General features: G+C 37.3%; 2 protein-coding genes across 3 annotated transcripts; one reads left to right on the top strand and one right to left on the bottom strand.

The window, feature by feature from the left end:
- Window positions 1–14763: 14763 nt before the first annotated feature.
- On the bottom strand, window positions 14764–41829 carry HEPACAM2 (HEPACAM family member 2). The gene is made up of 10 exons (XM_059837934.1): window positions 41634–41829; window positions 33226–33576; window positions 31828–32112; window positions 25524–25820; window positions 22587–22712; window positions 22482–22506; window positions 22322–22359; window positions 20946–21019; window positions 18699–18811; window positions 14764–15430 (listed from the first exon to the last, which is right to left on the bottom strand). Exons 1-10 carry the CDS (start codon window positions 41827–41829, stop codon window positions 15421–15423), a joined length of 1515 nt encoding a protein of 504 aa, XP_059693917.1. The 3' UTR covers window positions 14764–15420.
- VPS50 (VPS50 subunit of EARP/GARPII complex) lies at window positions 41710–120540 on the top strand. Of its 2 annotated transcripts, XM_059843296.1 has the most exons (28): window positions 41710–41863; window positions 44222–44290; window positions 51526–51648; window positions 52252–52323; window positions 56897–56950; window positions 60045–60115; window positions 60530–60647; window positions 60739–60774; window positions 63182–63264; window positions 64751–64793; window positions 68172–68270; window positions 70035–70175; window positions 70838–70973; window positions 75605–75702; window positions 76388–76482; window positions 77117–77215; window positions 80515–80605; window positions 82108–82284; window positions 86618–86736; window positions 88182–88288; window positions 96179–96300; window positions 99556–99636; window positions 111060–111208; window positions 112287–112383; window positions 112531–112689; window positions 115058–115179; window positions 118111–118300; window positions 119773–120540. In XM_059843296.1, the coding sequence occupies exons 1-28, from the start codon at window positions 41831–41833 to the stop codon at window positions 119890–119892; spliced, it is 2904 nt and encodes a 967-aa protein (XP_059699279.1). In that variant the 5' UTR covers window positions 41710–41830; the 3' UTR covers window positions 119893–120540. The 2 variants fall into 2 exon arrangements, with proteins under 2 accessions (XP_059699279.1, XP_059699284.1); XM_059843301.1 differs by lacking the exons at window positions 41710–41863; window positions 44222–44290; window positions 51526–51648; ... (1 more) ...; window positions 56897–56950; window positions 60045–60115 and adding an exon at window positions 60233–60390.
- Window positions 120541–124660: the final 4120 nt, after the last annotated feature.

Genomic DNA, 124660 nt, shown 5'->3' on the forward strand with positions numbered 1-124660 from the left:
GTGAAGTAATGCACCTTCACAGAAGTAAAAATAGTGCAAGGAGACACTGAAGTCTTCATTCTACCATTTCATGCTAGTAGGATATTGTTTTTATTCTTTCAAATGTGTGAGTGGGAAGATGGCTTCACATTACTAAAAATGAAACAAAACTGTAAGCAAGGAAGTGTCAAGATACCACTGTAAGTGAAGATCAGCTCTTTTGAAAAGGCTGAAACACTGTATTATTAAATTTCTTTTTAAGTCTAGGCTTCCATTCTACATGCCAGTCAGAAAATGCCATTGAGAACATTACAGTGGCTCTCATCAGCAAGGAAACTGTTTTCAAACTCACTCGTGGCATGATGTCAGGGTACTACTCACTGAAACATGAATATCAGTTCCTCAAAGGTTTATGTTTAAAATATTAAGTAGGTCTGCTTATGAGTTAAGCTCTCTTACTATCAGAAATCAAGAGAATATGCCTGTAATGTAATCTTACCTTTCTCTGTAACATCTGTAATATCTCTGTAAGTACTCCAGTTCCCTTCTGCTGCCTGAATACTCCGGACCATGTGTCAAATGCCTCTGTGCATGAGAAGATGCAACTGGGCTCAAAAAAAGCTGAAATACCAAAATGAGAGGGAACCTATGACTGTCAAACCACAGCAAGCTTATATAATGAACGGTCTAACTCTTCTGTCACTGAGGAATAATTAAAAAATGTTCCCTGACATTATTCACTGTTTAGTTTTAATTTTCTTATCCTTCTTGTCAAAGAGAAATGATTGGGCAACCAATTGGCACTAGCTTCAAGCAGAGTTAATGCCCCCTCAAGTAATTTTATGTTGAGCCTATTTGCTTATTTTTACCTGGTGAAAAGAAGCTTATGTTCATATAGATCTATATTTTTCTTCTACAGGCATTAAAATCAAGAGAAAGTGTGTAAAGTGAATCTTGATAAACAGGTTCACAGTACTGGCAATATACTTAAATATAGTGAAAATCAAATTCTACAGAAGGAGAACACTGATGACCGAGAGATGTGTCATAACAGACCTTTTTGACTAATATACCCCATAACTAGCTTCTGTGTTTCTTACAAAGGTGGACACGTCTGAGGTATTTTGTCCTAACTGGCTTCATAGAAAACATCTATATTAAGCAAATGAATGTTTGAACAATTTTACAAAAAATACTGCAAGGCTTTCTGACTCAGCAGGTATTTCAGCAGCATCAACTGTCAACATAATTGTTTATAAATATAATTCAAAATTGTAACTAAATGTCCACGTTCTCAAGCTACAGCCATTCTTAAATACAACATAGGGAATTGAGATTATCCTTCAATGAATTTACCATTGTACACACCAAAGCAAGTGAAAATTAGGGGTTTAAAATTAATTTTTGTAGTGTTGCAGATAGTTAAAAGTAATTCAGTCAATGGTTGCAATTCAGTATTAGCTTGGTGAGTGTTTCAGTATTTGATAAATTCACATTTGCTTACTGCAGCTTTTAACCAGAAGCTGTGTTCATCTAGTGCAGTCAGAGGCAAGTAGTCCAGCTAAGGCAATTTCTGTATTGTGGGCGTGCAGCAAAACACACCTCCAGTGCTCGGCTTGGCATGTCTTTAGAGAGCTGCCAGCTTTCCAGGCAACTGTGGAAGTCTAGAGGGTAGAAAAGAAACCACAGTGGAATGCTGCAATGAAAGCATTAAGATTGGAAATACTACAAAATATAAAACATTAATAACTATTCTACAAAAAGCTACTCAGTAAATAACTTATGAAAATAAGCTGGTTTTTTAATTTTTACTACTCTAACTGATCTTCTGTTGAAATATAATTTTCTCTGTTACTTGTTAAGTATATCTAGACAACAAGTCAGCTTGTCCTTCCTTCCTTCCTTCCTTCCTTCCTTCCTTCCTTCCTTCCTTCCTTCCTTCCTTCCTTCCTTCCTTCCTTCCTTCCTTCCTTCCTTCCTTCCTTCCTTCCTAAATCCATGCCTAGGTCACCCCTAATTGCTGGAGAAAGTGATGCAAGCCATATATGCAAAATATCTGCTGCTGAGCCAATACTGTACTTTTCAGGGGCCTTAGCTAGAAGAAACTTGAAATAGACTCTTGATACAGAAATTGTGAGACATTGAAAAGTAGCTTTCAGGGCATCTGTCAGGTTTACCAGGCTGCTCTGTCCTTTCAGACCCCTGTCAATCCATACACTTGGTCCTCCGCAATAAGCACAGGCAAGTGGAACATATTTATTTCCCACGCTAAAAGGACTCTGTGTATGTATCTTGCTGGGAGATGGTGCAGGCAAGATGTTCCTGGAACAGTGAGACAGATCTTCTGTAAACTGCTTTTGCTTCAGCTCCACAGCTGCAAGAGCAGCAGGAGCTGGAGTCGGATGAGTCCAGAGAAGAGACTTTGCTAAAGGCTGGCCAAGAAATCAAGCCACAGGCAGAGACACTGGTACGTAAAAATGCATTCCAGCGGTTGGCATCTGGGCCCTGCAGCTGCCAAGCACACCCAGTGTGTGGCCATGGGTGTTGGCTTCAATACTAGAACATTTTGTGGGGGAGGCCAACAACCAGTAACCAGAGAAGACTGTGCCAAATTACTACAGAAATTAAATTCATGTGCCAATTTGCTTGCTATTTCAAAAGACAAAATTTTATCTTATAAGTATTGTTTTGAACATAGCCACAGAACAGTTAACAGAAATATGCTGATATTTGCTAGTGGGGGGAGGGGTAAAATACTCATGTAAGTGAAACGATGCTCCTTGGGGCACTGGTTAACAAAACAAAACCATACCCATTATACTATTCCTTAATTAATGCACGAGTTTCCTTAGAGACCACAGCTCTGTTGGGGGACACAAGTCTGGTGTATTTCTTCCCCAGAGACAGTGCAGGGAGAGTTATATAAAACAAAGATAGAGGTGAAATGAAAGCTATACCACAAGGCTGAGCAAGTTTAAGCTCCAAAGACGGGCTCTGTGCATTAAAAATATGTGAGTAGATCAGAGTGTCATGTAAAAACAAAAAGGTTGTATTAAACCTTTAGAACATAATAGAATTTAACACATGGCTTAGACTATAGTATATATAATGGCATGCGTGCTGCACAGTCCCATGCTGTATCAGGCTGTATATCCAGCTCTTCTGTGGAGACTATGTCACAACAGATGATTACATTTCATAATTTGTTAAGATTTAAAAGGGGGTCAAATGTATCTTTGCCTCTCTCCTCTCTTGCTCTCTGTGAGAGCTCCTTTTAAAAATAAAAGCCCATTGGTTCTCAAAATGCTTGAGCTGTGGTAGCAAAAACTTCATAGAGGCTAATTTACCAATCAGATCACACGTTAATTAGCAAAAGGGATTACTGTTTTAAACACAGCATTCATGTTCCTTTGAACGAGGCTTGAGCACATTGCTAGTGCATGATTCTTCAGTCCCTGTCTCCCCAAACCCAAAAGCAATGCTGGAGTGCAGTGTGTCTCTGAAGGAGAGCTCTCTAAAACTGTGAGACTAAGATCCCCTCTCAATGACTCACAGACCTCCCACCAAATCTCACTTCGCAGCATCTGCAAATTCAGTTAAGAATCTGAATGTCAATCAATGGTTTTCTCTGGCTCAGTAATCATTCACAATAATGATTTTGTTATTGAAACTCCAGCACCAGTTCTGTTGAAGATTTACAGGCCAGAATGGAATCCAGCTCTCTGGCCTTTAATTATCCTAGCTCTATAGTACAAAAAAACCTAGGAAAAAAGTATCAAAAGCCACTGAATTAGGCAGATATAACTTTACAAGCTCTTGGGACACATTAATTTAGAAAGACAACATGGCAAATTGAAATTAAAAAATACTAAGTTTCAATCATATATGGGCTTGAATAAAGAGAAACAAAACAAGAAATCTCAAATTGCACTGTCAGCAATCTCTTGTCATAATTTTCTTCTGAGACCTTAGCTTTTAAATGCCTATTTCATTCTGACTATAAATTAGTGGTGAAATCTTCAGAAGTTGAAATGGGCAATATGTCAACCTAGTTACCATGAATGTTTTTTTAATTCTGTTGAAGTCTGCAAAACGAGAAACAACTACCTTAATTCTTAGTTTAACTTAATAACTATTTTGCCTCTGAATGAAGCTGTTGCATATTAAGTTTTCATTTCTTTGTTATGACTGAGAATTTACTTACCAAATTACCATGCTCATGTCAATATAAGAAAATATTGTATGTGTATCACAGGAGAGCCTGTGAATTCAAATGGTAATGAGATCTTTTCTTTTCTGTTTCTGTGTTACTGGACTAGATTGTGCCATACTGGGGCTTCTTAACAGTTTGATGTCTGTGGAACAGATGGCTGAACAGAATGAGTTACTGATGCAGATGCAAAGTTGACACAGAACCATCTCCAGACTGTGATAATAGGGATGGATGGCTCTGGGAGGGAAAGTTCACACAACGGTGTATCTTATCAGCACACTGTAGACCCTAAGTCTTTGACATTTCATCTTGATCTCAAAGATGATTTCTCTTTGCTATTATGCTTATTTTATTTCTTTTGCTACTGCCCTTTTCATAGCAACTGCACATTGAAGAAATTTAACCATGAAGAATACTTGTTACAATATTAAAACCCTACTTGTAAGGCAAGTTATAAAAAATTTCACTAGGCAGGATTTTAAAACAACCTCCCTTTAACAAGACTGCCATTCTTGCTCTATCTTTGCTTTCTACTTGGCCTTTTGGGAGAGTATATACTAACATGTAACTCACAAATAATCATCATCACTGATCATCATTATCTTGAAATCGATACACTGATGCCAATCGGAGTTTTATGAAGGATCTGAGCAGTTTTTTCTTGTTTCTGTCCTCTGCAGTCCACTGGGCAGTCTATCATGAGGTGGTAACTCATGTCTGAGGTATGTTTTGTAACTCTTACTAGGTTTTGTTTCATTGGTGCACACACATCCCATCGTATGCATAAACTGGACCCATCTTGACTGCTTGTACTAAACCAGTCAGTTTCTGTTTTCTCATTTCCCTTACTTAAAAGACTTACACACAGGAGTTATCATTGAAGACAGCGGGGAGTTAGCACAAAACCAGGTCTCCCTTCTTCCCATTCTCCTCACTTCTCATTACCATTATTAATTCATAGCTGTTACTATATTCTTTGCTATAGTAACTTTCTCCTTTAGTCTTCATGTGCTGTGAAGCCAGACCTCTCCCAGAGCAACCATAGCTGCACTGAAGCTGGTGCTACAATTTGGCTGAGCAAGAAGAGGTGGACCCTGAACTGCTCTCAGGGAACACAGCTGCTGAGTAGGAAAAAGAATGGTTTTTATTCTGAGCTCTTAAGCAACAGTGAGGAACAAGCAAGGGCCTACAAAGGGGAAGTCAAAAACCGTCTTATGACAGGTTACATAAAGTGAAGATTTGTGGTTCTAACAGGGAAAACAGAAAAAGCTTTCTGCAGCAGACTCCTCAAATAAGCAATATGGATTTCTCACAGCCAACTCTCCTTTCACAGAAGAGTGGGTTGATGCTTCTAGCTGCAATCAACCCAGTGAGAAGCTGCTTGTGATGTGCTGGCTCTCCTCATTCTCTTTGGACCAGGTAAGTCCCTCCAGCAGAGCCCAGCCACTCTCATCGCTCAGGATGCATTAACTCTTGCCACACCCAGATCGGGCCCGTGTGAAGCTTCCCAACACGGGTGTTTGTGGTTGGACAAAGTCCATGTCATTCTTTGCAGCCCTGTCGGTCTCTGGTGCTCCTGTTCAGCATTTGCCCAAGCGGTGCCAGCGATGGAGAGGGACATCTGCCACGGCCCTGGCACAGGTGACACGCCCAGACCCCTCTCGGTACCGATGCTAGTTACTCGTTCATGGCTTCGCGATGGAGTCGGGAAGGGGAGGGCCCTGTCCCTCCCAGGATGGATTTCGCTCTGGGTTGCCCTGGTGCAGCTTCTGGAGCGATTTCCGCACGGCTGTGGGACTCCCCCGCAGGGCCGGCGTTTTCCACATCTGCCTCACGCAGGGCCAGGGCCTCTCTTGCTGCAGCCACCAAAGTACTTGGCAAGAGCGCGTCTTTCCAGAGGCCATTGTGATTAACAGACTGTGACAGTCTCGCCATCAGCACCCCTTCAGCCATATAACTGGAACATAGCTCTGCAAGAGTCTAAGGCCTGGGTAAAACACATCACTCGTTTTACCCGTGTTTCTTTGTACAGGCTGCGCTGACCGCAGCGCCCGCCGGCCCCGCCCGCCGCCTCAGCCCCGCCATGGCGCGGAGCAGCAACGCCCCCTGCCGGCCCGCGCCCCCTGCCGGCCTGCGCTGCTCCGAGCCCTGGGCCTCGGAGCTGCTCCTGCGGGAAACACCGCGCTCCCTCCTCATCAAATTCCTCCTGCGGGAAACACCGCGCTCCCTCCTCATCAAATTCCTCCTGCTGGAAACCCAGCTCTTCTTTCTCATCAAATTCCTCCCGCCTTGTTTTCTCCTTCCACGCATGTATTAGGTTATTTGAGCCCCCGAATCTTTTAGGTCCTGTACACATTTGTGTGAGAAAAAGCCCTGAGAACCCATAAATATGCAGAAGTACGTTTGTTCTGTAGAAAAACTTGTGCCACACAATTTTGGTTTGAAATGGAACTGTGAAGTGTGAGTACTAGTGCTCATTGCACCAGGCAGAGGTGAGGGGAGGACTCGGCAGCAGCAGTGTGTAAAATTTTCACATAAAAATACTAAACTATTGTTACATCTGTAGTATGAGTAAATGTGAATATGTTTCATTTCACAGATGGAAATATTGGTATAAAATTGCTTCCCTTATGTCACACAGAGACTAAATGACCGACCTGAGATTTCAGTTCAGGCATTACCAGATAACACATGTGGTGCATATGGCTACCCACCAAAAGTTTGTGAAAAGAGGGTTGTGTAAATAGTCATTGTAAAAAAAAAAATCTACAAAAATAGTAATATGTGTTACTCAAATCTTATACTCTTACAGAGATATGCTCAAATCTTGAAGTGGGTAGCTGCAGTTTTAGAGGTTCTGGTAACAAGACTGTCACAGTTTGTAATCACAATAGCTTATGAAGAGAAAAGACATGCTCTTGCCATGTACTTGGACTTTGAATTTACTAACATTTTCATAGGCACATTCTTTGCCCAAGTTTCATCTCTGCCTCTAAGAGACTATCCTCTGGTGTTGAACAGCTAGGAGATCCATTTGTGGATGCTTTCCCTAGGAGTATCCAGCCTATCCCAGTCCATCACTTTTACTGATACCTTTTTTTAAAATTAATATTGTGGTATAGCTTGAATCTTTCCTGTGCTGTGTTTTTATTCTCAGTCCATGGCCACCTTGGGCATGGAGAATATTATTATACCTTTCTTTTTATCCACTTCTTTGTAGAAGCCCTTTATATGTTAGAAGACACTGTATGCTCCTCCATTTTCTCTTTTCTTGAAAATCTCTTTGCTCTGTCTTACCTCATGAGTCCTATTGTCCCTGCTATGGCTGCAATCTTGGGAGACTTCAGCCCAAGAAATCTTCCCTTCCCCTTCCCCTTCCCCTTCCCCTTCCCCTTCCCCTTCCCCTTCCCCTTCCCCTTCCCCTTCCCCTTCCCCTTCCCCTTCCCCTTCCCCATCACATGTCTCCACATCTGCCTCTTGTTTCATCACTTTCTGGTATCTATTTCCCAGCTCATTTTCCTTCTTGCCTAGTCTAGACCCTGCCACAGTTCCTATCCTAAATCTTACCAGCCATGTTCCAGTCTGTTTCCCCTAAGTTCTCCTTAGTGAAAATTTCCCTTTCTGTTACTGCTTGTGAAGCCCCTGCCATGTTCTGTACTTCTAACTCTTTTTAGACCAGGAAGATTTCCCAGTACTTTTAACTCCCATCCTCTAAATGCACTCCTCCAAGAGAAGATTCCTCAGTCCCTGTTCCTGTGCAGGACTTCACAGTCCCTAAATGCTGCTTGGGCATGATGGGGACCCTGTCTGCTCCACCAGCTGACAGAGCACCATAGTGGTTTGGGAAGGTCACACAGCTCCTTGGGCCTCCCTGTCTCTGCTCCTTCCTGCAGACCTGCCTTTGACTCCTCTACAACCAAGTTGTGTAAGGTTGTCTCCTCCAGGTTTCTAGACTCAGGACTGACAGTGCAGGGCTGGGCTCTTGGCACTCACCTGGCCCATCAAAGCCCAGATCTGTGACTTCAGGGGCTGTCACCTGTGTGTAAACCCTGCTGTTAAATCCTCGGTTTGCATATGCCCACCTAGCCTGCATAGGAATGGCAGTATTTTTTGGCCTTGCAACTTGACAAAATTAGGCCTGTGCAGACAAATTTCCCCTCACATACACCCTTCTTCTTCTAGCAGAGTGAAGTCTTATTTGAACATGCTGCAAAAAATTCCTGAGCATGCTGGGAAAAGATGGCAGAGTTGTTTAACATAGTTAATACAATATATTTTTTCCTTGACCTCACTTTTGGAGGCTACTGAGCCTTTTGGCTTTAATTAACATGAAACACATCTGAGGTAGATGTTTGGTGTAAGATTAGTTAAAAAAAAATCAATAAATTCACAAGCCATGTAAAAATGTCTTACAGAGTAGTGGAAAATAGGAGATTCTTGTAAAAAGCAATTCTGTCAGTCTTTTTCTGTGATGTGTAATTAAATACGGTTCCACACTGTGCAATTGTGATTGTTATTAAGCATCTGCATTTACTACTGGACTACTGCTAAAAATTCAGTTTTATAACAAGCAAACTACTGTACACAAATAATAAAATCTCTATTTCTGTTAACTAAGGTAGGCATAGAGTGCAGTGTTTAGCATGTAATACACTGTGCCAGATCCCAAGGGTTATTAGTAAATGTCTAAGTATTGCAGGCAAAACAGTCTTGACTTGGAGAGTTTGACCTAGTTTATTGCCAGTTGCAACCTTTAACTACTGATTGAGGTATTAAGAAACCAAGAAGACAAACAACTAAGCAAGCAAACACGGGGAAATGCCTTTCTTCCCACCATTCCTCCTTCCTATCAAGGCTGCTACACTTTCTCAAACTTGTTGGATTTCCTTGGGCTCCCCTGAATGGCAGAGGTGGGTGGGAGACAGGGTGCTCACCCAGTGCTGAAACTGTCTAAAAGATAAAATATTTTTTAGGCCTGTTATAAACTTTTTTTCCTAATTTCTGCATTTGGCTGTATCTTTTGGACACACTTGAAACGAATTTCCAATGGAATCTAGTTTTTTTTCAGTGTCCCAGCCTGCTGTTAAGAATAGAGCTCCAGAATATTAATGTACTTGGAATTTTCTGTACTTTTAGATACAGCTTGTGGATGGGACTAAGCATGTTAGACTTAAAGAACTTGAAAAATGATTGAAAGCCAAGTTTTGAATTTAATATGATTTGATAAGTCAGCATACAAAAAACCAGTTTGCTGTCGTTAAAGAAGAAAGTGTCACTCTAAGGAAAACATATGAAAGATGCCCAACACAATTTTTGTTTTTTCACAGATAAGTATTTGTCTTGACTTTGCAGGACATCCTTACTCCATTATTATTAAAATGAAAACAAGTTATATAGAAGCTACTTTCTAGCCCTACAATATAAAAGTTGTAGCTTGATGAAGATATCCGTGTTGACATTGGACAGTACTTTCCTGAATAAGAACATATGTTACATTTGGTTGGGGTATGTTATTGTAATGAGGTACTCTAGTTCCTAACTACATTTAATTGTATCTGAGTCATGACATCCTCTGTGACCACCAGCTTGTACTTTGCCCTGGAACACAGCACATAGCCTGAGGAGATACATACATATTATCTTTTTAGGTGGAGCAGGATTTCCAACATGCTGGTATTTGCATTTCATGTTTAACTGAACTGTGATAGAGATTTATACTTGAAAGGACTCCTTAGATGTCTAATCCCTTATTTATCTTCTTTGCTCCTTGTCTGTTGTATATTTACCACAGATTCTAATCAAGAAACGATCCTCTGCTTTTTTTCCTTATTATTTAATGACACAGCACAGCTGTCACTTTCCATTGCAAGGCTGCATCAGTTTTACTTCTTACAATGGGATCCTTTTAAATCTGTCTATGAAATGTTTGGAGACTTTTGACACAGTTCTGCCTATTTCTACAAAAGCCTTGGGGTCTCCACAGAAAGGCAGTGACAGGGCTGCTCCTTTGGAAGAGCTGGGCTCATTTCATACATTTAGCAGTCGTTATGAAGAGCTACTTGTTGAGAAAAGCATTTCTGTACAAACTGACATGGACTTTTATATTGTCAGCCAGTGTTAAGATTGAACACTGAAGTCTTTAAGAGATGCTTATGAACAACATTCTGAAGTTTTTTGTGTGTGCTTAGAGAATATACTCAAAAATACATCATGATTGACTGTTCAAGGGCATTAAAAAAAAAACAACTTGGTTGGATGCAGAAGTATTCTCAATACAGCCATTTATATACCTAGAAAGTAGCTTCTGTTAATCGGGAAGCCTCTTGCAGGACACAGCACTGAGGAAACAGTCCCCCTTCAAATGGACATGATCAATTTGCACATCTGTCAGAAAGTTAATATTTACTAGTATTGTGTCATTTCCCTTTCTCCTTCTCACTGTCTCAAGCAGAAACTCCTGCCATGTCCTGTGGGAAGCCATTGCCCTCTAGCTCCCAGATATGATATAAATACATTGATAGGACCATACTGGTGACAGATTTCCAAAGGAATTGTGCCAACACTGAAGAAAGTCCAGAGAAAATATCTGATTGTATTTTATCTGAGTAAGGCAAAAAGTAATAAAAAATAATAAAGCTACTTTAAAAAGTGTTTTAACCTGAGATCATAAAACAATGGGGCATCTTCTTTTTAAGGCCCAGCAGGTAAAGCATGGAAGTACATGCACAGTATTTTGCTTGTATTTTGCCATCTTATCTTGCTTAGCTGGCCATGCATGTTTAAGGAGGTGTTTAGTGGAAGCATACATTCCCTTTACAATAACAGGACCTCATTGTGCTTTAACTGCCAGTGTCATTTTTGCTGAGATCTACCTACTGATCATCTCCCTCCCTGAGCTCACAGAATCACAGCATGTCTGAGGCTGGAAAGCACCTCTAGACATCATCTGGTCAAACTCCTGCTCAAAGTGGGGTCTTAGGAAAATCTCACTCCCTATTATACCAATTAATTGTTGTAATATAAAGTGGTATTAACTTTTTTTAAAACATTTGTATAGTTTACATTGGATACTGAACAGTCATGCTTAAGAAAGCAAACTAAAGAACCCCAGCTTATTGTAAGGAGAAGGACAACCTGGTTCCTAAGATAAGGACTCTGCTTCTTGGAATTTTAATCACTGTCCATGAAGAATAAAAGATACTCCTGGGCAACCAAGATAATGCCAGCATTCTAGCCCCTCCAATATATGTTTGAAACCCTCCCACCATCTGTCACTATAGATAAGTAAGTATAGCAAGACTGACCCTGGGTGCATCTAATCAATAGAGAAGAAAGTGGATATGACATCACAGAAATGTAGTTGCTTTGCAAAGTTTTACTATGATTAGTAAATATTAGTGTGTGTTTGTTAGGCAGCAGTAAGTGAAATATGCACTTGAATGCCTGCCCTACTTTGAATGGGACACCGCATGTGCATTAATAAAAGAACTATGCTTGTAATTCTATGCTTTGCACCCCAGCTTGTCTCCTTATATGGCATGGTCCAAAATTTAGTACAAAGATCAGCCACAGTAGATTGGCCAGGACTGCATCCAGCTGGGTTTATCATATCTCCAAGGATGGAGACTCCACAGCTTCTCTGGGCAGAAGTCTGTGGCCACCTTGACAGTGTAAAAGGTTTTCTCTTATATTATGAGCATTGGTAACATCTTCATGAGGCATTTCTTCTTCAGGTCCCAGCTCTCTCTACTCACCATTGCATGTCAGATGATCCTCATCATCAGTGTGGGTTTTTGCTGGATTGCTCTGGTGTGTCCATGCTTTGTACTGGAGAACTGAGTCCAGCACTGACTGGACTCAGCACTCCAGGTTTGGCTTCTGCAGTGCTGAGGGGCAGGGTCATCTCCCTCAGCCTGCTAGCAGTGCTTCTCCTAATGCTGCCAAGGATACTGCTGTCCTCCTTGATCTTGCTGCAGCCTTCAAAGGACTGTGGAATATAGCCTGATGGCCTGTAAGAAGGGGCTAATATTTCAAAGCCATAACGACATGAGAGTTGGAGCATTCCCATGTGAGCAGTGGTGAAAGCTGATATTCTTCAGTATTTCTGTTTTGAAATTGCTTCTAAGATATGTAGTAAGAAAGACTAAGTACAGCACACCACCTTGTGATATGTTACAAGTGCCTGAAGGTGCTGTGACTGCTGTTACTGTTCCTACACTTCAGACTTCCAGAGTTTTGGCTTATTTTCCCTACCTTTGATCTCAGGTCCACAGCCTCACTTCATCAAAGAAAGCCATTCTTGACCCTCATCAGCAGGCAAATGAAATGGCAAAAGCCTCTGCCAACAGGAATGGAGGAAAAAAATGAGACAGGATTTTAAAAATTCCTCCTTCTCCTATTTCACACTGCTTTCTCATTATCTCCATCTCATATTTCAACTGCCTAGTGTATACATCATCTAGTTCAATGGATATACACTCCATTTGTTTTGGTAAAATTTGGAATATATTTTACATCAATAAATAAAACCTTATCAATCTCTTTTGAAATTGTGGTAACAGTGAGAAAGAGGTAATATGCAAAGGTTTTCTATGTCATCCATTAAGCTTCTGTGACATTTCAGAATTGTTTTTTCCTTGTAGTTTATTGTTTTTATACCTCCACCAAATGGATTTCCCCACCATAAGTAGCTCAATGCACTGTGCAAATTCTGGAATAACAGTAAAGAATGAGCACAGTTTGAATAGGAATTTATGCCAGTGTATTTTTGGTTAACAGTCAGTAATACACAAGACACAATGAAACAAAACCAGATGAGAACAATATATTATAAGCAGAAGATGACTTGCCTGTGTTTGCTCTCTGTCTGTTTCAATAACATATTCCTATTTGCAGAGCTGGTTTTGCTGCCATAACTAAAAGAATTATTTATGCCATTTTTTTTTTCTTTCTATAGTAAAATAAATTTCCCTTCCAGTTGAGTTTTTCTCTGTAAATTTTTGTTCAAAGTGGAGAGTAGGAATGTGGCAGCCACGACTTGCATACAGGGCCTCTAGGGGACATTCTACTTGCAACAGGCAGCTTTTTATTTCTTATTTACAAACTTAATGATGGGTGTCTTTTCCAGTGAAAATGCATGGACCCACAGAGCTTTTAGGCATTATATGATGCATAAACAGAATTGTTTTATTAAATTTACAGTTATTTTTACAGGCACTTTGCAGAAGTTCAAAAGACTGTTAAGGTGGACTTTTGTATTGGACTACTGAAGTCATCTCACTTAATCCAAAACAGTTTCCACCTCTGTTATTGAGACATGAGCACAGATTCTGAAACAAAATGTTTTGGGACCTTTAAAATGCACTTATGCATGGGCTTAAGTGAACTTAAAAGAATGTAGAATGGAACTGATGTTGACCTGACTTCTTTTTTTTTTTCCCCACAAAAGCTTAAAAAATGTAAACAACTGGCAGTTTTAAATACAGAGGGTCCAGAGCTGGAGAAACAACTTTCTCTTAATTTATCTGCATTTCCTGCCCTGTGGCCTGCAGTGACATCCAATGGGGTAAGATGGAATGGTCTCAAGCACTTCACTAATCAGCATACTCCCTTCAGAGCAATTAAAATTATTGCTCCAGCAAAAAGAGGAGGAGAAAAGAGGGTGAAAATCAGACTTTGCAAATCCCAAAGAGCTGTCCTGATTTGAAACACACATGAAATCAGTTTTGACTGAACAATGGAGGAATTTGTGGCGAACTCTCTAAGCTTCTCAGTCTTTTAGAGTTCTGCCCAAATGTTTCTACTTAGAGCCTGTGCCTGATGCCTTCATGTCAGATGTCTACTTCTTAGGGAGCAAATCTGGTGACTATGTTATTTTTGAGATCAGGTCACTACTACTTGCATGTTTGGGCTTCACGTGCTGCCTCTGTGTAAAGCCAAATCCTATTCTCCTCACATGCAATGGTGCAGTTGTTTTTTCCCTTTTTTTTTCAGCCTCACAAGATCAGAATGCTAACTGATAACCATGCTGTTTTTTCCTTGTCTTTGAAAGATGGAGACAGGAAGAATGTTTAGTAAATATGGATTAAGGAGGTATTTTAAAGAAGTGCAAATTATTTTTCATAATACAGAGTGCTTTAAATAATATCATACAGCCTGTCTTAAAGGGTGGACACACTGTCTGCTTTCTCATTAATCACAGTAATGATTTTCTGCACACTTAACTGTTCCTGAAGTAACTTTTTTTCCCCCTGTAGATTAATTCAGTTCATATTTCCACTTTTCCTTGACTGCAGCTAACTGACACCAACTAATAGCTGACCCTGTGGAAATAATAGTGAATTTTCCTGCAGGATTCAGAAGCCAGCTAGCAGAAGCTTCTGGAAGAGTATTCTTCTATTTGTAGCACACTGTTTAAACAGGGTAAGATTGGTTTCATTTCCACTGGAGAATTATTTTAATGTACAGATAGCTTGAACTTCCTGCAGCTTTTGAAAATAGCTTGAATATTCCTTACTCTCCTAGTCAATGAGAAACAGGCTCTTCAGCAGCAAATAGAAAACCAGTTCAAATGCAAAGGAAACAGAATTTAATGAGAACACATTATTCTGAATAATATACATATGTACATTTTTGTAACTGCCTGACAAACCATTTCTATGCTTGAAAATTATGTCACATTAAATGAATTAAAAGAATGCTTTATTTTAAACCTTAAGTGTATTTTGCAATCTGACACATTGCATTTATTACTTTTCATGCCAGTATGGAGGTCTTCTCTTGTGAAAGTCAACCCAAATTCAAAAAAAAACCCTTCTGTTTGCTATTTTTTGCTATTTTTTAAATAGAACAAGCATGGATGGTATCGTGGGCCTGGTTCCTTCTTGTGCTTCTGCTGATTGTTTTTAAAAAATATGTAGGTTTTATACTGCATTTTTAAGCTATCCCTTTGTCTTTTGTGTTCACTGATAAGGAAAAAAATAATTAAAAATATCCCTATTTTCCCTAAGGAATTATTACTTGAAAAAAGAAAAAAAATAATTAAAAAATGGGTAATTCAGAGCACCCCAAGAAAAGGGATTTTCAGTCTAAAGAAAAATTGCTATTTCAAGGCAAGGTGGCATAAGCCTTTGCTCTCTTGAAGTTGTTGGCATTTTCTTCAGTATATTATAAAGAAGAAGTAGTAACTTTGGTATTTTCAGATGATTTGATTTTCTCTTCCTGTATCTTCATGTACACCTAGGAAAGAACATATACATAGATATATATAACACTTGTTCACAATGCTGTATCCACAATGCTTTCTTTTCTTTAAAAGAGCTGTTGCAAACATGTAAGCAAACCAGCAGCTCTAAACAAAATTCTTCAGCCTGAATAAGATCTGTGAGGACAGATTTGCAAGACACTAATTTTTGAATGAATTTTAATATGCATAGTATGCCTAGTTTTCAAAAGACAGCACAGGTTTGAGCCACAATAACATAATGGCTAGTATGGCATCCTGCATTGCTGCTCTTTCTGTACAGATATTTCTGTATCATATTGTAGGATACAGAATCATACAATATGATGATGTACATAGCTGTTCATACTGTATAACAATAATGTACCTGCTAAAGGGTGGTGGTAACCCTGGACTGAGCCAGTGCAGTCCACGCTACAGCCCTGTGTTGAAATGCCTGGCAAGGCTCTGTGCCCTTATTGCTCTTTAACAGCTGGCAGAGGAGAAATCTGTGAAATGGTTAATGATTGATATTAGAGAAACAGTATGGCTCAGAGGAGAGGAAGATGATGTAAAATTATCTTTATTTGGAGTGAAAATGAAACCTAAGTTACAAACAGTTTTTAGTGGCACAGTTATAACAGTCAGTGCTTATCTGTAAAAGCTGGCTAAACCTCTCACTCATTAGCTTTGGCAGACATCTTTGGATTTCTTCCATACGTGAAAGAACCTGTTCAGTTTCTCAAAGGATTTTTTTGTAGTTTAAAAAATGTCCAAGGGTTGGAAAAGAATCAAACCAAAATGGCTTAAAATAATCTGTTTAATGAAATACTGGAGTATGTGACAATCCTGTAACTCCCTGTGACTATGGATCCCAGAGATGGAGCAGAACAGTTGCCTAAAAATCTGATTTTGTGTTTTCCCTTTCATTCTTTGGAAGTCCAGAAGAGGTGAGTCTGCAAAAGACTTGTGAAAAGCAACTAAGGGAAGCATATGAATGTAAAAGTGCAAAGCCAGGTATCATCTCTCTTTAAGTTTTGACTGCAATTAAATTAGGAGCTTGTCAGTCATACCAAACCCAAGAGATTTAAAGAATTTAAATATTTTCCAGTAGCATTTCTACCTTTTAGGAGCTGGGGCACATAAAAAAAATTGTAATTATTTAGACTGTCAAAGGCATATGTGCATGTGGGGATGAAAGGATAAAAAGGCTGATAAAAGCATGAAAAAAAGTGGAAAAAGCTATTCCCAGGTTTTAGGCATTGGCTAGTCTGCAAATCTGCTGGTACTGTCACTGGGATTTCTAAGAGCAAGAGAGAGAACACCAGCTAATTCTGGTGAAGATACATTCACAGACAGGATTCGAAAGATTCTCAAACTGTAAATCTGAGAATTAAACATTGCTTTTGACCGATTTTGCTTTACACATTCATTTTAATAAATTCAATTTAATAAATCACAGCAGCTCCATTTAGAACTGGGAATAAGAATAAAGTGATCACTTAACTAACAAATCTTTTTGGCTCCTGTAGTATCTGTTCTTTTGCTTTGTACAAAGAGATTCCTGCCATAAGCAGAGTGAAGGCATGTTTTGTATCAGTTTTCCTCTGAATATTGCTGATTATTGTACAGATGACTGCATACTGAGTCTGTGGGATTCATCCATAAGTAATCATTACTTTGCACTACAGGAGTTTGCAATTACTTTCCCAGCTTCATTCTCTGTTCTGTGGTATTTTGTTTCTTCCTTATACTGAAATGGAAGCATCCTGCTGTAAGCACCAGTACTGACTTCATCATCCTTATTTATTTATCACTCATAGTGCTCCTTCTCAGCAGGTCAGGAATTCAAAAATTCATGAATGTGGTCCTTCTAATCTGAGTAATTTTCCCAGTATCATGCATAGCAGATTTTGTGCTATTAGTGAAAACTTTTTCCTGTTTCCTTTTCAAAATATGAAATATGAAAAGAGCAGCAAAATTGGTTTATGCAAACGAGTCCTTTACAACTACAGAATATATTTTGCAAATTTTAAGTTGAAATCTGAACTGTCACAAAGTTCAAGTTACCTTTTTGTTGTGTTTATTCCTTTTTTCAGAGGGGTCACGTACCAGTGAGAAACTTGAGAAGGAAGACGTGTAAGAGGAGGAGTAGGAAAATATGTACTTTATGAATGCCATTTTTTACACCTGGTTTTAAAAATCCTAGGGTTCAAAGTGAAAAATTCTGAGCAGAAGAAAAAGATCATTAGTAATTCAGTGTTGCTTTCTCACTGACCGGCTTGTTTTGACAGGCATGGCTGCATGTTTACATGCATAACGTGGACACACAGTTGAAGACATAAACTAAGATATAATGACTTTTTTTGTAGCGTAAGTACCACATGGAAATGCAGTCACATAAACATTGTGATTACTCAGCCAACTGATTAGCATATTGTTAAGAGTGTGTATTTTTCTTTTCAACTCTAAAAGAAACAGAACACATTAAAAAACCATGGAAAATGAGATATAATAAGCTTGTTACCAAATAAAGTCTTGTGTGCTGTCCTTAATTTGTAAGAAAAACTATATTCACAATAGATTTATGGCAGCTATACCACAATTACAAAGAATTTAGTGTATTCACCCTTCTTATGCTATGAAGTAATATATAGGAGATGATTTGAACAAAACCAGGTCTATGAGACATAAGCACAATGTGCTGTGGCCTTCCTGGCATTGAACTCAGCAAAAGTGTTTCTGTGGAATTCCCAGCCAGGTACCACACAACAAGAATTGTTTTGCTACAGAGACACTGCTTACTTAAGTACTAGTTTGTTAGAATTTCAGTGACTATTTTAACAACCACTGATTATTATTCAGCTGACCAGTTTCAACATTGCAAAAACCCCCAGCCTAATTCTACTTGGCACAAGGCTGAGAGGTCTGGAGGCCATGCTACCAATTAAACTGCTTTGATTGAATATTTAACCTATTCAGTAGGAAGTGCTGATGTTTCAGTGCCCTATTAAATTAAGTGGGAATTTTAATTTGAAGCTGTTTTTGAAGATCTCACCTTTTGTTTTTTACACTAACAAAACTGGTGTAATGAAACAACAGACGAGTCTTGAGGAAGAGTGGGGGATTGGATAGGAAATGGTGAAGGAATTAAGGTAGCTTTTATCTTTCCTTCCATAATCCTCTCAGTGGAATCAAAAAACAGCTAACAAAATGTAAATTGTTCTGGATGCAAAAGTATTTGTTTCTGAGCTTCCACGTGAGTGAGCACAGTCTGTAACTTACTGTTGGTGGTCTTGTTCTGGCTGCTCAGGAATGTGCTGAATAACTTCATAAACTGTACTTAGCATATCCTGGCCTGCAACAAAGTCAGGGCCAGGAACAGATTGACTTGAAACCTAAAACCAACAAAATTATTCCTACTGTAAGTACAAATATGAAAACATTCAACAGAAATTAAACTGTTAATGAGACTTGTAATTTTTTAAACTTTTCATCAAAGTTTTGCTCATGGATTGAACAGGAAATCTCTGCTAGTTCACAGTTCATTTTGAGTAAGTTCTTGTCACATAGTAAGGCAAGTATTAGTTTGAAATTCATTTAGCTCCTTTAAAGATTTAGGATGCAGCTTTTGCATTTTATACAGCAAATGCTTTATATTAATGTACCACAAGACCAGAAAGGAACATTTACTAAAAAGAAAAGCAGAACAAACAGTAAAAAAGCAGTATATATTCAGGGCTTGGGTTCAGCATAAAACGCCCACTAGCGTGTCAAAGAGAGAGAAATGCATGGAATTTCCATAAATCAAGTAATATTGATTTATCAGCATATTAAGTATAATAATTTCCTCTTATGTCATGACAACAGATTTACCTAGACTCTACACCTATAAGGAATTATCAGTCTTTCTGCCTATACCCAATCCTCCTTCTTCATTATCTACACTTCCTTATTTTCCCCTTTCTCTGTTGACTAAAATGAATCAGTGGATCAAATGCTGACTTTATCTGCAATGCTTTTGAGTAGCTGAACATGAATGAGTGGAGTTTCTCCTGTTTCTTGAAATTTTACTGGAAATTATAGTAGATTTCATTGCTTGTACATCCCCTGTTGTTCTTGGCATTGCTCTCTCCCTCCTGACCTACTAAGGCCCTGATCCTGCAAGAACGCAATATTGTGATATGATCAGCTTAAGGGATATAGAATCATAGAAGGTTTGGGTTGGAAGTCCCTAAAGATTATCCAGTTCCAACCCCTCTGCCATAGGCAGGGACATCTTTCACTAGACCAGGTTGCTCACAGTCCAATCTGACTCTGAACTCTTCCAGGGATGGGGCATCTGCAACTGAGATAACTTTCGGTTGCCTCGCCATCCTCAAAATTAAAGAACTAATTTAATCTAAATACACCCCCTTAAGTAATAAAATAATATTACAGTGTGCTTAAGGCTGTGATGATCTAGGGCTTGATCTCTAAACTTAATAAGCCTCTCACTGGCACAAACTGTAAAAGAAGCAGTTCAGCTGCTCTGTTTTCTAAAAGTCTTTTATCTCTGCTGCTGTAAAAGCCTGTCCTCTTCACTAACATTTGCAGTAGCACTTTAGCCCCATAAATGTATATTTCAAACATCTAACTCCATCAGAGAAGAAAAATTAATCTATGACTGTTTTTTGACATCATGTATTATGAGTACTAATCATAAAAACAAATTAGGTGTGACAATGTGACCCTGTGACCATGCTTTAAGAGCTCTCCCTTACCTGAGCAGATTGATGCTCTCCAAAGTTATGAGATTACGTTGCTGACAATTTTCCCTAGCAAAGAGAATGTCTTTCTTCTCTTTCCTCCCAGTTTTACCATTGTCCTTAAATTTTGTGGCCCTGTTTCTGATTTTTTTTTTGGTCCTTTTACACCATATCAGAATGGTCTTCTGCTATGCAGTAATGTCAGCAAAGACACAATGCAAGGAAGCAGCAAATGTTGCAGGAATTATTTTCTGCTAGCAAAATTCCAATGCTTAACTCCTACCCTACAATACACAAAACCAACCAAATAATTTTTGTGAAATACAGCTGAGACTTACCTTACATTTACACTTTAAATAATTCCCTGAGACTTTTCTGCACTGCCAGGGCTGAATGTTGCATGAGCAGAAATATTAGGGTCAAGGGAGAAAATGGCATCACAATAGTACGCTTGCCTGTGTGACACAAGTGGTTCAGTGCTACTCAACTACCCAACATTATTAATATTCTTTTAATATTCTTTTAATATAAGGTAGTCGAATGGAGATTGCTGTCTTTAGAGCTTGGTTGTTCCTTACTTCACTATGTTGATTACAAAGTACTGAACTAGTAACACAGGAAAGAAAGAAAGAGCAAGTACTGGGTGAACAGTAGCCATGAATATGGTGTCATGCACACATCAGTAAAAAGCAAGAGAAGCAAACCTACAGAAGGATTCTGGTACAGATATTTAGTATACCTAGAGAAACAGACGAGAAACTGTTTATGATGTAAAATCACATACCCTAGAGCCACTGGGAAGATCTGGAAAAGTGATGAACTCATATATCCCAAAATCATCCAAAGCACTTTCATGTCCTAAAGTTAGAACAAAGATTTTAAAGAAGAGGTATAATATGAACCTGGAAAATAATGACTGGCAAGGTATTTTGTCGTAATTTTTAAAACACCCAAATACTGCTTGTGTGATCGGCTTTAAAGCACTTCCCTGCCAAGCTCCTAAATTAGTGCGGAGTGAGGCAGGACAGCTGCAGAGCTGGTGTGCATGGTACTTGGTGATTTCCCACACCTTGTACCAAGTGAGGAGCCTCTTGCCAACCTCAGAAACAACTTCTGTAGAGACATTCATACTCTCTCTTCTGGAAGGTTAAAATGACCAATTTACTTTCATTTCCCATAGAAAAGAGGCTGAATAAATAAACTCAGCATATTCACAGTGTAGTGAAGCAATACCATCTGGATGTTTTACAATTCTGAGAATAATAAAAGGGAACATGGTACCTAGAGATGTCACATTATTATTTGGGACTTCAGATACACCTTGTAGTTAGGTGTATTTAGGTGCAGGTAGTCTGCCCTCCCACTGTCCAGGAGATGTGAGGCTCTTGGTTGTCTCTTGGGCATCATTCCACATCAAAGGTTGCAGCACTAAAAACAATGATGAATTTCTATCCTTTGCTATGACTTTGATGGACCCTCTGTGCTCAGGTGAATGTCCTACCTTCCTAAGCTTCATATACTTCTCTAGTTGTGAATGTAGCAGTTTATGATCTGCTCTGATGCATTGGAAGAAAGGAATGGGAATAAAAGTGATATCCATCCAGAGGATGGCTGGTCACTAGCAACTCCTGCCTAGGATCAGGTGAGAAGCATTGTGGAGGGAAAAGAGGCAGTGAACAAAACCTCTCCGGGTCCTGATAACACAGAGAAAGGCAGAATATGATAGAAGGTTATGTATGGATACTGCAATGTCATTAACTCATGATTTTGATAACAACTGATACCATGAACATTTTCAATTGTAATCCTCCCACGGTGTATCACCTTCTACTGCTATCCCACAATAACACTGATTTAAGGCATATTGGTGACAACAGTGGAATACAGGTATTCCAATCCCAGAATACTGGAATTAATAGGTAGAATTCAAGACAACAGTACATACTGCTATGAGCTCCAGGCATGAGCTAAACCCATGCTGACTTCTCATTTAGGTCTGATCTTAATTAAGCTATCATAGAGCATAGAGGTGTGCAACCCAACATAAAAATACACTTTCCTTCCTTTCCTTTTATTTTCTAATCTGTATTTTGTGATGATATTTTTCTTTTTCGGGAATGGACTTTGACCTTATGCTCACACTTATTTCATTAGCATTACCTGAAAATGCCTGTGCCTTTCTGTAATCAGCCTCTGCCCTAGAAAACATAAACATGTTTCTCAGTTTGACATCATAAGCCAAGGAACGAAAATTAATATGACAAAATGCAATTCTCTGGATGGAAAGTACTTTTAGATGTAAGATGAATTGTTTTTCTACCTGTTCTGTAGCTTCTGTTGTATCACTGAAAAGAAGAAAAAAAAATTATTCTTTTTGCTTCAAGAGTTCAAAAGAAGAGCTGGACTGTGCTTAAGTTTTACATACCTTTATGTGGCTGATATCTTTTCCATAGGAATAAAAAGGCCATAGCTAGGATCAAAAATAATGAAATTCCTGTTATTACTGCAAGAGAAGACAAAGATTTTCCTTTCTGGGCCAGCTTTTCCAACCCTGTGAGAAAGAAGATGAGTACTGTATTTAGTTTCTTTTTCTTTACAATGTGCTACAATGACACTGAAAAATTCACCTTTTAAAACTATTCTGAAACTAGTAAACCTGCATAGAGATACAAAACATATGCAAAATTTGGGACTTGTGAATGGGTAATATTTATTTTTCCTCACAGAGCTCCTGAACTGAAAAAGCAATGATATGCATATCAGAAAAGACTTCAAAGCAGGTTAGTGCCTAGAGCTAAATGGAAGGCAGTAAACGTAAATCAAAAATTACAGCATCAAAAAAAGAAAATGCATATTATAACTTAAGGTATAGAGACACTGAACTACCAAAAAGAGAGTGAGAGAGCAACTTGTGCTAGATTGGAGGGAAATCCTCCTAGTAGTTGGGAGCTATAAAGTAGGAGAAGACAAAAGATTAATTTGACTTTTTGTACAGATTTTTAGATCACTGACAGTCTGGTTATTTATCAAACTACATCTGAAACCAAGAAATTATCAAAGAATCAGAGTCGGTTGGCTGGAAAAGACCTCTAAGACCTTTAAGTCTAACCTATAACCAAAGATCAACCTGGCACTAAGTTCTATGTCCAGTCTTTCCTTAAACACCTCCAAGGATGGGGACTCCACCATGTTGTTTGTATTCATACCTAAATATTTTCAAAATATTTATTTCCTTTGCTCAAGTCTTTTGCTGGGATATGCATTAGCAGGACTTTTCCAGCAGGATGTTCTGATACAACACATACACAAATTGCATATAATTACATACCTAGAAGCACATGGAAAACATTTGTAATGAATTTGCAAAGACAAGAATGTGAAAGTTAGGAAATGCCAGACATGTTTGCTTGTGCACTCTTAGTTTCCTTCCTTTGCTCTGAATTGTGCAGAATTCATGTAATTAGAGTACAAGCCACAATCCATACTGGTAAATTAATGCTGCATATTTGCTAGTGCCAGATTTATAAGTACAATTAAAATGTATATTATTTAGCTGGATGTGTTCCCAGTAGTCGATGAACTCCTGTGCAGAGGGCTGCTTACCTCTACTTACACCCATGTAATTCGTGGGCATTGTGCTGGCTACATGTGCAGGGGTTTTCATGTAGATTAAATATGAGGATTTCTAGACAGATGTGTCCTAAAGATATGGGAAGATAAATCACTGCAGTTTCACCAATTTTTTAAATAGTCCTTCAGTGTACTGCTTTCCTTAGGAAGAAAAAGCCCAAATGCTGGAGAATCAGACTAGTCCTTAAAATTGTTCCTTAAAGTGAATAATTTCAAATGTAGACGCAATAAATCACATCTCCATAGATATTTCAGTGCAGAAAACAAAGATATGCTCTTTGCATGCATTTAACACACTCAAGCTGACTAACCTTGAAAACTGAGATACCTCATCTTATTTTAGAATCATGGCTGAAAATGGGCAACAACTTAGTGCAACTATTGATATAACTGTAACTTAAAAAAATAATTGTTTTCTAGATAATTTTTAGGATTAATTAGACAGCTGTCTATAGCACCATATAGGTGAGTTTCTGTCCTATGGGGAAGTTGTGTAAGGTCTTCTGAAACATCAGAGTTTCTGTTGCTACTGAAAATGGGGTTTCTGGTATTCTGAATGCCATAGCCCAGACTCTTTATTATGGGGGTAAGGAAATGGAATATGGAAAATTTTCATAGTCTTTGATATGTATGTTTATTCATTTGCAATGTGAATTTAGCCTGAGCAGCACCACTGACACTGAACTGTGTGTGAATTCACACCTCTTAAAATCAGTCAGTGCTGTTGTGCAAAGTGTAGCCTTGACATGTCCATTTAGTGCTATTTGAATAAACACTCATCTAAAAGAAAATGGCTCCAGAGGGGGAAAATATCTTTTTCTATTTTTAAATACACTAAATAAAATGTTTTAATAAGATGTAAGTAAAATATTTGTAATTAGGAAATCTACTATTTTAAGCGCAACCAACCATGAAGCTGTGGAGTCTTCCCTCCTTTTGGCCTTTGAAAGGAAATCTCAGCTAAATATTACATGAGCTTCCTGGAGAAATATCATGTTTATTTCTATAAACACATGGTTCTGGTTGCATTTTCTTTCACTAGTAACCACAATATTTCGTTTTTGAGTGTGGTATTCTTACTATGAAATTGCAACCCATATTCTTCCCAGCATACTGAAAGCCCTGGATTCATGATGAATCAGTGAGTAGCCTGAATCATGGACATATCTTCTTGTTTACCAGACTAACAAATTTGTTAGCTCTTTGCTCAGCCCACGTGAAATTGCTTTGTTAAATTTTCTAACAGGCAATCTAGTAATTCTTGTTGGACATTAATAGCATATGTTCCTTATCTGAAAATACTTGTATCTGTCTGTAATGAGAAGAGACATCAGACTTATCTTGTTCTTTGCTCTATGCTTCTGGAGATTTTCTGAAAAACTGCTTTGTTGCTATTGAACACAATCATACAGGAGCTCAGATTATACTGTAGGAGCAATGAAGGTATGTGTTCTTCAGAACCCAGCAATCAATCCAGAGATTCATAAATATGACAAGGAAATAATTTACATGAACATTGTAATAAAATCCCACAAAACCTCAGTGTCTTAGTGGGTTGTGTTCAAGCTGTCTCACAGAGCAAGTAAAACCTTATCCCACAGAATGTCCAAAAGCCCCTTTACCATATTCTTAGCAAGACCTAAATTTCAACACAATATTCTAAGAATGACTTCCTTTTTCTGGGGCATCCACTTAGATGTTACACTTTACAGCAATAAAGTTACATTCTTACCTACAGATGTAACAACAACTGTGAAGTGAGTTTCATCTCGTTTGCCAGTCACGTTGTTGAAAGCACAGCACATGTAATCCATTGTCTTCTGGGCCACTTTATCAGATACAACTTCCAGATGGGGTCCATATTTGATGACTTGAGTGGTATTGTCATCCCTTTGAATCCATGAATAAGTATTTGCTGGATTTGAATCTGCTGAGCAGTCAAACAGTACAACTTCCCCCATGTCCACTGTAAACACTGCCCCTATGTTCAGACCTTTGTCTGATTTGACTCTAAGTCCATAAGGTCCATCTGCATTGGGAAAAAAAGGGAAACACAGTGAGAAAATGAAAATCAAAGAATATAATTGAAAATTAATCAGAAGTGTATTTCTAAAGTTAGAATATTTAAGTTACACTAGCCTTTAGAATGGCTGGCATTCAGTCATTTTAATGAAAAGGCTTTCAGTTCAATCACTGGATCTGTGCTAGGCTTAGCTCAGGCTACACCCACTTAATTCTGGTCTAATTGCTGTTTAAGGAAAGAGCATGGCTCCATGTATTTCTCAGTATGATAAAAAGAATGAGAACTGAAATCAGTTGGATTTCTATGAAGTAAAGGAGCATGTCTTCTTCAGGAACATATCTGATTTCTACTTCAATGCCAAACTTACTGGCAGAAGTAATTTCCCTACAAATTTAAAAGTGAACAAATTGGCTTGGTAATGTTACCTTCACTACAATAATTTGCAGTATAAAAATTATTTAGGAAACTAACTTACAGGTCTAATATTGAGTGGGGTGTGCCTTAGATAAATTTAGAAAAATTTTTCCATAAATGACTGCTAGAATAAATTTCAACTTTCCCCCTATTTTAGTAGGTTTGTAATACTAAATAATACTTGAAATACTTAAATCATTTAAAATACTTAAATAATTACTACTGTAATTATGCTTTTTCAAGAGCAAGTTCTTGTGCTGCAAGTTGCTTTTCTGAATATAATTAGAAGAAGCATATGTTGTTCTAAAGTCATGGGTTCATTACTCCAAATATTGAGCAGAGGAGTATTTTTAGTGCAATCTGCATAGGAAAATGAGAAGGGAAACAATATACTTAAATATTATAGAATATTTCTCATGCTGTTTTTACTTGAACATTTCAGATCATTGGGGCTTTTATATCTTTACACGTTAAAATTATTTTTACAGTTACTTAAGTATAGAAATTTACATAGAGAATATAATAATTCAAGTGTGCCTTATTCAATAACTTTTTCTCATTTAAAAAAAACAAAACCAAAAATCCCTAATAATTTTAATGTTGTTGATTCCCTGAGGACTTGCATGAATAATCAAAAATGCACAGACCTAATATGACAGAGCAAAAGAAGAAAATTTCCTTTTGCTAGGATGCCTGAAGATCAGTAAAGCTACCTCATACAGAATGGTGTAGCATAAAACACACACAGTGCTGTACCCATTGCAGAGAGTGGAATCTAGTAAAATTTCCACCTTCCTGTGGTTGTTGGGAGAATTAAGATAATGTAGTTGGGTTCAAATGGGAAAATCCCTGCTACATGAAGCTGCACACTTGTATATTTCAGAACTTTATTTCCCACCAGGAAATTCAGGATCATGTTAGAACGTTCTCTAATACACACTTCTATTTACTGTTTGCCTTTTTTTATGAGACTCATTTATTCTTCAAGAGCACCTAAGCCACCAGCATATAGCACAAACCAGGCCATTTTGTGTGCAACTCTGTTTTTTTCTGTTTGTTCAGGCTTAGATAAGAGACTATAGACCACCAGATATGACCTCAGTTTAGCTCACTTTTAAGTAAATATCCATATTTCACAACGTAAACGTGTCAATCTTTTAATTTCCTCTATTTATTTCCTAGAGGTAAGCTTTTTGCAACCTCATTTTAAGGAATGGCCAACATCATGCATAATATTTTCTTGGGAAATGCAACACAAATTCACTGCAGCATGAATTAGTGCTGCTCCCACCGACATTGCAGCAAATAAGTGCTCTGAAGAATCATGGCTTTTCTTTAGGTTCTAGATGCTGGGCTGTTTTCTCACAGGCTCTGCAGCTCCTGAATCACTTGCTTTATTGTCTCCAAGAGCCAGCTGACCCTGTAATGACCATTTCTGTGAAGTACAGACCTATACCCCATTGTTTTGGCTTGGCTGGCCTCACTTGGGCTGCATGTTTCTGTGGAAGGGGAGCTTTTCACATGGGCTCACCTCTTATAGGCATTTACTTCCCTTTTTGAAATCTGAAAAGAGAAGGGATGTACTGGCCTTTGATGTTTTTCATAAATGAATTAAAGACCCTCACAAACTATGTATAGGCAGGAACATAGTTTCTTTTTTACTTTTCAGAGCAATTCAGTGGTCCTTCCAATCCAATTCTCCCTTCTTAGGAGAATTATCTTTTATTTTCACAGGTAATATGACTTTGATATATGTTAACAGAGATTATTGGTAAGAATAGCTGACTGATTTCCATGCTCTCCTCGCTGAAATTGGTGGTTTGCCATAGTCTGCAAAAGAATTGGAACTGAGTTCTGCTTCTCTATCAGTATCATAACTGTACGGCATAAAGAGATAACACCGAGAACTGGAAGCTGCAAATTGAAAGAAGTCATTATGCAAACACTGGCACACACTGGCTGGGGAAGTAAGTTGGAAAAAACCAGAGGGGTTATCTTAAGAAATAGCCAAATCTTGGCAAAATCTGAAGAGTGGCATTCCTAACTGAAGTCAACACAAGGACTGGATAACCTTTCTGCTTTTTTTGAAGCAATATTTTGCCTCTCCTGGGCATTGTGTACATCAAGGTTGCTAAACAATGGGTAACTGACAGTTATGCACAGCTTCAAGGATGATTCTGAAAAGTAGACAATCAACCATTCTCTCACTAGTACTAAGTATATTCTATCCTTTGGAAGACTTGAGGAAGAAAATCCCACTTAGTTTGCTCAGTTCAACTCCATCAACACAGTAAAACAGTGTCTGCTGCAGCCTACAGGACAGCAACTTGAAATAATTTGTTTCTGAGTCACATGACTGCAATAGCCATGTTCCAGGCATCATTATCATCATAACTAATGGAGAAGCAGGATAATATTAATAAGACATGAATTAAAAACTGCTTTTCGTACTCAGTAACAACCCACAATGATAGCCTTCATGGATGGCTATTTTCCCGTTCCAGTATTGCTTTCTGCAGAAGACTGCCTCTTGTCTCAGTAAAACCAGTTAACTAAATGATGTGTAAAAGACTAAATCAATCTTTCTGAGTAACAATTTACTGCTCCGTGGGAATATTTCCAATTGCTCCCATCACTACGAGACTGGCACAGTTTCCAAGCAGATGGCAGGTATTTACCGTGAACGACCTTTTCTTTATCACCTCCAGTAAATCTCCCACAGCAATGACATATGGCACAGAGAGATCCTGGGGCCTGTCCTGGATTGTTATTGGCAACTGGGAGCTGGGAGACAAAGTACTTCTGCAGGCAGAGGCTGAACCAAATTGGTGACTTCATACAGCTCAGGAAGTAAGACCCCAACTCCCATTGCTGACTTGGATATGGAGAATACCACAGGTATTTGAAGTCTTTCAGCATTGCATTGTTTGCTCTTAATACCTTTTTTTTCAGATTTTAGATTATGCACAAAGCAAACCCTCAGTTCCGATGAAGAACATTCAGAAAATGCATATACAACAATATTTACACACTTGGAGAAAAAGTGAATCTCAAAGTTTTCGATAAAGCTGTATATCACAACCATTTAAACAGCAAATGTTCAAGAAATGTGGACACATAAGAAACTTTGAGATTTTAAAATTCTGGTAAACAGTAGGTCAAAAACAGGTTTCTAGTTTAGAACTTGGACAGATTTTACAAATTTACTGAAAAATACATGTAATTGAGTGAGGAAGAAGGGGGGAAGCAGTACCAGAGCTGGGACTGAAGGGCATATGTGTTGTCAGAGCAAGTGGCCCAGACACCTGCCAGTGCTATCAGTGCTTTGGAGACAATCCCATGTGTAACAGGTCAGAAATTCAAATCTCACACCAGCTGTGCAAAAAACAGAGCTGTCTGAAAGGTAGCAAGGGTGGCAGATGTTTTTCTAGCCTGACCAAACCTCGTTGCATGGAAGGGGCTGTCAGGCTGGATACAGTGTCCCAAGTTCTGTGCAGGTTCTCTTTGAAGACAGACCTGTATAAGGCCAATTCACAGCTCACAGTAGAGGAGCTGCATTCATACACCTCCAGGTGTCATTCTTGGCACTTTAAGCACATAAGTGAGCTGAGATTGTGACTCTACAAAAGCAGGCATACAAAAATGTGCTACCTTGAGGAAAGAATGCAATTGATTTTTTTCTTTTTAATGTCAGTAATGATAAGTTAAAGTTCTATGAGTGCTGGTTATTTCCTTGTTTATCACGATTACTCTGTCAAATGAGATGGAAGCTCAATTAATACTTGCCATGTTTAGGACTCTGCAACTGCTTCTTCATCTTTAAGTCTGCTCTGCTGTCAATTTTATAAGCTGCACATAAGCTTATATCAGGTCACATCTAACAATGTCCTCATTAATCTTTGTTAATTTAGGCAGTTTTTTTTCTCTTCTCTTAGTGCAGTGTAGAGACCCCCCCCTTCCCCCCCTCATACTTTAGATGCAAGTCATCCCCTTATCCAATGAATTCTTCCAAGTTATAACAAAAATCTCCGAACAACTAGCAGAATAGACAATCGGAAATGAAAGGAGATGAAAGGAGGAGGAGGAAAATATAAGAGGTAGAGAGGTAAGAGATGTAGGTTCTGAATATGTTGGTAGTGCAATCATAACAAGCTGAGCATGGGCTGTCTACCAGCTGCCAGAGCCTGGGGAAAGCAGGAATGAGCACCAGCCTTTGGCTGGACAGGAATTCAGTTCCAGTCCTTGCAGTGTCCCTTCCAGACCAGGCCACGGGGTAAACTGGCTATATCTGAATAGGACTGGTGGCAAAGGAGGTCCTGGCCCTTTAAATTTCAGCTCTCCTCTGCAAAGGATAATGTGACCCCTGAGGACATGGGGATTAGAGCATAGCAGGTGACATATGTGTAGCATGTGCTACTTGAAAACAGAGGAGGCACTGGGAATTCCTGACATGGTCCAAAATAAGAAGGCTCTAAGATTTATTGTATAATTGTTGAATGGTGATTAAATAAATATTTTGTTTGCTCCAACTCAATTAGTTTCTCAGGTGCCTTCATTTCCAGTCAAAATACCTGGCTACCTTATGGTTTATTCTTCTGTCAAAAATGGTCTTTATGCAACTCTTCTTGCTCCCTCATGTTTCCCGTTTCATGTGGAATGCAATAACTTGCAGCTCTAATTTTGCTAAGCCTGACTGAGATCTCTGTGTCTCTTCTCCATTCCTTTCTTTCTTTCCAGTTCAAGATCAGCATTCTGGGATCTGCAGGGACAGCATGAAGTACTGCACATGTGGTGTTATCTTCTGTGTGCCATTAGCATTCCCCTTGTTTCCTGGTTGGAAATACATTTCCCACTCCCCTAGAATTAAATATGTCTTTCTCATGCCTGAATCATGCTGAACATTCATGAACTGAATGTCAGTTCATTGATATCTGGTGATAGCTCAATCACCTAGGGTTACTGCCTTGATTATTTTCTAATCAATCTTGATCTTATCAGCAGAAGTTCATGTTTTTTATTCTCTGAAAGGGCATGCCCATTTATTTTTTTACTAGCAAATTTCACCCCAGCTGTATTACTCTGTCAAAGTCATTCAGTCCTCCTATTTAATGTCATAAATGAACTTCATTGAGACACTCCCTATCTTCTTTCTGGTGCCATTAATGGAAATATTAAAAAAGATTGGACTCGAAATGATCTTGAGGAAACCCGCTAATACCAGTTCTTCAGCCTGGTACTTCCTGTGCTTAGCTTTTTGATACTATTTGGTGTCTTCATTTATGACAACATTTTCATGTATAATGATAATAATTTTCTCATAATTTTTTTCCTTTCAGTCACATCTGAATACATCTGTGGAAATTTTGAAGTTTCTCTTTGAATTCTGCAGTAGAGACTGATCTTTACAACTGCAAAACAATAAATAATTTTATGATCCTGTCTTAAGTTAGAGCTACTACAAACAAGCTCATTTTGAATACAAGCTCACATACAATGTTGAGAAAACAATCCATGTTTTCTGCCTGTTTTCATATTTGGAGGCACTCCTTCCAGCAAAATCATTCACACAAAGATAATAATGAATATTTCATATACTCACAATATATGGTTGGTGCAATTATCTCACTTTCCATTGCACTGACAGGGTTAGATACCAGACAGCTGTAATTCCCAATGTCTTCTTTTACTGCAGGAACAATTAGAAGTGTAGCATTGTTTGGTGAAAAGATATAATTAGGGCCAGCATGAAGAGGCTTCCCATTTTTCATCCACTGGTAAGCTACCCTTGTACCTCTATCCACAGTACATTTTAGGGTAATATTCCCTACATATTCCACTACTCCTGAAGATGGTTCAGTATGTACAGTTGGCTTTGTGACTGGAACTGTAAAATAAAGAGATATGAAGGGTTGTTAAAGTGACAAGCCATTATATTATAGTCTTCATGGTCAAGGTGATTTAAATAGCAATCATCATTCTTTCTCTAAATTACTAATAGTTCAAATTTTACCTCTTAAATGCACTTAAAGGTTAAAAAAGAAGGCCATAATCTCAGCTGCTGACTGTAAGAATTGTTACCGGATATAAATAAAAGCAGACTGTTTAGACTACTGGTAATAGGATAAAGGCTTCAGTCACGTGTACCATGGCCTCTTGCCTCATACACAAATCACTGAGTCCACAGAAATGGAACGAGCACAAAGCATGACACTACCCACCATGTGTGATCTCAGCATGGCTGCCCACAGCTTTGCCCACACTGGGCACCACTGAAATCTGGGCAATCTCTCATGAGGATGTCTGCAGATTGGGATGGGTTTGGGAGTTAAACGGCAGCTACAACTCTGTCACCTCAAGATGTTGTTCATCTCATTCCTTCCAACCCTGAAACCTTCAGTTACAGGATTCCCTCTGTATAACACATAAATTACAGAAGCCTCTTGTCATCCTTTTAGATAATTCTTTCCCATTTCCAATTTCTTTTTTTTTTCTTTCTTTTTTTTTTTTTTTTTTAAGTCCCCAATACAAAGAGCAGAGTCTAAAGAGGGAAATTCAGTAAATTTATGAATTCAGATCTGGGCTTCTTTTACAGACCACAGCCACTAGCAAAAGTCAATGGCTCCTTTTGTTACAGGAGGAGAAGTTGTTCAGGGAAAAAGACTATTTGAAATTCAATGCATCCTCATGATAGCACAGCAGAAACTTATGAAATCTTATTTTTTGTCTAATGTCTAATATCATCTTAAATGTCTCTATACCTCTTCAGTTTTTTACTTGTGATATAGAAACATCAATCAATATATTAATTTTCTTTAAAGATGACATATTTTTGTATTCCCTGCAGCAGCAGTAGAAAAAAAATAACATAATTGTTTGCATTTATTCATGTATGGTTGCATCAAATAAGACAACATTGCAACTGGATACTAAGAACCAGGGCTTCAGAACTATTGTAATTTTATTTTCAATGTGAAGATACCATCTTTTACTAACTTACCATCAACAGCTACTTGAATCTTTTGACTTGCAGTTATGGTCCCATTTCCACGGACATTGACTTTTACAATGTAATTGCCCTCATCACTGAGATGCAATGGGTTAATCCTCAAAGATGCATTCGGTGGCATAAGGGTAAACTTGTGCTGGTATTCCAAGTCTGGAACTACTCTTTGATTCACAGAGCCAAGCAAGTATTTTGGATTACTTTGAGACCTCTCAAAAAGCCATATTATCTGTATTTCAGAAGCTGTAGCATTGAAATTGTAGTCAACAGAAAGATGAAGTGGCTGCCCCTCAATACCATGGATGGTATGAGATGGTACTGTCAATTTTAAGGCAGAACAAATGCCTGCATAAAAATGAAAGAACAAACAAATAAATAAACAAACCCAAATCACAAAAACTCAGATGAGAAATTTTCACAGTGAAAAAACTCTCAAGGCTAAAACTTACATTTTTTTTGCCTGGTTATAACTCAGATTTTAAGTACGAAAGGGACAAGAGCTCATTGACCTTGGTGAAGCTGGATCTAACTACAGAGCTCCAGCCTCATATTACACAAAAAGCCAAAGGAAGATCTTTTACTGACGAAAGTTTGACAAAAATGAGATAATGTACACTTACCTTAATGTATAAAATATCTTCCCTTTAAAATATTTCCTATTTCTAGGTCTTACACTGTCTAACAGCCTTGGATTGTAAACTCGGTTTTTATGATTTTTTTCTGGGTTGGTTTGGCTGGAGAGGAGATTCTTAGGTACTCTGCCAGTTATACTAAGAAACTGACTGAAAATCTGACAACCACCACTTTCATGAATTCTGACTAAAACTACATATAATTATTATTGCTGACTGCTCTGTACCTGTAAGACTAAATTCAAGAAACATTACAAAGCTTGCAAAATTCAAGCATTCCAGTCTTAGGAAATTGCCAGAATTAAGCCCTGCTGTTGATATGCACTAAAGTGAAATTTTCAGCCACATGATTAATTCTGTTTTCCAAGAATTCTGTCTCTGTTATGGTGCAAAAAGGATACTCCTCAGTTAATCACTGTGTTTCCTATATATTTTTAAAAATATTTTTTCCTTGTGCTGGCCTAAGACATATTTATAGAACACTATTAAAGCTTTAGTCTTGGAACGAAGTAATTGATTTTCACATTAACTTTTCCATGGCACTCATGAGAACAGCAATGATGTAAAGAATTGACATTAATGAACTGACATTAATGAACTGACCTCACAACACCATTTTAACTGATAGGACTTTAGAGATGAAGAATTTAAGCCCAGAGAAAATTAACAGCAAAAATACAGACTCATTTTGGATGATCAATTTGAAATATAAAGGATAGGATTTTTCAAAATACATATAAAAACATTTTGGTATGTTCAAGATGCAACTCCAATTGACTCTAGTTGCAGGTTTGATTGCTCAGATTTGTGTTCAATACTGGTGAAAAGCACACTGCAAGTGGTAAAAAACACCCTAGAAAAAAAGTAACCTCTTCTAAGCAAGAAATGTGAAAACTATGATGTAAGTAATCCATCTGCTACTGCATAAGAACACACTGGAGACTGAGAACGCACTGCCTTGGTTAACACGCAATACTTTCACCATAAACCATCTATCCTTTTCCTGCTAATGATCATTTTTTGGTTGGACTTGATGATCCTTGAGGTCCCTCAAACCTGAGATTCTGTGATTCTTGACAGGCTTCCAAATACCTGTAATGAAAAAGTAACTTCCCAGCTGATGTCCATGGAATGCATTTCTACCTGGAAAGAGCTGGGTGGGTAGGGAAGAACAGAAGGAGCAATGTATGAAAAATATGTGACTGTGCTCATTAATATAATGCAGAGCTAACTTTGTTTCTTACATTTCCTACTTTCATCTCATTATTCTTTATGACAGAAATTGTTAAAGGTTCATTTATGTCCAATTTCCTAGGTTATGTGACAGGGAAAAAAAATCAATTCAGTAGCATAATGTACACGTCTTTTGGGTTAGAAAAATCAGATTTCAGTACACAGTTGTTTGCCACCAGTTAATGGCAAAGCAAACTTGTTGGGAATGAGGGTGGGGACACAAAAAAGGAGTGGTGGTTACAGATGCAGCACTAATGCCAGTAATTAATGTTAGAGGTACCCTGGAGTGTGAGTGGACTGGCTCATGTGTAGCCAGCAGTGCTGTACAGAATCTACCCCAAAAAGTAATTTTGTGGCTGGCTTCCCTTTTCATAAAGCTGAGCAATATTACATTCAGCTGAAGATAGCTTACAGCATTTCTGAGGGCATGGCAGGGAAGCCAAAGGAAAACACTGCAGAATACTAACAGGGAAATATACATAATGACAGTGAAATCCTTTGACAGAAAGTCTGGCAAGCCCCCATTAATGGGGCTAAGGAGGAAGTAGACAGGGGGCTTCAGGCTGTATGGACTTTAATTTGCAAAGGACTGGCTGGGGTTCAGCTGAAATAGGAGGAGAACAGGGTAAAAAACAGAGGAAAGTGTAGAAAAAATGTGGAGTGGCTTAAGTGGAGCATACATAGGACAGAGATGTTTACATGCTTAACTTTTTAGATGAAAAACCTAAACCAGATGATGCACATCAAATTGAAGCCTGCTTCTCTACCCCTTTTTAACAGTATTTGTAGCCTATTATACTCGCAATTTTCTAACACAGCACAACTCTTCAAGGCTTCCTAGACTCTGGTTAATAGGATACATGAAGTATTTTGTTGGTTATTCTAACACTTCTCAGATGTTAATATGCTCCCTGACAGCATTCCAGTACAAATCAGATTTAAACTGCTGTTGTCCGCTTGAAAAAGAGAGAAAGATAGTAACTCCTCAGTAGAATCCTTCATGAAATATTTAATGCTAGAGATCTATTTCATATAACCTACCAATTATATAACCACCCATTTCAATTTTTAGATCAACTGGAATAAAGTCAAACACATCTCTCAAATACAGAGAGATCTGTAATTCAAATATCTGTCCATATACTTACTCATTTTTTATGTATGATGCTATTCAATTTTTGGGTTTATTTAGCTGTCAATAGAAGATTGTGCTGTTGGACAACACTCCGGTAACAGAAGAAGCGCAATCATAAAATTTGGAAAACAAATAATATTTCTTACAGATCGGTTCCTGCAAAAACTTAGCATAACCTCAGCAGGTCTTGTGAGCACCAGGATAACTGGGACCACCAGTATGGAAGGTGACAGCATAACAGAGTAATGAAAACAGAATCAGGGCTGGAAAACGTACTTTTGTAGCAGCTAAAACCTGTTGGAATAGAAACTGCTAATTAACTTTGTTCCACTTGATTTACAGGGAAAATTGGCTCTGTGTAGTGTCTTGAAAAGACATTTTGATCCGTAATTGAGGAAATTCTTTTAGCTGGGACCAGAGGTGGTGAGGGCAGAAACCCCATTTTCCCCTCAGCTCCTTCAGGAGTGGCTTTGGATATCTCCAGTTCTTGTTGCTCTCTCTGGCTCTGCTGGAGTGATTTTGTGGAGTGCCAGCATTCCATAGGAGCTTCCCCATGTCTGGTAGGACAAGGGAGAAGGCAGGCTGAGACTGGGGCAAGTTATTAGATAATGGTGCTCTGTCAAAGGCAAGGGTTTTACAGGAGCAGTGATGGAAATATTCCAGTCTTAGCAGAGATCATGTCTTCTGCAGTCTGGAATATTCTTTATTGAGAGGGCTATTCTCTTCATCAAATGTGTTGTCAGGCATTAGAATGGGACACACAGGGAAGTGGAAGAGTCATCCTCCCTGGGGATACCTCAAAGATGTGTAGACGTGGCACTCAGGAACATGCATTAATGGAGAAATTTGCAGTGTTAGGTTTATGGCTGGACTTGACGCTCTTTAGGGTCTTCCCCAACCTAAAGGGTTCTATGATTCACTTGTATTAGGCTAATTTTGATTTTTAATTTAAACTGGAGACTGTTATGACTAATCCTTGAATTAAAGTTAAATCAAGTTGAATTAAAGAAAAATCAAGCCAATGTGTCAAACTAAATTAATATTTTTCAGGCCCAAATTCCATAAAATTCAAGCCTATCCCTACTGCTTTACAAACATAATACACTTTTTTTTCTCAAGATGATGAAATTCCAAGACCTGACTTTTGTATAATGATTGTAAGGGCTGAACCACAACGACCTCCATTTGGAGCTCAGTGATCTGTGCTTTGCTTCCATTTCACATTGCTATCACCAGTATTAGCAAGCACAACAGAATTGTTGACATAAAACAAGGGCTGCAGTTTTAGTTTAAATAAAAAACTATGACATAACTTTTGAGTTTGTGGCATAAACTGAAACCTGCTTAGCGAGATTTTAGCATTCTCTGAATTTAACATGCACATCTCCTTGTCAAAGTGAGTTTGGATTCTCAACTGCTTTTTAGCGTGTTCATTTAGCCCTTCAGCTCTCCTGAACTTGGTGCAAAATGTCACTAGATCAGTGAAATATATTTTTTCCCCCTGTTTTACTAGTATGTTCATTTATGGAACAAAAAACCCCAAACAACCCAGATGTAATGGTCCAGGAAAGCTGTAATTTCTATACCTCCATTTATATAATGGAAAATTTGGGAATACTCTTCCCAAGATTGAGATTTTTCCTCAAGAAAAAGTTCCACTGAGCTTTGTTACAGGATTTAATTTTATTTGCTGAGGTCAATGCCTTCAGTGGCATTTGTGTCATGTGTCCAATGCACCTGATTCTCATCATGTCATGAAGTATGGGCAGCACATTTCCTTTACTAGAAAATGTGTATATCTGGGTAAGGATGTAAGACTTCATGGCAAATAAACCTGTACTCTAAGCACTCTGCTTGCATGACAATAACTCTTGAAGGATTTTAATGAAAAATATCCAATAAAGTGGTAAAGCAGATAAAACCCAAAATCACATTTTTTTATCAGCCAAACATTTTTCATTTTTAAAGAAGAAATCCAATAGTCATATAAAACATCAACCCTTATAAGGCCAAAAGTCTTGAAACATTATTGAGCTCAAAATCAAGGAAACTAGGTGACTCTATAATAAGTTAGAACTGTGAGGTTCACAAAGAAGATAAAAGTTGTTCCTATACATGAAGGATTAGAGGATGCACTCCATTTGCAATATTATATATTCCCTCTATTGACATTTACAAAAACAATTAAATACAGAAAAAGGTAATTGCAGTAGTTTGTAGAAATAAGCTTATCTAACATTTGATCACAGTATATTTCTGTCAAAGTACCTAAAACATCTATTTTTTATCCATTGCATGGATAACAAATGCACACTTACAAAAACTGCACCCAGACACCAAACAAATGCACTATTAATGGGGAGATATTCTTCAGCTGACTAAAAGCTTAATTTAGTTTCAGTGTCAATTACATTTAGATGTTACATAAAAACGAATTAATAATAAAGAAGTGAAAAATAGTGCATCAGTTCTGTCTCAATAAATTTTTAAACAAGTGTATAACAGCTTCTGTATAATCTTTGGTTTAGAACCTGTCCAGCCTCACTGGTTAAAAAGAATGCAAAATGTATGTTACTCAATAAAATGTAATAGTATGTATTAAATCAATACCCATGTTTTACATGTAGATTATGTGTATTTAATCAATGCCAAGTTTTACATAGAGATTATGTATAGCACTCATTTTTGTTCAGCTGCTAGAACTTTAGCTTCACTCATAAAACAAGCTGCCACTAGCAGATGAAAAGCTTTTAGGCTACCTTCCTAAAATCAAACATCTGACAATACAACAGAAATATCTGAAAATTTATAAAGATAAATCTAATAGAACCAATTCACATTTCCACAATGACAATCAAATATAATTCATACTGTATCTTACCTACAAGCAGAAAATATATTTTGCACTGTAAGTCCCAAAAGAAGTTGGCTAAAGGGCTCCATGAAAGCATCCTGTCCCACACAAATGCCACTCTCTCAGCACTAAGCCAGGGCTTGGACCTGCAGCTGCTGGTTTATTTGCTAGGGAAATCAGCAATGAGTTAACAGGTCCTATCCTGTCCCCTGCCTTATGTGATTTGAATATGTGTATACAAAGAACAAAGGGAGTGGAGCACCTGTTAGATGAGGACCCATCTTCATTGCCTCTGACTTTATCATAACCCTTCCCCAGCAGTCACAGTAAATATGACACAGAATGTAATAAATGGGGCACACAATACAACGTACGTTTAGTTAACAGAAGTAAATGCACCAGGTGAACAGGTTGTACAGTTATTAACTTTCTTTAGTTATAGTTTCATAAAAAATACTGTGATGCTACATGCTTATTTCAAACTAAAATTAGTATTCAGAATATTTTTTTCAGAACTTTTAAAATAACAGCCTCTCATTTTCTGTTACAAAAAAAACCCACAAAACCCTGTTAAACAGCTGTTAAAGAGCCTTTCTAATTTTTTTCTTAGCACTTTCAAGCCCATAACTTTTCTGTATTTTTTTCCTTAACATAAGTATAACTCAGCAAAGAATTAACTCCCTTTCTCTAAAGAACATGTGATGTCAAGTGCCTATGACACATCTTTGAAATGAAAATCCTATGGCTAGAGTGGAGAGCTTCCTACAGTTGTTAACTGCTGATTATTGTTTCTTCTCCATTAACTTACATCAGTTTAAATTAATATTAATGTAGAGTTTGGATTTTGTCCAAAGCTGTCACTCACCATACAAATCAGCAGCAAACTGGACAAACCCTCCCAGAGCTGTGCAGTAACAGTTTGCAACAGCAAATATTAGCAGTGACAGAGGTGGTTTAGCCATACAAAACCACACAATATTTTTCACTAAACAGCACTTAGGCAGACTATTATGGATTAACAAACATTAGGCTAGACTGCATTGCACTTTGTGCAGGAGCAACTAGTAGGAAGGAGTTGCCTCCCCCTCACTGTGTGCTAGGAGCAGGAGTCCAGCAAGGTGCTAAGCCCCCATCAGAAGGGATGAGCACTCAATTTTTACCTTAAAGAGAGGTGAAAACCCCCAGGTGCTTCCAGGTCCAATGAAAGAAACACAAGGGTTATTCCAGGTTAATAAAGCAGAAGTACAGTGATCCCACCAGAAATAATATCACCACCTGAAATATCTCAGGAGATAAAGAGGGTATTTCACATATTCCCAAAAGCTTTCCATTGTCCTGCCCACCTGAATGTTGTTGTTTGGAAGCTGCTTAATCCACCTAAATGTAGGCTTGATATATCAAATTGCAACCTTTCATAAAACCTAGGTTAGAAATTATTATCTACTTGATTTCACCAGGAAACAAAATATTGGTCATAGATCCTAACTAAGTTCTAACTGAAATAATGGGACCTTTAGCATTGGAATAAAACTTGTGTTGGCACATTAAATGTCCCATATGGGCAAAGAAAATAATAATAAAAAGGAACAGGAAAGCAGAGTCATGTTTTTCAATTGTGTCCTGTAATTTCCAGCATTTTAATATATTATTGATGTTATTAATATACTGCAAGTTTTTATGCAAACTCACACAAATGTCGTGAATGTGGAAAATGGATTTTTCTTTTCAGCAGACTTGTAGCTTGAGCTAGTTTTTAAATGGCATTTAGACTTAATAGAAATCAAACCTCCCTCCTCTTGAACAGAAGCAACTACAATAAGGCAACACTATTTGCAGCACCAACAACCTGCAAATTTTAGCTATTTTATTATATGAGAAGTAGCACTTTGTTACGTGCTACACTTGTTAGAGGTTTTCCACGAAACAATTACACGGCATTCCCAATGGCAGCCAGAAGTAACGAGCTCCTGCCAAAGGAAGCAGGAAGGGACCATGGCTCCTGACCCTCCCTTTCAGCGTGTCGTTTCAAAGGCACCTGCTCGTACCTGCCCTACCCTGCAACAACCCAGCAGCAGCTGCGGCGCTGAGTAACCGCAGGATCAGGAGACACGCGGAGCTGACCCACGTGCCCTCGGGAAGGAAAAAGCCCTTTTCCTACAGGCACAACCGTGCCACAGCCCATGTGCCGGCGGCCTCACCCTCGAATGCTGCCTCCACTGAAGCAAAGACTGTAGGATAAATTCTTTTTGTACTGATATAAATTAGATTTAAAAAGCTATCTGGTGGGTTTTGGAGTGTGTGTTTTTTTTTTTTAACTGCTATCAATACAACTAAGTAAGAGTGACACAAGCTTCTTTTGCCGACGCAAAACGACATCCATCACCCGTGGTCAGGCCAGACGCGCTCTGTGCCTAACGCCCGAAAGGACCCGAGACAACCAGGAAATTCTCCTCGTCTACGTGTACGCTCTAGCTTGTCTCCGTACACAGAGTCCCGTTTTATTTTCTGAGCTCAGCAGGTCCAAATGTACACAGGCAAGCCCCAATACTCAAACACCGCAGCCGCAGCTCCAGGGCCCGCCCTGCCGCCAGCGCTGCCGGGACTTGTAGTCGGGCCGGCCGCTCGGGAACTACCGCTCCCAGGGAGCCGCGGGCGGGCGCGGTCAGGTGGCGCCCAACATGGCTGCGCCGTGCCCCGGCGCCTTGCGCGGCCGCTGAGCGCAGTCGGGACGGCGGCGGGGCCATCATGCAGAAGATCAAGTCGCTGATGACCCGCCAGGTGAGCGGCTCTTCTCGGGGGGTGACGGGGTACCGCTGCGGCCGTCCCGGGATCTCCTCGGGGCCGCCGTGCCCGGGCACTCCGGAGAGCCGCCGGTGCGCGGGCATCGCCCTCTGTCCTGCCGGGGAGGGAGGGCTTGGGGCGTGCGGGCTCCTGCTGCACACGCATCCGCCTTGTTTCTCTCTCCCGAGAAATGGAAGCGTGCGCAGGTGCCAACGCGTAGCTCTTGTCACAACAGAGAAATCGTTGTTGAAGATGACAGGGCGGGCCCCTGTCAGTTTGCTTTTTTGACATGCAGTTTTGAGCGCTGGGCTGTGGTTCTGTAACATGGCTTTGTCTGGCAGCAAATGCTTTTGGTCCAAAGGGAGGCGAGGCTGAGAAGGTGCCAGGGACATATTTGGGTGGGCACATAGTGAGTGTGTGCCAGAGCACTCGGTGTGTGTCTGTCAGCTCACTGCTGTCTGCTACTTGTACCGGTTGCCTCCAGGATTATGTAGATCTGAGCCTACTTTTGGACCAATTTTTCTAGAATTGAGGGTCCTTTTAAGGAAGTGTATCAGCAGAACATTCCAGTTTTTCACATCTATAAGATACCCCTGAATATAAGCCTCTTTATTTGTGTCTAGTCGCAGAACTTAAAACAATAACTTGTGTCACCTACATCAGATATTCTAGATAGTTATAGAAAATCCTGGGAAAGTCAGAAGCTTTTTTTCCCCCTAGAAATATGCCCTCAGAGTTGTGATCCTTATGCAGGAGGCAGGGCTTAAAAATGAACACTTGTGTGTAAGTGGAATTGGCAGAATAATGTTCTGTTCCGCTTCAGTAGAGGGTTACGTGATGCGTTTTCAGCTTGACTAGGAGGAGTGTAGGGAAGCCTGCCCAGTGTGGAGGTGATGTTTTCTGCAAATGATAACAACTTAAGCAATTTTCAGTCATTTGGAAGGATTAGGTTCCATTTACTATTTGATAAGTGAAACATTTTATTTCTTCTGGAGGTAAGTCACTAGAACTGCATATTTTTGAGAGGACTTGGGGAAGATTTTGTGTGAAATATGAGAAACTGCAGCACTTGCTTTGCTTGTTTCTTACTTTGAATTTCTGATGCATAGAGGTGAGTCATCTTTGATGGTGGCAGCTGCAGAGGGAGGATGTTTTGAAGTGATGTGTGACAAAATCTGGAATCAAAACCAAAATGGAGATGTTTTGCATCTTGGGAGGATGAAACAATTGTGAAATGTAGTAGTTAGCACTGGAATTATGTACAACACTTCATCAGTTTCCAAGAAGAAATACAAACTTTCTCACCATAAACTAATATAGTACTTGCACAGGTCCTTTTAGAAATATAGGTAGCCAGGACCAGAAAAGGGCTTGGAAAAAATACTGTTAACACTGATCACAAGAGAAGGAAGAAAGTTGGCCTGAAACTTTTGACTCACAGGAACATACTGAAGTCTCAAGGGAAGATGGAGTCAGAGCCATATCTGAAACCTGAACTTGTAGATTCATTTTTGCCTAGGGAGCTGGTAGAAAATATAGTAAGCATCCTGTTCTGTGGTATAGCTGTGAAATGGTGAGATGCTGTTTCAAGTTGTTAGGAGAAGTTGTGGATGCCCCATCCCTGGAAGTGTTCAAGGCCAGGTTGGATGGGGCCCTGAGCAACCTGATCTAGTAGAAGATGTCCCTGCCCATGGCAGGGCTTGGAACTATATGTTCTTTAGATTCCTTCTCAGCCAAACCTTTCTATGAAAATTGTGAATATGTTTGATATTCAACAAACATACATGCTATTTATGTGGCTATATGTGTTTTAAGGAGTAATAATTATATAAAGCAGCTAGTGTGGATTCTGCAGCCTTTTCAATTCAGTTACACATAGGGAAAGCCAGTCCTAGTAGTGGAATATGGAAAGTAGAAAATATGCCATCAAGCAGAAATAATCTTGCAATAGAGTAGCTGGCATCTAACTTGAATTCAGTTATTTGATTCCATTAAATCATTAAGTTAGTGGAACAAAGTATGCTATGTTTTTTGGACAAATGCTCATTCTAAAATTTAAGATAACATCTGGACATTGACAGAAGGATATGAGTGAGTTTTATCAAGAAAATGTTAGTGAACTGTACTGAAAGGGCACATATTGCAGCATAAAACTGGAAATGGTTAGATGTTTGTGGAGCATAGTTTATATACCAATGGTCTTGCTAAAGTTTCTAGAATGAGGTCTTAGCCTTCCAGCTCCATGTCAGAGTATTTATTAAGGGACCTGTGGATACCTATTCAACATCAGGTAAGACTTGATTGCCAGATACATAAAGGAATCAAACTTAACTGATTATTAAAATTCTTTTAAAGGGTCTAAGAAGTCCTCAGGAGAGTGTTAATGACCTCAGTCCTATTGAAAACTTACGGATTCCTACTAAGGTATGATTCAACATCCCTCCCCTCCCACTCCCTTTGTTTTTAGTTTTTAATTTTATAGTTAAATGACATTTTGTTGTGTCTTCTTTTCTTCCTTAACACCAGGTTTACTGTTGGGGGTTTTTTTCAGTTTTATTTCCTGCTGAAGATCTTTTAGAGTGTTTTAATGAAAGGATTAAGAGCTGTGAGACAAATCAGTTCACCAACTGCAAATGAATTTGCATGAAATTTTTTTCTTGAAACTTTTCAGTTGTCACTGGATGCTGATCTTAATATTATTTTGGTTTCTTGCTGGAGTTGATTAAAAAAAAAAGAAGAACAAAGAAAAATGCCTTTTTGAGTTTTACTTTGGAAGGTAGATGCTGTATGGATGGCCTGTATAATTCCAGTCTTAAAATTTAGTTTCTTCATAAGTAAGTAAGTATATTTTATAATTTCATAGTTTAATCTTCAGCATATAATAATGCTGAATAATAATCTTCTTGAATGCTGAATAATATTCTTCAGCACATAATTGACTTCATGTTCTACTTTAAAAGTTAGCTCTTTATATTAGCAATAGTTTTTGTCATTTTTTTGGGTCTTACTATTTAAATGAAGCCTGCTCACTGTCATTTCACAAGTCATGCTGAGTAATCTATGTGTGAGGGTACAATTGTCACAAAAATTGGCTGTTCCTTATTCCCTGTCGATCTGAGGGGAGGATTCACAAGACTTCTGTGGTTGTTGTCTATTATTTTCTATGAATTTGGTCTTTACCTTTAACCAATAAGAAACTTAACTTACTGACTTGAATTTAGATGACTTATTTTACAATAGTTAAAAAAAACAAACTGAAAGACCCCTTGTGTTTCTTTGTCTAAGTACTCTGTTGTATGTAGCTTGTGCTGAGGCAGATCAGAAAATTAGCATTGCTGAATATTTCAAAAATCAGGTAAGAGTCTCTGAATTGGTACATCATACTTTGTGAAACAGTGGCCAATATATTGATATCAAAGAGCAAAATTATTCAGTTGCAGCAATGTTGAAAAACCTGTCACATCTCCATCGCTTAAATTTCACAATTGCAGATTCCTGCCACTCCCTGAGCAACCAGTTTTTTGCCAAGTTGGCTCTCCAGGTAAAAGTAGATGTAGGGTATCTTGGCTAGATTTCCATTCTGTAATGGTTTGATGTTATATGTCTGAGAAGTCTACACTGTGTAGCAATAACTGTTTTTATTTAACTCTTGAATCATTAAAGTCTCAAGCTGTTTTGATGACAGAATGGTTATGATGCTGCACTTTCATTGTCACACTTCCACATTCATATTGGTATCTCCAGACTGATTTAGGGCAAATGATACTAAAAACTTCAAAAGCTGCATTAAAGCTATACAGAAAAATACAGAATGAAAGGCTGTAAGGTCAGCATTAATTAGGGCCAGTATGAATTACTGGTAAAAGGACAAGCCATTGGTTGGATAACCCTAGGTACAAACTCATGTTTTTTGCACATTTTTTGAGATGAGGAACTATCACTAGTTTGGGCGTCAAATGGGAAATATGGAGGACAGGAAGAAGAATCTGCTGACATTCCATCCCCTGAGAGCAAAGCCAGCAAAATGTTTTGGGTCTTGATATCTGAAAGTTGTTGATTTGCTGACTGTTGGCTGACTGTGGCCAGCATGATGAAGTGATGACCGTACTCCTCAATTTTTTATTTTCAGGCAATGAAATTGTTAGGCAGTTGGACATTTTAGTGAGTACTTGAGTGTATTCACTCACATTAGCTGGTACTCCAATAAGTCCTGCAACTATTTTGAAGAAGTTCAGTTTCTTATCATATGAAGGCAAATCACCAGCAAACTTGCTTTGCTTGTTAATACAGACTCATGCAGCCAATTCACTCACATAGGGAAATATCTCAGTAGGAAGTAAGTGTATAATAGTTTGAGTCTGATAAAGTCTCATAAAGTAGAGAAGCCAAATCTGAACTGCAAGGCTGGATATAACAGGTTGCCCAAAGAAGTTGTGGATGCCCCATCCCTGGCAGTGTTCAAGGCCAGCTTGGATGGAACTCTGAGCAACCTGGTCTAGTGAAAGGTGTCCATGACAGGAGAGAGTTGGAGCTAGATGATCTTCAAGATCCCTTCCATCATTCTCTGATGATTCTTTGATGATTCTGATATCTAGAAGAGAAAGTCATCTGTAGAAGGACATAATATCTATTTTGACTGAGATACCTTACTTCATTGGCATACCCTTATTACCCAGGGAAACTAATTCGTTTTGAACCATTCTGTTATTGTTGTTTCCCAAGCTGATAACAGTTTTGTTAGCAGATTTTGTCACAAAAGGCTGAGGTCGGTATTTTGCATGCTTAAATTCAAGTGTGTTGGATTAATGGTGAATTGACTTTGAATTAGGTTATGTTATTTTGATGATAATCAGCTCATATGCAATATACAGATATTATTTGACTTTGTAGCTTATCATGGTAAATAACACTGATATTTTTTAAAAATGTTTTTCCTGTAGGTATAGGAACATGTGTTTCTATTTCCCAAGCAATAGCTGAGTGCTTTTCATGAGTGCATTAAGTAGCAGTGTGGCTAACATATGTTCTATGGATAGAACATATCCAACTTTGTTGTTCTCTCCATTAAAGAGAGTTGTTTTCAAAGTATAATGTTTGTTTTGGTAGAGTGGGAGCTTTTTAGTAGGTACTCTCTACACATATTGAACAAGGGAAGATCAGAAGGAAGTTCTGAGCATTTTGTACAAAAGATAGGGAATACCACAAACTCTTCTGTGGTATTTCCTTCCCTAGCTGGGGAAGGGGGAGGGAGGAGCAGGGAGGAAAAGCAAAATAAATTTATCAGTATAGTTATACATTGTATTTACTGATATTATAGACATTAATTGTTATATAAAACATATAGAGAAATATTAGATTGTTATATATATAGTTATATATGTATATTGTTATATTGAATATATACTGTTATAGTATAATATAATATGTATACAATAGATTAGATTCTAGATAAAAGTTCTTCACCCAAGGGGGGTTGAGCACTGGAACAGCTCTCCAGAGAAGTGGTCACACCACCAAGCCTGACAGAGTTCAAGAAGCATTTGAACAATGCTCTCAGGCACATGGTGTGACTTTTGGGGATGGTCCTGCACAGGGCCAGGAGCTGGATTTGATGATTCTTGTGGGTCCATTCAAACTCAGTGTATTCTGTGATTATAAAACAAATATAATCTCTAAATATATCTTTGTGTATAGATAGAATTCAAAGATTGTGTTTGCATGTGTGTATACAGATACATATATAGATGCTTTAATACTTTTATTTCACAGTGGTACAGTGTTGCAGTATAGCTGCTGATTGAATCTGTTGAGCACGGCCCTCATCCTGTTATTTAGGTTTGGATTTTAGCACAGTTGTTATCCATGTTCAGAATGGAGGGACATAAATCAGCAGCATATTCATTGGTGTATTTTTGGTTCATGACAGAAAGGGGGGCTGTGTCCAAATCAGTATAGTGCAGACTTCGCCCCTGGTAATCTCCAGATAAAAGTGCATAGGCTGTTGCTGAACTTCATCTTTTAACTAGATTAGAAACTGTTTAGAATTTTTTTTCTCTGAGTAGTATCAGTTAACTTTTTTCAATGTCTTCATTTCCCAGTCTTTTAGGTGATAGTGACTGGAGTGCAGAAAGTGTTTGCTTCTACTCCTTACAAGTAATGCTTCATTCAACAGAGCAATATTGGTTTTGCTGCTACAGGCAACATAGCATACAAGGAGAGTGGGAGTGTGATGCACTGGGAAATAGCTGGGTAGACATCTAAAACTTGCTGAACTGCATTTCAGATGAGTGCGCAATGAGATGACTCTTCTGAAATACATTTCAAGGAATTGCCACAGGCTTCTAGACTGTAAACTCCTATTTCCATAGAACAGAAAGACAAAATTATGTGAGATGTGTGTGGATGCAAGCAGTGTTTTATTTAGCAATGGCTTCTTCGAGCACGCAAAGCTGTCAGACTTCTGTTTCCTTCTTTCTTTTCCTTCCCAGCTGCTGTCTTTCACAGATCTATTTAGGTGACATAATGAGAGAGGCCTGCTGCTGAAGGTTGCACTAGTGGTAACCTGACAGGATAAATTGTTTTTCTATGAAAGTATGATCCCAAAGTACTGGGGGGAAAAAAGGTCCAATTGGCACCACAAGTGACATGAGTTTTAGGTAGGAGGTGAGGCCTCTTGCTGAATAGAACTGTGGGAAAATGAGTAGCCTGTGAAACAGTATCTACCAGGCTGTGTTGGCCCATTATTGATTGGAGAGCTCCTACTGCTGAATGCATATGTTAACCTGGACAGGTAGATTGAAGTGAAGGTTGTGGGGTCCACCTTGCCAGTATGCTGCTCTTCCTGACCTCCTGTGTATCTAATTAATTCTGTTTAGCAATGGCAAAGTTGTCTGCAAGGGTATTATCATGAGATCCCTGCTGTCACAATTTTTAACAGGTTTTTCTGTTCAGAATAAGCACTTGGAATTGCTGAATTAACATAAAATGTAAAATGTTAAATGTGTTTTAATGCTGACATTTTTTCTTTTTAAGGAAGATACTTATATGACAATAGCTAGACAAGTTTTGGGGTGGAAAAATACCTTGAGGGATTTAATAGAGCTTCTCTCTTTCCTTCTACTGTACCAAGTCCACAGAACTAAACCGGCCCTTTGCCAAGACCTCAGAAACTGTGGACTTATTTCTACATAGTAAAATTGGTTTTGCATATCTGATTGAAAGGATGAGGAAAATAGAATGTCAGCAAATAAACTTTAGCTAGGGATAGTTGCCTCCTTTAGTGGTGAGTGAAAGATTTGCCTTCACTGTGTTGATTATTTCAAACTGCTGGAGCGTGATGTGCTGAAAGCTGCAGGTTATCGTGGCAGAAAGTCTGGTGTCAGATCATGTAATTTATGGGGAAGCTAAAGTTAATCCTGGAGAGTTATAACTAGACTGCTTTTCTAGAAAAAAATTAACAAGGTAAAGAAAAACCTTATCATTTAATAAATATTTTTCTGAGTAGTGTTTTGCAAGAAAGACTCAGATGAGTGATCTTTCTGAGACAGAATAAAATGGTTTCTTAGCAATTTTCTTAGGTACTCCAACATCAAATCCAGAATATGTGTCCATAATGGCTTTCTTAATGCATCTTTAGCAGATGTAAATCACCACTGACCTATGGTATTGAGATATTTTTTCCCCAACATGGCAAGGTATCAGTAGTCCAGAATTTTAAATGATCCTAAGCATTTCTTCTTTGGTTAGGAAACAGCCATGCAGGAGCTTGTAGGCAAATATTGATGATAAATTCAGTTATTCCAATTTCAGTGGTTCAGTCGGCCCTGTTGCCTGTCTTGGATAATTTTTAATTTTAGTTTCATGTAGCTAAAACTCAATGTACTGTAAGATGTGAAACTGATTTACAGTGGGGTGTACATTACAAAGCTATAATTACAGCTGTCTAACGATATAACTGTATTATTTCCTTGTTTCTCTCGGTCGGTCGGTGCAGTTCATGTCCTTTCTCTGGCTGGGCGTGGGTTGCTGCGTTCACCTGCGCTGCTGGCAGTGACTGCATCAGGTGTTTCAGAGGGAGATCGGAGGCGCCTGGGCGGGAGAAGGCGGCTGCTCGAGGGCTTCTCTCCGGATCCCCGCTGTCTCCGCGATGGTTTTTCTCCCGTTCCCCGCTGCCCCATCCCGGCTCGGAGCCTCCCGGCTGCGGCCTGGCCCGCGGCCCAGCGGGGGCGCCCGAGCACCGCCGGCGGCCGCGCCCGGGGCCTCCCTGCGGCCTCGCGTGTGGCCGCTCGGGGACGTCAGATGTGCTTGAAACCCGTTTTTCTCTGTATCGGAGTCGTTGCTTTTTACTTCCCCACCGCTTCACCTTCTTCTTCTTTTCCTTTTTCCCCCCTCTTTTTTTTTTTAAATCTTGTGAGACGTATTTCAGAGCAGCAGCGGTTCCTTTGATGCTCTTCCAAGCCGCCCACTTGTGAGCCCTCGGCTGCCTCTTACTGCGGGGAAGCAGCGCCTTGCTGTGTCTTGAAAGGGTCACTTTGCCTCGGAACGTCTGCACATTGACCTTTTCTCAGCTGACGTGCTAAATAAGCAAATGAGTGGCTATTCAGTCATTTAATCTAAAATTGGATACCCCACTGGTGAAATAAACCTTTGAGCTCTTTGTGATGAAAATACCAGCACCTTGCCCCACTGGACTAGCTCAGCACTGCTGGGTGGCTCAGGGTCATTATGGGACTCTTCTGGATTGCTTCACCAGAATTTAATTTCATTATCAAGCAATTTGATCCATTTTATCTTTACTTTTGATGAAAGAATATTCTAATACTTCTCCCTTTTGAGTCTCTGATAAAGGGTTTTTCATTCTTTTTGAATGAATGACATCCAGGAGAGGGCCAGTGTTAGTTGCAATGTCCAGTGCAGCAGGAAGGGGAGGGTCAGGCTGAGTCCTTGGTTTGCTTCAGCCACTGGAAGCATCTGGGTTGTTGGGGAGACCTTCCAGAGAAGATTGTGACAGCAAAGAGGGGGATGCTTATCTCCAGAATATTAGCTTTCAGAAGGCTGACAGCACATCTCTGCTTAGACCACTGTGCTAAAATCTGAGAGCTGTTAATCTTGTGCAAAGAAGGCAGATCTGTTCTGATTTTACCTGAAGAAATCAGGTATTTAATGGCATGTCTTTTATTTCAGTGGATGTGTGGGCTGAACTGAAAAGTTATCCATTTGTAATGACACTGTCTACTTGTCATTTACAAAGAGGGCTCTTCTGTTTTAAAAAAATCAAGGTTTTTTTGTTTTGGTTTTGTGCAATTTTTTTTTCCTTCTGGAGAAATAGTCTGCCAGTTTATTTTTAGTTTATTATGAAAATTTCTAAAGGTGAGGAGGAAAAAACTGAACTCAACATGCACTTGGTGCCATAAATCAATGAAGAAATGTTGAAGTGGGCTGCAACATTGAAGTCTTACCCTATGCTTTTTGAAAAGTTTTAAATATCTTGCTCTCCCTAATGGGAAATGCAAGCCTCAGTGTACTGTACTTCATGTATTATGCCATTGCTTCTTGTGCTAATGTTGGAAGTGGCTTTTGGAAGATGTAAGTTTTGTTAAAAGGTCATTCTTCCTGGGATGTGTTATTACATAATGGAAATTCTTATTTGTTTTGTGCAGGAGGAGCTCCGAGAACTACGTGAAGAACCACCTGATCCTCAGGCACAACAGGAAATAATTAACAGCATTGAAGAAGTTTATTTTTCCAATGACTCCTTTGATATTGTGAAGTATGAGTTAGAGGTAAGCTGTCATCTGGAAAGAAAAAATGGTAACATAACAAAAAATGAAGACCAAAAGTTTGCTTGTTTCAATAAGCTATTTTCTGTTTCTTAGATCTTGTATGAATACAATACTGTACTCCCCTAGGTTATTTTGCAGTTGTGTGCAACTTCTAGCATAGAGTATTGGTGCATATATATAGTATATAGTGTCTTCTTTTAATGTAGTAGAATATGCTAACAGGCATTTTGTAATTTAAACTGAAGTGAAAAAGTCAAGATAGCTGAGGAAACGAATCTGTTCTATATTTTGTGTATTTTTTTAGCAAACTGACAGAGACAATAATTTCTGTGATGGGGTTGTTGTGTGTATACATATATGATGTAAAATAAAGTAACTTTGAGGTAATTATAATACCACATGAGGCAATTATGATCATATGTTGTATATTTTAACACTGATTGATTTCAGTATCCATCATTTGAAAAAATGGATTAATTCTGCAAATTAGATTACAGAAGCCACAAGAATGTTTCTTTAATGAAACTGAATGCCTAGCTAATGCTGTGTGTGAGTTAACAACCTTTAATTTCTTACTGATTTTAATTTATTATTTAAATACAGAGGCTTCCTCCAGTACTTAGTCTTCAAGAACTGGAAGAGTACAGAGACAAACTAAAACAACAGCAAGCTGCTGTAAGTAAAAGTTTTTTCCTCTGTACCCTTACACAATTTGCTGTCTTGTCTGTAAGTCTAGCAAGAAGTGTAACTGAAAAAAATTTGATTTCTTAACACATTAGATACTAAGTATTTTTTTTAACGTCATGTTGTGTGCCTTTATAGTGGAAAATCATCACTAAATCATACAATTGTATGAAATCATGGAAGTAAATCTTAGTGTTAAGTATTGTAACAAAGAGCAAATGTGCTAACTATTTCTTTAGAAACTTGACTATTTGAATATTTATCTTGTAATGTTCAACACAGTGCTGAAGAGTGGAGTAATATCTCTTTGAGGGATTTCTGGCAATGTAAGACATAAAATGTTTTGAAAACTCTCCTTGAAGGTGCTATTTTCTCTTTTCATTTGCCAATATGTTAATTGTTCACAAGGGTTTTTAGTGAACACTGATACAGAGTTATTATGAAATGTAATGAGTAGTAACTACGAGGAATGAGGAGAAATCAGAATTGCAGTGTTTGAAAGGTGCTTGTTATGTTGCAGACTCTTAAATTTTCTATTCATGTATTAATTGTTGTTCCATTAATCTTTTGAGATGAATAACATGGTACAGGAAACGAATCTGTTAACTGTGGCATTTGGAGAGTATCTGCAAGTAAAATAGAAGTAATAATCCTAATTCATGTCTTCAAATGAATGAAATGTACAGGAGAATCTTGCATTGTTAACAATACATAAACTGAGTGCCTTCTGCCTTAAATTGCTTTCCCCTTAATATACCTATGAAGTTTTTTTTAAAGATTAGTGAGAAGTTGAGGAAATGAATATTCTGTGTTTCTCACCAAGATTTCTAGAAAAAGAAGCTGGAATTGAGTGAGAGGTAGTAGCTTTTTTTGTGTGTTTGTGTGGTGGTGGGTTTTTTTTTTTTTAATTTTAAGAGGACATCTGGTGGTGACCTTATTTTGCAAGGAAGTGCTCTTAAGACTGAGACAACTTCAGTGAGATATGCTGCATAATCCTGATATGTGTTATCAATGTCTTGGCCATTATTTGCTTGCAGGATGGGAACTGGCTGCAGGTGAGGAAGTAGTTTCAGGGCATGGCTGCTGCCATGAAACATTTGGACTGAAAAGTGCATGCAGCTAATGAATAATAATAGAGAACTGAGCACAAGGCTTCCAGTAAATATGGCCAGATGTGTCTTTCTTTTAGAATACAAACAGGTAAAAACTGTCAAAGCCAAAACTTTTGACAAGAAACATGTGCCTTGTTCTTCCCTCACCAACTTTCCCCAGTCAGGATTGGTCCTTGCTTGTTTCTTCCTTAATTTAGTCAAATTTGAGTTGTATAATTTCCTCAAGGAGGAAATAATTCCTTCCTATACCAGTGTTTCTGGTATAGGAAGGGATTATTTCCTCCTTAAGTGTGTGCCAAAGTGCTAAAATTTCTTAAATGCTGTATTTCATGTCCTTATGTCATATTTTCAGGTAGAGTGTGAGAGACTGTGGCATATTTGCTTCTTGTGTCTCAGCTGTTATCCATTTATCTTGTGATAGGTCATTTAGAGAACTGTCTGCCTTAAAGGACGTTAGTGTCTTTCATGGAAAACAAAACTGCAGAATGTTGTGTGTTGTTAGTTCAGTCCTAAAAATATTTTAATGGTGAATAGATTATTAGATAGAGGATTCAAGAGGCCTGTTGACATATTACACAATGTCTCTGCTTTTGCAAAAAACGAAATACTGCCTTTCTCACTTCAGTGTCTGTACCCACTGCTGGCAGAGGAATTCACTATAATAGTTTGGAGATAATACCAACTTCTAAATTTCTCTAATGCAAAGCACTTATATAAGTGAATTACAGGTACTAGAGCTTCGATCTTTACTGAATTACTTCTTTTGCACAGCTGATCTTGGTCATCCTGTTGTTTTCAGGGTCACTATTGACTTTTCTGTAGTTTTCTCAGTAGTTTTCCATTCCACTGGAAAGATCCCAACTTGCTCAAATATTGTTTAATGTATGTGTCATAACAGCTTTAATTTGTAATTGTCTTGTTACAGACAGTTTGGATTAGAAAGGCTTTTTAGTTGTATGTCTGCTAGACTTCATTTTAATTAGTAGTCTAATATCCTTAGCTATGTTGTTTTTTCTTCAGGAGATGAAATATTTTTTACTGATGTGATTAAGAAAGAGAATTTTTTTTTTTCCCTACAGCAAATATTGTTGGCAGGCATTGATAACCATGGTCACATTCGGTGCTAGCAGCTGCAGTTCAGGATTCCAAGACTTAACACAGCACAATTGTATGGAAGGTGCCAGAAAGGATGTGACAGTTGGGAAATAAACGAAGTAACTGGGGATAGTATGGCTCATCTGAGAGCTTGGAACCTCAGAAAGAAAAGTAGTATCACTAAGTACTGGGAAAGAAAAAAAAGTACCTGTGGCAGATGCTTGTCAGTGTTGAGGTCGTTATTATTCAAGGATAACTGAGGACTTGCAGAACAAAAAGAGTGTAAAAACTGAAAAGAAATGTATCTTCTATTCACGTGTACTGCGTGAACATTGCTTAACAGTACTAGAGCATTGAATAACTAGCAGGTCTATCCATATTCTAAAGCTTTTTACAGCTGCAGGACTAGTATGAAGAATATGTTGAAAAAGGAAGGTGGAAATTTCACAGTGCATAGATTGTGGAGTGAACAAAATTTCTTAAGAGCCCCAGGGTCATGTAGGCTTATTAATAGCCTATCCTGACCCCACCTCTCTCTGGAGTGGTTCTTCTGCTGTCCTGCAGAGGAAAGATTTATTGCTTATGGAACAACTAAAAGGTTAAGAACAACTGAACAGTTTTAAAATTGCTCTGTGGTTCTGGCCTGCTTTTGATATGGAAGGAGGAAAGCATTGCTGGGTATATGCCCCTTGTCCACATTGCCCTGTGATGACATTGGAATACTTCAAAGACCATTTATGTGCAAGTGCTCTTCCAGAGGATGGGAATTGAGCTGATGGAGCCAATATAAGATTGTTACAGGAATGCTGATTGAAGAGCTCGAATTTGTGCTATTTTTAGGCAAACATAGCAGTCAAGCAGTCAAGTTTACAAAAACCTCTTTGTTTCTCTTTGTCAGTAGTTCATTGTGGGATGGCTGTCATAGCCAGTTTTATTTTATTTCCATTTCTGGGAGTATTGCTCCCCCAAAACAATATAGAGCAATACCAATAATTTCTTTGTCATGTATGAAACCCTTTCCTTAATATTTTTAGTCCCCGATGAAAAACAAAACTAAATACACTATTCTCAGCTGGCATTTATAAGACTGTTACTATTGGATTTCTTTTGAAGTGTTCATGGACAAGAGATTGATCAAGGTAGCAATGCCCAGTTTTTAAATTCAATACAGACAGCAGCTCTCAGAAGTGTTGGACTTAGAATTATACTCAGAGCAATGGAGAAAATTTTTAAATATACATAGTCTGTGTTCTAAAGGAAGGGTATAATATGTAGAGGATGCATATTAATTTTGACATAGTTTTATTTTAGTGCAGTATCAGTCTCAAAGGTAGGTGTCCTTGTGGTAAATGTGTTGTGGTTTAACTCTAGATGGCAATGAAGTATCAGGCAGCCTCTCCTCACTTCTCCACAAGTGGGTTAGGGGGGAGAATGGGAGGATAAAAGTGAAAAAGCTTATGGGTTGAGATAAAGGTAGATAATGCAGAAAAAATAGCTAAAAAATAGGTAATTCTTAGCTAATTTCTTTAGCTAAGAAATATCTAAAAGATAGGTAACCTAATAAAAGGTTTTGCTTCACAAAAGCAAGTGAAGCAAAACAGGGAAATAATTCACTGCTTTTCATGGGCAGGCAGCTGTTCACCCTTCTCCAGGAGAGCAGAGCTCTGTCATGTGTGGCATTTATTTGTGAAGACAAATGCCATCACTCTGAGCATCCTTCGCTTCCTTCTTCTCCCCAGACTGTATATGCTGATCATGACACTGTACATTTAGGATATTCTGTGGGTCAGTTGGGGTCAGCTGTCTCAGCCATGTCCCCTCTCAAAGGTCTGTGCACCCCCAGCCCACTTGCTGGTGAGGTGGTTTGAGGAGTAGAAAAGGCCTTGATTCTCTGCAGGCACTGCTCAGCTGAAACACCTCTGTGTTATCAAAACTGATTTCAGGCCAAGTACTTTGGAGAAAATGAAATACCCCAGCCCAAGCCAGTACACTATACTATATCATTGACTTAAATTTGTACTCTAGCAATAGCATGAGCAAAATGTAAACACTTGCAGTGCCCCAAATTATTTCTATTTGCTTTTCTAGCACGTTCCTTAACAAGCAGAGAGTTAAATGAGTAGTCTAAAAATGCCCACCAATTGCTAGATAGACTTCTGAACATTTCTCTTATCTTGGTTCTAAGGAAAACAGATAATTTAAACAATTTTTTATATGTTGTTGTGGAATATTTATTAATAAATTTGAAAAATACAGAATTTAATGGTAGAGAATCATAAGCTTGTAGAAGTTTAGTATGGGCATGGCCTACATAATTGAGATTGCTATGTATCATGTGGAGTGTTCTTCTTTTTAAGGTATCTAAGAAAGTTGCAGATTTAATCCTTGAAAAACAGCCTGCATATGTCGAGGTAAGACAACTAACACTTTTCAAGAATAAACTGCTCAATTTTGTGCTGTTATAATGCTGCAGTTGTGTCGTTATGGTGATTTGTAGTAGGGGTGCTAATGCCTGGTTGAAACCAGCTATTTTTGTATGCTAAAACTCTGTCTCTGTAGTGAAAACCAATGGTGTATTGAGTTGAAAGTCCTTAAAGTGATAAAGGTTTTGTAATATGATCATTTTACAAGGCCTTCTGAAGAGTTCAGAAATCAGGAATTCACAGGCTTGACTAATACCTGTAATGGACTTGGAGCAGGAGCTGCTTTGTTGCCCCTGTTTAGAAGTGGTGTCACATCTTTTTCCGTAAGAGAAAGCAGTAGTGATCTTTCTTAAGATCCCTCATCTGCCGCTAATCGCAGGCAGTTGTGAGAATCACAGAGTCACAGAATATGTCCTGTTGGAAGGGACCCACTAGGATCATCAAGTTCAACATGAGCCTGGCAGTAATGTCCAAACAGTTCTGCAAAGTGAAAATGGTGATTGTTATTAAGTTAGCCTGAGAATGATCCTGTGATGAATAGTTCTGTTTGTGTACAGCACCTTACATCACCATTGTTGTACTGGTGATTATGGCACTTCTTTGGGCAAGAAGCTGGAGAGAATATGGAAGAAAAAAGATGGCTTCCTGGCTATTAACCTATGGTAGATGTCATGGAGCTGCAATCATTTTCTTCTTATCCAGAGGACACAACATCCTTTTTGTTCTCTTGTTCTTATGGGCAGTGCATCCAGCCTTAGTGAAGTTGCCATCTGAGTTCTGGCATCATTGCCTGGGGAAAGGAGTGCTGCTGTTTTAAGAACGATGGGAGGGGGGGGGGGGGGGGGGGGGGTTAGAAATGACCATTGCTTGCATCATCTCCTGCAATAGCAGGTGGAAGAAAACGGCTGTAACAGTAAAGTTGTTTCAGTTTTAGTTAAAGGGGTGATGAGGTGGGAGGCTATTGCAGAAGGAGGCTGGTAAGTGCTACTGTACAGTAAGTGCTACTGGTTGAGTCTTCACAAGATAGCGTAGAAGGGAGAGAAAGGGTAATTGTATGGTATAAAAATATTCTGGTACTTTTTCACTGTTACGTGGGTTTGAAATTGATAGTTTTGAGTGAGTGCAGCTTTTCCTGAATCCAGCAGCTTCACTTTGAAAACCTCTCACTGCATAATGGAATTGCAGCAAATGTTCTTGCATTTTGCTGTGTAATGCTAATGTTCCTTTTGCAGACATCTTAGTGAAGTGAACCTGTTTCATACCTAGAAGTGCTTTCAGATATTCCAAAAGGACAGTTAAAAATCTATTGTGCCAGTAAAAACCTTTAAAACCTTTTGTTAAATGCTTTTGTGCCTGATTAAGTCAATAATCCTTCAGTGTTACTTAGGGATGCAGGCCTGCACAGAGTTATTCTTGTCAGTAGACTTATTGGAGATTTCTGGTGGGCATTATAGGTCTCACCTTCCCACTGATTCGTGAAATGAACCTCCTGCTGTGCTGCGTGAACTTGTAATGGCAGCTCCAGTTCAGTGTTCAACTACAGTAACAAATCATTATAAGACCCCAAAATGCAGTTTAACACATCTTCTGGACACATTTTCGCTGTGCAAGTGTACTTTAGGGATATCATGGTTTGAAGCCCATGCCTAGTGTGAAGTACTGGTCTGGCAGGCACTCCTGTGGCCCCAAGAGGCATGGCACAGACACAGGGCAAGGGCAAGAACAGTTTTCTGTTCTTGGAAGAAAGACATGCTTTAGGAGCAACCAGTGGGTGAAAGACTGTTTCTGAGAAGAGAAAAATTTTATTCAGCCCTAAATGGTGGGCAGAAGACTCCCTCTTTGGAAATATTTAGTCTGCACTCTCTCCCCATTCCTCTCCATCCAGTTGTATTCAAAGGAGAGATTTTACCTTGCAAGAAGCAGGACTGGAGTGGAGTAGCTCCTTCTTGTGTGTGTTTCCTCATGAACAAGGGAAAAATGGCTTTTTGAATAGCTCTGGTATTTGCAAAGTATGCTTTTAGAGGGAAGTAGGTATTGAGGAAAGTAATCTTTGAGTTTGGTTTCTTTTTTGCATATCAGCAACTAGGCTGTCATTTATGAGAAAGCAACACTGGTAACATAAAGGAACAGGTTGTGGTGGAAGATGCAGCTTAGTGATTTGGAGACTGACCAGGAGCTGATCTAAAACTGAACTGAACTTTGAACTCATTTTTACTTGTCATGTTATTAGAGTTAGATGAGTTTTCAAAGTGAAAATCTCCCTTCTCATGGAAGGCACTTGATACATTTTGAAATGATGAGCAGAATTAAAAAATAAAATAAACCTCCCCCACCAAAGAAAAACCAACCCCCAAAAAACCAAAATTCCCCGCAAACAAACAAACAAACAAAACTCTTTTTCTGTAGCCTGAGGAGAGAATGCACTTTTCTGCAGAGCTGTTCTAACAAAAGAAATCCTAATAGTTATATTAAAATTAATTTTTTTTAATTTATTTTTTTCAATTAGTTGAGATTATGCTAGGCACTTCACTAAGCCAAAATCAAGCTAAATTCAGGTCACCTCTGCTGAAGAGTTTTCAGCTGAAAGTCAACAGGATACAATTAACATTCATTATGATGTGACATCTATTAAATTGGTAGAACACAAGTGCTTCTAAACAAGAAAATGGTGTGTGAAACAGCATTTTCTGTTTTTTGTTCTGCTGCTCTCTGGCATATTAATGCAAATTAAGCCCTGTGCTTCTATTCCTGAAGCTTGGATCATTCTGTTGTAATGCATTGATGGTATAGAAATTCTTAGGCTAAATGTGCAATATATGAATGTAGAGGGTCCCACTGCAATGAAAACAGATTTCAGCTATCTTATCTTCAAAAGAGAATTGTATTTCAAAATATAGTTTATAATAATGTTACATTGCAGTACTTAGTGTATATAAAATGATGAAACAAATAATATATGAAGTAACTCCACAAAGTCATTATAACATCTCAAGAGAAATGTATTAATCAGTAGTCTTCACTGGTGTGTAACTTGTGTATTTGTTTAACTTGTATATTTGTTTACCCTGTTGTCTCTCTGTAGGAGCTTGAACGTGTTACATCATTGCAGAGTGGCCTTCAGCTAGCAGCGGTTATTTGCACAAATGGAAGAAGGTATCTTGCTTAAGGAACTGCAGAGATTGAAAGTGGGGCAGTATTTAACAGGAAATCTGTAAACCCAGGAAGTTTGCTTGCTGATGATATTTCCTGCTCATGTGCTGAATGCTATTAGCAGTAGTAGTTAGAGATACTGAAACAGTTGCAAACTCTTGCAGCTCTCACTTTTGCAATTGGTAGTTCTCTTTGAAACAGTGGTGTATCTTTGGAGATACACCACTGATCCTCAGACAAGTGCAGAAGGGAGGATGTACCTTCTTGGGTGTCTGTTGGTACAGTCTCATTTTCTTAGTTCCCCTAACAATGCTGACAAACTTATCTACCATGTATTTTGTTGGACTTGTTAGAATTGATTAGAAGTAAGTTTTATTTTATGAATTGTTGAGGATTATATTAATTTTTACCTTGCAGACACCTGAATATAGCAAAGGAAGGGTTCACACAAACTAGTTTGGGGCTCCTTGCAAATCAGAGGAAACGACAGTTGCTTATTGGACTGCTGAAATCTCTGAGAACAATAAAAACACTGGTAAGTACAGTTGGTTTTGTTCAGTGACAAATATGTTTCTTAATTTCTTCATAGTAATGACTGGATTTTTTTTTTTTTGCTTTTTTTTTAGCAAAGAACTGATGTGCGTTTGAGTGAGATGTTGGAGGTAAGTTCCTACTAGACTGGTATAATTTGAAACTATTCTAAGCCTACATTTGTCAGTCATCTTAATTTTTGTCTTGCAAACAGGGTGTGTGCATGGGATGAAATTATGCTTTAGTTCTTCTTTTAAACTGGGAAAAGCTTCATATCAAATTAGGTAGCCCTGCTGCCAGGGGAGAGTATTTTTTATCAAAAACTCATTCCCGCCGTTACATCTGGGCACCAAAGCTTGAGTTAGTTCAGTAAAAATGTTGTGGAGTCTTCACTTATCCCTGCTCTCAACTTATACCTCTTTTCTTTAGCTTGATATTTGGGGAAAAATAAGAAGATAAGATTTAGCTGATTGTTGATAAGCTGGGTCTGGATAAAGAATTTCTATTGATATATTACTATACAAATTTATACGTGGGCTCCCTGCTTAGTATTTCATTTGTAAATGTAGCAGCCTTCTGTCCTTCTTCATTGCATTGGCTTTTTAATTGAATTCTAGAAAACATTGCAACATGCAGGCAATGACAGTGAAAATTCTGCTGCTATTATGTATACTGGCTCAAAATGCAGTAGATACTGCACAGAGCAAAATAGGATCTTGTCTTAAGGTGATGAATTGTATGAAAGAAAGCCTCAGGATTTTATTGACAGCTATAGTACTTGGAGTGTAACAATTTCGACTTGCAAGTTTGCCAAATATTTACAGCTAATACTGGATGGAATGTCATGATGACAATCCCAGTTATTAAATTTGGAAATTGAATCTTAATAGTTTCAGCTTTCAAGATTCTGAGAATTTAATTCTATCTTGAGTAAGTCACCTTGTGTCAGCAAACTTTCTTACTCTTTACCAGGCAAAACTGTACTCATTTTCAGGTGGCATAAAGGCTTTCTGCTCAGTAAGCCCTGTACTTAGCTTTTAATTTCTGTGCTGTGTTTTGCTACCCAGGAAATTAACTCTTCACTGCCTACTGGCAGGAATTGTCCTGAGGAGGTGTGGTTGTTGCATTCACACACAGACCCTAATGTCTGATTACCATAATTGGTCAGTGATTTTTAAGGGCTGGAATTGCTGTTTTGGCAGAGTGCAGTTGTAGAGCTGTGCTCAGTGTCTGCTCCCAGTAAGTTATCCCAGCTACTGGCCCATTTATTTTCTGTAATTCTAAAAGTTGGTAGGTTGGAATATGCATGGGAGCTATTAGCAGCCACTCTGAGAAGAGCATTTTGAAAGGGTTCCCAATTAAAAAAAGACCTGGAATGAATTTATGGTAGCTTACAGGGCTGAGCTGCATCTATAATATGTTAGTAATATATCTTATGCAAGCAGGCTTTCTGATTTGAGCCCTGTTGGACTTAATGGAGCAAGTGCCAGGTTTCTAGTGGAGAGAGATATAAAGACCTAAAAATGCTCTTTAGACCAGTGTGCTCTTCTGTTTTCATCTAATGGATAATGTATTTGGGGTTTTTTTTTGTGTTTTTTAGTTAAATTTGATCTGCATTAGAACATTGCTGTTAAAACCAATTTCATTTCAGAACCTCCTCTATGATAATAGCTGAATATAAATTACCCTTGCGTTTTTGCTCTTCAATCAATGTCTGCAATTCCAGTAACTACTTTGCATTTGAGCTCTCTAAAGCATGTAATATAACAGATGTAATTATGACAAAAGCCAGAAGCTCTTAGCTATTAAAGAGGGATTCTCTTCTTCCAAGATTCCTTCTGGTCTCATGTCTAATAGAACACCAGAACAATAGGTATATCCGAGGCAGTGCCCACGTCTTGTTGGTAGGATCCCTGGGTTTTACATTTTTGTGTGTACATTTTTGTTTTGTCCTGACATCCTCATAATACTTCCTGATTGAGCTGTCTACCTATTGGATATTCTTCTTATATATTAGGACAATGCATTCTTAGTGTGTTGTTTGTTTCCTGAGGCCTTCTGTGAGTCAGTTGTGTTGAAGCTAATTTCTAATGAGCTGGATGTGTCGATTTAAATAGTGTTTATTTGGGCATAATGTTGGGAGTGTCTTCCTTGTCTCCTTTTATGTTTTATAAACGATGGGAATAGCCTGCCAGTGCCTGAATTAACCTTTTTCCATGCTCATGAATAGATTACTGGGAAGATGTTAGTTGTTTTGTAATAAAAACTTTGTAATGTATTTTTTTATGTATGGATAAGGAAGCAGTACAGCAAGTTGTTTGCATAAGGTAATGTCATGTAATACCTAGTGTTTCTCAGATGTTGCTAATTCTAAACTATCTGCACGTTAAGTGCTGCAGTAGACCTTCACTCTTTAACTTTACTGTATAGACAGAAGAAGCAAAATACTTTATTCCTAATGTTTATACATAAGCATGCGAGAAAAATGGGTATTGCACTGTTGCTTCAGATGAGCTTTCAATTGTATTTTATCCTAAGGAAGAGGATTATCCAGGAGCTATTCAACTATGCTTGGAATGCCAGAAAGCTGCCAGCACTTTCAAACACTACAGTTGTATAAGGTAGGGTGACATTGCACAGATGTCAGCTTTTATATGATTTTATTTGTGATCATTGATTCTCATTCTCTAAAGAAAGTTTAATTGAGAAGTAATTTCCAGCTTAGAAAAGTAAAATTGAGGCAGTTGTATAAGTGTAAGTATCCTCTGTAGTTTCCCACCTCCCTCTACCACAATTAACCAGTCTTCAGTAATAACAGCACATAATCAATGTTTAGACTATGTAATTGTTTTGTATCTGTTGTAATATGTTAGCCGGTAAAGTTTCAACTTAAAGTGAATTATAACTGTGCTGCAGCCTCCCACCTAGAGATACCTGAGCTGAGTTTTTAATGAGAAGTTTCTATTCTGGAATTAATTTGCTTATAGCAAGATGGCTCCTGCAGGATAACTTAGCCTGATCCTTGTCAATGAAATTAGCAAGTGCAGAGTTTCATGCTGACATGAAGAAATTGCTTTCAGAACTGAAACTAATACAAATATCTGCAGTTTCTAACTTAAAAAGACTTAATATTTCCATTGCTTTAAAAAAAAAAAATAAATAGCAGGAAATGCTCATAAACTCCAGCAGGAGATGCAGTAACATCAGATTATTATGGAGGTCCTTCTGTTTGCATGTGGAGAAAGAATAAAGAAATGTTGGCTACACTCTTTACTGTTTAATGGCGGTTGTTTTTGATGCCTTTTTTTTCTATTTAAACTTTTTTTGCAGGGTGTTGTACCCAATTTATCTAACGGAAACAAAAAAGGAGGGCTATGGGTGTATCATTTAAATGTAGAGAACTAAGCAGAGATGCTAGAATCTGTCTTTTGATAATTAATGTAGGCCCCTAAGGAGAAGATTCACAGCACAGAGGGAAGTTGTCTAAAATCAGATATGGTGATTATTTAATGAAAACTGTGCTTTCTGTGTAAGAAGAGAGTATCCTGCCTATTTCTTTTCGATTGCTGCTGTTCTGAAATTTTTAAAGCTGGTTGTTGCAAAGGTGCAGTGGTGCCTTTCTTTGTCCTAAATAGTTTCTCTTATGGTAGCTGTTTTTGTTAATTTTTTTATACCAACTTTTAAATTTTTTTCAGAGGAAGACTAAATTCGCTTTTTCTGATAGCATTTCTGTAAGGGGTTCCTGAGCAACAAATAAAAATTACTGTAGTTTGCAAAGACTTGACAGCCCTGACCCTTCTGGGTATGTTGTGGTGTAGACCAGAGCGCCAAATCAAAACACTTAAAGCAAGTTCCTTGGGGGTTGGGAATGTCTTTGAATTTTTGGTTAAATCCTAGCATGATGGAGTCTTGTCTAGGCCCTCTTAACACTGTTGCATTATAAACCTAGAATAATCTACCTTTCAACATACAGCAACAGCAGCTTAGCGGTTTATGATGAATTGCTATGTTGTGGCTCAGCAGTAGGGTTTTTGGAAATAAGAAATGGTCTGAAATGTTTATATAATCAGTAATTTTATTCTAAACATTTTTTCCGTTCATCTATAGTGAGTTAAATTCAAAACTGCAAGACACCTTGGAACAAATAGAGGTAAGAATTATTATACTGATGTTCAGTATATGCTAATATTTAACTACTAAGTATGTGCTAGTATTTAATCTCTAAGTACTAGAGCTTTCTACTAAAATGCTAGCAATTATAGAATGTGTACATTTCTTTCAAATACTCTCTTTGGATGCTGTAGCCATTGCTGTTCATGTAGACTTTAGTGCTCTAATCAACCTAAATGCTCTATAATATGTTATGACCCAGTTTACTAGTTGTGCTCACTGCAAGTGGTAGAGCAGTCAAATTAAAGGAAGTCACATAACATTTGAAGTATTGAATTTCTAAACAGTTGTGAAAATTAATAGCAAGCCAGTAGGTTTGGATAAGCTGTACAAGAGATCACAGTTTCACAGGAAATTGTAGAGATCAGCAAACTGAAACTGCTGGATAGGACTGTGCTAAGCTGCAGGAAGTAAGACTTGAATAGCTGTGAAGGATGAGACTAAGGTTGGTTTAAGTTGGTAGATAATATCACAAAAGCAAAGAATGTAAAATGTAAAGTGTCTTCCTGGAAACTTGTCGGGGTCTCTCTAGCTGGTCAGAGTGACCCCGAGAAAAGTTCAAAAGTCTCTTTTCCCAGCCCAGTGCTTGAAGGAGTCAGGAATCTTAATTTCTTGGTCTCAAGGGTGTTTATTGTATCTTATCTATAAAATTCTTTCTCCTGCCCAGCTGAGGTCCGTTCAGCAGGACAGTCAGAGGCACTCTGCCTGCCCCCAGGGCGGTGTTATCTTTATATACTACAAACTACGTGTACAATATTTACAATTATTTTCCAATACCTATCATCTATATTAGACAGTGAGCTTCTACTCTAAGCCGATCTAAAAGTGCCAACATCACCAGTGATGATGGAGGTAGAGAAGAAGAAGAAGAAAGGCTAGACACGCCCAAAACCCTCCATCTTGTCCCCAGAAACCTCTATACCAAAAATCCTAAAACATGTATATTTACACCCTGTACTTTATTTTTTTCAGTATCTAAGCTGCTGTGGCCTTAATCTCTTCATGTAAAGGTGGCAGTTTGCTCCATGGTTCGTAATGAACCCGCAGGTGTTCTGGGCTGTGTGCCAGGGTCTCCGAGCCCCCTGGCAAGAGTCCCGGAAACTCCGGACTCCCAAAGGGATGTCCTGTGTTCCGACAGAAACTGGTGGAAAAAAAAAGGGAATGCTTTGAACTCCACTACTAGGTAGTTTTGAGCTGGAACTTGGCAAGCTTTTTGTGGGAAGTCTAGCAATGTAGGTATGTATAATGTGTGTGTGATGCATGTAATGCCTACACATGTAATGTTTAGCAGGAACCTGAATCAGCTATTTGAGCAGCTGTGTACACCTGTTGTCATATGCTCTTCAGAAAGTCAGACTAGCACATATTTTATCATACCTTGTTATTTAATTCCCTGTGAAATTAAAATTTGTCAGTTTCCTTCAGTTACGTCTTTGTACATCAGCTTTTATGCAAGGGGTTTTTTTGTTCCTTTAGTCTTTCTCTGACAGTGCTTTATTCAGAGCATGACTAGTTCACAAAAACTGGTGGAATGACTGTTTTCTTATCACTCTAACATGGGCCATGTGAGAGTGAGCATTCATTTTTCCCTTGTGAGCAAATACTGATATTGCTTAAAAGGAGACATGCATTTTTACTTCCTTCAGTAACAGCTTTGAAGAGCCAATTCTGATCTTATCAAAATACCATAAAATGTGCCATATTGGTTGGTGAAAGCAATTCACAGCTAGCTAAATAATCACGTTCAAGATTTTTATTTATTACTTGTGCATTTATAAAAATATCTTACTTTCTTTCTGTGAAAGTATCTTATTTTTTACTGGAGTTATTCCTGTGCATATGGAAGAAACATCATGTGGTCATGAAACATGAAGTCATCCTGGGGTCCATGGAGTATTGCTGAAAAATACATGGTCTAATTAATATACAATAATATTCTGCTAGTTAGGAAATTCATAATGAGTCTTTTCAGTAGTTGAGTGCCTCTACTTGAGTGCATTTCTTTTTTCCTTTTCAAAATATTTTTTAAATTTAAGTTTTAATATAGGTCTTACTTTTATACAAAGTTACATATAATGATGGCTTTTACAAATACAAGACGGCTTTAGTGGAAGGAACTATTGAAAAGTGTAACAGAAAACATTAATGTTCTCTGTTTAATAGCTCTATTCATGGGCAGTTTGATATCTCAGTTTTTTTCTTGTTCTGCAAGAAACAAAAGAAACAGATTTTTTAAAAAAAATCTGTATATGTCTGAAATGCAAATTGCATAGTAGTGTTTTAGAGAAGTTCTAAATCTTTAGGTTACTTTTCCTTTTGCCATTTGGCTTAGGAAGGAAAGTACAATGAACAGCCCCCACCAAATCTCTAGGATTAGCACCAAAAATATTTCGTGGCTAATGATGTAATTCATGAAGATTTTCCAATGGATTAAGTAAAAGTACATAACAGACTAAACACCCATCTACTGTGGTTTCTATTTTTAGAAGCAAGACTGTATTACAAGATCATTAAATAATAAGAATTAAAATGGTTTTAATATTTAGCAAGGAAAGAAAATATTTGTTAACTGTGTATGCTATGTTATTGATTCATTCTGTTTTTATTTATTGTTGGTTAAAAAAAAAACTAGGATTGGGTTTTGTATCTGAATATATTACAGTGTCTACAGAGTTATATTATTAAGCTACATAGTCAAATTCTTGAAAGCTTTATTAGTCATTAAATACTTGATACTATTGAAGGTTTTTTTCACTAAGTTTACATAGTAGGTGAAATTCATTTTTTTGCAGAGCTGTTCAGTATGCTCAAAGCTCAGCTGGCAGAACCTGTATTTGTGTGTCTCCTTTCTTTTTTGACTCTCTCAGGTACTGGTTATTGAGCTGATGTAGTATTCTATAAATGGCTGTCTTGCCAATGAACTTGTAATTCAGACAGTGTTAGTTCCATTTAAGAGATGCAGTCAGAGGGTTAAGAAGTCTGTAATGGAATTGATTGAGCTGAAACCCCCAGATCTGGGTTTTTCTTAGGAGTGGAAGTAGACCAGCTTAGAAATCCCAGCTCTCCCATATTGATATTCCTGGCCTTCTCAAAGTAAACATCACTTTGAATTTGACAGCAGTGTTCTTGCTAGTTCTTGGGAGTGGTGGAACTCTTTGGCTGACACTGAAGTATTTACACTGTGAGAACTAACACCTAAGCACCTCAGAACAGTCACACACAGTCTTGGTTACTTTACAACCATAATTATCACACTGTTTAAATAAACATCTTCCTCACCTGCTGTTGTTTAAGTAATGTATTACTTGGCCTAGTTTTTTTTTTAGTGTTTAATGCATTTTTTCTTCCATTTTTATAGGAACAATTGGATGTAGCGCTTTCCAAAATATGCAAGAATTTTGATATCAATCATTATACAAAGGTTCAGCAGGCTTACAGGCTGCTTGGAAAAACACAGGTTAGTACTTATTTTCTGAGGAAGTCACGAAGAATAGTCATGTCACAGCCTGAAGCTTTGAGTACTGTGATGGGAATTTATTTTCCTAGTTGTTGTGATTTAGTCCCAGGTGGCAGCTAAGCCCCACACAGCTGCTCGCTTCCTCCTCCTTGGTGTGATGGCAAAGTCCGAGGGCAGGTGGGTGTTCAGTCATCCCCAGGAGAGCAGGACTCCATCATGTGTAACAGTGACTTATGAAAACAAACTTCATCACTCCAAGCATCCCCCTGTTCTTTGTTCTTGCCCCAGCTTTTATTACTAAGTGTGACACCACGTGTTATGGAACATCCTTTTGCTCAGTTGGGGTCAGCTGTGCTGGCTGTGTCTCCTCCCAACTCCTTCTGCACCCCCAGCCCCCTATGGAGGGTTGGGGGTGCAGAAGCACAAAAGACCTTGACCCTCTGTAAGCTGTGCTCAGTAATGGCTAAAACATCTCTGAATTATCAACCCTGTTTGCAGCACAAATCAAAAACACATCCCCATGCCCCACACCAGCTACTGTGAAGAAAATTAACTCTTTTCCAGCCAAAACCAGCACACTAATGCTGATGGATCTTGCCAAATATATGTATACAAAGCTTTTTATAATGCTCATGTAATTTAACTGTACTTGCTAATAATAAGCTGTGTGTTACTGCAACATGTAGTTTTTTGGACAGATCATAACAGTAACACTTGTGTATTTCAGCTCTGTTTATACTGCTCTTTGCACTATTCATTCTATTTGGTCATGTGAATATTATTTTTTATAGCTAGCTCTGTTTTTCTGGGTCTTCCACTACCTCTGCCTTGAGTATTTCCATTTTATATTGTACTGTTAACATGAGGGCAGTGGAACATGTGAGGAGATAGATTTTTGCAGTAAAGAACATCCTATGCCATATCAAACACACACTGTGAACATGTCCTGAAAGTTACATCTGTGTGTGCTTAGAGCACTTTCTGGGTATTTAAGAGTAGACCTATGTTCTCCCATAGGATGGAAATCTCTTCCGTTTGATGCATATATAAATTACATGCAATTTATTAAGAACAGAGACACTTGGGAAACATCCTGACCTGAAACTCAGACATGATTATGGCAAAACTAATATGTTACATAATCATTAGTCCTTAGTACATATTGCTTTTTCCTGGAAAAGGTAGGGTTTTTAAAAAAATAAAAAAATGGTTTTTTTAAATAAAAAGAGGAAATTTATAGAAAATTTATTTATATGATGTGCATGCCTTTCTGTAATGCTTAATTGTACTTTGTGTTCTTCACTCTGGCAAGTGGATGAAGACTTTGTGCTTTTAATTTTAATAACTGCAAAGGAAATATTTTTTATTTACCTGGCAGTGTTTCCAGTGGGAGAAAGAGCATGAATCCCAACTCATTTATTTTTGACATGTTAATCAGTGATTGGGAGGAGGGTAAATGAGTGAGTAAATTCTATAATTAGCTATATTATATTAATATTTACTAGTGACAGTGTACAAAAAAAGGTAAAGAGGGAAGATGGCAGAGGAAATTGATTTTACTTGCAATACCTGAGCTCTTTTATGTGACCATATTGTAATATTGCCAAGATCTATGTTAGGTAGTTTTGAGACAGAGATTGGGGGACAGGCTTACAAGTGTTCAGTACTGAAAAAGATGTATGTTAAAAGATGATGGCTAAAATATGATGGCAGATGACAAATTGAATTTTACTGTTTGGTTTTATGTTACTCCATTTCTTTCAGACAGCGATGGACCAGTTACATATGCACTTCACCCAAGCCATTCACAACACTGTGTTTCAAGTGGTCCTTGGATATGTGGAGTTGTGTGCAGGAAACACAGACACCAAGTTCCAGAAGTTACAGTACAAAGACCTCTGTACAGTAAGTGATCCTTTCTTCCTGTTCACCTGAAAGTCAGTATGTCTTCAAGTATAGTGATTTCACAAGAACTTTAGATTTTAGATACTAAAAGCCCTGAAATACTGTAAGAATAACATTTCCTGATGAGTTAGTAGAGAAAAGAGAAAATTGCTGAATCAGCAAGTTTCTGTTTTTTTTTTTTGTTTGTTTGTTTTTTGTTTTTTTTGGTTTTTTTGGGTTTGTGTTTTTTTTTTTTTTAACTACTGCTTTAAAGATCATTCAGCCCAATGGGGCAATTTGCCAGGGAGGCTTCTCTGTAGCACTGCAGTACAAAAGTCTGTGTCCTTGAGCTGACACACAGGGGTGGCTGCATACCTCTGATAGTGAGATGGCCTTACTTCTGCATCTGTGTCACTGTAAAATAAATGTAAGAGGTAGTTAGCATACAGGCCAATTGAGGAAATTAAAAAGAAGATGCAAACAAAATCTCTTTGTGCTCTTGGACAGCATTTGATTAGTTGACCAAAATCAGGAATCTGTTACTTCTTAAAATACATTTGAAAACGAAACTGATGTATGTCAGCTCAGCTGTATGAATTTGAAGAGTTTCCTATGGTTTGTGTTGCTTTAGCAAAAAATGAACACCATTTTGAAGTTTCCCAATGCTGTTTGTTGTTCTGTAGCACATTACATCAGACAGCTACATTCCATGCCTTGCTGATCTCTGCAAAGCCCTCTGGGAAGTCATGCTCAGTTACTACCGAACAATGCAGTGGCATGAGAGCCATGACCAAGATGAGGCAGCAGTTGTGTCTTCTGGTAAGAAACCTCTGGAAACAAAACTTCTGACATTTGGAAATAACTTTTCTTGTGCTCGAGTTATTAATTTATGTATTGGTATCTTTGTGGTCTTGACTCAGTGCCTTCAGCATTTTTGCTGATAGTCTGCAGTAAGGACTAAAGCACTCACTGGATTTTTTTTTACTGTTCGGTATAAGGTTAATTTTTTAATGAATATTTGTGTATGCCAGTCTTGCAGATAGAAATTATTTTATTTTAAACAGTGCTTAGGGGAAGTGTCCTTCCATTTTGTGCTGAATCTTAAAAAAAAAAAAAAAAAAAAAATTATTTTTTTGTGTTAAAAAAATTACTTCGGATTGCTGGAGCTGTTTTTTGCATTGAGGCCATTGCTTGAGTTGAAAGTTTTTATAGCTGTATCAGATGTGAAATTCAGAGTTGAAATATTTGCTTTTGCTATGTGGTATGAAGAAAGATTCTAGAGTTTTGATTGAGTTGCCCATTCTCAATAATATTTACATTTACAGTTTAAATAAATAGTTACCTTTTCTTCTCTTGTGTCCATTTTGCTGTGGTTTTTGCAGATGTAAAATCAAGCAGGTACCTTAAAGAACTTACTTCATTTATAAATGGTCACAGTACACTCCTAATTCAGCCACATATTCACTTATAAAAGTAGTTCACCTTAGAGTTGTTACTTGTGACATCCCGAGGAAAGAAAACAATCTGCACTCTAAAGCCCTCTACAGGAGCCACTAAGCCTAATAAAGAGATCTATGCAGTCAGATGCATAATTTTAGATGCACTGCTTTTAAATGCATGCCAGAGTGATTTGGTATGTTTACTACTGACCTTCTGTTATGCAGTTTTTAATTTTCTTGGACATACGGCTTAGCTATAACATACAACTGAAACGTAGTGATCTGCTGAATCACTTTTTCAAATACCTCAGCAATGATAAAGCACATAGGAATTTTAGAAGTACAGTGTAATTTCAGAGGGCCTGGAAATATCTGCTGGTTGTTGTTCTTCTAAAACTCATTGCTTATTCTACAGTAATTATTGAAACTGTACAGGGAATTCTCATTTCATACTTAGTGATTTGATGGCTGTGACATGTGGTAATGTCAAAGACTAAAATTCCTGTAAAATGAGCATGTATGTCAGAGGGAACCAGGGAGGCAGTTCAGGAGATTATGCTGAAGTTGTTCTTCAAATAAGCCCCACAGACTGGAGCAGTAGATGTACCACTATATCTGGCTTTTATAGTTTTGGGAACTCATGGCTGTCCCAGTAGTGTCCCAGTTAATCTCAGCACTCTTAGAAAGTACCTTAAATGTGTTAAGGGACTCTTGATCTTAGGGCACAAGTACACCGTAGAAGTGAGAAGCTGGACTTGAAAGACATTAAAAATAAAGCTCTTTGTATTTTAGTAGTGAAACTTACACTTAATTCTGTGTTTCCAAAGACTTCTTTTGTATGTGTAGAACTTATTTAAGCAAACTGAAGATAAAGTGAATGAAAATTATCAACATAACATGAAATGAATGCCGTATCTATGCCATATTATCTATATCTATGCCATATTTAATGAGCTACTACTTAATCTATGATTTTGTTGTTTGTACGCTAAGCAGCAAATTGCTGTAAAATGGGGTTTCATTTCTCAAAATAAACTACTTACTGGAAAATTTTCCATTACACTGTTTGTTATGGTCAGAGCATTACTTATATTTTTAGTAAAGAATCAAACAGAAAATGAATTTTAAAGGGGAACTATGCAGATAATTTTTGTTTTTCCTGCTCAAAGCAAAGTGGTCTTTGAAGTCACACTGGTTTGTGTGAGGGCTTGTCTGGTCCGGTACATAGCATGAAATTTACTATGATGTTGATGTAATTTACATGTATTCTTGAGAACGTGACTTAACAGAAGATCGGAAAGTGAGTGGTAAAATGGTCTCTATAGCATTTAAACTTCTGATTTCATGTGTGTAATCCTAGGGGTAAAAGTTGGTAACAGCTCTAGTATCTGTAAAAGATTCAAAGAAAAGCGAGAAGAAAATGATGTGGGATGTAAATTCAATTTCGACCATTTTAATTTTCAAAGTGTTTCCTTTATAGTTCTGTGTAAAATCTATGCAAGACCTGCTTAATATTCAAAGAGTGAAGCTAGAAGACAGAGATTTGATTGAGTCCTTTTTTTTTTGTTTTCCTCTACCATTCAGGGATTAAATAAAAACCTTTTGTTATGACTGAAAGCTGCCTTTTTGAATTTTGAGAAATACTGAAAAACCTGAAGAATCACTGTATTTAAATCAGGCATCTAAAATAATAACTCCTGGGTGGTTTTGATCCTTATCTTTATGTGGAGTTATGAATATATGTGCCTGTTCCAAATTCCTCGATGCAAAATGTGTAAATGCTTATTCAGTCCTTGATTTTCAAGGAAATTATTCTAAATTAATGTGTTTATGTGTGTGAAATTAGCTGCAGTGCAGTTCATTAAAAGACTGGAAACTGGACCTCTTAGCATGACTGGTGATAAACCAAGACCACTGGGAGACTGACCGAGAGAGAATATTCCATTGATTTTTTTAGTGAACAATAGCATCTATATTGCAGTGTCTGTCCAACCATTCCTTCATGAATGGCAGTTTGGGAGTACAGGGACTCTGGTCTTAATCTAGAGAACAGGTCAAAGGCACTGACTTGTTTAGCATGCCTTCAGTCTGCAGAAGTTCAAAAGAGAGGAGGTTGCAGACACACACAGAGTATGCTCTGGCTAAGATTGTTGGTTTTGTTTCCTTGATAGGCCGGAAAAGGTTAAATCTACTTAGAGGTTTTCTGTTTATAGAAATTAGATTCTTAGATTCTGTCTGTTTGTGTTTAATTTAATCTTCCATGGAAGATCAGGAAAATGAATTTGTCAGAATTATTACTTTCAGAAGATGAGCATATTTAGGTACAGTTAGTAAATTATGATTTATGTAGGCAGTGGGTAGTATTTGTTCTGTGATTTTTTCTTTCAAAAGGAACATTTTTTTGCATCCCCTGCAACAGTAGATATAGTATGGAATTAAGTGGTCTTGTTTGCACATAAAACAGCCTTTTATCATCTCATTTTGAGTTATTAGGGTAGATTCTCAGTTAACCTGCAAAAGCAGTCTCAATGTCTTAACACAGGAAAAAGTTGAAGACAGATTTGCAGCCTGAAAAATGAATATCCCTAATATAAACCCAAATTCTGGACTGTATTTTATTCTGTTTTTTAATTTTGATGAGGAGTTATTCAATTCACTGTACTGGAACTTTTACATTCGGGATGGGTATTGTGCTGGTTCTGTGTTCTTGAGTTCTAGCCTTGTGGGCACACTAACTCAACTAGGTTGCCAGTAGTTCTTGGTAGTGTATGTATGTTCCTGGCTGTAATCCCTAGCCTACAGATAAAGCAGTGTTAGATAAAGTTCATAATTTAATAACATGTCCAGCCACACCTTATGCCTCCATCTGAAAGAAATCAAGCAAGGCCAGCATCCTTCTAAGTATTCATATTTCCCACATTTGTTTTTTGAATTTAAATGAAGGTACGGATATAGAAGATCCAATATTTTTGTTGTTTCTGTTAAGCTTATATAAATATTTTTTATAATAGGCAATAGTTCTTGTTCTGAGAAACATACTCTGGAAAGGTTCAAATCAGAAACCCGTTGATTGATGAGGAGAAGGATGATGTACATGACACTGTTGTACTTACAAAGAGTCTGGCCTATGACTGGGAGAATGAGGCACTGCTAAGTGCTGTTTATAATTGGTGATTGTTACAGAAGGAAACTGCTCACTTGACAGGGAGCACTGGATGATCTGAAGGAGATACAATCAAAACATGGTCAGACTGCTGTACTCTATTGTTATTTTGGTTTAATTGAATTGTCAGTGTCTGACACAAGTCATAACAATTCCTATTAGTGGATGTTTTTTCTTTCATTCTCTTTAATATGTGGTAGTCCAGACAATGCTGCAGGATCTGTTCGACATCCATCTGAAAAGGCGGATAAAAATCTTGTATCCAGCCTCCCATTCCTTACTGGCCTCTTTAGTAAGGTGTTCACAATATTTACATGATATTCATCTTGGTCTGGATTCAGGGCAAGACATGACAAGGAAAGAACACTTACATTGTTGATAAAAATTTCATGGTGCTGACAAACAGAGGACATATATACCTTGTTTATGTTTCCCGGCTCTTCTTCAGTAGACAACAAAATTAGACATGAAAAATTGCTCTTTTCTCTAAGGAAGGTGAAGCTAAGCCAGGAGTTTGTCTGGAAAAAACTGTGAAGCCTAGTAATGAAGAAGTGCAAGGGTCAGTTAGGATGAGCTCTTACTGTGATCCTTGCAGTACATTACTACCTAAGGAACTCTACTGGGACAGGTGTTTGGTATGCAGGTGATGAAACTCTCCTGGTCTGCATTTGCATATAGTGCTTATATGCTTAGATGTGCATATATTAATTTCTGTTCCAAGGTTTAGAGCAAAGTAGTTCTTCTGGAGCTTGCATAATCAATAATATGGCAATAGCTAAGGAAATGTAATTCTGTGTAGGATTACTTTCAAAGCTTTTGAAAATACTTAAAATGCCTTTAACGTGAAGTTTCAGATGGCAACAATGTGATTGGAACTGAAGAGAACAGTTTTGACCGCAACTATGTAAAAAAGAAATTGGAGCATGGGCTTTCACGAATATGGCAGGTATGGGTTTTGAATGTTGTTTCCCTCTAAGTATTTATTCCCCCCCTTCCACCTTTCCAGTATTAATTATGGTTATATTTATATTAATGTTCTTAAAAAAATGCCTCCAGTTTTTTTTTTTTTAAGTGGCCTTTTTAAAGTGACCACGGAAATATAATTTCTATGACTAAGTGGTTGCAATGCTTCCAAACTCAGTCAAGATACCAAAACATAGTAACAGGACTTTTAGTCTGATCCACTTTCAACCTGTGTGCTGCCACACAATCTCTTTTCTTCTCGTGCTTTTCTCTGTATACTGCTTTATATTTCTGGTATAACCATAGCTCTGGAGAACCTGGAGCCTTGTGAACCTGACTGGTTTCATGGTATTCCTGGTGTGATTGCTGGATCAGTTTGGTGTGCAGTGTCACCCAAAATGCATAATGAAAAAGCTGAGTTCTGTTTTTGCATTGACAATAAAGCATCTAGGAGTGACTTTATCTGTTGTACAAAGTGCTAAAGAAACGGATTATAAAATTGTTTTAGAGAAATTACCCATGTTACAGAAAATGGAATTCTATTCTAAATCTCAAAAAAAGAATTTTTAACTGCAAGCAACCAACAAGTGTTAGTGAACCAGGCATCCAAGCCTTTACTTTTTGTTTTCAGTGTATTAAGTACACAAAAACTTGTTTGTGTTTTGTAGGATGTTCAATTGAAAGTGAAAACATATCTTCTGGGAACAGATCTGTCTAACTTCAAATACGATGACTTCATATTTGTACTTGATGTTATCAGCAGGTATGCCGGTGTAGTTGTAGGACCTCTAAGTACATGTCCACAAATGAGCTCTGATCAGATAGCACTGTTGATTAAGGCTGATATTTGCATTTTGATGCCAATTTCATTCAAATGTGCTGATAGCTTGAAGAGCAATTTGTCTATATGTGAGAGTTTATGAGGATGTATTTAGGACAGGTAGCATGAACCACTTTGCTGCTTAAGTGTGATGTGATTTCAGTGTTATCTCCTTTTACGATAAGGTATGTGCAGGTCTAGCAATTTTTTTTCTAAGAGCTTTTAAAGGGGGTCTGAGTCAAGCAGAAAAATGATCTGGTACTGGCAACCTGTGCAATATTATATCCTTCTGTTTTGGTAATAAAATGACAGATTGAGACTGTGAACTGACAGCTTGCCCTGTGTACTGGGCTCTAAAAAATACATTTATTTTGCTTACGGCTCTTTGTCTCTATGTGTATGGCACACAATGATAGGATTTGAAGGAAAATGAGACATGAACTTTTGTGGAATGCAACCTTAACATTGCAATATAACATTGGTACTCTGTGTTTATGAAGATACATCTACGCTCACAGTTGGAACAGCAGTATTAAGAAATCAATAAGTATGTCTAAACTTTGATTTATTACTCTAGGCTGATGCAGGTTGGAGAAGAATTTTGTGGCAGTAAGTCTGAAGTTTTGCAGGAATCTATCAGAAAACAAAGCGTTAACTATTTCAAAACATACCACAGGTGAGACTATTTTATGTGCCGTAGATGATTCTAATGACATTTATTATTGTTGGGTAAATGCTTTCCAAAGAAATTCCACTGCATAATGTTCCTGCGTTGAGGTTGACTGTAGAGCATGTTTTCTGATGACAGTAAGGCTCTGAACCCTGGAGAAGGGGAGAGGATAGAGAAGCCTTCGTTTTCATTGTGTTTGTGGAAAACTGTAGTTCTGCAGCAGGCAAGTCAGATAAAGATGAACAACTTTTTAATGTAGAATTTCAGTAGTTTTTAGGTTGCCTCTAGTCTCCTGGCATCCTGAGAAGGAATGCCACTGAAGTCCATACTTTGTAGCAAAATTGTCTTCTTTTTCTATGCTATTGCTTAAGAAGACTCAGCATGACTGTGACATCATGAGAAGACTCACAACTATGAAGTGTTTTTTCAATATGCAATTCTGTCTTGAATCAAGTAAGATATTTAGAACTGAGTCCATCCTTTTGAGTCATGTCTTCACAGCTTGTTGTTGGCAGGATGTAATTACATTTCAGTCAGCTCTATTGTCATATCACATGAGGCCAGTCATGTGTTGTCATGGACAGGCATTCACTGGACTCGGGTATGATATATGGCTATAACAGCATCAAGACTTATCTTTCTGTTTGTTTCTTTTAGTTGTCTTGATTTTAGAAATGTTTTGGTCTGGGTGATTGAAAACTTTTTAATTCTAGTTGTCTAGCATTATTTTCTTTCTGTGTGTAAAAACTAGGAAGATATGAGAAGAAATATAGCCTTCCATGTTCCAGGAAATGCCTGCTTTCCTAGTCTTGATCTGTTGTCCTCTTGTTTGGGAGCTGTCATACAACTGTCATCCAGAGCCATTTGAAAAGTCTGAGGCTTTCTGCCTAAAATCCATGAAGTATGAAAATTAGGGCAAGGAGGACATCAAACAGTGTCTAAATTCAGAAGATGAGAATGTGGTTTAGAATTTCTTCCAGCTTTGATAGTTAGTACCTAGGAATTCTTTCTTGTCATTTGATGAAGACCTCAGTTCCAGTTGTCTGAAAAACTTGAGCTTTAATTAGATCCACATTATGTCTTGTCAGGAGATGCTGCCTATTTTTATTTCTTGAATTTTTTCTGAATCCTAGACAGAATTTCATGATCTGATTTTGGTCTACCTAACCATCTTTTACTACACTGACTTATCACATAGTGCCTTGTTGGGTTAAGTAAATATAATTTTGACTGTTACAGTTCTGTGTATGTTTAACAGCTTAAGTAATCATAGACTAATTTTCTGAAGTCTCTTTGAGTAAAACAAAGGTTAAGGAACACCACTGGAATATGTATAGAATTAGTTATTTTTTGTAAGAACTTGTGTTTTTTAAGATAATGTAATTCTTGTGAAAATACAATTAAATATTTATTGACATGAATTAAACTATATGAGACCTTTTAATACTTTCAATGTGTTTTATGCTGCATGGGTTTTGTGAAGATTAATTGGCTGATATTTTCATTCTCAGAAGGAAAAACATAAAAAACCTGTCTCACAGCTCTATCCCATAGGTTGTTTTATATAAAGCTTTAAGCATCTTGCCTTTTCAGATCAAGCTTATGTGGCTTTCACTTCTCTTGGATATTCAATTGGAGGAAAAAAAATAACAGTAGTGCTTTTAAGGATTCATTAGTACATGAAAGCTGTACAGAGCTGAAATGCTTAGAGTCCAGGGGTAATCAGTTCTTTGTGTAGTTTGACATACGTGGTCTCCTGGGCAGTGCAGTGTTATGGAGAACTGCCAACGTAGAGAAAATATTGAAAGGAATTGGCTGTGTGATTCAAAAAACATAGAAGAGAACATAGTACTAGAGCATACAGGAAGCCTTTTTTTTTTGGGTGCAAGCTGATTGTTCTGATAAATCAGAATGGGTTTTTGGCAAAGAGCTCAATAAGGTGATTTTTGAATTGCAATTTACTTTTTGTACTGATACATTTGTAAAAAGGTGTGTCTGATCACTTAAGCTTTTCAGAGAATGAATACATCAGGTCTTCATGCATTCCCCTTTCTAAATGTACATGCTGGTAAAAATTAAGAGCATTTGTTTAAGTACTCTGTCAGAGCCTTGGTTTCAGATTCTAAATGCTACAAAACCTGTTGTGTGGCTTTTGAATGTTTGTTTTTCTATGACTCTCACCTCAATCTCCGTCACAAAGACTTTTAATCTCTAATGCTGGTTTTCACAGCATCTCTGTCTATTGTTTCTGTTGGCTTTACTGTGAGAAGATCTGCAAGCTGTGGGTGCTCAATGCCCTGAAAATGGCACTTAAAATCTATTTGTATTTAACTTAGGAGTTTAAATATACACAGCAAACTGTAGTCACAATTCAACACATTGCTTATCTCAATGTGGCAAGCAAATTTTCATTTTAGTGGTGGTTGTAGTTCATTATGGAAGGTGTGGTATTCCTAGGATATTTTATTGCCTAATTAGAAACCCAGTGTTACCAACTGTTACTTGTTAAACAAAATTTACCAACTGTTACTTGTTAAACAAAACAATATGCGCCATATTAAGAGGAAAAGATAGAGCAGTGTGATCCCAAAAAGCATTCATTGCTGTCTTTTCCTATATGTTCCATTTATGTGTCAAATTTTTTTTCTTTATCAAAGATGTTTCTGCTTATGACAGACTGGAGGATTTTCTAGTGATTAAAAACAATGGAAGAAGTGCAGAGATGTAATGGCTTGATTACTTTTCCTTATTACTGTATTGATACCAAAGCAAAATTAAGCTATGAAGTAAACTAGAGACTAATAGCCATTTAAGGTTTTTCTTTGAAAGGTTGGTATGTCTGTAGAATATTATTTCTTTCCACTTCCCTTTGCTCTCTGTTGGCTTCAGTGTGTTTGAAAGAAGTATCTGTCTTATGTTGGCTCTCAGAAGCTGTTGTGCTGCTAGTGGAGTGTTTGTGTATATTATATTGCTTTCTACAGTTTACAGAGGGAAAAGATCCAGTACTTCTGCATATTTGTATGTGTCCCTCTATAATTTGTAATGGTTTTGACTAAAAAAATTAGTTTACAAATTTGGGAGATAGTCTCAAAGAATATCTTTCTCTGGAGGTGTCATAAGAAATACACTGGTTTGGTAGCCATAGCTTTTGGTGGTTTGTTGGTTAGAAGAATGGCTTAAATATTTGTTTTAAAGTGTAACTTTTTGTACAGTTTTAGAAGGAGTTTTTCACTGCAGAAGTGAAGTAATTGCCAACTTTGTGATTTACTCTTTCTGCCAATTAAGAGTATTCGTTTGTGTTTCAGAACCCGTCTTGAAGAACTAAGAATGTTTTTGGAGAATGAGACCTGGGAACTTTGTCCTGTTAAATCAAGCTTTAGTATTTTGCAGCTTCATGTACGTTCTATGGATAAAATATACAAATGTATTAATATTTAATACCTAAGAGTCACAGTGTTCTAAGAAGTAGTAAGATCCATGAACTATGTACAAATGTTTTTAATAGCTTCTAAAAGCTCTTCAGTTTTACTTCATAATATTAGAAACTTAAAAGTCAAATGGTTTTGAAACAGTAGTGTTTCTGTTTCAGGCAGGCAGAGGTTTTTATGGAAGATGCTAGAGCTGTAAGCATAATGTTGACCTTAAATTTTCCTGTTTCAATGTACTGTTAATATGTCTGGTTTTAATTTCTAATTTATCTGACAGTAGGATGCTAAAACATGAGTGCCTGAAAGTAGTTGCATGAGCACTCACTAGCTTGTACCAACTTGGCATCTGTTTCTGGAAACATAGGTCATACCACCTCATTTGGACAGGAAAAAAAATATTCTTCTGTGGTGAAGTCCAACTGAAAGCAAGTAATTACTGTACTCACCTTCTAATCATCTGAAGTGATTTTTTTTTTTATTTTTAGCATGTGGTGGATGAAATTAACTTGTTTTGCCAAATAAAACATGGTGCCTGTGATGAAAGCTATAACTGAAGTTCAGAAATGTTTTTGCCCAGCAATGTTAAGCAAGATCATTTTGCAACCTCTGTGGAGTTAGCTGTAGAAGTAAGCAATAGGCTATGGGGTCACTGAAAGTGTGGAGGGAAAGGAAGGGAGGACCCTCAGCAGCATCCAGCAGCAAACAAAGTAATATTTTTAATAAAGAAATGGGATTATAAATCTGTACATACTGCTCAAGGGACTGGAGCAGCAGGAAGTGGCAGAAAGTTACTGATTTAAGCAAACAGGGATCTAACATTGTAGTCCTTTTAGCTGCATGTGTTTTAATCTTTGAACCTTTAGTTAAATGAAAATGCACATTTTACTATTATGAATATCAATAGCTAGAGTTTAATAGATAAAAAATGGTGTGTCATCTGAGATAGTTGTGTTTTGTTAGGAAAAAAAAGGTGTAAAAATAATGCACTTGCAAAAGTTTGTGTACTCACCCAGTGATCAGAAGCTGCGTTGGGTTTGAAAAGAAAACAATCTTGACAACTTTTTAAAAATAAAATATCAACAAGAAAATTTCAGCTGTAGCAAATTACTAGGTAACTCGTGTAAAGAAAACTGCATTTTTGGATAGAATTTAAGTATTTTTTTATTTCCTTATTTCTGTGAAATAAAAACCACAATTAGTTTTCACCTAGTTTTAGACAGTAAATGCTTTCAGAATGCAGATGTATTGCATGTTGTAGCAGAAAACTTCTAAAAGTACAAAGACAAGCAGCATAAGGTTGTCACTTTCGAGGTTAACTTGAGCCAGCGTGAAAAGCATGTTTAAATAAGCAGCAAACTTTGGCTAAAATTAGTTGTCCACAAGTTTGTTGTTATCCTTTGCTTTTATGGAACTGGAGTCATAATAATATTGAAAATGCCTGATGAAAGCATGATTTATTTCTGTTGGCAGGAATTTAAGTTCATGGAGCAGTCGCGTTCCCCGTCGGTGTCGCCGAGTAAGCAGCCAGCCTCTGCGGTCTCATCGACGGTGACGCTGTTTGAGCAGTACTGCGCCGGGGGAAACCCCTTCGAGATCCAGGCCGACAGCAAGGATGATGAGACAGAAGACGTGCTAGCTTCCAATGGGGTATGGAGTGTTTCAGGGAAAAAAAAAAGGGCAAATAGTGCTTTCAGTAGATGATGATTTATTTTGTGAGGAAATGATGGTTAAGTGCCTTAGTACAAGGACCTGTTGCCTGCAGTACTGTGCTGCTTTGCTTTTAAAAATGCAGAAAGCCAGGCATCCTGTTTAAAGTTCAGTTTGTTTTGCACTGAATCAGTACTTTTTTTCTGCTGAAGTCAAGCATTCCTGAAGGTTAGCAAGACATGTTCCACCTAAATTTGTATTTTTCCAGGGGTTTAAGTTAGTTTTCTTTGTGGAGGTAATTTTATAGTTTTAGGACTTGTTTTCTGGCTTCATAGGAAAGAATTGTTATAGGTTGCTCCTTTTGTTGTGTTTGTTCACTCCCATGTGATTTGCTGTGGTTTTTTTGATGTTTGTTACATCATTTTTAGTTGTAATTGCAACGCTCAGAGCACTCTTTGTTGTGGGTTCTTCTATAAAACTGAGCAATAACTGTGTGTTTTTTTTTCAGAAGCCTGTCAAAATCTATCAGTGATCAAATGTGTTTCAATGTAAAACTTTGTACTTTGTATTGTCTTAAATGCTACATTATCATGTTTTTGTTTAATCTTTTGTTATTGTTTATCCCTTTGATGAATGTTGTTTTCTTGGGCTTAACTTGTGCTACTGAGGCTGGATAACATCTCAAGAACAAAAAAGAGTAATTGCTGCTTAGTGATTTCAAACTCCTCTGATACCTTGCGGTTTGCTGCTATTAAGGAGAGCCTACATTGTTCCCGTATTTTTTGTTTAGTGACTTGTAATCAGCATACTTACACTTGTAAGGGGTTTGTAGAATTGTCTTCATTTCTTGGCTATGGATAGATTGAGGTATTTTTATTTCTCTCTGAACATTTGCATGAGATATGAAAACTCTGTTTACAAGTTAGGACAGACCTTCTTTGGTCTTTCCATTTCTGACATTTTACCCCTCAGAATCTGTTTCTTCTAGCTCGAAGAAAAATTTAAAAGACATTGTCTTACTCTGTGCTAAGCTTTTGTGAGCATTGAATCATTTGATGAAAAACTAGGTAGCAAATGCTGATAAACATGTTGGAGACACTATTTTGTTGGCTTTTGTCACACTGCTGCTTTTTGTCAGTAAGACAGAATCACTGAATTGTTAGTGTTCAAAGGGACCGCTGTCACAGAAACTGCAGGCTCATGAGAGAAGTAGTGGTCCTGCAGGTCTTACTGTCACTCTTTGAAACCTGCATGAGTTACAAAACATAAGTATAAAACAGACAGAAATTTGTCTCTTTGAATGGAGGCACAGAACAAGTTAATCAACTTGTGTACAGGATATCTCCTAGGGCTGGTATTGGAACGAAGGTATTTCATGACTGAGGTGGCTGTACTCTCCAGACAACTGTCCTACTTTCCCTTTTGACATTTTTAGTCTCCTCTCTGCATTTCTGTCCCAGAGGCAGGGTAACTGAGGTTCATGTTAGTAGATCCTTTGGGATGGATTAGAGTGAAACAAATCTGGATGATTGGTGTTTATGCATACATATAAATGGCAGGAACAATTTGATTTTGGTGGAAATGACATATTTTATCTAGCATGTTGTTATCTATAGTAATATGACAATATAAAAGTATCAAGATATAACTTAAGGAAGTATACAAAGAAAAAAAATAAGGAAAGGGTAAGAGTAGATAGTGGAAAGATAATACAACTCATGGATCCAACTGGGACTTGGTTTTTACCATTTCAGTGTCCATTGGTCACAGTGATGACCACAATCTTGCTCTGTTGGGGCTGAAGGAAACCACCAAACATGAAAGTTCACTGGGTAATAGACATTCCTGTTCAGTGGGGAGCAGCCAGGTACCTCCACTGGAGGGGTGTTTTTGGCTGCTGCAACACTGTGGATTATGTGCAGTCCTCTGGTGGAAGGCTGCAGAAATGAGTCTGGGGGCATTTTGGGGATCTTTGATGGTTTGTGGCCCTTTCTAAATAACTTGACTGCTGTTTGACCTGGCTTAGTTGAGCCAATTATGCATAATCAGATGGGTTGAATACCTTAAGGCTGATGTGATACCTCCTCCTGGGAAGGACATTGTCATGATAAAAAGCATTATCCTGTCTGGCAGGATCTGTTTTGATCTACTGACCTTTTTCCGTATCTGGGTCAAAAAATGGCTTGTGGCTAAACAAAGGCTGGTTTTTCATGGTCATCCTTTGGTGCTGGGTATGTACCTCTGTCTTATGGAGATCAGAGGTTTTGCCAGCACACAGTTGGCTGTGCAAACCTGGCCTCAGCAGAGCACCTGCTGCTTTTGCAAATTGCCGATTGCTCGAGCCATTAACGTTTAACGTTTCGGTCTCACAACTGTCTGTTCCAAAGTGCTGACACAGAGAAAATTCCTGTTTAAATTGTAGAAGGTACACCTATTTTGTTATTCTTTACATAGAAAGAGAAATAACCTGCTTAAACAACACAGGATAAATTTTTTACTAAGGTTTTGTATTTCAGTGACTGACCAGTTAAGATGGAGGCACACTTTAGCACTGAACATTTGAATTATTTGAGATGGAGGTTTGTTTCCAGAGAATATAGGCATGTTGCCAAGTATAGAAAGAAATAGCAAGATAAGGACATAAACATTTAATTTACATTAATTTACTTGTCAGTTTATCTGTAGGGTGGGAAGACCTGTCAGGATTTCTTTTGAGAATTTAAAAGTCTTTTTAAGTGCTTAGATGTTGCAAAATGTGGCCCCGGACCCAATTAGCTCAGCTCTGTATCTTGAGCTTTGGTAAGATGCTTTATGTCCCTTTTCTGTAGCTTCTTAAAATGTGTCTGTTGTGATACAGTTAACTTCCAGTATTGTAACCTTCTTCAACTCTGATGAATCTTACAGCTTCCTGTGGGTTGGTTTGAGTGGACTGCCTTAACACTTCACCTCATTACTGCTACAAGATACCTGAATTTATTTTAGCACTTGAAAACTTAACTGCAGACTGTGTATATTCAAAATAGATTTATAAGGTCTCTTCAGATTGAGGTCACTATTTAATAGTTGTTATTTAATGCATACTTTAAAATACAAATGCATTTATCTCATAAATAGCTGTTCCAGATCATTAATAGCATTAGATTGAGGGGATTGAGGGGACTGAATAAAAGTGTTTTTCCATGTTAAAAAAAAAATCTCAAAATCCCTCTTATTCTATGATGTTAAGACAGTTCATTAATGTCAACTGACAGATTCTTACATCAATATGAAGTGTAGTTAGAATTTTTTTGGTCAATTTATCATTTTACTGTCACTGGATTTTAATTTTATCAGCACGTCATTTATTATATGTTAATGCATAATAAGTGATGATGTCTCAGTCAAGTTAGATAAACTGTGGTTCTTTTTGTCCTTAGTCAAGGCTGACCTCAGCTCATTTTTGAAATAAACTGAGCTACTTTCTTTACAACTTCCCTTTGTCTAAAACGTTCATGATGCAGATATTTTGCCTGGGAATACTATTGGTCTGAACATTTCTTTCGAGTGTCTCATACTACATTCTCATTTTTCCACCTGAGCTGTTTTTGTTTTGAATTTGTTTGTACTGTGGGGTTCTTGCTTTTGTACATAGTGCTTTCATAGTGCTAGACTTGAAAACTCTCAGCAACCTGAGGCATGTGTGACTGAAAAAATACATGTTCTAGTGTGTTTTGGCTGCCATTTCTTAAGGATCCTGGAACTAGTGTGTTACCTGTGTCACTGTGTGGATAAAGTGGCTTCAAAGCAGTGTATGCGTTAAGGAAAAGTGTCTCTCTTCAAGTGCAGGTGCATTCTGCATAACTGCGTTATTTTTTTGGTATTGGGTTATTTTCTTAATTAAATGTGTACAGTATAAAGAAGTATTTTTGTGAAGTAATAGTTTAGTTCTTCTTGCAATACTAATTAACTATTATGCAGTGCCAGGGTTTTTTCCTTTTCTTTTTTTTACTGCCATTGTATGGATGAATTTTTAGGATTTATTACTGTTTTTTTTTCCAGATTATAAGAAAATAACAAAAGCTCAAATATGTGGTACTTTATACATCAGCTAGAAAGGAGCAAAAATTATTTGTAGCTGAAATAGAATGATGCAGGTAGTTACCTAATCAATATAGTATAATTTGCCTGCTGCATTTTTAAAGAACATTGTCAGCAGCCTTTCAGCCAGCAAAGTTATTTGTATCCCAATCAAGGTAAAAGTCAAAAAGTGACCAAAGTGCAACATTAAATGAGTGATAATATTATAAGAAAAATAATGGTAGTCAATTTATTTTTTTCTTTTTTTTTTTACCAGTATGAATCAGATGAACAAGAAAAAAGTGCATATCAAGAGTATGATAGTGACAGTGATGTTCCTGAGGAGTTGAAAAGAGATTATGTGGATGAGCAGACAGGAGATGCCCCAATAAAAAGGTAAGTAGGCTGTGTGTGTCCTTGGTCTAATTCACATGCTTTTCATCTCAGTATTCTAATTAGTTCAGTTTCTGTAATCTACAACAGTGGAATAATAATCAGGTAAACATTATGCTGCCTGCACAGTTAGAAGGCTCAGCACTTAGATCTCCAGAGTGGGGAGGAACATTAGGCCACTCATCATTATTGCAAAGAAAACCTGAAGAAAGGAGCATTTTGAAAGCAGATAAAGGATCTCTGAAGCAGGTACAGGAAAACTGGTTAGTAAGGACTAGATGTTAACTGAAGGTCCTCCTATAGCAGCTCTTGTGTATATGTGTAATTTCTGTTTGTCAAAAGTGGTTGTTTGCAGACAAATGCTTTGAGTTTTGGGCTTCCACAGAACAATAAACTTCTACAGGTTAAGAAAAAAAAAAGATTATTCCATAGCTTGAAGACAATACTTTTCAATTTTAGGTTCTCTTTTTATTTAATGCACACATAGATATATGTAAATGAATGTACATATTCTATTTTGATGGATACAAAAAGTATTTTATTTATATATATTTTCATATTTAAAAAGACAACTTTGTATCCTCTAAAAGGATCTGAAAACAAGTTTATGTCTAGGACACTGTGTAACTTAGATGTACATTCAGACTTTGTGAAGCAGGCTAACATTTTTTATGTAGGGTTTGCAGGACAGCTATAATGCCATCACTTGGATCAAAGCAGAGTAGCAGAGTAGCTACAAGATAAAACTCTTTAGGATAAAATATTAGCATGATTGTTTCTGTAAGGTATACAGTGTAAACTGTCTCCTTCCAAAGAAGAGGTAGAGATATAGTTAAAAATCGTTTAATTGGAACAAACAAGAGTTGCTGTCTATGTGAAATTTAAATTTATGGAAGAATATAATTTTGAGGTATGGCAGCTGGCAGAGGGTTTCTCTTAAAGAAAATAAAAATGTGTCTAGTTGGATAAATATCATTGAGTCCAACTTCCCGCCTCTTTCAGGACTAAAATTTATGAAGAAGTTAATGACTTTTTAGTTTCACCTTCTTCAAAATTGCTTATATTTCTAGGTAGTAACTTTCAGCTGTAGCTGACAAATCTGCCTCTGTTTTGTTGGGACTTGTGTTGTTTTTATTCTCTTTGTGAATTATGAATTTGATTCAGTGACTAAAATGACTTTTGGGGCAAGACAGAGGCCTGCAGAACTCCAGCATTAGAATAAAAGTCAAAATTCCTTCTGTAGAACAATTCTGTGTAAATTAGGTCAGGCTTCTTTCTTAAATGTTAGAATCCTAACCCTGTTGTGCTTTGGCATAAATAAAATTCTGCATTGGAAGACATACTTTCATGTGAACAAAGGGGGGAGGAATAATATATTTTCCACTTAATTTCATTTGTATGTCTTTGAATGTTTTCACATTTGCTGTATTTTTTTTTTTTCTTTTAAGTGTTTCTCGAGAAACTCTGAGGAGCAGAAAGAGATCAGATTATAACCTCAATAAAGTGAATGCACCTATTCTAACCAACACTACACTGAATGTAATAAGGCTTGTTGGTATGTAGAATAATTGTTGTTTATTATAAGTGTTTTTGATTTTTGAGCAGACTTCTGGATTATAGGAAATATGTTAAATGATATTTAAGGCCCTGAAAAATATACTTAGTTAGGCTGTATTTCTACTCTTTGAATATGTTGATAAAATAGGAAAAATAGAAATGAAGCACTAAACAAATTCTTAAATTAATAGACAAATTTGCTTATATCTTGTGCATTATTTTTACCAGGAAAATTAATCTGCATGCATTTGTTGGTTTTAACTTTTAATGGTAGTTTATTTTTCTGAAGTATTGAATGTGTTAGAAAAATGGATATACAAGCAAAAAGATTAATGCTCTATGTTGCTGATGTATTTTATGAAATGATTTATTTTAAAGTAGAATAGTTGCAAAAGTAAGAACTTTATGACTAGGGTTTTTTTTTTCCCCCATTTCATTATTCAAATTCTCACACTCAGAATAACTGTTTTTACTATGTAGTAATCGACTAGAAGAAAAGAGCTCTCATACATCCCAGTAATCCCTAGGGAGTTTAGGGAATCTTTATCCCTGCAGCGTCATCAAGAGGTGACTGGACAGGCTGCTGGGCAGCCTTGTGTCTTTAGGCCTGCTCTGAGCAGGAGGTTGCACTAGGCTACTTCTTGAGGGCTTTTCTTGCCAAACTTTTCTATTCTGAAAACACTGGCCTCCAATTCTGGATGTGATGGGATTGATTTTCCATGATCATGCCTTCTGTGTGATGATCTAGATGATTGTACGGTAGCAATTTTCTGCTGCTGACTTCTGCTTTATTTATAGAGAAGGGAAAGTAACTGCCTAAATTTATCCGAGTAGGCAGGAGAGAGAGGGATTCTGTCTGTGTTGCATTAATGAGGTTTGCCTCCAAAGTTTGAAAATGATTGTTGCACTTCAGAGTAAACCCTTTTAAAAAAGGTTACTCCAATACCTGGCTATAGCACCTTTTGCTGTCGTTGAGGTCAGCATGAAAGTCAGGAATTAATTTTCTTAATCTTTCTGGCAGGTTTGCTAAAACTTTTCTTTTCCTTAAGCATTTACCATATAGACCTGAAACGAGAGTTCATTCTGTTGTGACTTTCCTGTGATTGATCTGTGACTTGGGTGAGAGAGTTTTGTTTGTTCTTTCTGCTATAAGGTTTTGTTCTGAGAAAATTGAGGATTGAATATAGAAACCACTCATGGCACTTTCATGCAAACTCCAGCCTCTGTCCCTGCCATAAAACACTGTACCAGTAGGTGAAGCAGTAGTTCTGGTTTTCCAATTTTACATTTTACATAAGGAAAACTATTTGAGGATTATGTTGATAACCCCAAAATTAAACATAATTTTAAAAGCTCATATCTATCTATCTATCTATCTATCTGTCTATCTATCTATCTATCTCTATATATATATATGTGTGTGTGTGTGTGTGTGTGTGTATATATATATTTTTATATATATATATATATATATATATATATATATATATATATATATATATATACACATGCTTTTTTCTCCTTCTGGAATTATTATTAATTTTTAAGTTTTCTGCTGTTTGGGGTGTTTTATATTGTTTTGGTAATGAGTGACAGAAGTGTTATTTAGAATTGGAAAGGACCTCCTGTGGGAAGATGATGTCATTTAGTACTGCCTGTAAATATGCTTGTTTTGAGCTCCAGCTTAAAAATACTTCTATTCCCAGCACTCATTTTAATAGGAATTCTATTTCAGAAGCCTTGTCAGCCAAAAGAAATTGAAAAAAAAAAACTATCCCCCATTTTCTGCTGAATTGATCTTATGACAAAAGAAATTTTGAGATTTAACAGATAAATTTGTTTTTCAATGCATACTGTTCTGCTGTTTTTACAGGAAGCGATCCTATTTCTTCTCAGTCTTTGATTTGCTAAACAATGTGCCAAGATTTATAGTGTGCCCTGTATTTATCCACCAGAAACTTTAAATTTTCTGCTCTTCTTGTAATCTTACCAAAATTGTACAATACTTTGGAGGAGATCTTCCTGCATTGTCCATTCTTTTATCATTGCATCATGGTCCAAAGTTCCTTCCATTTTGCACCTCTTTTGTTTTCTTACAGCTTCCTTATACTGGCAGTCTGTAATGACCTTGTACAGCCAGCAGATCCTTCACTTTTCCAGTTTTTTCCAAGAGATAAGGTGCTAGTTTATAGTAGAGAGATGCATGTTTTTTAATGAATTGTCCCCTAAATGCATGGATTTACAATTTGTGCTACTGAATTTCATCCAATTCTTATTCTAACAGTCATCAAGTACTCCTGTACATTATGTCAGTCCTTTTCTGTTTTGATGGTGCCTCTTTATTTTTTTCTATTATCACTCTTATTTTTGTGCCAGAGTAATTCATGAAAATGTTAATGAGATGGCTGATTGCTGGGAACTTCACCAGTGGCTTTTTTAGTTACTTCCCTTTCCAACACACTCTAGCTTCATTTATTTACTGTGCAATGTTGTTATATTAATACTTTTACCAAATCCCAGATAGATGAAATGTACTGTGTCCTTTGTGTGGAAGGAAAGTCATGTACCGTAGTCTGGTACAGTTCACTTCTGTAGATCCATGATTTGTCTTAATTTTGCTTCCATATTTCTGTTTCTGTAATTTCCATAGTTTCTTCACAAGCATCTGAAATTCTGTGTCCTAAAAATTAAAACAGTGGCTCAGTAATTATTTGGATTACTATTTTCCCCTATTTTTTATGTTTTTCTTTGCTGTTTTTCAGTCATAGTGATGAAGATGCAGATTTAAGTTGCCCAATCAAGAAACAGAAATGATTGCCTTACTTTTTAGGAAAGTAGTAGTGCCCATTGTGTCATACTGAATGAGTATGACAGTGTTTTTAACCATTTTGAAGTATTTCTATGTGCTGTATGCTTTGTATGGAGGGTAAATGAATAATTTAAAAAGTAGTTTAATATTTATAAACTACATAAACGAGTTGGTAATGTATAATTGAAGTTGGAGTGGCTACAATTTTGTTTGAATTTCAAGTGAAGAGTTCAATTTAACAGATATTTCTCACATTAACTAAGGTAATTAGTTCTCTTTGTAGTATAAATTTAGACTAATTTATAAGGTTAATTTTTCCTATCAAGGCATTGCATGTTGACTCAAAATGTAAAGGAAAAATAAACCCGTGTTAAATTTGTATGGAATAGTTTAAGCACTATATATAAACAAGAATAATTAATGATTATGTCATTGTATATATTGATTCAGTGATCTCTTAATTACTATAATTCTGACCTAAGAAATAGTTCAGTGGGTATTTCTTATATTGATGGGTTTTAATGCTTTTTTTGGCCTTATTTTTGCTTGTTAAGAATGGGTATTGAGGACAAATTCTTAGATTTTGCTTGCTTTAAACCCCATTATCTTGCAAGAAAATAATAATAGTGATGACAAACCTCACAGCAGAAGTTGTTAGCTGAAGTGAGTGATTGGAAACATAACACAGAACCTCTTGCAACTTAAAAAACCTTAAATCACACAGTCTTTCAACAGACTTTGCACCACTTCTTTCAAAGCAGCGTTTTGGCTCTTAATGTGTGTCTTCCTTCCACCATTCCTTTTTCCCAGTCACCTGGGTCAGGGATTCCCGAGGTCTTGTCAGTGAAGACTGATGCACAGAAGGCATTTGGTATATCAGCCTTTCCTGTGTCCCCTCACCAGGGTTCCTTCTCCATTTAGTAGCAGGCCTTTTGTTATTGGTGTATTTGAAGAAGCCCTTCTCGTTGTCCTTGACCAGATTTAATTCCAGGCAGGCCTTAGCTTTTCTTGTCTTAACGTCTACTCACTCCAGCAACATCTCTATATTCATTCCAAGTGGCCTGTCCCTGCTTCTACCTCCTGTATATGTCCTGCTTTAGTGACTTTTGACAGATGTTCCCTGTTCATCCATGCTGGTCTCTTGCCCCCTTTGCCCAATTTCTGGCTCATCAGGATGCACCGTTCTTGAGCCTGGAGGAAGTGGTGCTTGAATATTGACCATTTCTCTTGGACCCTTTTTTCCTGCAGAGCCTGTCCCCATGGGATTCTTCCAAAAACATCCCCAGAGGTGCTAAAGTTAGCTCTTGAGAAGGCCAGGGTTGCAATTTGGCTCTCTGCCTGGCTGCCTTCATGCAGGATACTGAGCTCCATAATCTCATGGTCACTGTAGCCAAGGCTGTCCCCAACCTTCACACTTCTAACAAGGCCTTCCTTGTTCATTTGCGTAAGGTTGAGCAACACACCATTCCTCACTGGTATCTTCCACCATCTCTTTCAGGAAGTTGTTGTCATTGCTTTACTCTTGTGCTTTGCTGTTTTGTTCTAGCAGATGTCAGGATGACTGAAGTTCCCTATGAGAAGCAGGGCCTGTGACCATGAGGCTGCATCTACTTGTCTGTTAAAAGACTTTATCCACTTCTCCTCATCAGGTGGCCTGTAGCAAACAACCCTGACAAGTGTCACCCTTACTAGTCTGCCCTGTTATCCTAACACTTGGGCTCTGGACTGACTCATCATCCGCCCCAAGACAGAGCTTGATACATTCCAGGTGTTGCCTCACATCCAGCCCCACTCCCAGCACTGTGCTTTCCAGGTCTGTCTTTCCTGAGCAGCATGTAGCCCTTCATGACGATATTCCAGTCACACAAGCTATCCCAACATACCTCCCTAGCTGCAATGAGATCAAAGCCCCGTGACTGCATACACATCTCTAGTTCCTCCTGTTTGTTCCTACTGTGTGCACTGGTGTACAGGCACTTCATGGAGGTATTTGAGTGTGTCAATATCCCAGTGGGAGTGCAAGGGGATGTCCCATAGTCCTGTCTTATGTCTTTGGCTGCTTGTAACTGCTGGAGGTATCCCACTTAAACCTTATTTTTCTGCATGCATTGTCACTGTAACTTCCCCCTTACCCCATCTTTCCTAGTTTAAAGCTCACTTTACCAGGTTGGCTTGGTAATGATTTATTGGCAAATATTTGTGTGTGCTAATTAGTGAGATGCATCAGTTTTGTATAGATTAGTCTGATAAAGAATGCTCTCTACTTGCTATCCTTAAGGACAGGAGGAGTTCTGCAAGCAATACTTCAAAAGAAACCTGGCAAATGTTCAGCAGTTTAAGCTATCTAGAGCCTCTAGAAATTCAGGCTACTTTCAGTTGCTGAAACTTTAAATAGTTTTTTTTCAAGTATTTCTGGAAATTTCTACTTTAATATGGCTTTGGACTGTGTTTGTGCTGTTTGGAAGTATTCTTATATATATATTCTTTTTAACCCAAAACAGTAACTTCAGTCCAAGTATGGGAAACAATGTGTAGACATTAAAAACTGGTGTCCTGTTAGAGAGAGCATCAAGGAGGAAATGTTCTTGGAACACTTGTGTCAAGATGCTGAGTGATGTAGTAATAGAGAAATGTTCTTGGCACTGGAAGATTTTTATAGGTACAGTACTTGGGCAGTGTGCAGTGCATAGCCCTTTGGAAAAGCGTAAGACACTGCCCAAGAGATTACCTTCAATATTGATGCCAGCTGCACAGATATTTGGAAGTCTTAACTGTCCAGAGTGTGACTCATCACTCATATTGGGTTGCAGGCAACTTTAAAAATGTGTTTATCACAGAGTAAGTGGAAAAAGTCAGCCTGTCCAATACAGAATATTCAGATAGTACAGATGAAGGTGACACTTGCTTTAATTAGGGTACCAGTACCATCGTTTCACAAACATCCAAAAATTTCCACATTGGACTGTACATTAAATTTTCCCTTTTAGAAGACAAATAGAATTTTTTAAGTCCACTTTTCAGTTTGTTCATAATGCTATGGGTCAAAGCATTAATAATTAAGTAGTATAGAGTTAACAAAAGGGCTAAAGTGACAAATATTAATTATTACAACCTGTGTTAAATCTCTAAAAATAACAAATCATATGTTTGTGTGTCTTAGCAAACAGGGGTGTAGTCATGTAATATTCAATAAGGAGTCTAAATTAGATGGAAACCTGGAAGGTAACAATGTCAGGCTATTGCTTGGTTCTTACTCTAGTGCTCTGCCATTTTTTCAGGTATGTAGCTGTATCATGCTTGTTTCAACTTAGTTATCTTTGCTGACCTACACAATTACTTGCTTGAAAAATTCAAATAACTTCCCTATTATTAAAATTTAGGTTTTGTTTCTTGGCTACCCAGTTTCTCTGATTAAACCAATGTTTTCTCTATCTATTAGTAGATTATTTCTCTGGGCATAGTATTAACCTGAAGATTAGTGTTGTTGACTACAGGAAAAAGAAATTGTTTTAGCACCTTCCTGTCATTTTTCCAACCTGTCACATCTAAACATGTCTGGAATATGACAATTTGTGAAATAATCTGCTGTATCCTAGTGCTGGGGTGGACTGCATTTGTGTTTTGCTTTAAAAATTGCTGTCTGTCTCTTACTATAATAACCCAACAGTTTGTTGGTAACAAAATAGCATTTGTTATATGTTATGTTTTTAGAACAGTAAAAGGGCCAGCAGGATGTCATTTTTGAGGTAGCTAGCAGGAAATGTGGGGTCTCTGCAATATCAGGGTTTTCATTAAGTGTGCTTCTTTTATTATCCAATGAAGAGCCATGTCCTGTACTGGAAACAAAAACAAGTGAAAACTATAGGCCCTGTGAACTAGGTCTGTAGGGAAAAATCCCGTTTGGACTCCAAATCCTATGATCATTTTGATTCAGATAACATATAGATGAAGATTCTGAGGCTGGGGTTTTTTCATTATTTTTAAAACAATTTATTTTTCAAAGTCCAATATGTTATAACAGATAATAGTAAGGAACAGAAGGAATTAGTCTTCTCCCTGGATGTGCCAAGGTACTGGCATCCTCCTTTACTCATAGTCTGTCCCCCTGGAAACATTTCAAACTTAAAACTACTTGAGAGTCTTACTACAGGATAGAAAGGAGGGAGAGCAGAAAATGCTGTATCACTGATGTGAAGCACATAACTGCTGCAGTTGTTGGGTGAAATCCAATCTTGGACATATCATTTTTATACTGTGTTTTTCTATTGCTTGAAAAATATCCATATGTGCGATGATGTTTGCAGGGGTCCCAGGATGAGGGAAGAGACGAGAAAGTTGACTCCATGTTTCAGAAAGCTTGATTTATTATTTTATGATATATGTTATATTAAAAAATATACTAAAAGAATAAAAGAAAGGATGTCATCAGAAGGCTTGCAAAGAATAGAAAAGGAAATGAATAACAAAGATTTGTTGCTGACTGAGATGGTCTGGACAGCTGGACTGTGATTGGCCATTAATTAGAAACAACCACGAGACCAATCACAGATCCACCTGTTGCATTCCACAGCAGCAGATAATCATTGTTTACATTTTGTTCCTGAGGCCTCTCAGCTTCTCAGAAGGAAAAAATCCTAAGGAAAGGATTTTTCATAAAACATGTCGGTGACACATATGTCCATATATAAACACACTAAAGCATAAAATCTTCAGTGGCTTTATATAGTATTTGCCAGACACTGCTTTAGCAGATTATTATTTTTTACCTTAATTAAGCTGAAACTTGTAGAGGATCCAGACAGTTGTGTGTTGAATTTGGTACCAGAAGGCTGAGAATGGTTGAAGACATTTGGATATGGATTAACATCTATATTTTGAGAAGTCTTGAAACAATTGTGGTGTCCTAAACCATCATTTTAGCTTTGTTTTTAAACCTTTCCAATCTGTAAACTATTAAGTTGTTGTTAATAGCCTATGAAGGCTATATAATACCCTTGGTAAAGTTGGCTTTGAGTTTGTCTAAACTGTCTTTGTAGCATTTGTGATGAGGAAACTGATCTTCTCTATTTAATTTTTAAGGGAAATACATGCAGATGATGAATATTCTGAAGCCTATTGCATTTGATGTGATCCACTTCATGTCCCAGCTCTTTGATTACTATCTGTATGCAGTCTATACATTTTTTGGCCGAAATGACATGGTAGGTAGAAGCATTTTTCATTTTCAAGTATCACTGTACACAGAGAATGAAAATAGAGAGGAGATCTCTTTGCCTAAAATGCTACCTAATATGTAATTCCCAGAAAAATTAGTGGCAATAAAATGGATTTTAATGTAGGAGTAAGAAAAGGCTGATTAGATCAGCAATAAGGGAAGGAAGTACTGGGAGCGTTATTGTCAGTGAGACATTAATCATATTATGTTTTGAATAGATAGATTCTCTATTCTTTTTCCCAGCACTATTGAAAAGGAGGAAAGACAATGTGAAATACCTAGAGGTAGTGGTAGAAAGTGGGTAGCAAAGGAGATTGTAGAAGGAGGGTGGTATGAGCTAGACAGTAGAGGGTGATTGAATTTTTCTGTATATATTTCTCTAGTTTACATGAGAATAGCAAATGTAGGAAAAGAGGGCCATGTAGTGACTTAAGTTTAAGAAATTTGAAAGACACTTTTTCATATCTAGTATTTTTCTGCCAGACTACTTGCATTAAAGAAAACAATGTTTTTTTGAGTGCTGTTGTAGTTGAAAAAAATGCTTCTTGGCAATGTCTTTACATAATATAGATCAGCTGTCAATAGAATTGTCTTAATAGCTGCATGTGAAAACAACTTTCTCCTATCTTGGCCCCTAAATTACTCCACAAGTAACAATGTTGAGGGGTTCCAAATCCGTCATAATTTGTTGGCAAATTGTAATGAATTTTCAGACTCAGCATATGGTTCTAAAAGGTTTTGAACTATTTGGCAGGACAAATGTATTTGCAATTTATGTTTACAAGATGGGTGGAGGGTGTTTTCCTTTTGTTGGGTTTTTTGTTTTGTTTTTGTTTGTTTGTTTGTTTGTTTGTTTGGGGTTTGGTTTGGGGCTTTTTGGTTTGTTTTGTTAAGATAATTGATTTCCGTTGGCTTAGTTGCTCTGCTATTCACATTGTGTTGCATTTATTGTTATTTTTTTGCACCTCCTGTTTTGTGTTTCTAAAGTCCATACTAGCTTCCTCACTCTGTGCTTCTAACAGAGAGCAGCACAGTGCTAGGCAGGTAAATGTTCTAGCAGATGGGTGGTAAAATTGTGATGTTTTTGTGCTGTGCCTAGTATTTGTTTTGACAGATTGTTTTCCATGGGAAATGCAATGCTTGCAAGGGTTTATGATTGTAATAAACCCTCTTGTAATGCTGCTTAAATGTCCTCACTCCCCATAGTGTTTCTAAACCTTTAGAAATTAGAGATGGGTGATGGTATGTGATTTAGACCACTCAGAGAGTTCCTGTTTTATTTTTATTCAGAAAATAATGTCAAATGGGATTCTTAGAGTATACTCGTATAACTTCTTTAAAAGTTTAAAATCATTTGTGAATATTATGGTTATTTTGTATATGTGAGTTAGTACACACCTAGGGAGAGTGGTTGGTTATGCATAGTTCATTGCCAGCTTAATGAAAACCAGGGATTTAAAATATATATGTTGAGTTCTATGTCTGTTCATTATGCAGTCATTGCTTTTTCCAGACCTTCTTCAAATCATTATCCTATGTAATCAGTATTAGCTTTCTTCACTTCCAAAAATTAAACACTGTTGTAACCAGAATTGGTTTTCAAAACTTTTTTTATTTGTGGGCTGCAAATTAAGCCTGCCTTATCTCAAATTATGGATCAAGAAAAAATTAAAAGATTTGCCTGTATTTAACATCTACTCACAAAAAATTTAAGGCATTCATGAACATGGAACATGCCACAAAATAGTTTTTAGCAGAAATAAACTGAGGTGAGTTTTTTCTTCTTTTTTTTTTTTTTTGACCAGACATTGCAATAATTTGTAAACTTACTTTTTAAAATAACTGTAGGAGGTTATTATAAGAGGTAATTACTATAAGAGGTTAATAAGAGGTAAAATTTGTGATGAACAGAATTCTTTTGCAAATTTTTTGTTTAATGCTCTGCGTTCTAGCCTTACTTGGTCATCAATTTATGGAATTTAAAAATCTATAGTTCTGAAAATAGAAATAGCAAAAAACTTGAATGGAGTCAGCTGTACTGATGAGTGAAATGTTCATGGTGGAGCCATGAGGTTCTATTCTTGTGAACTTGTCTCCTAGATCAGGTTATAGATTTCATCAGGGTGTACTTCCAGTGGGAATTCAACTCAGATGTAAATTGTCATTTAATGTATAAAAGGATTGGGGCAGATGGACATTTTAAATTCGAAACTTCAGATGCAGTAAATAGGCACCTAAATTATACCTGTCTGTATTCGCACCAAGGGGAGGAGGTCACATAAACTCAGATCCTTCCTTCCCTGATTCAGCCCACTGAAAGGAAGTCTAATAATGCAGCATACAACAGTGCCCTAAATAATGTTCAGCAAATTGCCTTTTGGTGTGAATCACATACCAGAACTGTATTCAAATCCTTCCAGGCTGTTGACTTAAATTTGTGTTTGTTACACATCCCGTTTCCACTTTCTTTGTTGTTTTAGTTTGTTGGGGGTTTTTATTAACAGTAGAAGATAGGAAGTTACAATAATTATGCATGTCAAATCAGACCCTCAGTTGGTATAATCCATTGCACTTAACAGGAAATTAGTGTAGCTATATATATGTGTGTGTGTGTGTACATATATAAATAAAATAAATATATATATATATATAGCATAGATATATATAACTATATATCCCAGCTGAGCATCAGCCCCTTACACTCCTGAGCCGTGAGCATGAAGATGGCACATTTCTGAGGTAGATCTTTGTAGGCATTAAGTAATAATGATTGTTTATAAAGATCAGTGGTTATCATTTTTACTTTATGCAGGATATATATTTGATGATTACAAGGGACTGTATAGCTAGAAAGAGGAGGGAAAACCATTTGACTTGGGTGTGGTGTGAATGCAAGGCTCAGAGGTGGTGTTCTAGGGCACCATTCCAGGCTCATCACCCAAATGAGAAAATCTAGAGTCCTGCAGTTAAATACAGAATTATAACAATAAAAGATACTGGATGTTTTATTGGTATGAATGATCCACTGTCATCTTCATGGAAGATACATACTTAGGTCATTCTACACACCAGTGCAGTGTTGAGTGCTGTGACCTCTGTTGATTTTCTTTTCATTTTGTGTGGTTGTGATTATGTGCTAAAATTTTAATGTGTTGTAGATAGTCTTTGAAAGCTTTATAACTTTAAAGTTTAAACCAAATACATGTCCTTTCCTAACTTAAGTAGAATGTATTTCTTCCAGTTTGAATCAACAGGACTGGGCCTCAGTAGCAGCAGATTACGCACCACACTGAACAGAATCCAGGAGAGTCTGATTGATCTGGTAAGTACCTGGGTGTTGTTAATGCTCAGTGGGATAGAGGTCTGTGTCTGATGTTCAGGAATAATATTTCATCATGGCTTTTTGATTTTTTTTTCCTCTTTTCACATTCAGTGTGAATGTATCTAATAAACCTTTTCTCATAACAAAGGCTTAGTTTCGTGATGTAGAGGTCATTATTGTATGAAATCACTTGTTTCCAATGTACAGCAAAACTAATTAAATAGATTTTGCTAGCTGAAACAGTGAAATTCGATATTTAATTCTTCTATTATGATTCATGTAATAAAGACAGACAATTCAGTATTATCCTTACTAACAGACATTTTATAAAAAGAAGTGGATGACTCATTTTCTTCAATAAAAGAATAGCAAAAAACCAGTAAGCTCTCTTGAAGATTGTTCACCTTTCAGGATAATAGAGTTTGCATAATAAGACCTTCCTTAATTTTGGGGAACTTTCCCTGAAGTATTTTTTGGATTATATCCCATTGGTCATTTTGTGATTTATTTTCAAAGTGTGAAAAGTAAATATGGTGCTCATATCACACTGGCAGAAAATTACTGTCCTGCACAGGAGGATGGTAAAAGAGACTGTAGGTAGTTTTTGTGGATTCAGCTGAACAGCAGAGTATATATAGAAATACTGCTAAAAACTACACCAGAAATGGAAGTTTGAAGTTTTCATATTCCACCTAAATATAAAACCCTTGAAACATTTTGAAGAAATTTCCTCAGGTTATCATAAATGGCTTTGTGTAGTAGTTAATACCATGGATGCTACAGGAAGATTTTATTTTCTTTAGAAGAAAAAATTGTTCTACTCTGACTTGCACAAGGATTTGACACTCCAAGAAATGTACTTTATGCTTTTTTAATTCCTTGAAGCATTATATCAAATTCTAAACTGTTCTCTCAGAGAAGCATCTTGAAAGGCTTGGAGACCATTTCTTATACAGTCAGTAGAGGGAGCATAAGATAACTAATAACCCTGGGCCTGTGTAAAGGAGAAAAAGGCTTCTTGATATCCTTCTCCAAGGCAGTGTATGCAGAAAGAAAAATTAATTAGAGGAAGTACTTGCAAAGGAATCAGTTAAAGATTATGGAAAAAAGGCAAGTTATGAAAATAATTTTTTAAATTTCTCGGTGGTGATGGTTCCTGACAGTGCTTTACAGACTTCATTTTTTTTAGCAGTAAAAATAATTGAAAAAAAAATTCTAGGAGTGAAATGGAAAAATAGCAGCTGTTTGTTTTCTTCCTCAGTCATTAATAGTACTGTAATAAATAATGTTATTACCAGTTGAAAATAATAGCTATGTTGAATGTAAGATTTGAAAGGAGAAAGAAATCTTGGCTAACTGCTGTTAGCCTAAAGACATTCCATGAGGTTTTTTAATATCTTATGAACTTAAGCCAGTCTTATATGATAAATGGTAATTTTTAACTTTTAATTAATGAGGAAGTTAAAGTATTCTGGGTATTTTTGTTTATTGTTTGCTTATTTTTAAGAGTTTGTGAAAGTCAAGGTTCATTTTCATTGTGTCATAAAAAGGGTATTTCTTGAGACTGCATGGATGGTTCTGAACTGCTCAAGGGATTCTCCTCTCTTATTTTTAATTTTTGTAAACTGCTTTCTGAAAGTATTCATGTTTGTGTTGTGGCATTCAGTCTCGTTGCCTGTTGGGAATTTAGGGTTGTTGCCTTGTCTTCTACCCATGGTAACTTTATTAAGGGCTTAATTTCTGTCACATTTCAGTTCCTGATGGCAGCCTCGATATTTTATTTCCTTAAAGATAGTCTGAATCTGACAGTTCTGAGTCTGTGACCCAAACTTGGCCAGACTTGCATAGAGATCAGAATAATTTCACAAATCTGTCAGCGTCTGTGAAGGTTGAGCTACGTGGTCTATATCAAGACTCTTCAGTAAGTTAGACTGGGTAATTTCTAGCTTTCCTCTTGGACTTTCTCAATTCCTTTTTTTGAGATATGGGTGAATGAAGGCCTCTTTACTCAAATTTATTGTCAGGAGTTAGAGGAACTCTTCCCTCCATCTCTTCTCATGCATCATGTGCCTCCTGCTTCTGCTGGGGGTCCTTGTCCCCTCTGAACAGGATTCAACTGTAGCTGAATCACTTCTCCACTGTGTTTTGCAGTCTAATACTTCATAGCAAAACCAGCTGTACTTTATAAACTGCAGCAAGCAAGTCCTCCTGCAGTTTAGATTAATGTTTTACACAGTGAACAGGAAATAGCAGAAATGTGAACATGTATTTAGTCCTGCTAACTTCTTTGCAAGGCAATAATGTGACCTCAGCTGTGATACATGTTATTCAATGTCAGTATGTCTCTCCTACACTGATAAATGATAACCCACATTATAGTAAACAAAAATCCCCAAACAATAAACAATGACCAAACTGCTTCAGTTGGTAGTAAATGAGCTCTTGCTGGTCATAATTGGGATACAAAAACATTTTTAATTTGAACTTTTCTTAAAATTTGGATGTTCTCTATGATGTAATCAAAATGACAGTGATGAAGGTCTTCATTATGACAATGATAAAAGGCTCATTACAATTGAGCAAGCATGTTCTTAAAACACTAGTGCTTTAGATATGCTTCCAATCTCAAACTGTTACAAATTTAATAATAATGAAATCCAGTTATGGCTTTTTAAAAAATACTGTACTGCTAATATAGATACTGGTTGAAGTATGATATGAACTTTCTTTTGGTAAATAAATAGACTTAGTTAAAACTAAATAAAAGGGGCCTACCAGTTAGCAAACATTTATTTGCTTTCTTATTGTAAGTTATGTGGAAGTGTGCTGACAGCTTACAGTGATTGAGTAAGCTGTTTTCTGTATGTAACCTCCTTGTCTTTGCCTTAAAGGCTAAATCAAAAGTATAAGAAACAAAAGCACTGTGAGTATTTGTTTTAAAGTAATTTAGGGTTCAGTTTCATTTCTTAGAGTTAAGAGAACAGTATGGCTTTCAAAGATTTAATTGGCCACACTGTACTGAACTTCATATATGTATCTGAACTTCATAGTCAGGTCTTTGCACATCTAGCACAGAATAGCTTTCATACAGATTTCTGCTATGCAGCAGCTTCAGAGTTAGTAAATTGATAATTACTTCTGGATTCTCCAGAAGTAGCACTCTACAAACACTCTACTCATTTATAGAAGCAGATTCTATTAAAAAGAAAACACAGAAATAGAATACTGAAAAAGGAATGAGGAAGTCTGTTCTTTCAGCCTCACTCAGATGTGGCCTAGATTAGGCTAAATATATCAGAGCAAGTCCCTTTTTGAGTTGCTTGTATTTCCTCACTGGCAGTTTCCAAGTTGGTATGTAGAGGTACCTACACACATTGTCCTTGTGTTGTAATTTCTAACAGGAATGTGTTTTTACACAGTAATGATGTCCGTAATTGTTCACTGAGAGCTTTAAGCCCCTAAGCACAAGGCACCAATCAGTTTCTTGGGTGCTTTGGTGGGAATAATTAGTGCTTTGGAAGGAAAATACTTTTGATTCCTTGCTCTTTCTGTTTTTAAGCAGTTTCCTTATCTCCCAAAAATGTAATGTAATCGTGATACTGCTGTTGCCTAGATGTTGTTTCTGAATGCCCTGTGTATGTAAATAGCAGCTTTGAGTGATATTGCTGCAAAAAGAGATTTGGGGACCAAATAACCATGGAATACTCATAAATAATTAGTTGCAAACAGGTTTGCTCAAGCAAAACTGAAATTTAGAATGAACTTTTTTAAAGTTACTGTGTCTTACAGCAGTAGAAAATCACTGTAGTAAAGTATCTAAGCATTGCAATGCAATGTATAGAAGAGTAGATGGAAGGAATTACTGATATAGATGAGTATGGGTCAATGTATTTCAGAATCTGTCTGTATTTTGGCTTTTGGACTCCTTCTCTTGAAAGTATATGTCTTTTGGCAGAGTCAGGTTAGAGGCTGATGGTGCAGAAATGGAAAATGTAGATTTTTCAGATGTTAAAATAAGATAAAAATTGTTAGGAATATTTTTTTACTTCATGTCGTACTTCCCATCCCATTTTGGCTTTGACTCTTTTATCCTGTGGAATGGTACAATTCAGTAGCATTAGTCCCAATGCTGGAAACAAATAGTTTGGCTTTACTTAAAATGTCACATCACAGGCCTACATTTTGTAGTGTGGAAGGGTTCCCTGTTACATATGGTTTGGCAAAATACTAGTGGCAAACTCTGGAGAGTCTTGGCTGTGGAATTGTTTACCTGACAGGGCTGTGCCTAGCACAGGATGCAGCTCCAAAAGGGCACAGCTAAGGTCCTCAGTGACATGGTAGCTGTGATGGTAGCTAAAACCTTGGTGAGGTTTTATTTGGCTGAAGATGTCTTGTGCAACATTTCTAATCCATGCTTGGTCTCCTGCCGCTTAAAAGGAAAAAAATCTGAAGAAAAAAACAACACAGTTTGTGGATTTTCTCCTTCCCCTCTTTAAAAGAGATTTCTAAGTGTACATAATGACAGTTTTTAAGGCGTTGTATGAATTGCTTGTCAAGGGAAGAGAACTGTGTGTATACAGAGTTCTGACACGACAAGCACTTTGAAATGATGCCAGGTCTTCAGCAGGTGTTTTACTTCCTTGCGTTATTCAGGGGTCTTCATACAGCTTTTTTTTGTTTACTTGACTGTATTTCCAAGTAGACTGGAATGATTTACTGAAGCTTTTGAGCTTATTTAATTGGATATATTTTCTAGGTTTTGGCAATTGCTTGGTCTCTCTTTAAGCAGTCTCTGGGACATCTCATGTTTATCACTTCAGACTCTTCTTGCTGGACACTAAAAAATGGGCTGTTTCCAGGGGGGTGCAGGTGTCCACAGGGGTGCAGGCATCCACAGGTCACAGACTATTTCCAGAGAAAATTTCTTTGTACAAGAAAGTGGTGCAATAAAAATGTGTATGAGCAGACCGGCTTACGTGTTTTTTGTTTTGTTTTGTTTTTTGGGTTTTTTTGCAAGGTATTGGTTCAGGTTCTAATACTGCCTGTGCATGTGGTTTTCTGTGGAGTCTCATTTATTTTTTTAGGGCATAGTTCATGACTAATTTTCTCAGTTGCCTGTCAGTGCACAGGGATTCCTCATAGAGGCATTGTTACATTGAGACAACCAGTAGTAAACATTTACCTTTGAACAAAAAAAATCAATGTCAAAGATCCCAGAAGTTTCAGTGCAAACTTAATTGAACTGTTTTACTGAAGTCAGTGGGACTGACCCAAATGAGGTTTGGGACATACTTGGTTTGTGACAAAGAGAATGGAGGATCCCCACTCTTGAAACCAGAACCTCATGCCTGCTGTGAGGCAATACTGATCAATTCAACCCTGAGGACAGTGTGAAATGTGTGCACTGTAAATGTTGGGAAGTTTGAGGATCCCTTTAATGGCTCTTCAATAATGCTATAAAGATACCATTTGCATGAAAAGGATTGTAAATAATGGAAAATTAATAGCCTGGTTTCTCAAGATGGTTTGTAGTTTGTTTTTAGAGATCTGCTTTCTTAAAGCCTGTAGAGTGATGATTACGTTGTTTATGTTTGATTTACATTCTTGCAAGTTGAGGCAAGATTACCTGCTTGGTAAGTTTTGTGCCCCTCAGCTAGAAAATACGAATTTTGCAACTTAAAACCTAGTAGGAGTATTATAAAATACCATTTAAAACCTTTACATGTTTACAACATATTCAAGAAATAGTTTTACCTTGAAAGCAATGTGCTTTTGCAATTGGCCCTACCTATAATTTTCAGCATTCAGCTTCAAGAACAGTTAGGGATGTGTAAGCTCAAAGGGGAGGAAAAAAAGCCTGAGTGATTGCTTTTAGTGCATTTCTTGTGATAAAAAATTCTTGTATAATAAACATCTACTTGGAGTTAGTTGAACTATTTTCTGTCAGCTTTTGAATACAATAAGAAGTTATGCTTTCTTTGATCAGTTTGTTTTCTTGTAATTGATGCTCATGATATTACAGAAACTATTAATTACAGTTTTTTAAACAGAGATGATGGAGCTGTCCTGTTTTATGTAAACATTTGGGGTTAGTCTGCTTTTCCTCATCCATCAGCACATAAAAGTTCTTGGCAGAAGTGTTGGTATGTTGCGGCTGCTGTAGACTGTTCTAATGCCAGAACCTTTTCAGATAGTACAGTTTTGTCCATGCTTTTTGACCACCACTTACTCCTTTTACGCAATCTTACTGAAGATTGAGGTTTCTTCAGTAACATTTTGAATTATTGCAAAATTAAACCCAAAATTTTTGCTATTGTGTATTTATATTAAATCAAAACAATTCTGAAACTGAAATCTTATGCAGAAAGTATTAGGCCAGAAGAAGAGCAGTTTTAAAAGATTATTGGTTATGAGTGTGATCTGCTGAATTGGTGTGCTGGGGACAGGTTGTAGAGTTTACTGGTTTTGGTTAAAGTTAGTGGATATGAATGATTGTAATTATGTGTCGACTATTTCACCATACTTGGCAGATAATCAGTTGCTTCAGTAAAAAGTTCTTTTGGATAACTGAAATAAAAGTGTTTTTGTTCTCATGAGATCAGCCCTGTAAAAATGTCTCTCTTGCAAATTAAATATCAAATTTTTAACTTAGATGATTATCTTATATAGTTTATACTTCCAATTTAGGTAATTAGTTTATAGTCTCCTCTTCCTGTTCAGAAGGAAGGCTTAACAAAGGCTTGCGGCTGGGTTCAGCCAAACTTGAAATGAAAACGTTCTCTTGTTACAGATAACATTTTTAAAAGAGATTGAAGGAGAGGCTTGTTCCTTACACAGATAAATTTTATTTTTCTACCTGTCATTAAAAATTTTATTCTTGGGTATAAACAGTTAAATGATAAAGTGAAGTACCCAACAATGAAACAATATCACACTCCCATTCATCTGATACCTGTTATTTGCTAATACATACCTTTTTGTTGTAAAAACATGTTCCAGATGAGTTTTAATTCAGCTGTAGGTATCTTGCAAAGATACTTCCCAAAGCATACACTGTAGTTCATATTACTGTTATTAGCAACCCTTAAATAGGTGAAGAAGCCATAAGCCTGTTTTAACACTTCATCTTAGTATTTTCAGGTCTTTATAGCAAAGCAGCTTGTAAAAATAATTGCTAGTTGGGTATGCCTATCATGTATAGCATTAGAACACACAGTTCTTTTCCTGTGATAGTATAAGGAAATTAAACTAAGACTAGAGAAAATGTAATAGGTAAGACCAGCTGTAAGGTGTCTGCAGGCAGTACTGGTTAACCCATCCTGCTGTGCCTCCTGCAGGTTGGTTATTGTTCATTTGGTTATTGTTCAGATCAGTCTGGTGCTTTTAATATATTTTTTTTTTAACACTTCGAGTTTTTTCTCTTTTGGCAAGGAAGGAGAAGAGCATCTTGCAGTTTGCATCAGTTCCATGTATACCTTGAAATGATTTTATCAAAACTATTTTGTGCAGTTTTCTTACACGGATGGTGTGTGGGCTGTGATATGTCTTTGACATATCCCAGTTCTGCTGGATCAGCAGGACCTGCTACTGAGATGCAGGGAGGAGCTAAGCAAGTTTATTCTGCTTTAGTATTGCTCTCTGCTTGCTTAATGCTGGGTGCTACAATATGTTCTCAGTGTAACTTGACATTTCTTGAAATTAAAGTTTGACAGGCTGCTATTTAATTTTCTGGCTTCTACTCCCTTCCTCTTCCTCTTGAGGCTGGCAGTTTTACAGGACCCTGCTTGTTTGCTCTGTTACAAAGAGAATCTCTGGCAACAGACATTTTCTTGCAGATTTTCTTCATTACTGGAAGGGTTAACTTTAACAAGTCCAGAACACTGAAAAACATCTGATTTCTTTAAATTGTCTGTAGCCTTTTTTCCTGTTCCAGCCTGTGTGTTTGCCACTTTATTTTCCTCTTTCAGTCATTTGATCATTTCTGTTAATGAAGGCAGGAGGAAAAAACACATGCATCACTGAGACCCTTTCAGCGTAGTCCTGTGCTTCTTTGGGGTATTGGCACACTGGCTGTTTGCTTTTTGCTTTCAACATGCTTTTGCAGTGCCTGCTTTTTAGAACAAATTAGGGGAATGAAATGCTCATGCTGTTTGGCCACGATATTTGAACCAGAGTTTGACTCCCTAGTTGAAGGTATCATTATCTCTGACCTAGCCAGTTCTCATGTAACTTTTGTGTTCTTGAGATGCAACACATTTTTGGTATTTATAAGATGTTTTTTACCTTCATGAGAAGCAAAAAGGAAGAAAAAAAGGATTAAAATGTGTTTGAAGTGGCAGCCAACTTTGAAGCGAGATAAATACAAAATGAAGTCTTCCTAATATTTGGCTTTTACATAATTTGTAATTAGTCTTTGAAGGAAAGAAACCTTAAATGTTTACTACTGATACTCTTCCCCCAGCTCTGTCATTCATTGTCTCTCCTAAGGATACAGCCGTGTTTGGTGAGCTGTGGGTTTGGCTGCTTTTGTCATGTGTAAACACTTCAAAATTGATTTTTTAAAAATTTTTTGTTTGTTAGGTTTTTTTTTTCAATCTGTTTTTTTAAGAATGGAATGAAGTGAAAAAAGTAAAAGAGTGGACAGATAAAGAGGGAATTTTAATAATTAATCAGTATTGTCTTTGGCTTCGTTAAAGTTTTTAGAGAATTGATTGTTGTGGCTAGATGATTAGATGTCATTGCCTATCTGCAGTAAGTGTGTGCATGTGCTCAGGAAGTACCTTAGAACTCTCTTAAAGAGGTCACAGGATCTTTAGCAAATATTCAGACCCTTTGGCTTACTTATCCATTCTGATAAACTCAGCAGAATGCAAACTTCATAGTATTGTGAAGCATCTAGTCATTTTAATTCCAGATTTATCTGGCTCAGTGTGAACACAGATCAGAGCAAACAAAATCAATTTTTCAAATAATATAACATTGTAGCTAACCTTTATAATTGTTCCTATGCTCAGTGCAACTGTATCTGATCACATTTGCCATAAGCTTCTTTTAGAAGTTTTATCTTTGGCTCACTGATGTATTTATGTATTCTAGCATCTTTTAGTGCTAGAAATGATGTGTTGATGGAATTTCTCAATCAGCAGTCCTTGTTTTTAGTGTCAGAATTTCTATGGGGAACCATCAAGGTTCCCTGCTTTATTGGCTTTTTATGTCTGTAACCTAATTACAATATTTTTTTAATAAGTCTGAAGGTACTTCCTCACCGTTGTTAGGTGGAACTCTGCTTTCCCAGACTGTGCATTGTTCCATCTGCTGTAGCCCATTTTTATGTTTGTGTTTGACGTCTCTGGAGATGCAGAACTGAAAGAGCCTCTCTGATATAGCAAATCCACCTCCTATTGCCTTTGGCTGTCACACCACAGGAGGAAACTGCCAAATAAAATCTGAGAGAGTTAAAGTGGAACTTGTGAATTTTTGTTCCTCCGCACCTCAAACCACTTTTAACAGCTTGGCTGCTATTATCTTCTCAGTTGTCTTATATTCTTAATGTCACTTTTGATTTGGCATTCATCCAGGCAGTAAACACATTCTGGTGCTGCTTTGTCCATGGCAGCAAAGTTTTGATCTCTTTGCTCATCCTGCTTCACTTAAATGCTCACTAGGTCCTTACACATTTGACATAATCAATTTTCACCTGCCCTACCTTTAATTGCTGTGACACTGCCACAATAGGTCTGTCATGTATTTTATCTGTCAGATTAACTGCCCTGTTGATTTTCCAGTTTTCAACTGATTGTATGTGCAATACTCCTTCTCTTGGTGTTTCAAGGTCTGCAATGAAATACTCCTCTTTGTCTCAATCCTGACATATCGAATGAGTGACACCACTACTAATTTCCACCAGTGTTTCAGGTGCTCACTGCTCTCCTCCTTAAGCAAAAGTGTCTGAACAAAACCTGTTTGAATAGAAAGTACTCTATTTCAGGTCACTTCTCACAGTTGTTCTCTGCTTGTGGAGCCCAGAAGAAATTAATGCCTACTGTTGTGGTTAGCTTGAGTTAGTTTTATCTTTCTCTTTCCATAGTTACTTCCCTGCAATTTCTTCTGGCTTTATTTCTATCTCTAGTTGAAATAAACAAACAATTCACAAACCTGAAAGCTGCTTTTTTTTCATTATGTTGTTTTTGTCTTTATCTTTTTCCTTTGTTTAACTGCAATTTCAGAATTACACTAATTTGTTTTCTTGAGTCCAAACATAAATGTTATGTTTAAGCATTATTATTGTCATATTGGTTGGTTGTTCCTATGCTGTTTATAGCAGCCATGTTGGGCCACTGATTTTACTTTTGTGAAAGTTATTTTTTCCACTACTTTGCCACTGTTACTGTTATTTGTTTTCATTCCATACTACCAGGCTGATATGTTGTAGCATCCATAGACTGTAGACTCTGGCCAGGGTTTCTATCCCCAGGGTCTTGAAAGGCTCTTACTAAAATCTGTGCCATATCCTGCCTGTCTTCTTACCTGTTGTGGGTGCTGTGCCTTTCCTTTGTAGCATTTCTCATATTCTTGGGGCCTGTATATAAGCATGGTATGAATAATTGATTCAAGCCAACCAGAACTACCTTTATGTTTTCATGCCCTGAAACCCTCTGAAGACTGGGAAATAGCCAGGCTTCAACGTGTCCCTTTGTACACCTGCTCTGGGAATTTCTTCCTTCTATTATTCCTCTTCTGGCTATACCCTGTACTTGGATTCCTTAAATGTGGGGGTAGAATTTTTTCTCTATTTTTTTCCATTAATTTTGGAATAAGGTACTGATATAACCTGTTTCTCACTGCAGATTCTACTCCTTTGTTGTGAATATTTCCTTGCTTTCTATGATCAGGATGTCTTCAGGATAGAGGTTTTCATGGAATGGATTAGTTGAGGTGTTAGGGCATGGGTTGGTCTTGATGATCTTAAAGGTCTCTTCCAACCTAGTGATTCTGTGACTGAGAAAATCAGTTGTTTTTTACCTAAGTTAGCCACTGCTCATATAAGCAGTAAAGCCCATGCAGAAGTAACATTTCTTTGATACGCCTCTTTATTTGGTTACTGTCAGATTGAAGATACTTTCTCCAAGGATGAGAAGTCAGTCTCCCAAAAGGGAATTGGGCTAAAGCCTGTTTGGGGGTTAAGATGTAGTGAGAAGGTTTGTTGCCTTTTTCTTTTAGCTTATTTTTTCCTTGGCTACTGATTTACATTATCTGAAATTTTTCACCCATTTCACTATGCTGTTTAAATAAAAATAGGCTTGATTTAAATTACTCCCTAGAATTTGAAACATTCCTTCATCTTATCTGGCATCTGAAACTGTTCAGCTGGAGCCATCCTTGCTGGTTTTGTGGAGTGTAATTTGTTTAATTCTTTGTTTCAGGAGGTGTCTGCTGATCCTTCAGGGACTCTCACAGCTGCTGAAGAAAGAAAAGAGAAGGTTCCAAGCCCACATCTCAGTCATCTTGTAGTTTTGACATCTGGCAATTCGCTGTATGGCTTGGCAGAGAGAGTGGTGGCCACGGAATCCTTGTAGGTTGTTTACTGTACACACTGTATTTGTGATCACTGAAAGCTATTGATTGTTTAAGAAATTATGGTTACATTCCAAAGCCTTCTTGATGGGTCAAAAATTCCTACCTCTCAATGTGTTTTTAAGTATGAGTGATAAAGTTGATTTCTTAATTGAAGGTTCTGGAGTCTAATTCTTTGGTCTAGCAACGTGCAAACACAAGAAATGAAATTTTACTGCAGATGATCCAGTAATTTGTCACAATACATGACCAAATCTATAATGAAAAAGTTTAATTTCAAAGAGGCTAGTGGGAATATTTAATCTGTATGGTTCATTTTCACCTTATATGAAATACTTGACTCAGAGCTGCTTAGTTCATATCAGTTTGATTTGAATCACCATGTTATTTGCAATGAGTAGAAGTGTACCTGTGTCACACCTCAGGAGAAGACATTTTAAAGAATTAATGCAAATGTAACAAAGTGATTTTTACTTGATAAGAATAATAGTAAGAGTCAGCTAGAAATGATTTTTTTCTTCACATGAGATGACACTTAAAGATTAGGAGTTAATTTTAATTTTTTTTCATTTATGCTTAGTTAGAAATATATTTCCTTATTATGTAGTTATTAACAAATTCTACCCCTGAGAAGGAATATGAGATCAAGTTCTGTTTTATAGATTCACTGGCATAAAATTAATTGGGAATGTTATTTTGAAATTCTAAGATGGATTTATTAATATTGATGTTGACAGTCCTGCAGTGGAAATTGTGTGACTCTCTGTCACTGACTTTACTAGACCTTGGCTCAGACTTTTGCAATGTATCCTCAGAAAAATAGAAATATGAGTTTTTGATACTCAAGCCTTAGTCTCTTTATTCAAATATTTATTTGTTTGCAAATACATTTTAAAATTTTCAGAATTGAGACTGCTAGTTGATATGCTGGCACACAATTGATACGATTCTTCTCGGGACTAAATTTTCCAAGGTTGCATATTGTTATTGCCAGATATGTCAGCTGTAGAGTAAAAATTGTAGAGGCATGCCAAATGTTGCACTTAGTTCACAGTAAATTTTCTTTGCTTTCAAAGGGTATTTCTGGCTGAGCAGTTTGAATTTCTTCAGCCTCATCTTGATGCAGTGATGCCCGCTGCCAAGAAGCCTTTTCTTCAGCAGTTCTATTCTCAGGTCAGAATGCTGTAATTCATAGCTGATTTTCATACAGAAGATTTGAAACTTGTACAGTATGGTGAAAATACTTTTATATCGTAGTTATATGTTGCTCCTACTGGCCAGATATTTACTCAAGTGAATTTTATTTATTTTCTGTTTCAGACAGTGTCAACTGCCAGTGAACTACGTAAACCAGTTTATTGGATTGTTGCTGCTAAAGCCATTGACTATGAACAAATGCTTCTCCTCATGGCTAATGTGAAATGGGATGTGAAGGAAATCATGTCACAGCACAACATATATGTAGATGCTCTTTTAAAGGTGAATAGTTTGTGGGAAATAGTGTGCTAGAGTTTATATAAATACTAAATTGCTGTAATACTTCACTAAAACTGTTAAAGTGGCATGGCTAGGACAATATATCATCCTTACAAATGGAAAATTACTATGAGATCTGTCCAGAAGTGTCGTTATTCTTGCTTCTAAAGCATTGTTTTCAGTGATGATATTTTGACTACATGGTGTGTGAAAGTGACCAAAGAAGTTTAATGAGTTTCCAATTGAAGTCTTGAATGGTAGAGAAATGTGTAGTCAACAGAGTAACACTGAGGGAAATTCAGTGGCCAGAGATAGCATGAAAAAAAAAAAAAGCCCAAAACACATTATTTGCTCTTCTGAATAATTTTGCTGATTGTCTTTGAGATGTATCGTAGGAGCTGTAGGTCAAGTCAGCACCAACAATGATCATTCAGTATTTAATTGAAGTTGCTATATTTAGAAGTTAACATTTGAAAAGGAAGCTAAAGAAAGGTTATTCACCCAACTTGTCAATTGCATTCAGTAGATGTCATTATACAATTGCCATGTCTTATGGCATGCAGAACTAGTTCTTGGGACAATCCCTTTCTCATCCTTTTATATATGCCTGATTAATGTTTCTAAAGGTCTTCAGAGGGAAGTTCTGGCAGTGGTATAATTATGCTAATTAATTATACTATATTAATTACTAATTCTTTTCAGAGAAACTGAAAATTTTATTTTAAAGATGTGTGAAGTGTGAATCACAGAAAAAGCTACACATCTGTGTGGAATAACAGTTTGGATAACACCTTCATACTTTGTAGCTCTTCTCTGCTATAAAAAAATCAAGGCAAAGAAGGAAGAATTTGACAGGATGTATCATTGCACTGGATTTGATGGAATCTTTGTGATTATCCTTGTTTATGCTGCCATTACCAGTTTGTGCTTAAAACAATTGATCTTGGGGGAAAGGCTTTTTTCTTCTGTGAGTTTGCAACTGCTGATGAACTTGCTTCAGGACAATCAGAGCAAATACCATTTAAAACCAGTTTTGGTCTCTCTGTTCTATAGCTAGTACTAGCTGCTGCAAAAGCTTTTAAGTAACTGCTAAGCAATGAGTAATTTTTCAGGATACACTGGGACTCCAGGAACATCAGATGTGACCAGGGTGATTGAAGTAATAATCAACTACTTTCAGTTGTTTGCACACATGCACAAAGTTCTGTATCTAGTCATAGTATGTTGGAGGCAGATAAAATGGGGAAAGAAGATTGTTGAAGAAATAGGTTATGGAGCGTTAGGCATCTTCATCTTCAGAAGAATGAGTTGTATGCCAGTTAAAGCATGACATAGTGGTACCCTGCATCTTGTTGCCAAATTCATCTTTCAGAAAATTTGTGATTTAAATGCCAGTTGGTTACTGAAGTTCTCTTCTGACTTTCTTCACTTACTGAATTTTGGAGAGGGTCTGTAAGAAAAAAGGAAAAGGAAAAAAACCCTAGATTAACAGCCTTGGAAATAAAATCTCTGTTGGGCAAGTATAGTCATTTGCACTGCAAATGACTTTTGCTGGTTATACAGAGGAGTTCATTACCATTCTGCTTGATACTGAAGTAATTTGATACTTTTTTTATATGATAAAGGCTTTAATCATTAGCAGAGGGCTTCTGTTTCACTTCAAGTCACAAAAGTCATTGTAGCAGTAATTGCATTCAGTTATGACTAGTTTCTCACTCAAAGTATCAGCTGAAATCCTTCCAGGCCATTGATGATTGTGAAACAGGTGCCTTCCTTTAACCTGTACTGTTACCTAGTGCTGCAGTGTGGTCCTAAACTGTTAGATTTGGCCTCTTTCAGTGGCTTCTCTCAGTTCCTTCTAAAGCATTGAGGAATTACCTAATGTGAAAGGTTGAAGAATGAAAAGGTGTTACAGTGTTTCTGAGCTTCTCTTTGGAAGCCGGTGGGGTGGGTATTTAGATGGATAAAGAGATCATCTCTGAATTTTCTTCAGTGGCTATGTTTTGACTTAAAGAAGTTAAATATGAGTTTAGGGAGTAAGGCAATGAAAATGGCATTTGAAGGATAAGCTACTTGGCTCATTTTCAGAGGTGTCAGTTTCACAGAGAACTGCAGCTTTGGGGAACAGAGCAACAGTTCCTTTAAAAAATATCACTGAGGTAATGTTGTGAGTGATATACTAGAAAGTGAAATGTTTTCTACTTTACACATTGAGTTGTCTGCAGTTTGTGCCTATTAAGCCTCTCTTCTTTGCTCTTATTTTTCAGTATTCTCTTTCATGTGCATTTCTAATTAGTTGTTGCTGTTGTTGGATGTATAGAGTATGATCCATTTTTACCTTAAGGAATAAACACCTTTTATGTTTTATTAGGAATTTGAAGAATTTAACAGGAGGTTGAATGATGTGTCTAAGAGAGTCCGTATTCCATTGCCAGTCTCCAACATCCTCTGGGAGCACTGCATACGCTTGGCCAATAGAACTCTTGTGGAAGGGTAAGTATTTATGAAAGTCTTACTTTGGGGTAAGTATGTCTATAATGTTAATGTTTATTTTATCGAGTTAAAAGTTCTAATTTTATAGTGTCCTTGTGAGTTCATGTGCTTTTGAGGACCCTAAAAACTATCAGTGCTTAACATACTCCTTAGCAGTTGTTTCACAATCTGGTGCAGCATTAAGCCTAAAGATCCTAGATAATGCTGAAGAATGACATTGATCCTAGATAATGCTGAAGAATGACATTGAATGTTTTACTGAAACATTTGAAAATACAATACTCTTTGAAAGAAACTTCTATATGAAAATTATCATTTCCCAGCAGAGCAAAGAAGGAAGTTGCAATATAGTTAGTTATTAGTTAGTTATAGTTAACAGGAAGTTACAAAATAGTCAGTACTTCATGGTGATGCCATTTATCTTTGCTAGGAAGGAAGATGGAGTTCTCAGCACTATCAGTATTCTTAAAGTAGCTATGGAACATGATTTTTCCAGATTCATCAAGAACAGAGAGATGCCTTAGTTGGCTTGCATGAGCACCTTAGTCAGGAACCTTGCTCATCCCTCGCTCTTGTAATCAATGTCCCAGTCTTTTTGGATTCAATTTTGTAGCCTGAGTATTGTAGACTTTTCATCCCCTGAATTTATTTTTATGGTTTTGTCCCATATGATTGGGCTACATATGATTGGGCTCTTACCAGAACTACTTCTGCATCATAGAATATGTGCTGTCTTCCACTCCCTCTACATGTTTCCTTACTTCTTTCCTGGTTATCTTTAGCCTATTCACTCCCTACTACCTATTTTACTTCTTTCCATCCCACTCTCCTGCTGTCTGCTCTAAATTAGGACCTGAACAAAACAACCTTCTTCTCCAACTGTTAGCTACCTATTGAGAATCATCAGCTTCCACTGCTTCCATAAAGCCATCATTTTTTAATCTCCTGCCCATTTTTTTCATGCCATCATCCTTTTGCAGTCTCTAGTGAGATCAATTTCATGTTCAGGGTAACTAAATCTATGTGTGACTTGTCTCTGACTTCTCAATTCCTTCATATAACATATGGCCTATACAACTAGCTCTCCTTTTAAAATTTTATTTTCTACTTTCAAATAAAAGAAAGTGAAACAAAGGCCTATCTCTTCTCTTTTCATTCCCCTTACCTTTCAAGTCGGTAACACTGTCAGTCACTATCAACCTCCTCTACCTCAGCTTTCGTGTTTGTTTTCAACTTGTTTCCTTTTATTACATCACATCTCATTAATCTTTTGTGGCTTCAGTGTTCATGAACCATTTAATACTTATCTGTGAAGATCATCGCTCGTATGTCTTGCTCCATACTTCAGTTTAGGTTCATATTTGTGACTTTCCATGAAACTTTGACCTTTACTTTTGCCTAAGCAGGTTGGACTAGGGATACTTTCCTGATATAATTTGTCCTGTACCATTTCTGAGAGTGTAAAAAGTACTCATTATCATCTTCTCCCAAATATTTGCCTGTAATTTCTTATTCTTGGCCAGTTCTGTTATTTTTACGTATCTTGTAGGTTCTTTTTCCACTGTGAAAAGGGAAGGAAGGTGTTCTGAATAGCTGACTCTCTGAATTTGTAACTTCTTTTATCTTTGCATTCAATGAATGTATGGAGTTAAAAGCCATACATTTTCTCATCCAGTTAACTGACCAGCCAGACATGTTTCTTATCCAGTTAACTGAAATTACTTTCATCGGGCTCTTCTTTAAATTTAGTCCTTCCCTGTCTCCTAGTTCTGTGTTCTCTCCTGTTTCCCAGATGGCTTCTTAAGCCTACTGAAAATCATCTGCTAGTCTTCTATGAAGCTCCAGAGAACTTTTGCCTTGGCCCTCTCTCTTTTTGCCTCTGTTACTTTTGCATTCTGCACATTCTTTCTGTGTACGAACTCTAAGTGTGGAATGTATTCATATTCTTAACCTGACCTTGCTGTGCATCCAACTTCCAGCTGCATGTTTCTGCTGCCTCTTTAGCATCAAACCTAATCATCTAGGGAGTGTATAATAATTAGGATCAACTTTGTGAACCAGTGAAAAACTGAGCTTTTTTTAGATTTGGTAGAGGGGAAGAGTGAGGCAGGGCTGTCACTTATGGGAGCAGCAGGTGAATGAGCTGGTTTAAGTCTCTTGAGTCACTGTGCCCCTGACCTTGTACACAGTTGAAACTGGTGTTCTTAAGGGCATTGCAGTGTCATTTCCTTTGATCCTGACAAATGCAGCTCCTCATCCATTTGAAGAACTACAAAGATTGTTTTCCTTGTATGTTGCCTATCACTCCACTGTGATCCTTGCTAGTATTACCCTGCCCTTAAACTCATCTCCTGTCTCCTCTGACCTGTCACTAGTTTGCTGTCAACCTTATTTGCTGTTCTCATTAAATCCTCTACTTCTCACAGAGATGAGCCAGTGCTGCCACCCTTCATCCTCTGGTTGCTGTGGCTGTGTTTGAACAAGTAGCTTTGTGTCTTTGCTGCTCCCACTTGGTTCAGCAAGCTCCTGGTGACCATTCCTAAAGCTGCTGTGGTACCTTTCAGACTCCAGTGGTCGTGATCGCTTAAAACCGCTGTCCAGTGTGCTAATTAGCATTGGTTTAATTTCCTCTAACTTACTTATAGTAAGTTGTTCAATGTAGGATTTTTTGTGGCTTTTGGTAGAGAAGGGTTTGATTTTCCTAAGTGTCACTGGGTACAGTGGGGTTCTGTTTGATAACTGGGCTAAAATGTGTTGTACTATTGCAAATAAAGCTCTGCAGCAGACATCCTAAGAGAAGTTCTTGTCTGCTTTTGACTTAAAACCATAATTTTTCCCCTCCTCAAGATTCAAAAGACTAAGTTAACTTTGAGAAGTAAAATTAATTTTTATTTCCTTCTAAGTTCTGCTTTGCACTGTTTCTCTTTTTAGTTATGCCAATGTAAAGAAGTGCAGCAATGAAGGACGTGCCTTGATGCAACTGGATTTTCAGCAGTTCTTAATGAAACTCGAAAAGTTAACAGACATCAGGCCTATTCCAGATAAAGAATTTGTCGAGACCTACATTAAAGCATACTACCTGACAGAAAATGACATGGAGTCCTGGATAAAAGAACATAGGGTAAGAGTTAAATTTGCATTCTTTTCCTCTCTATTGAGAAAATTCACCCCGATGATAAAAACATGGTAACAATTATAAATAATCAATCCTTCTATGTGTGAAAAATGAATGAATATATGTGTATATTTTCATTTATTATAATAAAACGTACAGGAAGTTTAATTATAATAAATATTATTATAATATATAATATTATATAATATTTCTTATTATGGAAGCAGTATAAATATAAGTGTATGTGTGCATGTACATGTTCATTTTTATCATATGAAGTTAGTATGTTAGACCTGCTTCAACATCTGATGACTGGGGAGGATGACTAAGCCAGTAACATCTGTCTATTGTATCAAAAAGTGTAGATAATTAGAGAAAAGGGAAATTGAAAACCTTTGTGAGCTCTTCAGAATATGCCGAAGTGCACAACTTGATCATCAAGAATTACATTTTGGGAGTACACCATTAGCTTTTGTATTGCCTTTAGGAGTAGATTGCTTAAACCAAGTTGTAAGGCTCAATGGTGAAGAGTCATTGCTTTTTCCTTCTTCATTTGATAATGCTTAATCAGAATTTCTTGCTAAGTCTATATTTGTGTTTTGAAAACATTCAAATGCTTTCACTCTAGCATGAACTAACAATTATAGCAGATCTGTGTAAGTAATAGTCACATGCTATTGGAGATACCCATCTTTGAAGCAAAAAGTCTTTTAAAGTGAAGCACTTGAAATCTGTATTTTGGGATTAAATCCCACTAGAAATGGAGGAAAGAAATATGTCTTTGATTGAATTTTCCTTGTATTGCCTGGAGCCCCAAGAGAGATTGTGAGCTACGGGGTTGATGACCTACAAGGAAAAACTCTTTTTCAAAACACATTGGTGGAAGCTATGTTCTGGATAGTGTTAAGACATAAAGGCTGGCAAATATGGTGTTTCTACAGGTGTTAAGAATTGTTTTCTTCACATTTTTGACATTTTTTCCTCCTTTATCATACACTGAAATTAAAATTGTTTGGAGACTCTGCAGAGAGAAGCATTTAGAAGCTTATTGGAAATGGGAAGTCAAAATAAAAAAGATCACCAACATTTATGGCAGTTTGTGGAAAAAAAAAGTTTTGTGTTGAAAGCTTAATAATTTGCATATGTTTTCCCACCAAGCCTCCCAAAGAATGGAAAATACATTAAAAATTGATTTATGTACATGTTCACAGAGTTACTTTATGTGAACTCTTTCCAGTACTTTTAAAGTCATAAACATTTTCCATTATAAGCCACTGTGTAGCAAAATACAGTTTTGTCCTCTGCCTCAACTATGAAAACTATCTAGACATGACTGAACTGCAGCTTTAAATCTCCCCTGTGTACTGATGCTTCTATCAGTTGTGAAATACACACTGAGTATGTCTGTGTGTTTTAAAATTTTCTGTCTTTGTCTGCTGTTTTATTCTGCCTTAACATGATCTGTTTTTGTTTGCCAGGAATATTCCACTAAGCAGCTGACCAATCTGGTGAATATTTGTCTGGGCACCTACATCAACAAAAAGGCAAGACAGAAGCTGTTAGCTACCATTGATGACACAGACAGGCCTAAGAGATAACTGGAGAAAGCTGCTTTCTTTCTGACTTGTACCTTTTTGTGTTCATGTGAAGCACGCAGACATTTCTCTCATGGACTAATGACAACATTAGAAATTTTGTGCATGACCTTTCTTAGCAACATTGGAGGCACTCTGAAGTGACAGTGTTCTAAAATATGACTTTTCTAATCTGTAGAATTCCTTTCTGTCGTATTTCTTTTTTCTTTTTTTTTCTTTCTTTTCTTTTTTTTTTTGGTTACTTGCCCTTAGTAAAGGGCCACTGTATATCATTGATGAGCTATATGTTTTACAAAAGTGTATACTGTAAGTAAAATCAAAATTAGAGAGAAACACAATGGCTTAATATATCATTGATGCTCTTTTTAAATAAAAGGGCTACTTGAAAATATGATTTCTTTCCTCCCTGCTTTCACCTCCAGAAATTGTGCTGTATTATAGTCCAGTGTAAAGTGAAAGGATATGTATAATAATTTGATCTGTGTATCCTGCATGTGGATTAAGAGTGCAGACCAACTAAGTACTCTCATGTTAAAGCCCATCATCTTCATATGTATTTAAAATATCTGTTTATTTCAGAATTAATTTAGTCATATCAAAAAGATTGACTTCAGATTAATAGAAGATAATAAACATTTTATGCTAATATGATTTGTTTGTGAGACTTTGTTTTTCCAATTCAACAATGCAAAATGTCAGCAGTAATGCCAGGGAATTGGAGTAATGTTTTTTTTCTGACTGAAGTTTTGGATTGATACTAAGATAATCTTTCTGTTTCCTGCTTTGCTGTAGGCATCCCGAGTGATCTTGAGCAAAGTAAAATGGCTTGACTGCATGCGTGCCCTAGAAATCAATTTGTCAGAGCATCACTGACTTCACTGAAATTTTCAGGTTTACCTTTGGTTTTCAGTATGTAAAGTATCAGGAACTTATTTTTTATTACACAATCAACTTTCTGGAGTGCACTCAGACCATTTTAAAGGAAACTTTGAGCTAATATGTAAAATAAATTACAGAGGCTGCAATGCACTGGTGTGTACAGCATGCTAAATTCTCAGTTTGGGATTCATACTTGCCATTGTACATTAATTCAGACATGAGGGAACCAGGAGTTAGTGAATATCAGCAGTCCTGCAGTGACAGAAAGTTGCCCCAGTAATGCAATGACAGAAAGTTGCCTCATGGAGTCATCCTGATTGTTCTTTTCTGTGTCCTGATTTCCTCTTCAGAAGTGTACTGACCATCATTGTGTGAATTTAGAGAAAGCCTGTTTACAGTTTTAGAAGAATGATAGAATTTACATTTTAAACATTGCCTGTGTGGTATTCAGCTTCCTTGTTTATCTGTATTTTAAAGGAAATAAGATTTAAAACAAAATTTACACTGTTCTTTATTGACCATGCTGTCTTGCCTAGTTCTGTTTAAAACTTGCTTAGAGGTTTGTCACCGTATATGTTGAGGCTGAATCACTTTTATCCTCATTAAAAAGGTGGGACAAATGAAAGTGTGCACTTCTGCGTCAGCCTGTCTGCCCTGGAGTCAAATCCTGAGCAAGAGCTCTTGGAAGAAACAGAAACATATTGGGGACTATTAGTGTAAAATATCTTTCAATTTTCTTCTCTTGGATGAAATAAGAAATTCAAATATCTTTACCAGAGATTTGGTGAGCTGAACACATTTAATTTCTTCTGAGCTGCTTAGGTCACTGTAGTTTTATTGCTTACCAAAAGGTAAAGGTATAATCATTTTACTGCAGGGTCAAGGTGAGCAATTGCATGAACCAAAATCAGGAGTGATTTTTTTTTTTTTTTTGGTAGTATAATCTATAGTTTGACTTGTTATTTTTAAATAAGCCCCCAAACAAATCCTTGCTGCCCAGGATTGATGCCAGGCTGGAAGCCACATAGCTAAATGGCCTACATACACTCTTAGATACATATTTTTAGGTTGCCCTGTGTGAAATCAGGTGTTGGACTCATTGATCCTTGTGGGTCTCTTCTAACTCAGAATATTCTATATATTGCTTGGTTCTGACTGACTAATGAAGCTAAGTTTTCACTGAGTGCTGAATTGTTATCTCACTAAGGATATGTTTGCTAGTTGCCATCCTCTGATATGAGATTTTTTTTATAAAATTGATTTTTGAGCATCTCTGTGCATCTTCATCCTCCTGTGCAATAAGCCTCTTATACTGCTTTTTCTGCAGTAGAGAATATAGCTTAAATATCCTTTATGTTTGAGAGGACTATTTTGCAAAAAACTTTAATAACAGAAGAAAATTGCTTGCAGTCTCCAAGAAGACTGACCAGCAGTGCAGAAGTGGGCATCTGTCAATCCTTCTTTAGCCTGATGAAGACTAAATCCTGGTGCCCAGAAAATAAGTCCTCTAATATTTGTCACACTCACCTGGAATGTAGATGAGCAGTTTTCAAGTCTCTGGTTAGGCAAAGCCTGTACCTGCACTACACTGACAGCACACAACTGGCTTTTCTACTGTCAGCTTCTCTCAGTTATATCTCATGGTGACACTGTCCTTCCAAAAAGCAAGGAACTGGGACAAAAATAGCAGGAAGCCAGCTGATTGCTTGTGTGGCCCTGATGTACGATTGAGGTCCTTGCTTTGGAATGGGTTTATTATTCAAAGCAGAGGGGAAAGACAATCTTGGATCAGCAGTGCTTCGGCTGGTGGGACAGTAAACAGGGCAGCCCCTGGAGGTGTGAATTCTAGTGCTCATCAGGGTAGGCACGTGGGTGTTCCATGATTTGAGGTAACTAGCTACATTTTCAGGTAATTGACTTTCCAGGTTCCATTTTTCCCACATGGCTAAGAGTCTTCCCATGTGTACAATAAAAAAATGGCTTGCTTCTGATCTTCAGTGGGAAAAACAAGGCCCTGTCCAGATCAGTTTAGAAAGCCCTAGATGTGGAGTGTGGATTACAGCTTGTGTTCACTGAAAGAACAGCCTCCCTTCTTTGCCCTTATCCCCTTAGGGGACAAAAAAGGATGAGTGATCAATGGCTGCCTCAAAGCTTCTCTGAAAGGTTTGCACTCCCTCTGAATTTTTATCAGGTGTGAATGATAAAGCTGTGTTTTGTGATAAATACTGAATGCAAGGCTGTGGATGTGAGTTGTGCCTGCTGTTGTGTCACAGAGTGCTCAAAACTATCAAGATCCCCTCTTCTTACTGTGAAAGTGATCTATTTGGGGTCTTTTCCTGTTTACGACCTGTTATATTGTAAATGACACAAATGGAGATGGTCCAAAAATGCAGATTTATTGTATTTTTGATGGTATCCTTTTTATTTTTAACCACTGTTTGTGTAGCAAAAAGGCTAAACATTGCACTGACAGTGGGATTATGCAAATATGGAAATAATGCAATTTGCAAGCAGCAAGGTTTCTGTGCTTGATGGCTATTTAAGGATATTTGTGAGAGTGTTGGTTTTGCACTGCCAGAGCTGGTTTTCATCACAGCAGAGACTTGGTTTTTAAGGATCTCCTGTCTATCCATGAGATCATGAAGTGTTGTGTAGAACAGCATCTTTAACTAATACTCAGGGCTTCACAAACATGTGTTTTGGATTTTTTAAAATAGACATAAATCAATAGCCTGCCATATGATAAAATACATGTCTGAGAAACAAATGATAACATGAGTAACCTTGGTTTTTGTGTTGTGGATCCAGTGCTTAATTTTGTGGAGTATTCTGTCCCACCCCAGAGACTTTACATGTATAAGCTAAATTAAGTGTTTGTATGTGGACTAAACTTGAGTCTGCTTGCCTATTCTGCTAAACAAAATCTCTACAGTTTACCAAAGCTGTGCTGGTTTGGTCTGGAGCTCTGGATACATGTGTGAAAAAGCCTACTTTCGGAGCAGAGATGTACAGATTTGTGTTACATTTGTGGATTATCTTGCACAGATTTCAATATTGTCAGATTTAAAGTTGGCAAATATCTGTCTAAATGTGTTGATCTTTGAAAAACAAAGTATACAAGCAAGCTGAAGATCTAGGGGAGAGATTCAGGGAGGTACCTCTTGTCACTAAGCTCAAAATGAATGATCAGGTGTGCAAAATGACAGCAGGAATTTCTGGAGATCTTTTTTACAAATAAATCCAGGGGTTTTACCTCTGTATTTCCTGCCTATATCACTAGTAATTTTTATTCATACATAAAAAGTCATCCCATTCATTGTATTTTAGTAAACAATTAAAAAGAAATGTCACTTAAGCCTTAAAATAAAAAGGATCCTTGTATAGGAAAGTTATCCTGGGGCTGCTATCTGAGAGCTGCAGGGGTGGCATGTGGAATATGCACCACGAATTTGTGTTACTTGAAATTCATCCTTACAGAGCTTTGTGTGCAATGCAAGGGACTACAAGAAGAGAATGGTAAAATTGAACAAAAAGCCACATGCTACTGGTTTCTCTGCTATCATTGTCACTGACACTGAAGCCTGGGTAAGTAGTGTGGAGGTGTTTGCTTGTGGGAGTAACAGGTGTCCATTGAGGACAATGTCATACTCTGAGCTTGGAGTACACCTGAGTTACCGTTCTGCTCCCTCTGCCACTCCCTGTGTGTGCTGCTGATGTGTGGTCTGCAGGAAGCACCACACATGAGCCTGCTGGAGAGGAGTTCCAGCACAGCACAAAACATTGAAAGCAGCAGGTTGGACACTTGGTGGAGCATGTTGCCCTTTCCTTTAAGGGAGAGCTCGTGGATAGTCATGCTTGCTGTCCTGGCTGCTTGGGGAGCACACCTGTTTTG

The sequence above is a fragment of the Haemorhous mexicanus genome, chromosome 1, assembly GCF_027477595.1.
Source record: "Haemorhous mexicanus isolate bHaeMex1 chromosome 1, bHaeMex1.pri, whole genome shotgun sequence".
In the NCBI taxonomy this organism is placed as follows: domain Eukaryota; kingdom Metazoa; phylum Chordata; class Aves; order Passeriformes; family Fringillidae; genus Haemorhous; species Haemorhous mexicanus.

What these genes read in the sequence shown, in the direction of transcription:
- HEPACAM2 (XM_059837934.1), bottom strand. Translation starts at nt 41,829, where the DNA reads ATGGCCCCGCCGCCGTCCCGACTGCGCTCAGCGGCCGCGCAAGGCGCC. An exon ending in CAACAGAAGCTACAGAACAG is followed by an intron (nt 22,360 to 22,481) that starts GTAGAAAAACAA and finishes TATGTTTTCTAG; the next exon opens with GGCAGAGGCTGATTACAGAA. An exon ending in AAAGGCACAGGCATTTTCAG is followed by an intron (nt 21,020 to 22,321) that starts GTAATGCTAATG and finishes TTCTAACTTTAG; the next exon opens with GACATGAAAGTGCTTTGGAT.
- VPS50 (XM_059843296.1), top strand. Translation starts at nt 41,831, where the DNA reads ATGCAGAAGATCAAGTCGCTGATGACCCGCCAG. An exon ending in ACACCTTGGAACAAATAGAG is followed by an intron (nt 64,794 to 68,171) that starts GTAAGAATTATT and finishes CCATTTTTATAG; the next exon opens with GAACAATTGGATGTAGCGCT. An exon ending in TTCAGCAGTTCTATTCTCAG is followed by an intron (nt 112,384 to 112,530) that starts GTCAGAATGCTG and finishes TTTCTGTTTCAG; the next exon opens with ACAGTGTCAACTGCCAGTGA.